The following is a 144,179-nucleotide window of genomic DNA, read 5'->3' as shown; positions in this document are numbered from 1 at the left end:
GGAATGTGGGGGGACACAGGTGAGGAATGTGGGGGGACACAGGTGAGGAGTGTGGGGGGACACAGGTGAGGAATGTGGGGGGACACAGGTGAGGAGTGTGGGGGGACACAGGTGAGGAATGTGGGGGGACACAGGTGAGGAGTGTGGGGGGACACAGGTGAGGAATGTGGGGGGACACAGGTGAGGAGTGTGGGGGGACACAGGTGAGGAGTGTGGGGGGACACAGGTGAGGAATGTGGGGGGACACAGGTGAGGAATGTGGGGGGACACAGGGGGCGCATGGCGGCTCATCCGGGTCCTGAGGCCGAGGCCCCCTTCCCGGGTGGCGGGCGAGTCCTCAGAGGCCGAGGAGCAGGCTGTCCAGCCCACGGCGCCTCCTCCGTCCTCCCCGCACTCCCCCCGTCTGTGTCCACGGGTCCCTTCCCACAGGACACTGGGCACAGGGTCAGGGCCATGCTGGAGATCTGGCACCCAGGTGACTCACGGGTCAGATCCCAAGGGTCAAAGGTTAGGCGTCCAATGGGACAGTGTGTGGTGAAGGGCAGCCCGCACAGGGCCACAGGGGCAGGTGTGAGGGGCTTAGAGCAGCATTCTCATCTCCCTAATGTAAATATCTGTGTTCCGATGGCCTTGGCGACCCTGCTCGCGACCCTCAGGCTGAGAACTGCTGCTGTAGAGCCTACGACCATCGGAAAACACAGATTTTACATTACGGTTCATAACAGTAGCAACATTGCAGGTATGAAGTAGCAACGAAAATAACTTTATGGTTGGGGTCACCACAACAAGAGGAGCTGTATCAGAGGCCGCAGCACCTGCAGGTCAGGAGGTGGCGCCAGGCTTTTCCTGGAAACAAACCTTGCGCTCCGGAAACAAACAGCCCACAGAGCCAGCCTGGGGGAGGTGCACACGAGGCCAGCGACCTGGACGCCCAGCACTGGAGTCGGCCAGGCTGGTCAGCGGAGACCAGGGCTGCGGTTTCCAGAGAATGCCCTGTGGGTCTGCCTCGTTCTTCTGCTTCTGGGTCTTTGCTCCTGTGCTTGCTTTCCACTTTCTAATTCTCACCCAGGGCATGCTATGAGATGGGGGGGGGGGGGGGGGAGGGGGCATTGATGTGTGTAGAGGGCCGCCTGAGAAGGCACATGGACATCCTTTATACTGTCAGCTGAGACCGAGGGCTGAGGGTGTATTCAGTTTCTGACTTACCTTTGTCCAGGTGTCAGCAGGGGCGGGTCTAGATATGTAAATCCAGTAATGCTAGAGCCTAATTAAGAATGCAAATAAGCTCCTTTGACCCTATAAATAAACCTGCTGCGTGGCTCGGTTGCCTTGCTGCTTCTCCATCAGAGAGATGGTGCCCACCTAGCGCCCAGCTCGATGAATCTATTTCTGCCTCTTGTCTCTTTCTTTCTCTAATTTCTTTTTTTTTTTTTTTTTTAAATCAATCTTTATTGTTCATATTATTACAAAGGTTCCTCATTTCTTCCCCCTCCACCAGGTTCCCACCCCACCCTCTGCCCCCTCCCCATCCCCCATTGTCCTCATCCATAGGTGCACAGTTTATGTTCAGTCTCTTCCTCCCTCCCTTTCCCCGATAGTAAATCCCTTTTCAGATAGTAAATCTGTTACTTAGCATTTTCTCATATCAATAATACCTCCACATGCCCAATGATACACTTCACACAAAAGACATTTTCAAATAGGTCAACCAGCCTCATCCAGGCCCCACCCAAGGCACTCACAGATCAACACCCCAGCGCTATACTAACTCAACACATCCAGATCTAAGCCTTCATCACTTGTTTCAGCAGACCCTCAAGTTCCTGCAAAAGTTTCCAGCCATGTCTGAGAGGCAGCCGTGGGCAGATACAGGCGAGGAGCGAGCTGTTTCGGGCCTGGCTGCTCCGGGCCTGGCCTCTGTTGCTCTGGTTCGTTCCACAACCAGCTGCTCCGGGTCTGGTCACTGCTGCTCCCGACCTAGTTGCTCTGGACTTGGCTGTTGCTGCTACAGGCCTGGCCGCACCCGACCCGGCTGCTCTGGGCCCGGTTGCTCCGGTCCCGGCCGCTCCGGGCCTGGCCGCTCCCAGCCTGTCAGCCGCTGCTCCGGGCCTGGCCGCACCAGACCCGGCTGCTCCGGGCCTGGCCGCTCCCAGCCTGGCAGCCGCTGCTCCGGGCCTGGCCGCTCCCAGCCTGGCAGCCGCTGCTCCGGGCCTGGCCGCACCCAACCCGGCTGCTCCGGGCCTGGCCGCTCCCAGCCCGGCAGCTGCTGCTCCGGGCCTGGCTGCTCCCAGCCTGGCAGCCACTGCTCCGGGCCTGGCCGCACCAGACCCGGCTGCTCCGGGCCTGGCCACTCCCAGCCTGGCAGCCGCTGCTCCGGGCCTGGCCACACCAGACCCGGCTGCTCCGGGCCTGGCCGCTCCCAGCCTGGCAGCCACTGCTCCAGGCCTGGCCGCACCAGACCCGGCTGCTCCGGGCCTGGCCGCTCCCAGCCTGGCAGCCGCTGCTCCGGGCCTGGCTGCTCCCAGCCTGGCAGCCGCTGCTCCTGGCCTGGCCGCACCAGACCCGGCTGCTCCGGGCCTGGCCGCTCCCAGCCTGGCAGCCGCTGCTCCTGGCCTGGCCACACCAGACCCGGCTGCTCCGGGCCTGGCCGCTCCCAGCCTGGCAGTCGCTGCTCTGGGCCTGGCCGCACCCGACCCGGCTGCTCCGGGCCTGGCCGCTCCCAGCCTGGCAGTTCTTGCTCTGGGCCTGGCCGCTCCCAGCCTGGCAGCCGCTGCTCCGGGCCTGGCCACACCAGACCCGGCTGCTCCGGGCCTGGCTGCTCCCAGCCTGGCAGCTGCTGCTCCGGGCCTGGCCGCTCCTAGCCTGGCAGCCGCTGCTCCAGGCCTGGCCACACCAGACCCAGCTGCTCCGGGCCTGGCTGCTCCCAGCCTGGCAGCCACTGCTCCGGGCCTGGCCGCACCAGACCCGGCTGCTCCGGGCCTGGCCACTCCCAGCCTGGCAGCCGCTGCTCCGGGCCTGGCCACACCAGACCCGGCTGCTCCGGGCCTGGCCGCTCCCAGCCTGGCAGCCACTGCTCCAGGCCTGGCCGCACCAGACCCGGCTGCTCCGGGCCTGGCCGCTCCCAGCCTGGCAGCCGCTGCTCCGGGCCTGGCTGCTCCCAGCCTGGCAGCCGCTGCTCCTGGCCTGGCCGCACCAGACCCGGCTGCTCCGGGCCTGGCCGCTCCCAGCCTGGCAGTCGCTGCTCTGGGCCTGGCCGCACCCGACCCGGCTGCTCCGGGCCTGGCCGCTCCCAGCCTGGCAGTTCTTGCTCTGGGCCTGGCCGCTCCCAGCCTGGCAGCCGCTGCTCCGGGCCTGGCCACACCAGACCCGGCTGCTCCGGGCCTGGCTGCTCCCAGCCTGGCAGCTGCTGCTCCGGGCCTGGCCGCTCCTAGCCTGGCAGCCGCTGCGCCGGGCCTGGCCGCACCTGACCCGGCTGCTCCGAGCCTGGCCCCTCCCAACCTGGATGCTCCGTGCTTGGCTACTGCTGTTCTGGGCCTGGCTGCTCCCAACCCGGCTGCTCTGGGCCCGGCTTCTCCGGGCCCAGCCACTCCGTGTCTGGGTGTTCCTGGACTGGCCACCCTGGGCTTGGCCGCCTCTGCCTCAGGCCTGGCTGCCACTGCCCCAGGTCTGGCTGCTCCAGTGCTGGCCGTTGATGCTCTTGTTCTGGCTGCTGCTGCTCTGGGGCCTGGCCACTGCTGCTCCGGGCCCAGCTGCCACTGCCTTGTGCCTGGCCACTCTAGGCCTGGTCGCCGCTGTTCCAACATTCTGTCCCTTTTTTCTCTCTTTTTTTTTTCTTTTAAAAAAAAAAACAAAAAAACGCATTTATGTTGTAATTTTGGCTGGTGCGTTGAGTTCTGACTTAGTCTTTGATTTTTCAAGATCTTCTTTGTATTCTTTCTTAAGTAATTTTACTATCATTTGCTCTCACTTGATTTCTTCACATTGAGAACTTCTTTGGTTTCTTCCTCCTTGTCCTGGGAGCTCAGCAGGTTGGCCTGTGGCACCCCTTTGTTCTCCGCGGGCTCCCGCGCTGCTCCAGCCTGTTGCCGGGGTCGGCGCCACCCAGGAAGCAGCCCCTGTCCTTGGCTCCGTTGCCCGCGCTCAGCAGTCGAAGGCTCAGGGGCACCCCCCCCCCTGGGGGCCCCGTCGCCCGGCTCCTTGCTGGCGCCCGTCTGGCCGGTGTCCGGCAGGGGCTCCTGCTCCATGTCGCGTTCCTCCAGTCTGGAGCTTTCTTTCTCCCTCCCTCTAGGGGAGTCCAGGATCAGAGTCAACAGACTGTCCTCTGCGCACAGTGTGCGCGACTCCGGGGGCTCGGCCTTTCGCCGCGCTCCCAGGACTCCACCTCACAGCTTTGTCTCCCCCTGCCCAAGCCTGGGTCCCCAGGGACTGGCCCAGACCTGGAGTTCGGGGCGGTCTGGACTGAGGCTCAGAGCCGCCGCCGGAGGCTTTGTTTCTTCCGGCTAGGGTAATCCAGCATCAGAGTCAACATTCAGTCCTCTGCGCGCCATGTGCGCGCGACTCCGGGGGCCCCGCCTTTCGCCGTCCCCGGGATTGTCTCCCCCTGCCGGAGCCTGGGTCCCCAGGGTCTGGCCCATAACTTGGGGCTCAGCGCTGCCGGTTCGGGGGTTCAGCCCAGGCTGGGGGTTCTATTTCCTTCCTGCTAGGGAACGCCAGGCAGCACCCAGCCCTCTCCTCCTCTCCGGCTGCGACCTCTCCGCACGCGCGTACGTGCGAGCGCGCCGCATGTCTCCGTACCTTAGGCTTTTTTTCAGCTCCTCTGATTTTCCTTCTGGTTTTCTCCCTCCTTCCTATTGTAGAGTTTTCAATCAGTCGACTACCTGTAGCTCTGGGCAATGTCCACTCTACATTTTAGTTGTATTCCATTGAAATTGTTGTGAGCTGCTGCGGCTAGGTGTATACCCAAGCAGCCATCTTGGATCCTCTCTCTTTCTCTAATTTCTTAATCCCCAGCTCCTCCACTCAGGAACCTGTCGTTTTCCATGATGGAGATGGACACGGAAAACAGAGTAACAGCCCCCCGCAGATGCGAGAGAGAGAGAGAGAGAGAGAGAGAGAGAGAGAGAGAGAGAACACAGGTCCATTGCCTCCTACAGGCACACTGGCCAGGGCTGTTTTCAGACCTGTTCCTATAACAGAAAGGGAAATGGACACCCTCCCGCATCAGGACATAGCAATCTACTCTCGGTGCCTGTTGATCCTCACCTGAGGATATTTTTTCCATTGATTTTTTTTTAGAGAGAGAGTGGAAGGGAGGGAAAGAGAAAAGAGAGAGACAAGCCAGGCTCCAGAGCAGCAGCAGCCAGAACCAGAGCAGCAGCAGCCAGGCCCGGAGCAGGCAGGCCTGGGGCAGTGGCAGTGGCAGCCAGGCCTGGGGCGGAGGCAGCCAAGCCCAGGGTGGCCAGGCCCCGGAGCAGCCAGAACCAGAGAAGCCTGGCCCAGAGCAGCCGGGTCGGGAGCATCCATCCCTGGAGCGGCTGGGCCCAGAGCAGCCAGGCCCAGAGAAGCCAGGTCAGAGCATCCAGGCCCAGAGCAGCAGCAGCCAGGCCTAGAGCAGCCAGGCCGGGAGCTGCCAGGCAAGGAGCAGCCGGGCATGGAACAGCCGGGTGGGGAGCAGCCAGGCCTAGAGCAGCGAGGCCGGGAGCAGCCAGGCCCGGAGCAGCTGGGCCCAAAGCAGCTGGGCCCAGAGCAGCAGCATCCAGGCCTGGAGCGGCAGTGTCCAGACCCGGAGCAGCTGGTTGTAGAGCGGACCAGAGCAACAGAGGCCAGGCCCAGAGCAGCCGGGCCCGAAACAGCTCGCTCCTCGCCTGCCCATGCCCCAGGGCTGCCTCTCAGACAAGGCTGGAAACTTTTGGGGGAACTTGAGGGTCTGCTGAATCAAGTGAGGAAGGCTTAGATCTGGATGTGTTGAGTTATTGTAGCACTGGGGTGTTGATCTGTGAGTGCCTTGTGTGGGGGCTAGATGAGGTTGGTTGATCTATTTGGAAATGTCTTTTGTGTGAAGTGTATCCTTGGGCATGTGGAGATATTATTGATTTGAGAAAATGCTAAGTAATTGATTTACTACCTGAAAAATTTAAAGTTCTGAAAGTTTAAGGTCTCTTGCCAAAAAGAGGTTTTAAAGCTAACACCTTAATTTTAATGGAGAAAAGGGAGGATAAGCCCTTCCCACCCAGAACAGGTAATCCAATTCCAGCCAGCAGCTATCTTTAAACAATGTGTTCATTTACATTTGAATGGCTACGCCTTTTGATAGCCTAAGGGCAAGTTTACATGTAAACAAGTTTGCTTCTCAGTTCCCAGGGCAGAAAAAACAAGGTTTAAAATTATTAGATTTTAAAATTTATTCTTAAAAATATAAAAGTTTATTAATTTTAAAAAAACCAAAGAAATTAAAATACCTGATGAACAATATTAACTGTTGATTATAATAGAATCAGAGATTCGGGAGGGGAGTGAACTGACAATTCTCGGGGAAAAGAGGAGTGGGGGGTGCGGGAAGAGACAACATAAACTGTGCACCTATGGATGAGGACAATGGGGGGTGGGGAAAGGGCAGAGGGTGGGGTGGAAACCTGGTGGAGGGGGGAAGAAATGAGGAACCTTTGTAATAATATGAACAATAAAGATTGATTTAAAAAATAAAAAAAAAAGAGAGAGAGAGAGACATAAATCAGTTGCCTTCTGGGGATCAAACCTGCATCCCAGGTACATGCCCTTGACTGGGAATTGAACCCATGACCATTCGGTGCGTGGGCGATATCCTAACGACTGAGCAACACCGGCCAGGCCTCAAGTACCTTTTAAAAAATATTGATTTCAGAGAGGAAGGGAGAGGGAGATAGACAAAATCAGTGAGGAGCGAGAATCAGGATCGGCTGCCTCCTGCATGCCCCCTACTGAACTTTGGGCTCACAACCCGGGCATGTGCCCTTGTCTGGAATCGAACCCAGGACCTTTTAGTCCGAAGGCTGATGCTCTATTCACTGAGCCACACTGGCCAGGGCATTCAAGTACCTTTTTAAAAATATATATATTTTATTGATCTTTTTACAGAGAGGAAGGGAAAGGGACAGAGAGCTAGAAACATCGATGAGAGAGAAACATCTATCAGCTGCCTCCTGCACCCCCCACCCCCACTGGGGATGTGCCCGCAACCAAGGTACATGCCCTTGACCGGAATCAAACCTGGAACCCTTGAGTCCGCAGGCAACACTGGAGAGGGTGCTCAAGTGCCTTTTCAAAAATTTTTTTATTAAGATGTTATATGTATACATATCTTACCATTGCCCCCAACCCCACTCCCATACATGCCCTCCCCCCCAGGGTTTTGCGTCCATTGGTTACGCTGATATGCATGCACACGAGTCTTTCGGTTGATCTATCTCCCCCGCCTCTCCCTAACCTTCCCACTGTAATTTGACAGTCCGTTTGATGCTTTACTGTCTCTGTATTCATCTTTTTGTTCAACAGTTTATAATTTTCTTTATTGTCCATAAATGAGTGGTATTTTTCTTTCATCGATCGCCTTATTTCACTCAGCATGATGTTCTCCAATCCCATCCAGGTTGCTGCAAATGTCAAGTGCCCTTTTTATGTTCATCCATTACTTGCATTTCAAATTCTGTGATGAACTAGATTTTTTTGTATTTGATGAGTGGGCACCTGGCTGAGCCCGACTGAGGGTCCGGTGTGTTTCCAGGGCCCAGGCCCCGGGTCCCTGCGGCGGGCATCCCGCCGTCCGGCACCTGCTCCTGGAGCTGCTCCTGAGCTCTCAGCCCCACCGGCCCCACATCGGGGCCGCGCCCGCCTGCTCCGGCCGCTCCCGGACGCCCGGCCTGGGAGGCCGGCCCTGGCCGGTCTAGTTCGCTCCGGAACGTGTTGGAGCGGCTCCGAGCCTTCCGGGCAGGGACAGAGCAGCCTTCCTCAGATTTCTGTCAGTGCTGCTGACTTCTCTTAGAAACACAGCCGTGCACTGCAGCGTTTCCAGGAAATGTCTTTAATTGGAGCATGCTCTTTGGGGCGGCAAGTGCAGGCTCTGAGAGGCGGCGGCGGTGGGAGTGGTGCCCACACGCCCTGGCCAAGGGCGCTATGAGGCTGTGACCGCTGTGGACGTGGGGGTGGGAGCCGGGGCGCCGGGAGAGGGACCTGTCTTCATGGGCTGAGCTCCTGGTCCCCGCAGAGCGAGGTCAGAGGTCAGCGGCATGGGGCCCCCCTGCCACCCTGGGCACCTGGCCTCCTCCCCGTCCAGGCTGGAATCTGCCGGAAGCAGGTGTGGCCGTGCAGCCTCCTCAGACCTCGGAGGCCGCTCTCCCTCTTCTGCAGGCGCAGGGGGTCCCTGAGGGCCGGCCGTGACGGGCTCACCCCGGCGCTTGCGGGCCTGTGGCCGCTAGGCCGCCCCGGACCCACAGACCTGAACCCGACTGCATGCGGCCCGCCGGCCCGGGACCCCACAACCCTCCGCCCGCCGGCCCGGGACCCCACAACCCTCCGCCCGCCGGCCCGGGACCCCACAACCCTCCGCCCGCCGGCCCGGGACCCCACAACCCTCCTGGGAGTGCTCAGCCGCACTCGCTTTGTGCCCCGCGGAGGGTTCGGAGCTTCCCGCCACAGGAGGGCGAAGACCAGGCGCGGGCGCTGGCCCCGGGTCAGAGATGGCTGAGGCTCCTGCCGCCCCGCTCCGCCCGCGGAGCATCCACCACGCTATGCGGGGACACTCCAGTCCCCTCGATCGGTGCTGTGCGCTCTCCCCTTGGGTGTCCCGTCCCCATCCTCTTTCCCTAAATAATGCAATTTCTCTTTATCCACAAAAAACAGAACAAAGCCACCTCGGAGATGGACGCTGCGGCTCGGACCGTGTGCCAGCCTGGCCCGCAGCACGAGGCGCCGGGCCGCAAACACGCGCCCGCGCCGCCTCCGAGGCACCTCAGACACAGGGGCTCCGGTTTCCGCCGGCCTGGCCGCCGGCAGCTCGCCCGAGCCCGAAGACGGTGCTGCGTGTGGCCGCCTCCTGGCCCAGCTGGGGGCTCCTGGGCTGTGAGCGGGGTGAGGGTGGGGGTGGAGGTGGGGGTGGCGGTGTTTGCGGGCAAGGAGGAGGCCACAGGGCAGCACCTGCAAACCCTGCCCCGCCCGGAGCTCAGGCTGATCTTATTGGAGAGGGTTCTGTCCTCCCACCCCGCCCACAAGTGAACCCGGGGTGGACGGGCGGCGAGGCTGAGGCGAGGCTGTGGGTGACCTGGTGATGGGAGCTCACAGCCGGGCAGGCGGAAGGGGCTTACTCCGTGGTCACAGCTGAGGGGGCTCTGACTTTCCGGAAAGTGGTTTTCAGGAGAATGGGCAGGGGAGAGAGTTGGGAAGTTGGTCTGCACAGGTCTGAGTGGTCTTCGTCTCCTTCAAGTCCGTGAAGTTCCCTTGAAGAGAGTTTCTGGTCTAATTTCCCAATGCCTTCTTTTTCGTCTTTTTAAAAAATATGTATTTTTACTGATTTCAGAGAGGAAGGGAGAGAGAGATAGAGACACCAATGATGAGAGAGAATCCTGGATTGGCTGCCACCTGCACACCCCACACCGGGATCAAGCCCACAACCTGGGCCTTTGCCACGACCAGGAATGGAACTGTGACCTCCTGCTACACTGCCCATTCCCCGACACCCTCCCCGTACCCGACACCCTCCCCGACACCCTCCCCGTACCCGACACCCTCCCCGACACCCTCCCCGTACCCGACACCCTCCCCGTACCCGACACCCTCCCCGTACCCGACACCCTCCCCGTACCCGACACCCTCCCCGACACCCTCCCCGACACCCTCCCTGTACCCGACACCCTCCCCGTACCCGACACCCTCCCCGACACCCTCCCCGACACCCTCCCCGTACCCGACACCCTCCCCGTACCCGACACCCTCCCTGTACCCGACACCCTCCCCGTACCCGACACCCTCCCCGTACCCGACACCCTCCCCGTACCCGACACCCTCCCCGTACCCGACACCCTCCCCGACACCCTCCCCGTACCCGACACCCTCCCCGTACCCGACACCCTCCCCGACACCCTCCCCGTACCCGACACCCTCCCCGTACCCGACACCCTCCCCGACACCCTCCCCGTACCCGACACCCTCCCCGTACCCGACACCCTCCCCGTACCCGACACCCTCCCCGACACCCTCCCCGACACCCTCCCCGTACACCCTCCCCGTACCCGACACCCTCCCCGTACACCCTCCCCGTACACCCTCCCCGTACACCCTCCCCGTACCCGACACCCTCCCCGTACCCGACACCCTCCCCGTACCCGACACCCTCCCCGTACCCGACACCCTCCCCGACACCCTCCCCGTACCCGACACCCTCCCCGACACCCTCCCCGTACCCGACACCCTCCCCGTACCCGACACCCTCCCCGTACCCGACACCCTCCCCGTACCCGACACCCTCCCCGACACCCTCCCCGACACCCTCCCCGTACCCGACACCCTCCCCGACACCCTCCCCGACACCCTCCCCGTACCCGACACCCTCCCCGTACCCGACACCCTCCCCGTACCCGACACCCTCCCCGACACCCTCCCCGACACCCTCCCCGTACACCCTCCCCGTACCCGACACCCTCCCCATACACCCTCCCCGACACCCTCCCCGTACCCGACACCCTCCCCGTACCCGACACCCTCCCCGTACACCCTCCCCGTACCCGACACCCTCCCCATACACCCTCCCCGTACACCCTCCCCGTACCCGACACCCTCCCCGACACCCTCCCCGACACCCTCCCCGTACACCCTCCCCGTACCCGACACCCTCCCCGTACCCGACACCCTCCCCATACACCCTCCCCGTACACCCTCCCCGTACCCGACACCCTCCCCGTACACCCTCCCCGACACCCTCCCCGTACCCGACACCCTCCCCGTACCCGACACCCTCCCCGTACCCGACACCCTCCCCGTACCCGACACCCTCCCCGTACCCGACACCCTCCCCGTACCCGACACCCTCCCCGTACACCCTCCCCGTACCCGACACCCTCCCCGTACCCGACACCCTCCCCGTACCCGACACCCTCCCCATGCCCAGGCCCCCTCCCAGGCCGGTGTCGGCCTTCTCTCCTGGCTCTCTGACCGCCTGGCCCTGCAGACACTTGGCTCCGCACACGTCCTGTTCTGAACACCTGGTCGCTGCCCTCCACAGGCACGTCCTCCTGGAGGGCGGGCCCGGCACTCCTCCCAGGGCCCCACCCGGCCCCAGACATTGTCGAAGCCCAAGAAAAATCTGTTGACTGAACGGGCCTGTTCTGGCTGGGGGTGGGGCAGCAAACAGAGGAAATGGGGTGGGGTCCGTAGTCACCAGCGGACAGGGATGCGTCTTCGGACTCGGGGCCTGTCGGAGCCTGACCTCCCGTCCTGCCCTCGTCAGGCGCGGCTCGTGAGAAAGGCCATCTTCCTGGCCAGAGTCGTGCTCACAGCTGGGCCTTTTTGTTTAAAAGGTGTGATGCTGCTCCAAGCAGCTCTGGCCACGTGTCGGCCGATTTTGTCTTTCTTGGAGCACTCCCAACGCCTCCAGCGCTGCCCTCCTCTGAGTGTATCCAAAAGGCTTCCTGCCGGCCGGCATGGCTCAGCGGCTGTGCGTCGGCCTGTGAACCAGGAGGTTGAGGTGCAACTCCCAGTCAAGGCCCAGGCCCGCTGCAGGCTCGATCCCCAGTGTGCAGTGTGCAGGAGGCAGCCATCCACGGTGCTCTCCCATCATTGATGTTTCTTTCTATTTCCTTTCCCTCCCTTTCCCTCTTCCTCTCTGAAATCAATAAAAATATGTTTTTAGAAAATACAGTGTTGTTTCATAAGGAAAATCGGGTTTCGTAGTGTTTATGGGGATCCTTAGCCTGGGCCCACAACCTCACATGGGACACTCCTCCGCCAGCCGGTTGGCACCCACAGCCCCGCTGACGGCCGCAGTCACTGCGGCCCGTCCGGACCTGCCGGTGTGCGGGCGGGGACCTCGGTGCTCTGTGCGGTGACTCACCGCCAGGCAGACAGTCCGTCACCACCCGTGCCCCGGGGAGCCGGCCCAGCGGCCTCACTGCCCGTCCCCCGGGCTCGCCCCCTCCGGTCTTCTCCAGCTTCTGAGGGCACTGGGTGTCCCCAGCCGGGCGTCTAGATCCATGCTGAGGCCCTGACACTGAGCGCCCAGCCCGTCTCCCCGGTTACACGGCTCAGCGCTCTCCTCGGGGTTCGGACAGCACTCCATTTCCCAAGAACAGCCGGGCCCCAGGGCCCAGCTCCGCACCGCTCCGTCCTCGGACAGGCTGAACGGCAGAGCCGGCTTGTTCTCACTGCTGTGACCGACTGCAGCCTCCCGCCTGCCCACCTGGGGGGTTCCCTCTAGGGCACCAGACCTCACGGACCACCAGTGGCCCTGCTGCTCTAGGCCACATGGGAGACAGTCCATGGGCTAGTATTGCTGGTGGCTGCCCTCGGTGGCCGGAAGGGACTGAGGGCCCAGCAGTGGCGGTTTGCTGCGGGGCTGGCCAGAAAGCGGGTGGGGCCTGGCAGGGCAGTGAGTCAGGGCGCCCGCCCTGCAGATGGCTCCCCTGTGGAGCCTGTGCCCAGCTGCAGCCGCTGCGGGCCTCGTGCTGAAACCCCACCTCAGTCAGGTGGACTAAGGCAGTGGTCAGCTGACTCCTTAGTCCACAGAGCCAAATACCAACAGCACAGATTGAAATTTCTTTGGAGAGCCAAATTTTTTAAACTTAAATTTCTTCTAACGCCACTTCTTCAACATAGACTCGCCAGGCTGTAGTGTTCTGTAAAAGAGCCACACTCAAGGGGCCAAAGAGCCGCATGTGGCGCTCGAGCTGCAGTTTGCCGACCATGGCACTAAGGGTTCAGAGGCTCAGGAGCCAGCCAGCGAGGCAGGTTCCCCTGGACACGTGCAGCACCGCGGGTGGCGCCCAGAGCGCTGAGGGTGAGGGGCAGGGGCAGGGGCAGGGGCAGGCTGGGGCCTGCCCGGGCTCGGCTCCTGGGGGCGGGCACCCCATGCCCCTGCGGAACCGAGGCCGTGACTCGGTCTCCTCGCCGCTCACTGAGGGTGTGTGAGGGCAGGCGGGGACTGCTGAGCCTGCGGCAGCCGAGGAGCCGGCCCCCGGGCCTTGTTTCATGGCTGCTGTCAGTCGAGTCTGGGAGGGAGCGGCCCAGCTTTGGGGTGAGGGGGGGGTGGGGGGGAGACAGGAGCCAGCAAGGACTCTGGGGTCCTGCCTCGGCAGGTGGTCGTGCCAGACAGCCAGGGAAGGACGTGGGAAAAGGGCCAGCGAGGACTGGCCGGTGCCTGCCCTGATGCAGTGCTGCGGGAGCTTGGCCAGTGGCAGGGCAGATGCTCGCCATGGGTCCTCACTTCTGAGTGGAGTCAGACCCAGAGATGGGATGGAGGCTGGCGGGGCAGGGCCCAAAGGGCAGAGCCAGTGCTTCCTGGTCAGGTCTCCATTTGGAAAGGTGGTAGGGACATGTAGGAGGCAGCCAATCCATGGTTCTCTCTCATCACTGAAGTCTCTCTCTCTCTCTCTCCTTTCCCCTCCTCTCTGAAATACCTGAAAGTATCCTATCTAATAAAAGAGTAATATGCAAATTGACCATACCTCTGCTACACCACAAGCCACGCCCACCCAGGAGCGAGTATGCAAATTAACCCAAACAAGATGGCTGCGGCCATGGAGTGAGCAGGAGGAAGCCAAGCTTCCTCAACACTCTGGCTGGCCTATACCTCCACTCCAGGCTGCAAAGTTATTTATTGTAGAAAATAAATAAACCCCAGATACCAGGGCCTCTGCTTGGATTGCCAGAGGGCATGGCCGACCTGCAAACCACCACAGGCCGCCCCACGTCCCAAGGTAACCCCCACCCTGATCTGGGACATCCTTCAGGGCAAACCAGCTGGCTCCCACCAATGCACCAGGCCTCTATCCTATCTAATGAAAGAGTAACATGCAGATTGACGATCACTCCAACACACAATAGCTGCCCCCATGTGGTCAAAGATCTTACCCCCATGTAGACACAAGATGGCCACCACAAGATGGCCAACAGGGTAGGGCAGTTGGGAGGGACCAGGACTGTAAGGAAGGGCAGTTGGGGGTGATCAAGCCTGCAGGGGAGGGCAGTTAGAGGTGACCAGGCTGGCAGAGGAGGGAAGTTTCGGGCAACCGGGCCTACAGGGAAGGACAGTTGGGGGAGACCAGGCCTGCAGGGGAGGGCAGTTGGGGGTGATCAGGCTGGCAGGGGAGTGGATAGGGGATGATCAGGCTGGCAGGCAGAAGCAGTTAAGGGCAATCAGGAAGGCAGGCAGGTAAGGAGTTGAGAGCCAGCAGTCCTGGATTGTGAGAGGGATGTCTGATGGCTCGGGCCTAAACAGGCAGTCAGACATCCCTTGCAGGGTCCCAGATTGGAGAGGGTGTGGCCTGGGCTGAGGGACACTCACACGCACGCACGCACGCACGCACAAATTTCGTGCACTGGGCCTTTAGTGTTTAATAAAAAGACCCACCTGGGTCCTGAGGAAGCCCTGGGCCTGGCCGGCCCCAGACACACATCCCGAGGGGCTCTCAGCTCAGTCTCGGGCCCCCAGCAGGAAGGAGCCAGGCATGCACATTCCCGGGCTGCCCTGCACCTGCTCAATCAGGCCCGCGGCCACAACCGTCCAGGTGATCCCGCCGACCCCAGTAGAGAGTGTGTGTGGGGGGGGCCTGGCTGGTGGGCTCAGTGGTTAGAGAGTCGCCCGAGCAACAAAGGGCCTTGGTTCCATTCCCAGGGAAGGGCACGCACCTGGTGGCAGGCTCACTCCCCAGCCCGTCAGGCTTGTGCAGGAGGCAACCAGTAGATGCGCCTCTCTACATCAATGTTTCTCTCTCTCTCTGGCTCTTCTCTCTCCCCTTCCCTCACTCTTTCCACTCTCTAAAAATCAATGGGAAAATATCCTCAGGCGAGGATTTTTCTAAAGAGTAAAATTATCACATCACCACCAATAGTAACAAAAATGTCTTCACCCTGACTGGTTTGGCTCAGTGGGTGGAATGTCAGCCTGCAGACTCAAGGGGCCCAGGTTTGATTCCGGACAAGGGCGTGCACCTTGGTTGCAGGCACATCCCCAGTGTGGGGGGTGCAGGAGAAAGCTGATTGATGTTTCTTTCTCATCAATGTTTCTAGCTCTCTCACTCTCCCTTCCTCTCTGTAAAAAATCAATAAAAATATATTTTAATAAAATAATAATGTTTTCCAAGTGATATAACCAAGTGGTACTTTTCACTTATCAGTTTGCTAGAGATTGAAGATAAACAGTTGGGAGGGTGTCCGGCTATAGGGAGGGTGTCGGGTACGGGGAGGGTGTCGGGGTACGGGGAGGGTGTCGGGTACGGGGAGGGTGTACGGGGAGGGTGTCGGGTACGGGGAGGGTGTCGGGTACGGGGAGGGTGTACGGGGAGGGTGTCGGGTACGGGGAGGGTGTCGGGTACGGGGAGGGTGTCGGGTACGGGGAGGGTGTACGGGGAGGGTGTCGGGTACGGGGAGGGTGTCGGGTACGGGGAGGGTGTACGGGGAGGGTGTCGGGTACGGGGAGGGTGTCGGGTACGGGGAGGGTGTACGGGGAGGGTGTTGGGTACGGGGAGGGTGTCGGGTACGGGGAGGGTGTCGGGGAGGGTGTCGGGTACGGGGAGGGTGTCGGGTACGGGGAGGGTGTACGGGGAGGGTATCGGGTACGGGGAGGGTGTCGGGTACGGGGAGGGTGTACGGGGAGGGTGTTGGGTACGGGGAGGGTGTCGGGTACGGGGAGGGTGTCGGGGAGGGTGTCGGGTACGGGGAGGGTGTACGGGGAGGGTGTCGGGTACAGGGAGGGTGTCGGGTACGGGGAGGGTGTCGGGGTACGGGGAGGGTGTCGGGTATGGGGAGGGTGTCGGGTACGGGGAGGGTGTCGGGTACGGGGAGGGTGTTGGGTATGGGGTGTGTAGGAAGAAGGGGCAGAGGCCAAGTGGGGCAGAGAACCTTCTGCCCAGAGACCCCCCTTGGTCAGCAGCAGCCCCCAGAGGTCCGCCTGGACGCCCACCTCCCAGGCCGCCCCCGGGCCCGGTCTGCGTTCAGAGGGACTGAAGCCAACGCCGTGAGGTCACGGGGTCCAGTGCCCGCCTGGCCAGCCTCGGCCCTGACTCAGTGCAGGGTTCCTGCCGGCCTGAGAGGCTGTGGGCCCTTCCGATACGGTCAGATGGCGGGTGAATGGCCCAGGCTCAGAGCTGGTACGCGTGTGGACCCCAATCCTACGGGGAGTGTGGCCTTCACGCAGCCCCCATTGCCCGTCCTGTCCCCCACTGTCCCTCCCAGCCCCCATCCTCCTCCTAGCCCCAGGGCCCGAGGGCACTGCCAGGAGCCGTCCGGGACCCTGGCGTGTGCTCCCCGAGGACTGCCATGGCCCTCTGAGCAGCTCCGAGGCCTCTGTCGCGGGCACGGTGCTCGCACACAGGCCGGACACGGCCGCCCACACCTGTGCAGGGACAGCTGGCCCTCCGCTGCCCGCGCTGGCCTGGCCTGGCCTCGGCTGCAGGCGGGACTGGTGTCCTTGCTGTGCCCCTGCTTTGCCTCCAGGTCAAATACAGGACGAGGTGAGGGGCGATTCAGGCAATGCTCCTGGCTAACGTGTTTGCCTGGAATCTCCATCTCACTGGCTCAGGTCCTTGGGCCTGGGTGGCCCTGACCGGCCACTGTGCCCCGTCCTGGCCCACTGGCTGTGGCACAGACAGAGTCCTCACACGGCCCACAGCTTTGTGAGGGAGGAGAGCACTGAAGCCACGCCTTAAATCACGGAAGGATCAGCTGCGTTGTAGTCCCTGTTCACGAGACTGGCTGTTTCTGCACCCGAGAGGGGACTCCGGCCCGATGTGGTGTGGGGGTGCCGTGGGGCACCGAGGCCGGGACCCAGGGGCCTGTGTGTGTGTGTGTGTGTGTGTGTGTGTGTGTGTGAGCGCACGCGCGCAGCAAGGGCCGCTGAGGCCCGGGGTTCGGGGCGTGGGAGCAGCAGGGGTGCCGAGGCCCAGGACGAAGCGTCTCAGGAGGCAGCCACCCAAGCTCAGCCTCGGGAACCGTGGGAGCTGAGCGCAGTCCCAGCCCAGGGCAGCCGGCGAGCCCTGCCCTTCGGAGAAGCACAGCACCCGCTTCCTCCTGCGTGCCCGGGACTGGCCTCCGCCGGGAACACCCACAGTGTCTCCTGATGTGCCCGGGCCACACCCATCAGGGCCTCTGTCTGGAAGGAAGCCTGGGAGTGGGCAGGGGATGCGGCATCGCGGACTCTGCCCAGACAGTGGAGATGCCCGGCGGCTGGGCTGGGGGAGCGCCGGGCAGGTGCCTCGGAATCAGACTGAGGGACACCGGCCCCTGCGGGCCTGGAAGGCCGCCTCCAGCCCCACCAGGAGTAGCCGAGATACCTGGTTCCCAAGTCCCTAAAGCACTGGAGGCGGCCGCCGGATGCCCACCTGGCAGGCGCCCAGAGCGGTCTGGGCAGCTGTGCCCATGCTGCTGGCTCCATTGAGTGTGCACTTCAGAGCTCCTATTCCCGGCTCACAGGTCACTGCTCTCTATGCCTCGGTTTGCTCAGCAGTGAGCACTGAGCAGTGAGCACTGAGCAGTGAGCACTGAGTACTGAGCACTGAGCACTGAGTATTGAGCACTGAGCAGTGAGCACTGAGCAGTGAGCACTGAGCACTGAGTATTGAGCACTGAGCAGTGAGCACTGAGCAGTGAGCACTGAGCACTGAGCGCCTGCACCGCCCTCCAGCTGGGCACCGTGCGGTCTTCACCTCCTGACTGAGCGCCTGCCCCTCTAAGTGTTAGTTTGGGAAGCATCGTTGACCTCCATGTTGGTGCAGATTCATTTTATAACCAGGGAAAAGGAGTCCCACAAGGCGTGAGGAGCTGGCATGATTTAAAAGTTAAAACCACGGAGTGTCGAGACACCAAAACACAGTAAGAGGTGTGGGGACCTGCTGTGGATAGCGGTGCCAGTCCGGCTTCTACTTCCCACGGTGGCTCTCATGCAAGCAATGCCGCCTGCAGCCTGGAGCCCAAGGGTGCCCGCCCCTATGTGACGGCGCCCCACGCGGTGGAGCGGGGGGCATTGGGATAAGATGATCACGGGGCCCTGGAGAGAAAGCAGAGGGAGACAGGACAGAGGGGCAGAGGCGGGTGCGGCCACAAGCGCAGACCCAGGGCCGAGGGGCCAGAGGACTGGCTTCCCCAGCCCCAGAGGGAGCGGGCCAGGCTCTGGCCGGTGGGCCCGTTGAGGGGAAACACTTGGTGTTCTCGGCTCCGAGCCCGTGGTTCCAGCTATAGCGCCATGGCGACAGGCGGGATCAGGGAAGAGCGCAGCTGCAGGACAGGGCAGCCCCGAGCCGGACAGGCGTGCCTCCCCCGCCCACCTTGGCTCCACACACAGGACGGGGTTCTGCTCCGTCCCAGCGTCCCAGCAGACTCGGCACCTGTGGCGGGGCCTGACGACGTGACACGGAATCTGGGAGCACAAGGTGCTCGGGTGCACGGTGCCCAGTCAGGGACCTTCCTCCGCGGAGCAGACCCTGAGCCAGGAGCCGTGGAGCCCCTGAGCGCTGGCAGTAGGCCCGGTGCTTGGTGACAGTGGCCGCTGAGAAGCTGGTGCCTGAGTGACACTCTGGTCCTAGCGCAGGTGGGAGGACTCCGTGAAACACATACACCAGACAGATGGTGCCCAGACGCTATGGGCAAGGAAGGGCGGGGTGCTGGGACAGGACCACAAAGAGAGTCGACCCCGAACTGGAAGGCCTGGGACAGCCTGGGCCCGGGGAGTCCAGGAAGCAGGGGCCTGTCAGCAAGGGGTCGGGCTGGGGTCCTGCTCTGTGAGGCGCAGGCTCCGCCCACAGGACGGGGGCTGAGGACACTCGCTCTTCCAGGGAGGCCGGGCTGGGCGCCGAGCCGGTGGGCGGGTGGGTGTGTCACGCAGCCACTTGGTGGGTTACACACGACACACAGGCCACTGATGCAGATCGGTCCCCCAGGAACAGCGAACCCCCCTCTGAAACATTGGGGTGCGGAGAGGGGAGCACCGAGGGGGGGGGTCCCTCCTGGCTTTGTGAGGGAAGGGTGTTGCGCCCGGGGGCATGGGCGGGATTTCAGAGCTGCAGTGACTCAAACCACACGGTAAGGACATCCTGTGAAGACCGACTATCTAGGGACCCCACTTCACAGATGTGTAAGCACAGGCACCATGTGCCTGGGCTTCTCACTGGCCCCCGGAACCTTCTGGAAGCAGACACACACGGAGCCTCGCCTGCAGCCAGCCTAGTCCCCTCCTCCATCTCCAGACAGATCACCACACACGGTCACCAAGCTACTGTAACTCTCTGACCCGGTGGGTGAGTTTTAGTTTTGTTTTTTGGGGATCTGGCTGTAGGAAATCGGCCATGAGCTGTGGTTAGCTTATTTGAGGCTCTTACCTAAACCCGAGTTCCTATTTTATTTGCATTCCTATGTGCTGTTAGCGGTTTGTCTTTTTTTTTTTTTTTTTAATTTATTTTAATTTATTTTAATTTATTTTTTATTAAATTTTTATTAATATTATCTGTGTACATATACCATTGCCCCGCCCCTCCCAATACACGCCCTCCCTCCCCAGAGTTTTGTGTCCATTGGTTGTACTTATATGCATGTGTACAAGCCCTTCGGTTGATCTCTTATCTTCCCCAGATCTCCCTCCCCTCCCTACTGTAATTTGACAGTTGTTTGTCTTTTGTTAAAATTTGAAATAAAAATAGATTAACACCTGTCAAAAACAGAATATAACTATTTAGATTACCCACTTTACTGATAGGAAAAAAATTCAATAAGAAACTTGGCATACTGATTTTCATCTGCTAAATGCTATTAACTGGTATCTAACCTAATAAAAGAATAATATGCAAATTAACCATCACTCTGCTACACTCACCAGCCATGCCCACCAGCCAATCAGAGCGAGTATGCAAATAAACCCAACCAAGATGGCTACAGCCACAGAGAGCAGGAGGGAGGCGTTTCCCAGCAAAGGAGGAAGCCAAGCTTTCTGCCTGCTCTTGGGCCTAAGCCTCCACTCAAGGCTACAAACTTTCAATTATATTGATAGAAGGTAAACAAATCCAGCTGGGACCGGTTTGGCTCAATGGATAGAGCGTCGGCTTGGGGACTGAAGGGTCCCGGGTTCGATTCCGGTCAAGGGCATGTACCTTGGTTGCAGGCATATCTGCAGTAGGGGGTGTGCAAGAGGCAGCTGATCGATGACTCTCTCTCATCGATGTTTCTAACTCTCTATATAAAGTATATAGAGAGTTAGAAACATCCCTTCCTCTCCCTTCCTCTCTGTATAAAATCAATAAAAAATATATTTAATAAAAAAAAAAAAAGGTAAACAAAACCAAACAGAAACGGTGGCTGCCACCACTGAGCGAGCAGAAGGGTTGGCCCCACTCCAGGCTACAAAGTTCCAATTGTAGAAGATAAACCCGATACCAGGGCCTCCATCTGCTTGGGTCGCTGGGGGGCGTGGCCGGCCTGCAAACCACCACAGGTCCCTTGCTCAGGCTGCCCCACGCCCCAAGGGAACCCCACCCTGATCCGGGACACCCTTCAGGGCAAACCAACTGGCCCCAACCCCAGCATAGGCTTCTATCCTATCTAATAAAAGAGTAATACGTAGATTGATCATCACTCCCACACACAATATGTGGTCAAAGATCCTGCCCTTATGTGGACACAAGATGGCCAGCAAGGGAGAGCAGTTGGAGCGACCAGGCCTGCAAGGGAGGGCAGTTGAGAGGGACCAGGCCTGCAAGGGAGGACAGTTAGGGGTGACCAGGCCTGCAGAAGGGAAGTTGGGGGCAAACGGGCTGGCTGGGGAGCCGTTAGACATCAATCAGGCTGGCATGGGAGAGGTTAGGGGGTGATTAGGCTGGCAGGCAGAAGCGGTAAGGGGCAATCAGGAAGGCAGGCAGGCGAGCAGTTGGGAGTCAGCAGTCCTGGATTCTGAGATGGCAGTCGGACATCCCTCTAGGGGTCCCAGATTGAAGAGGCTGAGGGACAACCGCTCCCCCCAGCCCCGTGCGTGAATTTTGTGCACAGAGCCTCTAGTACAATAATAACTAGTTAAGTAGGAAGAATGCAAACCAAGAGGCTGACAGAGGCCTCACTTCCATAGTTAGGTCCTGAGAATAGCAGGGGAGCCATTGAGTTATTGAGCAAGAGAGGGTCACTGTCACTTTGGTGGCTAGTGTCAGGGATGGAAGAATTGCTCAATCCCTGGCCAGCCCTTAAATCCTAGCCACCACCATCCCTGAGGTTCATTGCAGTATACAATTCTTAAGCTGTCAGGCAAGGGGTGTCCAAAGGTCAGGGTTCAGAGGGAGAGATGGTGCCTGCTATCATCATCATCTTCACTGGCCTCCGGACAGATCCCCTTCCTTGTCCTGGGCAGTGGGCGGTGCTGGTAGCTGATGCGGTATTTGCGCCTGCCTTCCTTCCTGATTGCCCCTAACCGCTTCTGCCTGCCAGCCTGATCACCCCCCATGTTTGTTTTTCTTTAGTCTTAGCAGCTTACATACCATTGTGCCCGCCCTCATCCCCGCAGGAGGCATTTGTCAGCAAGTGCAATGAGGAGATCGAGGACCACGGCTCCCAGCACAACCCCACCAGCACAGGCCATGCCGGGCCCGAGCCTGGCCCATGGGTCACGGCTGATACCGCGGGGAGTTCCGAGGGTCCCACAATGGTTTGGTTTGTGTCACTCACGGAGTAGCTGGAAGACACCTGTGAGCCTTGGCTTGGTCAGAAGAGCCCTGGCTCAAAGATCCCAGGTGACGGGCAGCCCTGGGCACAGACCCTGCAGGGACTGTGCAGTCCGTGGAGGAAGCTTCCAGCTGGGGCCGACAGACAGTGGGCGAGCCGGACCTGCCGCCTGACTCACCTGGGGACGCAGCTGGTGGGGCTGAAGCTGCTGGCGAGGGCGGAGGGCGGGCAGCAGGCACCGCCCACAGCCGGAAGGACTAACTACATCTTCCCAAGCGTTTACGGGGAACCTTACAGCACAGGCCTCACCCACATGTTTGTTTTTCTTTAGTCTTAGCAGCTTACAAGCTACTGTGCCCGCTTCATCCCCTCAGGACCCCCCGCACGGTTACCCCAGGGCCCTCCTCGGCTGGGTGGCCCATGGTCCAGGCTGTGGCTGCCAGGCCTGCAGCCAGTCATGGGCAGCTCTTGGGGAGAGAATGCCAAGCACCGAGGACACCCAGCGAACACCCATGTGAGAGCACAGCGTGTGTGACACCGGGAGCGCCTCCTTCCCTTGGCCCAGGCTTTGAGCGCAGCACCACCAGCAGTGAGAGTGAGCAGCACAGAAGGCCGCCCTCCGGGAGGGCAGCGACCCCTTCAGACTCACTCTCCTCAGCACCATGGTGCTGCCGAGGAGAAGGGGGGGGGGGGGCGAGGGCTAGGGGGAGGAGTGCTGCCCCAGGAGAGGAGGCGGGGGAGGGATAGAGGAAGGAGGGGATGGATGGGTGGAGGGTGCTGCCTGGAGAGAGGAGCCGGGGTGGGGGGTAGATGCTGCTGGATGAGGGGGCGCTGATAGCCCTGGCGCAGCCCCCTCAGTGCGCCTGCTGGTAACAGAAACTGGTATTACTAGGGCAGATAGAACCACCTACAACTATTTGGAGTATGACTCCAACACAACCTTGGGAAAAAACTTTTAATGCAAATATTTAGCCACTGGAACATACAGATAAATAAGCTCAGGATCACTGAGAAAAAAATAAAAAATAAAAAAATCAAATAAGTATAATTGCCTATTTCATTTTAGTCCCAGGTATTTTCAAAATACTGAAAATAAAATGTACAAATTAACTGGTAAGCAAAAAGGAAACAGAACATACGACTTAAAACAGCCTGCAATAAAAATAAAACCAACAAGGACAAACCCTAATTATTTTATTTCTGTGTGTATCAAGACTACAAATAGCATTTAACACTTAATTTATTATTCCAATTAAGAAATTACATGTTCGATAATGGTCATTGTCTTAAAAGTGTCATTCAGTCCCGCACGTGGAAGGATATTGCTAATCGAGTCAGTTCGAGGGACAGCCCGGAGCCCAGCGGGGCTGCGAAGGGGAGCGGAGCGGGGGCCGGCGAGGAGGCCCGGCCTCACAGCCGCCGCTGCCAGCAGCCATGGGGTCCTGATAAAGTGCCGATTGCGCAGAAATGGCCCGCACTCCTCCCTAGGCGCGTGTGGGGACTGTCCCGCCTTCAAAGCAGCACCATTGAGGAAGCGGAGGGTGCAGAAGTGTGGCGGGTCACCCCAACATCCAGGGCAACGCCGCTGCCCCCGGACGAGGTGTTTGGTTCAAGTGACTGGATCGAGCTCAGCGTCTGCTCCCACGTCGTCACTTACGGTGGTCACAGACCCCTCTCCCCAGAGCTCTCCAGACAGAGTGGAGACACATGGTAAGACGGAGCCCTCCCCGCCCCACAGTAACAGCCAGACCAGTGAGGAGGTCCTCGGTGCGCCCTACAGGCACGCCGTCCCGGTGGGAGCCACGGCCTGGCGAGCACAGGACGCCACCGCCACGTGTCTCTTCTCCAACCCTCGCCCTCAGGGAAAGGCAGCAGGAGTTTGAACAATCAGGCTTGTAAACAGCTCAGCCCACGAGAAGCAGTGCCCCTGAGTCAGCACCCAACCCACAGTCTGTGAACAGCAGCAGCGCCCGGGGCCTGCCCAGGGCCCCTCAGCCCAGGGGCGCCCAGCGGAGGGCACTCACAGCCCAGGGGCCCAGCCGAGGGAGCCTGGAACCCATCACAACGCCAAAGCTGCATCTTTGGTTAATTTCACTGAGTTGCCACTTGTCTTAAAACTGTGTTCTTGGCAAAATTACTGAATGAGCCGCATGGCACATGACATGTTATTTAAATTTAAGTTACTTAAAAAGCAATGCCCATCTGAGTAAGTGACAGTGGCTGAAACCATGTAAAAAACGGAGGGCAGAAGAGCGGTGGGAGCCAGCCTGAGCGTCCTCGTGGGCTTGGGAGGGGCTACTTACGAGGCGGCGACACAGTTCTCTGCAGAGGCCGCTGCGCCGGGCTCAGCTCAGCTCGAAGCCCGCGGCGCACTCGATGGCGTAGAGCAGCTTGCTGCGCAGCAGCGCCTCGTCCTGGAACTCGGGCAGCTTCAGCAGGTTCATGCAGGTGCTGGCGGTGGGCAGCCGCTCCAGGTCGGAGCCGCCGTTGTGAATGCAGAAGGCGGGGTACAGCTCCTAAAAGACATCAGCCAGTGTGGCCTTCAACCAATTTTTTATTTTTTATTTTTATTTATTTTTTTAAAATATATTTTATTGATTTTTTTAACAGAGAGAAAGGGAGAGAGATAGAGAGCTAGAAACGCCGATGAGAGAGAAACATCGACCAGCTGCCTCCTGCACACCCCCTACCGGGGATGCACCCGCAACCAATGTACATGCCCTCGACCGGAATCGAACCTGGGACCTTTCAGTCCGCAGATCGACGCTCTACCACTGAGCCAAACCGGCTTCGGTGCCTTCAACCAATTTTAAAATGCCGAACACGACCCAGCTCCCCCGGCTCTGTAGTGACGTCATCTGCATCAACTCCCACCCACCCACACAGACGATGCCCTAAGCCCCGCTGGCCAGCGTGGCGCCGCCAGAGAACACACCCGGAGCCGGGACCCACTTTGACAGGAACACCGGGTGAGGCCCTGCCACACTGCACGTCAGCCGTGATGCTCTGTGTGTGCGTGATTCAGCACACGTCCTGTGATGGGCAGGACAGGCAAGAGCACAGCCCACAAACACGCTTCTGACCTCTGACCTCTGTGCATTCACCACAGTTACATTAAGCTCCACTTAAACAACATGTGGGATGTGAAACTAAAAAAGGTCTTTTTTTCTAATTATAGTTTGAATACGACTTTCAGTGTCTCTTAACAGGTCAGAACAGGATGGAGAGAGAAGCAGAAAGACCATGACCGTTGCCACCCCCTGAGCCTCTGCGTGCGCCGAGGGGAACCGGCATCTGCTGAGAAAGGACTGGGCAGCGAGCGCCGGGTAAACACGTGGTCATGTGACTGGGCGAAGGCAGGCGTGGATTTATTTTACAGCTAAATGCCACGTCTTGGTGTTTCTCTCCTAATGCTTGGAGTCTTCAGTAGGAAAAATGAAGCTCCTACTGAAACTGGAGTCGAGGGCAGCACCTCACGCATAAGTAAGCAGCACCTCGGCTCGGCGTTAATTCAGTGAGGGAGCCCCCATTGATTACGTTTCCTACAGCACTTTAATGATTTTTTGCCTGTAACAATCACAGACATTGAGCATATTAAACTTTAATTAGCTTTAGGTGGTGTTAGCTCTCCCACAACCTGGCACTGGGGTGTCAGAGCACAATCTGCATGTACACGTCCTCCTGCCAGGGCCTTGCTGCAGGCAGGCCCCCCCCCTCCGGAAACCCGCTCACCCGCTCACGGGAAAGCAGAGGAACAAACAGGAAGGTGATTTTCCCAAGGTGAAGTCTAACTTACGCTGAAAACTCTTAAACTCCACATGTAATATATTTCAGTTCACTGACAAGATCTAGAACAGGAAGCCTATCTCATGCGTTCAGAACAGCATTTTCCAGAATACAATGCACTCAATCATGGCTGCACAGGGATCACCAGCGACAGGCTGGGAAGGCTGGTCCGCACGACTGGACCCAGAGGCCGCGGCTGGTTCTCAGGAGCTGCACCCTGCCCTCCTCTTACTGACAACACCGTTGGCTTCAGCAGACCAGGCATCAGCAGAAATCCCTGGGCCTGGATTTTGTTTAATTTTCTTATTTGTAGGTTAGGTGTTGTTTAGAAATCAGAAGATACTGGAAGCCTGGTCTGTCATAATAAACTTTACTAGGAAGAACCAAGATGGCGGCATAGGTAAACACTAGTACTTCTGCCTCCCTCAACCACATCAAAATTACGACTAAAACACATAACTATCATCCAGAACTTCGTGAACGCTGGCTGAGTGGAAGTACTACAACTAACGAGGTAAAGAAGAAAGTGCATGAGACTGGTAGGAGGTGTGGAGGCACAGAACAGGCTGGCACACGGGTGCACCACTTTTTTCATCAGGAGAGAGGTACAAGCTCCTGCTTCCTCTGAGCTCCAGTGCCGGGCGAGACTCTGGGGGACCCAGACACATACAGGGAGAAACTGGACTGTCTGGCATTGGGGCAGGAACGTGGGGGCAGCTTTCTTCCAGATGGGGTTCCTGCTCTGGGACTTCCCCAGTGCAGGGCTGACTGGCAGCCATTGCTGTTTGCTCTGCCCTGGAGATTCCCTGAGACCCTGCCCTACTCAATTTACAACCCCACCCAAGCTTTGAGCAACAGCTTTTTGCATATAAATGGCCTGTCTTTTCTCAGCCTAAAACCTGTCAAACAAGCTGCAGCTGGGTCAGGGGGCCCAAAAGCTATCAAAAGAAGGCCCCCAAGGCTGGCATTTGCAGCAGCCTGCTTTGCTTCACAGCTGGGCCTTGTCTGGGCACTTCCAAACCCGATACAAAGAAGAGGAATCCGCAGATCTCTCTGGAGCTCCTGGTGGGGGGCCCCAGGCAGTGGCTGACTTTGCACCTCCTTGGAGATCCAATGTGTCTGTGTCTGTATGTGTCTGGGTCCCCCAGTGTACCCAGTGATCAGAGTAAAACCATCCAGATTACAACTCTTCACATCCATAAGTGACACACTCAAGGGGCAGACTCACTGAGCACCAAAGCCCCACAGAAGCAAGTCCTGTCCCATAAGGATGTCTCCTGCACAACAGCTCTTCCATTATAGACACAGCTGATTCTCACAGCGATTGGCTTGGAGTTCAAGTCCTCCCAGTGATACCAACAGCAATCAGGGCTCACTACAACAAGACTGTGCACACAGCCCACAAAGGGTTGCACCAAGAGTGCCCACCTCAGGTGATTGGGGAGGCTGAGCCATTGGGTCCTATAGGACACCTACCACACAAAGCCACGCTAAAAACTCAAGGAGACTTAGCAGCTACCCAGAACATAGAAACAAACGCAGGGAAGCAGCCAAAACTCGGAGACAAAGAAACATGTCACAAATGAAAGAAATGAAAGAAATGAAAGAAAGCAAACTACTGGATATAGAGTTCAAACCACAGTTATAAGGTTACTCAAGAATCTTTTAGAAACCTCTGTGAACTTAGTGAGACCTTCAAGGTTCATAGTGAAAATGCCAAAAAACTGGAAAAGGACCAGTCAGAAATTAAGCATACACTGACTGAAATAAAGAATAATAAACAGAGATCCAACAGCAGACTAGAAGATCCCAAGAATCAAGTCCAAAGATTTGAAATATGAGGAAGCACAAAATACCCAACCAGAAAAACAAAAAGAAAAAAGAATCCAAAAGTATGAAGATATTGTTAAGGAGCCTCTGGGACAACTTCAAACATACCAACATCCAAATTATGAGGGTGCCAGAAGAAGAGACAGAGCAAGATATTAAAAACCTATCTGAAAAAATGACAGAAAAATTTCCCTAACTAGTGAAGGAATAGACTTAGAAGTCCAGGAAGCACACAGAACCCCAAATAAAAGGAATCCAAAGAGGAACACACCAAGACACATCATAATTAAAATGCCAAGGGCAAAAGACAAAGAGAGAATCTTACAAGCAGCAAGAGAATAACAGTTAGTTACCTACAAGGGAGCACTTATGTGATGATCAGCTGATTTCTCAACAGAAACTTTTCAGGCCAGCAGGAAGTGGCAAAAAATATTCAAAGTGATGAACAGCAAGAACCTACAACCAAGATTACTCTACCCAGCAGAGCTATCATTCAGAATTGAAGGTCAGACAAAGAGTTTCACAGACAAGAAAAAGCTAAAGGAGTTCACACCGCCAAACCAGTATTATATGAAATGCTGGGGGGGGGGGGGAGGGAGAGAGGAGGAGGAGGAGGAGGAGGAGGAGGAGAAGGAAGAGGAGGAAGAGGAGGAGGAGGAGGAGGAGGAAGAGGAGGAGGAGGAGGAGTGGTGGTGGCGAGGGCCTGGGGTGGGGTGGGAACTGGGTAAAGGGTAGCTATGGGGGAAAAAAGAGGGACATCTGTAATAATCTGAACTATAAAAATTAAAAAAAAAAAAAAATTTACTGACAGCCCTAACCAGTTTGGCTCAGGGGACAGAGTGTCGGCCTGTGGACTGAAGGGTCCTGGTTCGATTCAGGTTGGGGGTATGTACCTTGGTTGCAGGCACATCTCCAGTGGGGAGTAAGAGGCAGCTGATCGATGTTTCTCTCTCATTGATGTTTCTAACTCTCTATCCCTCTCCCTTCCATTCTGTAAAAAATCAATAAAATATATTTAAAAAAGAAAAAAAGAAAGTTCCCAGATTCAATTCTGGTCAAGGGCATGTTCCTTGGTTGTGGGCACATTCCCAATACAGGAGGTGCAGGAGGCAGCTGATCGATGTTTTTAATTCTCTATCCCTTTCCCTTCCTCCCTGTAAAAAAAAACCAAAAAAAAAAAAAAAACACCCAATAAAATATATTAAAAAAACAAACAAAACAAAAACTTTACTGACAAACTCACTGGATGGCAGCCCGGCTGGTGTGGCTCAGTGGTTGAGCGTTGACCTATGAACCAGGAGGTCACAGTGTGATTCTTGGTCCGGGCACATGCCTGGGTTGCGGTGCTCAGTCCCCAGTGAGGTGCGTGCAGGAGGCAGCCCATCAATGATTCTCTATCATCATTGATGTTTCTCTCTCTCCCCTCAACCCCCTTCCTCTCTGAAATCAATAAAAATATCTTTAAAAACATTACCAATGACATGGAAACCTTCGTGCACAAGAATTTAATTGTCGCCGCCATTTGTGTCACTGGATGAGAAACGGTTCCACTGAAACCCTTTCATTAGCCCCTTATCTGCACATGCACGTTTCATTTGATCTGTCCTGCGCTCCAGGTCCCAACACAGCACCACCTCCCCCCGTTTCCCCGCTCGAGTGCCCACGCTCCAGACCCACCAGTGAGGGGGTCATGCTCCCGGCCCGGGGGTTGCCAGCACAGTGGCTCCCCAAGCCTGTTCTCTGGCCGTCACCGTGGTGACCCGCAGGTGTCTGTCCTGTGGCTGAATGTGAACCCGTTTCTGGGACGTGTGTCTCATGCTGCGTGCCTCCCCTCCCTAACCCCTCGCAGAGTGCCTCCTCACAGCCCGCAGGAGGCCGAGGCTGACAGGAGCGCAGGGGAGGGCCGCCCCGCCCCCTCTTCCTCTGACCACTCAGCTGCGCTTGGAAGGGGCTTGTGTTTGAGGGGACAAGCAGGAAAGGCACTTCCTCTACTTACCCTCAGACAGGTCAGGACAGAAACACAGACGCTAGACAAGGGTGCCAACGTTAAGCACTGATAACTGTGGTCCGTGCCCTCTGCCCAGCTCTTACAAACATTCTACAGGTGTGAAGTGTGCACTGAGGCACGTGTCAAAACCGCTCACAGTGGGCGCCTGGGAACCATGTGCTTCTGCTCGCACACCTTCTCCCCAGACAGAGCCTCCACGTTCACCCTGCCTCCCTCAGCCGGGCTGCAAATAGCCCAGGACGCACGACAGACCTGGAGGCGGCAGCTGTGACAGCCAGTGCAGTGCTGGCGGGTGTGCCGGTGGGCTCACAGCCACTGCGCTCACCAGACCACCCGCAGGCTCCGCGGGACACGGGGACACGGAGCCCCAATGGACGTGGCTGGAACACCGCATGGACAGTGCTCCTGACGTAGCACAAGGTGATACGCCGGGTGCCACCAGACACTGCACACCAACGCCATTTCCCTGACTCCAAGTGCCTGTGCCAGAGCCCACGTGGCACCCGACTGCCTTTCTCAGTCACAAGGGGTCTTAAAGCAAATGCACAAAGCAGTACCTTAAACCCCAGGAGAGGGGGCCGGGAGCAGCTGGTGACGAACTTGAGCAGTTTGCGCTTCTCCTCGTCAGTGAAGCCCTCCACGACGCGCCAGAAGGCTCGGATCACAGGGTGGTCGGCGGAATAGCCCCCTAAAAAGTGACACGTTGTATGAAAGAGCAGCGGTGCGCAGGGGTCCCAGGGCCCTACCACAGGGCGCCACACGTCCCCACATGGTGGTGGCAGCACCTCTCAGGCCCGCCGGGGGGACGGCAAGTTCAGAGGGACAGAGCCTTTGGAGGGAGCCCTGCGTCACAGGACCGCGGGGGCTGAGCTCCGGGAGCTCCGCTGGGAGTGCCCTTGGACCCGCAGGAGCAGCCTGAGTGACAGGAGCTGCAGGAAGGTGGCCCGCTGCAGGGCAGGCCTGGGCTTTTCTCTGTGACAGGGCGCTGTTCGCCCGCCTGATGTCAGCGTCCACTCGCTTTATCACCTGTGGCCGACAATGAGCCCACTATTCTAAACTGGAACGTCTGCTACTTACAGCTCTTAATCTGCTTAAGTGCCTCCTAAAACAGAAGTAATTGCCTTATATTGTTCCCTCATTGTTAATATACTACAGAAATAACATCAATAAAATACCGTAAGTGCATTAATTGGCACTGACATGAATAGGATGCTATTTTAACCCCATTCACTGGCACAGCCGCCATCAGCGAGGGAGTGAGCTGGGTAGAAGGGGCTGTACTTCCTGGCGGGGGAGAGGCTGACCTGGCTCTTTTAGACTCAGGATCCGAGTGGGGGCCATGCGCCCTCAGATTATCTCCTTTACACACACAGGAGAGTTCAAGTTCAGATCAGTGGGAAGACACATGCACACATTTACATGTACATGAATAAAAACGTGACCTATTTATATAAATGATTTTAGCAAATTGATAGTTTGCAGCCATCTACACAGCCCCGCTTTAGGACATTTCCAGGAACCCCACGCGTGTCCTCAGGGATACTTTACACGGAATTCTTCCTGCAAGACGAGAACCTTCCGCACAGTCCATTCCCAAAACCTGTCGAGTGAGCCTGAGGAAGGAAGGCCCAAGCGGCACTCAGAACAGGAGCAGAGGTGACAAGCTGCTTTCGCTTTAAAAGCTGCGGTAAGACAATGTACCACCTCCACGGAGGCCCTCTGTGCCCAGCTCTGGGGCGCTCACACAGCTGGTGCTGGGCACCGGGGCTGCTCTTTCCAGCCAGCCCTCCCGGCCCGGCCCTCCCGCCCACTCCCAGGCTCTCACAACGTGCCGGTCCTAGGCACCGTGTCCTTTGGTGCGTGCGGCTTCTTTCCCTTGGCATAATGTTTCCAAGGTCTCTCATGTTGGAACACGTATTTGAACTTCATTTCCTTGTAAGACAGTCCTCTCCACTGTGTGCACAGACCATGCTGCCTGTCCACAGGGGTCGTCGGGGCTGCTTCCGTCTTGGCCTATTGGGAACAGTGCACACGCCTGCCCGGCTGTTCTGGGTCTAGGTTCTGGGAACCACCGACCACCTGCGCGGTGGCCACGTCCTGCATGGGTATGTTTAGAACGCGCTCTCACAAGCCAGCCTGCCTTTCCATTTCCGAGGCAGCTTTTAAGCTTCCAGGCGTTCATGTTGAAAAACTCCAATCCCACCGCATTTTTCTGGGCTGCGCTCTGGTGCACATCTTGCCTAATCCAAGTCAGGGAGACCTTCTTCAGTGTTTTAGAGCACATGTGTCAAACACAAGGCCCGCGGGCCAAATCCAGCCCGCCAGGCCTTGCAATGTGGCCCGCACCACGCTGTCATCACTGCACTCCGCTGTCAGTTTATGACATTGTCAGTTTATGACTGTTCAGTAAACCATTCGGCCCGCGATTTAGGCTGGATTTTAGATTTTGGCCCCTTCTCTGATTGAGTTCGACACCCCTATTTGAGAGGCTTCCCCAGAGGTCCGCGATCCGGTTATGTCTCTACACATGGTGTGAGGAAAGGTCTACGTTCACACTTTTCTACATATTATCTTTGCATCATCAGACAGGCAAACATCAAACGAGAATATCAGGAAGATCTGCTCTGAGCTCCAGGATGGTCCCACTGACCGTCAGTGCGGGTCCCTGGCCAGCACCGCCATGGGGCTTCAACTCTGCCGGACACAACTGCTTAGGCTGCTGAAGGCCCTTTACATCTCCACGTACAATAGGTGAGCTGCTGAGATTTGATAGGGATCGCATTAATTTGTAATTAATTTGCAAGAACTGCATCTCGACAACTCTGAGTCTTCCAATCCAAGAACGGACTGTCCCCCATTCATTTAAGTCTCCTGTAAACCATGTATAAGTCAGCACTTACTTTGCTAACTTGCATTTTATTCATTTTTGATGCTCCTTTGCATACAATTGTCCATCAGAATAGAATTGCTTCCTGCACATGGATCTACACTACAGCCTCCTGGCCTTGCTCTTCAGCTCCCATGCATTTCTCTGGTCACTCATCTGTGTGGGTTTACTCCTTTCGCTTCTCTTTTCCAAGCTGGAGGTTCCTTTCCTCCCTCCTCCCTGTCCCTTCCACTTGTCCACCCGCCTTCCTGCCCACCTGATCACCCACTGTACTAGCTAGGACCCCCAGCACATGTTGAGTCAATGTAAAAGAGCAAGGATCTTTGCTTCGGGCGGAGCATTCGGCTCCCACCACGCCGCCGCAGGATGGCAGTGGTGAGTTTTTCACAATGTCCTGTACCAGGTTTAGGAAGATCCCTTCTAGTCCTGTTTCCTGAAATTTTTTTTCCTGGGAGGAGAGGCTAAGATGCTCAAAAGCTGCAACTACTTTTTTCTTTTTCTTTGCATCCATTGCGATGATGATATGGGTTTTGTCCATTATGTTACCAATATATCAATACATTTTCAGATGCTAAGTTAATCTGATATCCAGGGGATAAGTACTCTTTGATTTAATCATTTTTTATGTGCTGCTGGATTCAGTTTGCTAATATTTTGAGGATTTAAAAAAAAAATCTAGGTTCATGAGGAACATTAATTAAGAATTTCCTTTTTAAAAAATGTTTTTATTTATTAAAATTGATTGAGGTGACATTGGTCAACATGAACATATAGGTTTCAGGTGTGGGTTTCTATATTACAAGACCTGTATATTTTCTCTGCCTTTGATATCATACTAATAGTGCTCTTTGTGGAGAAAAAATCCTCCTCACTCCACCATGCCTCTCAGGACCACACAGGATATGCTTCTATGGCTAAAATATTATTCTTTTTAAAAAAAAATGTTTTTATTTATTTCAGAGAGAGGAAAGGAGAGGGAGAGATAGAAATATCAAAGATGAGCTGAAACTGGTTTGGCTCAGTGGATAGAGCATCAGCCTGTGGACTGAAAGATCCCAGGTTTGATTCCAGACAAGGGCATGTACCTTGGTTGCGGGCACATCCCCAGTAGGGGGTGTGCAAGAGGCAGCTGATGGATGATTCTCTCTCATTGATCTTTTTAACTCTTTATCCTTCTTTCTTCCTCTCTGTAAAAAATCAATAAAATATATATTTTTTAAAAATCAATGATGAGAATCACTGATCGGCTGCTTCCTATACGCCCCCCAGTAGGGGCTGGAGCCAGAAATCCAGGCATGTGTCCTGACTGGGAATTGAACTATGACCTATTGGTTCTTGGGTCAACACTCAACCACTGAGCCACACCAGCCAGGCATGCTTACAAAAAGCCCAGGCTGGGTAGCTCAGTTGGTTAAAAATCATGCCCATACATTAAGGTTGTCAGTTCAATCCCTGGTCAGGGCACATATAAGAATTAACCAATGAATGCATAAATAAGTGGAAAACAAATCAATTTTTGTTTTGTTTTTTCCCCCTTTAAAATTAAGCAATCAATACAATAAATAAAATAGAAAAAAAAGTACAATGAAGAAAAATCACCTGTAATTTCATTACTTATAAATGACCACTACCATTTTATAAAACTGAAATGGATTAAAAATTTTCTTGATTTTAAAAAGTAATACCTTAACTGGTTTGGCTCAGTGGATAGAGCGTTGGCCTGAGAAGTGAAAGATTGCAGGTTCGATTCCAGTCGGGGTTGTGTGTACCTTGGTTGCAGACACATCCCCAGTGGGAGGTGTACAGGAGGCAGCTGACTGACGTTTCTCTCTCATCAATGTTTCTGACAATCCTTCTCCCTTCCTCTCTGTAAAAAAATCAATAAAATCTATCAAAAAATAAAAATAAAAAGTAAATTATGCCCAGTGTATAATCAGAGAATAGAGAAAGGGAAACAAAATTTTAAAGAAGCAAAAATGATTTCAAATCTCAGAACCACTTATATTTACTTTTATCTTATTCAACTTTAATTAAGTTGAATCTAAGTTAGGGGTGTCGAACTCAATCAGAGAAGGGGCCAAAATCTAAAATCCAGCCTAAATCGCGGGCCGAATGGTTTACTGAACAGTCATAAACTGACAATGTCATAAACTGACAGCGGAGTGCAGTGATGACAGCGCGGTGCGGGCCACATTGCAAGGCCTGGCGGGCTGGATTTGGCCCGCGGGCCTTGTGTTTGACACATGTGATCTAAGTGGTCATAAGACATCTATTTTCTGATAGATGAAATACTTTAAGTGTTCATGCACACGGTAAAGGCAGTTGCAGTGGCTCACAACTGCAATCATTAAAAAAATTTTTGCCGAAACCGGTTTGGCTCAGTGGATAGAGCGTCGGCCTGCGGACCTAAAGGTCCCAGGTTCAATTCCGGTCAAGGGCATGTACATTGGTTGTGGGCACATCCCTGGTAGGGGGTGTGCAGGATGCAGCTGGTCGATGTATCTCTCTCATCGATGTTTCTAGCTCTCTATCTCTCTCCCTTCCTCTGTGAAAAATTAATAAAATATATTAAAAAAAAATTTTTTTTAAATTGATTTCAGAGAGGAAGGGAGAGGGAGAGATACATTGATTGGTTGTCTCCCCAAGGGCTGGGGAATCTGCAACGGAGGTTAAGTGCCCTTGACAGGGAATCAAACTCATGACCCTATGGTCCTTGGGCCGATGTTCTAACCACTGAGTGAAAACTGGCCAGGTCCATGAGGTTAAATTTTTGTTGTTATTGTTAATCTTCACCCAAGGATATTTTTTCCTTTGATTTTTTTTAGAGACAATGCAAGTGAAAGGAAGAGACACACTGATAAAAATGATGTGAGAGAGACACATGGATTGGTTGTCTCCATCACTGCCTCCTTCACTCCAACTGCAGACGGGGATTGAGCCTGCCACGGAGGAAGGTGCCCTTGACTGGAATGGGACCGCAACCTTTTAGTCCGTGAGCCAAACCCACTAGGACCATGGAGTTAATTTAAGAAACCAACAAACATGTTTTTATTGACTCAGAGAGAGGAAGGGAGAGGGAAAGAGAAATTGAAACCACTGAGTGAGAAACATCTATCAGTTGCCTCCTGCACACTCCTTACCGGAGATAAGCCTGCAACCCCAGCATGTGCCCCAACCAGGAATGAAACTGGAGAGTGCGTGGTGCACGGAATGATGCTCAACCGAGCCACACTGGCTGGGCATGACGAGGCTAAATTAAAAAAATTTACAAATGCCCAAAGGCCACCAACTCCCTCTCTGAACAGCCTCCTGTGGCTTTAGTTTGATGACGAAGGTTGTTGAGCATCTTTCAATGTGCTTATTGGCCATTTGTTTATCTTCTTTTTGGTTTCTCACTTTCTTGAAAGGCAGTAACATTTAAGTTTAATTTAATAAAAATAAAGATTCCAACAAGGCCCAATTTTTCGTTTTTCTTTTCTTGCTGGAGGGTTTTGGGCTAGCACAGTTCTGAAGAGGAAAAGCCTAGAAGTGCCCAATACCCGTGAGTAGAGCTAAGAGGACAGGCGGTGAGGAGGAAAGCCCCACACGACGCAGAGCAGTGCGTAAGGACGAGGGAAATGGAATGGAATCTGCACGTAAACACATAAAGGCACCAAGAAGAGTCATAACTCACGGCGGGAGGGGAATGGAGAAACGTCACGGTGGGCCTGCTATACACTCTGGGTGTGAAACCCACATTGTTAAAAATGTGTTAGCTACGAAAAAATGTACACTGGAAACCACCGTGCCAACATGGGCACTGGGGACATTTCCAGGAATAAACAGCGTGTGGTGGTAACGTACCTGAGTAGTTGGTAAAGGACTTCAGGTCCTCTAGACTTATGGGAACTTGTGCACCAGAAATCAGTACCTGAAACAAAAAAGTAATTCATAAACCAGGAGGCCGGTGTGCGGAAAGCCATGTTACGCCAGGCCCAATGCCCAGGTGCCCGCGGGCACGGACCTGAATCTCTTGCTGGTCGAACATGCGCAGCCACTCCAAGTTGACCACGTTGGCCAGGCCCTGCCGGAAGGCCAGGCAGTGCTGGCGGATCTGCCTGTTCAGCCTGTAGTCGGCCACCAGGTGGATGTATGCGATCCGGTTCGCGCTGGTGACAGGGATATCCTTCCCGCCGAATTTTAGTTCTACTACCTGTGAACATTAAAACAAGGGCTCAGCATGCACACACAAGAACCAGACAGAACACTTCCATGGAAACGGCTGGTGCTGCCGGTAAGCGGGTCTAAAAAGCAGCATGCACCTGGAACCCCACATGTGACTGCAGGCCCAGGCGTCTCATGTGCGTCTCAGCCCAGAATCAAGGTCACTGACCACCCTGCTGTCTCCACAGCACTGAGGACTGAGGCGACAGCAACCATGGCCCTTTCATTTAGAAATTAGAGGACCGTGCGCCTCTCAGGCTAAACAACTAAGTAGGGTTAATGAGAGGGCAGGGCGGGGCGAGGATAAAACTCCTGACTCCACTGTGGGGCGGGGCAGAGTTATCCTCCATTAACTGGACCCTAGCCCAATCAGGATCAGCTAAAGCAGTGACATCACCACCGGAGTAAAACCCCAGGGCTTGGCGAAATTCTCTCTCTTCCGTCATGCTGCGGGAGTGAGTGGGACAGAGCCCATGCTAGCATGGAAGAGGCTCTTTTGTTTATTGCATCGTACCACCATCCCTGGTGGTCCTTGGGGATCACAAAGTCTGGGCATAACATTAACATCGTCACACTTGCCCCGAGATGTCCGTGTTGTGGGGCATGTCGCCTGAATGTGGAGCCCGCCCAGCTCCACAGACACTGCATTTCGCAGTGGCTCAGAGGCTGGGCTCTTCCGCCATCCTGGGCTCTCCTATTCCCATCCCCAGAGCAGCTCCGCCCCCTGAGCATGACAGCCTCTGACTGGCCCAAGGTCACTACCACCAAGGACTCCTAACTCAAGCCCATGTTTTTCTACACAAACACGGGCCCATCGTAGTAAAGCCTGAGCACTTCCACAGGGTTGTGTGTGTTAAGAAGTGAAATACCACACTCCTTTTTATGCATGCCAACAGTCACCCATGCTGACTACACGGCAGAAAACGTCTGAGAGAAGAACCATTGTCCTAAAGGGAAGACAGATTAGCAAAGCCTCAAGGTGTTTGCACATCTGGCCTTGAAGTCAGGACAGCCCACAGCTGAGCCTTCAGGACAGCTCACCGCTGAGCCAGCAGCTGCTCTGGGTGCTCCCCCAGGCAGGGGCTTTACCAGTGACTTCCTTAAACTTCCCAGTTAGATGCGTCAGTGTAATTATTCTTGTGCACTATCATCTATAATCTCTTTGGGGAATTTCCATGAGTAACTGCAACATCTTACTGCCACCTTGGCTGTGAACACACCCAGCTCCCAGCGCTTTAATGGGATGCCCCCACCACCACCTACTTCAGAAGGAGAAGTGGGAGCTGCTCCCTCCCATTAGCAGGCCTCCTACTGCCCTGAGGCTTCTGTGCCCAGTTGAGTCACCCTCAGGGGGAGTAGCAGCCCGGTGTCCAAATGTCTTAGGCCTTCACAAATCGCACCTTTAAAAAACACCTGGATGCCGCATTGTTGGAAATGCAGCTTTATGGTATGGAAGAAAATAAAACTAAAGCAACCAAGTTGCAACAACAAAAATAAAAAACAGCTCTGTCTTCCCCACCCTTACTTTTTCTTACAGTGCTGGGGTCTGTTCCCCACACTGCTGCAAGATGAGCAACCATGTGGCGGGAAGGGGAGGCCGTGGCAGCACTATTTCCGTTATTCCTGCTTGGGATTTAATCCATACCCACTTCTGCAATACCAGTAGGCTAAGAGACACATTGGAAATTCAGGTACCACAAAGATGACCCTTTATATCCGCCCCCCCCCCCCCCCCGCCCGGAAGTTTAGACACTGAAATGTGTAAATCTCCATGTGTGTTCTCTATTTTTATATATTTATTTTATTTTATATTTTATTTAAATTTAATAAATCTTTATTGTTCAGATTATTGCAATTGTTTCTCCATCCCCCCGCCCCCCATAGCTCCCCTCCACCCAATTCCCACTCCATCCTTTGCCCTTACCTCCCCCATTGTCCTCATCCATAGGTGTATGATTTTAGTCAAGCCTCTTCCCATACCCCCCACACCCCTCCCCTTGATTCTATTATATTCACCAGTTTATTCTGTTCCTCAGATTTTTAATTCATTTGACTTTTAGATTTACTTGTTGATAGTATGTGTTGTTCATAATTTTTATCTTTACTTTTTTCTTCTTCTTCCTCTTCTTAAAGAATACCTTTCAGCATTTCATATAATACTGGTTTGGTGGTGGTGAACTCCTTTAGCTTTTTCTTATCTGTGAAGCTTTTTATCTGACCTTCAATTCTGAATGATAATTTGCTAGGTAGAGTAATCTTGGTTGTAGGTTCTTGCTATTCATCACTTTGAATATTTCTAGCTACTCTCGTCAGGCCTGCATAGTTTCTGTTGAGAAATCAGCTGATAATCGTATGGGTGCTTCCTTGTAGGTAACTAACCAGTTTTCTCTTGCTGCTTGTAAGATTCTCTCTTTGTCTTTTGCCCTTGGCATTTTAATTATGATGTGTCTTGGTGTGGTCCTCTTTGGATTCCTTTTGTTTGGTGTTCTGTGCACTTCCTGGACTTGTAAGTCTATTTCTTTCACCAGGTGGGGGAAATTTTCAGTCATTATTTCTTCAAACAAGTTTTCAGTATCTTGCTCTGTCTCTTCTTCTGGCACCCCCATAATTCTGATGTTGGTACTTGAAGTTGTCCCAGAGGCTTCTTACACTATCTTCATTTTTTTGGATTCTTTTTTCTTTTCTGATTGATTGTTCTTTGCTTCTTTGTATTTCAAATCTTTGACTTCATTCTTGGGATCCTCTAGTCTGCTGTTGGATCTCTGTATAATATTTTTTATTTCAGTCAGTGTATGTTTAATTTCTAATTGGTCCTTTTTCATATCCTCGAGGGTCTCATTAAATTTATTGGTCTTTTCTAGGAAATTATTGAAAAACCTTATAACCGTGGTTTTGAACTCTATATCCAGTCTTTTGTTCTTCTCCATTTCTTTCATTTGTGATCTGTTTCCTTGTCTCATTTTCGCTGCTTCCCTGAGTTGGAAGGATGGCTTTGCGTGCTAGTTGTCCTATATGGTTCAATGGGTCAGCCTCCCAGTTACTTTGAGGTGAACACTTGGTGCACCCCTTTGTGGACTGTGTGTACAGCCTTGTTGTAGTTAAGTCTTGATTGTTGTTGGTGTCACTGTTAGGAATTGACCTCCAGGCCAATTGGCTGTGAGGGCCCACTGTGTCTACAATGGAAGAATTGCTGTGCTGGAGACACGCTTATGGGGCAGGACTTGTTCCAGAGGGGCTTTGGTGCTCACTGAGTCTGCCTCTTAAATGTGTCCCTTATGAGAGTAGTTGAAATCAGATGGTGTCTCACACAGACCACTAGATACACTGGCTTCTGGATCCCAATGGGGTGCAGGTCAACTACTGTCTGAGGCCACTCAGCAGGAGCTACAGCGAGAACCACAGTTTTCTCCTCTTTGCTTGGGATTTGGAGGTTTTGGAGCTGTCTGACTAGAGCTGTAGTTTATTTGGCTAAGCTGCAACAGGGCAGGCCATTTATATGCAAAAGCTGCTGCGCAGAGCTTGGGTGTGCTTATAGATTGTGCAGGATGGTGTCTCAGATCCTCACTAGGCTAGGGCGTGTCAAACAGCGATGGCTACAAGTCAGCCTTCTCTGCCTTTCTGTGTTTCCAAGTCCCCGAATGCTGCACAGTAAACAATGATTACTGGGCGCACCTCTCAGCTTTTCAGCACTAGTGCTCTTTTCTCTTTCCTTCTAGTTGTAGAACTTCCACTGAGCCAGATTTCCCATGGTTCATTTGCAAAAAAGTACTAGGTAGTATGTCATGGGTAGCTACAGTATCTTCTGGTCATGGAAATTAGGAGCCTCTGCCTTCTGCAGCTACTGTGTGCTCTTATCTTTCCTTTTAGTTGTAGAATTTCCTCTCAGTCAGCCTTCCTGTGGTTCTGGCTGATGTCCGTTTTGTCTTTTTAGTTGTAGTTTTGAAATTGTTGTGGAAAGCAACAGTCAGGTGTTTACTTATGCCGCCATCTTGGTTTCTCTCTCTAGGCTATTTTGTCTTAAGTTTTTGTTGTAATTTAGTGCTTTAGGGTTAACTGCTAAAGATCTGCCCATGCTGGAGGTTGGGAAGTCCAAGCGAAATGTGTCAGCCGAAGGTTTCAGCCCAAGGCTTCTTCTCTTGGCTTGTACAATAGATGGCCCCCATTTTGTTTTCTGTGTTTCCCCCTAAGGAATGGGGAGGAGCAGAGAAGGCTCCGTGTGTCTTTTAGCTCAGTGTTGAAGGCATCATCCTGGCGCGCACAAACCCGAGTAGGATTCTGGCCCAGGGAGGAAGCCAATGGAAAGACAGGAGCTGCTCATTTCCCGAGGGAGCGAGGCTCCAACCCTCAGCATGGCTGTCATTTGAGAGAGAAGAAACAAGGCGCTGACTGGGATGTGGCAAGCACAGGGCCCTCTAGCTTTGCCACCTGCCCAGCAATTCCCCATGCAGGCGGCTACCCAGGACCTGGGAAGCATTCATGCAGCCATGTTCCCAGTGGCACAGCCCTGACTCCTGTGACAGCTGATGCCCATTGGAGAACCTAGAGGACATGTGCTCAGTGAGAACCTGTCACCAAAGGACAAATGCTATGTGATTCCAGCTGGGTGAGGGGCTCCGAGAGTCAGGTTCAGAGGCAGGCCGTGGGCAGCAGGGCCAGGGACTGTGCAGTTAGTTACCAGATCCTGCCTGCTCACCCCTCTGACACATAGTTCAAGACCCTAACCTACGGAACATAATGTCAAATAAAGATCACAGTGGAAGTCACGGCCTCTGACTTGGGGACCACTTCCAGACCACGCCCTGACCTCTACCGGAGCTGTATCCCCGTGCTCCCTGACTGCCACATACCCAGCCCGACCCCCAGCAGCTGGAGAGGGAACACTGGCTGCTCTTTTTGTTGTTGTTGTTGTTGTTAATTCTCACCTTAGGATTTTTCCATCGATTTTCAGACAGAGTGGGAGGGAGGAGGGGCAGGGAGAGAGAGGGAAAGAGGTGGATTTAAGTGAGAGAGAGAGAGAGAGAGACATGTTGATTGGTTGCCTCTCACAGGCTCTAACTGGGCCCAGGGATCGAAACTGCAACTGAGGTGCATGCCCTCGACTGGGAATTGAACCCATGACCCTTCGGTCTGCAGGCCACACTGGCCTTTCTGAGTCACACACAGGCCCAGGCATACTGCAGGAGTTCTAAGCTGATGGCCTTCAGTGCTTCTCCACGGACCACAGGCCTGGCACCCACCTCCCCACCTGCTGCACCCTCTAGCTCTGCTCACCCACCGGGTGCCTCATGCGGAGTGTGGTCCTGGACTCTGCGGGGCTCCCCTGAGTGCTGTCTCACCCCAGACACCTGCCCTTGCTGGCACTGGCGCTCCCACAGGCCCACTTCCTGCAGTACAGAGGCCGGCACACAGAGCGGCGTGCATGTCCCACAAGGGAATGAGGACACAAAGCCAAGCCCAGTGCATGGAGGTGACAGGATACGGAAAGAACGAAAACAGCACTGACTCCAACGTGTGTGAGGTGTGCCAGGCCAGGAGTGGGGGTGAAGGAGGACCTGTGTGGGCGATGCCTTTGCAACGTGAGTCCACCCAACACCAAGCTTATTCACCACGCAGCTGCATTCACACTGGCAAAGCCACTGACCTTTGAGGCTTGAATCGGAAGTCACGTCACAACGAAGATTCAGAGAAAACATTGCAAAATAACCATGTTATTGTTAAGACACAACCGCTAGATTCAGAAGACTATGGATCGACATAGTAACAGCCAAATGCCTCTTCCCTGGAGACACATTTGTCTGAATACCAAACGAAACTTAGAGAAGCCCTGAGGTGACCTGAAATCTAAGTAACAGAATGAGGGACAGTAATGCGTGTGACTTGGAAGTCCTCCGGCCACTGGACCTGCCTGCGTGTGAACCCTGGGCATGCTGGCACCTGCCCAAAGGAGCAGAAGCCTCCGGCCCGCCGTACCTGGGCCTCCCCGAGGTCGTTGTTCACCACGGTGAAGTTCAGCCCCAGCTCCTCCACGTCGCCCCCGTAGCTCTTGAGGAACAGCAGGTTCCGGTAAACCTCCGGGTCCAGAGAGGCCAGGTGGTGGATGTCCACGTCGGCACTGGTGCCCAGCAGCTTGGACAGGAAGAAGCCCGCAAAGGGCAGCTCCACCAGCATGTTTTCGTAGAGAGCCTGCAACGGGATGAGGGACAGCAATCAGCTTCACAGGTTCTAAAACAAACACGCATGTCCAACTGCTATGTAACAGGCTCCTAAGACATGCTACTTGGTGAGCGGTTAATTTACCAGAGGCCAGCCCACATTCCAAGCATTCAATGCCTGCATTCAGTACGTCAAAAATTCTAGAACAGACCATCAAAGAACTTTAAGGCTGAAATCACAGAATGTTAATACCAATGGGGAGCTTTAAATTTTTAATTCTCACCCAAGGATATGTTTATTGATTTTAGAGTAAGGGAGAGGGAGCGAGAAACATCAATCTGTTGCCTCCAGTGCGTTGCATGACGGGATGGAATCTGAAACCTAGGTATGTGTCCTGACGGGAAATGGAACCTGCACCTGTTTTAGTGTATGGGACACTGCTCCAACCGAGCCCTGGCTGATGTGGCTAAGCTGGTTGGGTATCATCCCTGCCCCAAAGGGTTGTAGGGGGTGTGCACAGCAGGCAGCCCACAGGTGCTTTGCTCTCGCATAATGTTCCTCTCTCTCGCTAAAAAAAAGAAAAAAAAGAAAAGAAGAGCCAAACTCCCCTGCCGCCAGGGGCTGGCGAGCGTTTCTGGAAAGGGCTCTGCAGAGGTACTGCTCCCCTAAGGTTGCCACAACGAAGCATCACAAACAGCAGAAAGGGCCTGCCCACAGGTCTGGAGGCCAGAAGCCCACAGCCAAGGGTCTCAGGGCCACTCTGGGCCCTGGAGGCTCAGGGCAAGGCCCTCTCCTGCCTCTCCCAGCTTCTGGGCTTGCTGGTATCCTCAGCGAAGCCGAGCTAGTAGCTGCCCATCCACCTCTGCCTCTCCCCAGGGCTGTGTTTGGACCCCCCTCGCCCCCCCTGCTCTTGTAAAGGTGCCAGGCACCTCATCTGAGCTTGACTACACAGTGAGGTCACCTTCACAGGTACAGGGGTTAGGGCTTGAGTTTTTCTTTCGGGGGAGAGGAGGCACAATTCAACTGCCTCACTCCCCTTCACCCCCGTGCCTTTGGAGCACAGAGGGGCACGGTGTGAGGACGAGGGAGGGCACCTGGGCACTGAGGCTGGAGTCATGTAACTTCCCACTGAATACTATTCTTCATGAGATTTGCTTCTCAGCCACCGAATGGAGAGACTTTCTCAGCACACCACATGAGCAGGGGACAGGCTGAGTGGCCAGGCTGTCCTTGCCCGCCTGTCTCAGGTGAAGGAGCCAGGCCCTAGGACCGGGGACTGTCCAGATGGTATGAGTTAGTAGGTGGCAAAACTGGTACCAAAACTCACCTCCCCTGATGCCAGACCTATGAGGTTTTCACTCTTAAGTTACTGTCCACCTTTACGTCTAAGGATTGCAGGTGAAATTGTTTTTGCATCTATTTATAGTCAAGTATATTACATATAGTAAAAAGTACAACTGAAGACAGCTGTGTAAAGACTTCTCGGACTGAGATACAGAACATCCCCACACCTCCCACACACAAGCCCCTCACTCTCCAGGCAACACCCCCAGGCCCAGCCCATCCTGTCCTCGCCACAGGCGAATTTTGCCGGTTGCAGAGCTTCATAACCGGGACTTCCCAGCACTTGTTTCATGCCCGTCTTCTCATGCAGTTTTCACCTGGCCCGGCCTGTGGCTGCCCTGCGGTGGCCGGGGTGAACGCAACTCTGTGACAGCCAACACGGCCTCCGTGGGCCTCTGCTCTCACGTCTCCTTAGTTTGCACCTAAGAGAAGGTCTGTGGATGGGGAGGTAGTGGGTCACAGGCTGTTTTGGAAAATGCAAGGAGTGTGTCCCCACAACGTAAACGTGGGAAGGCGGCATCCGGCCTCCTCCCGTGGCCAGCACAGTGCTCGCTGCTTTCCCTGGCCTGGCGGCGCGGGTCTCACTGTGGCGTGATCTGTCCCCCTGATGGCCTGTGGTTCTGGGTGACATTACATGTGGTCCTCTAGCACAGCAGGTGGAAGGAGGGTGCTGCAAGTTCTCCTGTGCAGCGCCAGGTCCCCTGGCACGGTGACTGCTCCTGTGCCCACGGCTGCAGAGTGCGAGGAACCAGCAACATCGCCATCTCCAGACATTCTCATTATTCCCTTGGAAAGAGGACTGACTGGGGAGCCACAGCAGTGCCTGCAGGTACCAGGCTGCCTCGCTGCACTTGCTGACCCACAGGCTCCCAGGTTCCTCAACAAAGGCCTTTACTTGGGGTGAGGGAGTGGGGGGAGGAAGGATACGAATTCACCACGATCCTCTAATACCCCACCTGCCAGCTGAGAGGAGGTACGGGGGTCCTACCCCACCTGGTCAACGGGGCTCTGTACTCAGGCAATCATGAACTCTGTCTGGGGGGCAGTTGTGACCCTTGCCTGAGATGGAGTGACCCCAGGACAGACGGGAGGGGGTGAGGGGTGCCCGAGCCCCGCCTTAGAAAGGATGGCGTGAGGTCTGCTGAGTGGGGTTGTGGCGATGTATGCACACTTCAGGCCGCTGCTTTAAGATGGATGCTACTGCACTGCACACAGAATCCAACATTACCACCAGCACTTGTCCTGAGTAACCCTTCGCCATGAAAACGTGACTAAGTCAGAAGTCACTCTTCCTTCCACACACACGAAAAGAAACACGAGCTCAGTGAGTCAGACATGTATGAACTCACTAATGCGGCTGCAGCGCGGCTCCTCCAACCTTCAGCGTCCATCTGGGTCCGAGTGAGCTGTGACCTCAGCCAGCTCCCACACAGGCACGGTAGGCAGCTGTCGATAGTTACCCACTTCCCCTGACCCCGGAGCTGCTCACATGGACCAGGACCTGCGTGTCCGCCTCCCCACTAGCAGGACTGCGGGACCCTGAACTGGCGGGCGAATGTCCCCCTAGAGCAGTGGTCGGCAAACTCATTAGTCAACAGAGCCAAATATCAACAGCACAACGATGGAAATTTCTTTTGAGAGCCAAATTTTTTAAACTTAAACTTCTTCTAACGCCACTTCTTCAACATAGACTCGCCCAGGCCGTGGTATTTTGTGGAAGAGCCACACTCAAGGGGCCAAAGAGCCGCATGTGGCTCACGAGCTGCAGTTTGCCCTAGAGTAACACCGTTTCTGGTTGCAGACAGGCTGTGGCCAAGGAGCTCCGACACATCTGTCAGTTCTGGACTCCACACTGTCCCCTCAGCTGAGACCTGTATTTCTGATCTTAAGACTACGGATGGCCACCAAGGCTGCAGAGTGGTTCTCTGGGGGAAGCCCCGTCTGCTGAGGCGCATGGCTCAGACAAACCCGCAGCACTCCTAGGCCCCACATCCAGGCCACGGCTGCAGAGCCATGGAGACCACTCTGCAGGAACGAGCTTGTCCCCGGGCTGAGGAAAGCCTCATCTGTACCAGGGACTGGAAGTAGCTGCAGGTGTAAATCATCAGCCGGTCAATACATAAGGTCATTGTTTGCCATTTCTGCATTAGTAACAATAAGCCAGTGAAATTCATTAAACACATTCGAGCTACCTGAATGTTAAACAGAATCCCACTGTGACTCATAAAATGTAAATGCTTAGGTGTAATTTTTTACAGAAGGCAGCTTTAAACCTTCAGAGCATTTAATATACAAGCACTAATAAATGATAGTACTAAAAACTATGATTGCATCAGCTAAATGGATTATAAATTAAATTTCCATAATGTATGCAACCAATACAAATGTAAGCATAAATCAAGGTATTTTCTAAACACAGGTTAATTATACAACTTCAAAAACTGTCTATTTTTTATGCAAAGAATCCACTTAGCATTTTTCATCTTGGCCTTCACGGCAGCCAGCTGACCAGGCTGGCTCCCCGGCCATCAATAACCACCTGCCTCGGGGAGTAGTGGTAGGTATGGGGAAAAGCCTGGAACGGATTTTTCAACCGTCTGTCTTTTATGAGTGTTTATAGCTAGAAATTGTGCCAAAATGATCTGAAATAAAAAGGATTAATTATCATAGAAGCCTTTTAATATAAGTGAGTGCAGTCGAGTAGAATTAATGCAAACTGTGGCACCATCAGGCGAGCAGAAGCGAACCTCACCATTGGCATTTCTGTTTGCTGCCAAATAATGCTGGTAATTTACAACATTAAGAATCAATAAAAAAATAATGCTTTTCAAATGCATCTTTATCAATCGTCAGGTGGTTCTAAAGTGAACATTTATAACTTAATCTACAAACTATATCAGAGATGTCTTTTTTTAAAGGCCCCCTCATTGAGCAAGAAGAAAACCATTTCAGACCACACTGCCCTTTGAATGTGCGAGAAAGAAACGCACAGTAAGGAGGCTTGGGGACAGGGTGCTGCAAGAGTGCCCGACCGGACCGCAGCTCCTGGAGGAGGAGCTGCCCGCTCTAAGGAGGAGTCTGCGGACAGCACCCGGCGCCCACTTCACACCTGGAAGGCTGCATCCACGAACTTGTTTGCAAAAGAACCTGAGTTCTGGGAGACATTTCAGGTTATGAAAACTTCCTCTGTCTGGATTCACTGCGGCCTCCAAAATCCAGCTCAGAGCCACCCCAGGGTTCACCCTTTAACCCCGGCCGCCTAGCCTGCATTACGTTACGCCATGTAAAGACAGCGCTGCTTCCACAGTCCACGTGCGAAAGCACCCAGGACCAAGGGGGAGAGGGAACAGAATGGGGGGCCCGGGCCACACCCTCCGCCCTCTCTGCCCTGACAAACCAGGCCCCGCCACACTCGGGCACTCTAGTGTTTCTTTAACATGGACAGAGTTTCCACTGGTCTCACAGGCAGGGTCCAGGTGTTTACTGTGGGACAGGCTCCACTGGAGGCCCTGAGGCACCTGGGAAGCTGGCGCTGCCTCCCAGAAGGCTTCCTTCTCCCAAAAGGCAGCAAGCGCGCTCCTCTGTGACCAGGAGCACGGTGGGCGGCGGGCTCGTTGGCACCGCCTGCTCCCCCTGCAGGGAGGCTCTAGGACGAGGGCTAGCCCTGGTTCACTGCAATGGACAGCCCGCACCTTTGGTCTGAGTGCTGTTTCTACAAACAGTTTTTTCACTTCAGAAAGCTCTGCGGGATGCTGGTAGGAGAGGACAGTTCACTTGTCAGAGCCCAGTTTCCTGGTGGGACGTCCAAAACTCAACACGTAGGTTGGAAACACTGTCCGTCAGCCAGAGCGGCCCCTCAGAGGAGAACCGGGTCTCCTGTTCCGCCCACCTCCCACAACTCCCTACAACGTCAAGACCCTCCATCTTTAGGACCACAGGGGTTGCCAGTGTAGCATGTCCACACACGGGGACTGAGGATTTTAGAACAGCTGGTACGTCCCTGCTCTGGAAGGTGCTAGAGTAGAGTATAAACTCATGAGGTCCAGTTAGGTATCCCATAAGGAACACTTTTCAGGCCTGGCCAGTGTGGCTCAGTTGGTTGGATCATCATCTTGTGCACTGAAGGGTTGTGGGTTCAATCCCTGGTGAGGGCACATACAAAGGCAACTGATTGATATTTCGCTCTCTCTCTCTCAAATCGATTAAAAAAACAAACGAACCGCCGAAACCAGTTTGACTCAGTGGTAGAGCGTCGGTCTGAGGACTGAAAGGTCCCAGGTTTGATTCCGGTCAAGGGCATGTACATTGGTTGCGGGCACATCCCCAATAGTGGGTGTGCAAGAGGCAGCTGGTCAATATTTCTCTCTCATCGATGTTTCTAGCTCTCTATCTCTCTCCCTTCCTCCTCTCTGTAAAATATCAATAAAATGTATTAAAAAACAAAACAAAACAAAACAACAACAAACCAAAACATATTTTCAGGTGAGGATTATATAAGAAAAAGAAAGAAAAAAAGAAAAAAAGAAAAAACAAACAAAACTATGCCCTTGATTGACAAGAAAAATAACCTCCAGATCTGAGTTTGTTTGTTTTTAATAGGAAAAGGACATAAATCATGATTATTAGGATGCCATAACACAGGCACAATTCTCAGAAGGGGTAAGGTTCAAATAAAGTAATCATCCTATATAATAAAAGCCTAATATGCTAAATGTCCAGTCATCCAGTCAGCTGTTCAACCAAAGCATAATATGTTAATAATATGCTAAGGTCACTCAACCACTCGATATGACATGCACTGACCACCAGGGGGCAGACAGTCTACCAGTCGACCAGCATCTGACTGGTAGGTAAGCTTGCTGCTGGGGTCCAGCAGATCCGGACTGAGCCAAATGGGCCAGACATGCCCTAGAGCCCTCCCACGGTTCCTCCCCAGCTGGCCAACCTCCCACGCCTTTCCCTGCGCCCTCTCACAATCCAGGACCCCTCAGGGGATGTCAGAGAGCTGATTTCAGCCTGATCCTAGAGGCCAGGCTGAGGGACCCCCATCAGTGCATGAATTTGTGCACTGGGCCTCTAGTTTGTAAATACTATGTATTTAATTTTTCTGCTCCCCCAAAAAGTTGAAGGTCAGTAAGAACAACCTCCTAAGGATTCACCCATAGCCAGAGGCACAGTGTGCGTGTGTTTGTGAAGTCTGAAATCTAAGTAAGACATCTTAACGCTAGTGGGAAGGCTCGTGCTAAGCACAGAGCCATCAGCTATTTGCAGGATGTCATGTTTAAAAACCCGGAGGGAAAAGATACGTTAACTTTAGAGATCCCAGCACTGCATCTGATGACAATCAGATGAAGCTGCTCAACTTCACTGACCCACCATGAGTCTGACAGAAGGGAATGAGAGAGAAGCTTCGCCATGTGAGGGCTAACACCCACTTCCATACACAGCTCTAAAGCCTCAGCGAATTCAGTGAGCTTTTATAAAAGGATGCTAATAACACTGAAGAATAATACTTCTTCCCAACCCTCAAAACTCACAGGATAGCCAAAACCGGTTTGGCTCAGTGGTAGAGCGTCGGTCTGAGGACTGAAAGGTCCCAGGTTCGATTCCGGTCAAGGGCATGTATACCTTGGTTGCGGGCACATCCCCAGTAGGGGGTGTGCAAGAGGCAGATGGTCAATGTTTCTCTCTCATCGACGTTCCTAGCTCTCTATCTCTCTCCCTTCCTCTCTGTAAAAAATCAATAAAATATATTTAAAAAAACTCTCAGGATAAACTGCTCACTACTCAGTATGAAACATAAGGGCACACTGATTCTGCTAACACACAAAATTATAAACCACACTGATGGTTCTCAACCTGCTAATTAAAAACCTGAAATATATGACCAAAATTTTATCAAAAAACCTGATTTATAGGCATGCTGTTCCAATTAAATCAATATTCTAAAGCAAGGAAAAAAGAGAGCCATTTTCAAGTAGAATTCAAATATGATAAAAGATTTTCTTCAATAAATATTCTGAACTTAATTGGCTTAAATGGACCTAGGTGCTTCTGACTGTAAAAAAAAGTTTGAGATGACATTACCACATCCTTGAGCTGTTTATTTATCCCCTGCCGGGCTGATTTACGGGTGAGGAATGCAGGCCGGACGCGCACCAGGCCCAGGCATCATCTGCTAATGGAACTCCTAATTGAGGAGTGACCGCTCCATGAAGCAACTCTTCCCGCGCAGCCCTGCTCCTGAGGACCTTGCCGCACTCCATCACAGCAAACAATCACTAACATATGCATTAGGGAAATTTAAATACATTATGGCCCAATAAATACCATAATCCATCAGTACAGTTTCTCCTCTTAGAGATTTAGAGATCAGCACACCACTGTTAGTGTTAGCCATTCACTCACTCAGGCCTGATGGTCTGACACGTGGGGACGTCTAACCATTTGTGATCAGATAATCATCAGGGACGCTCAGAAGCCAGCACTCCCTGAGGAGTACATGAGAAAAGTAGCCAATCTCAAACATGCGGAACCACCACAGGGAACCATCCTCCTCGACGGACTCGTTTTGTTACTAGTTTTGTTTATACATCGTTCTTTTAAATAGCTTCACTGAGATAGAATTTACATAAACTTCACTGTTGGAAGGAAGGCTGAAACCCCAAATTCTCCTGCCTGGAATGTGGTTTAAAGGGAAGAATGAGAAGCATTCACTGACCCCGAGGACCAGGCCCCTCAAGACGGCGCCTTCGGCCCACCGCAGCCGAGCCGCCAGCAGTCACCAGTGCCCTCACCATGGCACAGAACGGGCAGCCACCTGAGCTCCAGTGAGCAGGGCCATCTAGCCACCCTGTCTCTACAGGAATCAGACTGGAAGCTGACACATTCCAGAATGAAGGAGGTGACACATTTCCTTCAGACGAATTCAGGCAGTAAAATGCCTTCCTGCTGTCTGTCACTGCCCTGTGTGAGAACCACCGCATTGGGGCGTTTCAGGAGAGTCTAGCAAAGTCAAAGCTCCCCTTACTTTAAGTGTATTTTATTACTGTTAACTGAGCAGGTGTGGGGCTTGACTTCACAGAAAGAACTATGTATGGCACATGAAACTGCAGAGGTTCTCACACAGTGAGTTATGAAGCGTACGTCCTCGAGGCAGATGAGGTGAGTGTGAGGGACAATCTATTGGGCACAGACCCCACGACCATCACACGGCTCCAGGTGGAGAGAAAGGGGCCTGCTGGGAATTCATGCTCAAAAATCCAATGCCGGGCGGCGTCCGCAGTTCGCCGTGGAAATTATTATAAGTGGTAGGAAGGTGAGCCCGGAGGAAGACGCATGGCAGATCCAGGCCAGCCTGGAGGCTGTCACGGCCTGGAGGCTGTCACAATAAACCCAAGCTGAGCAGCGGCGTCTGGTATCCGGGCGGGTGCACAGGACCTGGGCCCATGACGATGCGTCTCACAGACACAGGCATCAGGGGCAGTGTTCGTGCCCAGGACGTACTGCTCCCCCGACACCCCTCTGTGGGGGGATGCTGGGCTTCAGGACCACCTGCCATTGACAATATGCACCCAGAAAAATCCCAAGAGTGAGGATGGCAGAGAACACTAAGCAATGTTGTAAGCATTTAAAAATTTTTGATACGAAAAGCCTAAACCCGTTGTCGGAAAACTGCGGCTTGCGAGCCACATGCGGCTCTTTGGCAAAATACCACAGCCTGGGCGAGTCTATTTGAAGAAGTGGCATTATAAGTAGCTTAAGTTTAAAAAATTTGGCTCTCAAAAGAAATTTCAATCGTTGTGCTGTTGATATTTGGCTCTGTTGACTAATGAGTTTACCCACCACTGGCCTAAGCAATGAAAGAACAAAAAAACCCAACCATCTATAGGAGAAATGCAGAGCTATGTGAATAGTATAATCTATAGGAATATATAATCAATAGGAGTGTAAAAGGATATTTTTAATAAATAGCATAAAATGCCCGCCCCCCAATTAATTCCATTTACTTTCTCTTTTTTTGGTTCATCTTCACCTGAGAATATTTTTCCTTGATTTTCAGGGAAAGTGGAAGAGAAAGGGGAAGACTAAGAGAAACACTGATGTGAGAGAAACACATTGATTGGTTGCCTCCTGCGTGAGCCCCTTGGGTAAGGTATACATATATCCTTGGCCAGAATTGAAACTAGAACCCTTTGGTCTACAGGCCAACGCTCTAGCCACTGAGCCAAACCAGCTAGGGTGGAGCACACATTTTTACTTCTCAAGAATTCTATATTTTTTTATGTTGCTGCCTGTGCTTTTGGTGTCTTATCTAGGAAACCATTGTCTAATCCAAGGCCATGAAGATTTGCACCCGCGGGAAGAAACCACCCCTGTCTGATGAACTCATTCTCCAGGGCCAGGGAGGCTTCACATTCAATGGTGCTGGGACGAGGGGCCCATGCAGGAGGAGCCTCCCACCATCCTGGGACTTGCTCTTTCTAGAGGTGTCCTCTGCTGCCCTTTATAGCAGGCCTTCTCCCAGGCCCCCGCTCACAGGCCCCAGCACTTCCCACTTCCAGGCCTCTTCCTCCACCCACAGGCACGCGTTTCTGTCCGGGTGCTGTGGTGATAGAAACTCCCCAAGGACAACCCCACGAGCCCACTGGTGGGCTTGCGGGGCTGCCCGACAGGGAGCCTGGCTGAAAAGGGGTGAGGCAGTAGCACCTTACAACGTGGAGGGCCCTTGGAAACAGGCGTGCTGAACAAGCCACCACCAGAGGCCGCAGCGCCTGACGTGGTTTACGGGAAGTGTGCAGAGCGAGTGTGTCACGCAGACGGAAGGCAGGGAGCACTGTCAGCGGGGGGCGTCAGAGGATGCATGTGGTGAAAATGTTCCGTGGTGCATGGGGCTGGCGGTGAATGTGCTGAAACCACCTGGACCAGGTGAGCTGCATGGTGGGTGAGTCAGGTCTCAGTAAAGCTGCTGTAGCCCTCACACGCCTTTACCACAACACTGCTGCAATCCAGCCGCCACCTGGTGGGACCAAGACTCCCTCTAAAACGTAGTCAGTCCAACAATGAAAACAAATGAGGCAGCCGCCTCTGAACTGGAGCTCCAGTATTCACCTGGCCTGGGAGACTCAAACTGGTACCTATGGTGTGCTCTCCTAGCCCCATGGGGGAGGGTCTCGCCTAAGGCCTGCTCCTACAGGCGGTATAACTGGTAATATTGGTATTCTTCCTGACTTACTTCCGTTGGGGCCTACTTGACACTTGTCTTAGCCTCCTTAGTGCAGACGGGCTGCACTGTGGCTCTGTGGCTCGGGGTGCAGACAGAGCCTGCTACTGCTGGTCTGCGTTGGAAGACGAGCCACTCACCCTGGCTGAATGGAGCCACCTGCACCTGTGGAACGGCATGCCCCACCTCTGGGAAAGCAGGACAGCTTCCAGTGGGTGCGTTCCCTTCCCTCAGGGGAACCTGTGGGGGCCATCTCTCCCCCGTTAGGGTTGTGGGTCTCTTCCTCTTGTTCTTGCTATTACTCTGAGCTTCTAGACAATACTGCACCCAGGGCTTGAATGCAATGTGCTAATGCCCTAACCACACAGGTCTGCTACTGGAAGACTGGTGCGTAGACTGTGAGGTAGAGTGGGTGATAGTGGGGTGGAATTTAGGATTAAGCGAGGGTATGGCCCAATTCTCCCTCCTAGTCAGTGGAATGGTGTCCATCTGGCCAGCGGCCACAAGGAGCAGAGCAGCTAAGACCCGAGAGTTTCCCACTAACAAGCCTCACCAGACTCCCTATCTGGTCTTGGCCTGCACACAGGCCTCCCTAGCACGGCTCCCTACCCTCTCCCCTCTGCTAGATAAACCCCTAGACCACCTGTCCAAGGTGGGAATCCCCCCTTCACCACTCGCCAACACTAAATTTAGTTAGAGTGTGAAAAAGCAAACAAAATAACCTATAAATGTAACCCTGCTTGTAACTGTTTCCCATTAGTAAAATGTCAGCAATCAACAAGAAAGAAAAAAACAAATACAACCCCCCCCCCCCGGCCAGCATGGCTCAGTGATTGAATGTCAACTCATGAACCAGAAAGTCAGGGTTTGATCCCAGTCAGGGCACATGCCTGGGTTACGGGCTTGATGCCCAGTGAGGGATGTGCAGGAGGCAGGTGCTCGATAATTCTCTCTCATCACTGATGTTTCTATCTCTCTGTCCCTCTCTGAAATCAATAAAAAAAAGTTTAATAAAAGAGAAAACAAACGAACACCCAAACTGCTTTCCTGACATGGACTTGACCTGGGGGAAGCAGTGAGACACCCTCCTCCTGCTCTCCACATGGCACCCCCACAGGCTGCACTGGGTCGGAGGGACTGCCCCCCAAGTTCATACACTGAATCCTAATATCCAGGTGATGGTATTACGAGGTGAGGCCTTTGGGAAGTGATGAGGTGATGAGGGTGGAGCCTAAGAACAGGGTCAGTGCCCTCATGGGAGGCCCCCTCCCCGCCACTGCATGTGCACACAGTGAGAAGGTAATGGTTATGAACCAGGAAGTGGCCCCTGGCAGACGACACCACGTGGCACCCTCCAGGCGTTCAGCCTCTGGAACTGGGAGAAGCGAATTTCGGTTGTTTCTAAGCCAGCCAGCCTGACCAGCCCACAGAGGTCAGAGAGAGGAGCCTGGCATGAGGAGGCCCCGTCCTGTTCTGACTGGAACGGAGGGTGTGTTTTGAAAGTTGCACATTAAACAGGAAGTCTCCACTGGGCTATGTCATCTCTTCCCTCCCGTTACCATCAAGTTGCCTTTGTAGGATGGTCGGCAGAGGTAGAACCCGACCAGAATCATGTGCACACTATTACCAACCAGGCCCCGGGAGGAGATGCCACATGCGGCATGCCCCTGCGGACCTTCTAGAAACACAATCACATGGCATGTTTCCCATGTTTTGGCACCATCCAGCAATTCCCCTATAAGTAACTACTGTGTATGTCAAGTATACAGATGAGCTTTAGTTATTAGTGGAAAGTGCTCTTCAGGGCTCACCAAATCACGTAAGAGTTCTGAATGAAGGTCTCCAGGAAACCACCGGCCACCACCCACACGTATAGAAGGTCACCCCCTGGTTGGAGACGGTCCCCGCGAGCCGTGTTACCTTTCCAAGCATTCTGCCCAGGAAGTAGTAATGTCGGGCGAAGGAGTCCCCCACAAGCATTTGCGCAGCCGGGTTGGGGTACAGGAGGCCCTCGTTCGTCGTCTTGAAGAAGCCCTGGTTAGGGTTGAAGCCTGACTTCAGCAGCTCGTTCAGAAACTCCCGGAAGATGCCGCCGCCGTCGATGCCGGCTTCGTCCAGGCCGTGCGCGTTGAGCAGGTGGACGCGGATGCGCTTCTTCAGGTCAGGCTCTGGGCGGGAGCAGCAAGAACAACAGAGGCGCGTGAGTGCAGGGTTCTACACCGTGTCCCCGAGCCTCAACGAGGAGGTGGTCAGTGCCTCTGCATCCACAGCGGAGCTGGGGCTTCAGATGGGGAGATGAGGAATCAGTCACCACTTGTTCCTGGGGCAATGCAAACAAAGATGCCCCAAGAGGAGGGAGGGGAATTAGGATACGAGGATAACATGGGATCAGAGATTATTATCAAGAAGGCCAAAAAGTAAATGAATAAAGATATCTGCGAAATGAACGACCCTGTGACCAAGGCCAATGCCACAGGGGGACAGACCACCAGAATCCACACCACCATTTAAAACGGACACTTGGCTGAAAATGAAGACATTTCTGGGATGGAATGAGAGGAAACCCTCCCCCCTCCCACCCACACACACAGGTCTCCTGGGGAGAGCACCACCTGGGGAGGACTAACGCATCCCGGCAGGCCGCCATGAGCACAGCAGGCTTCCCTCTGGCACCAGCATCCTGGCACCCAATCTCGAGCCACGCCCACCAGCCAATCGGAGTGACTAAGCGCATCCTGGCACAAGCCCTTCCCTCCCCGTCCTGCGCTCTCCAGGTGCTGTGCAGAGAGGTGGGAGGCGACATATGGACGAGAGCCTCCCACCCCAGGATACACAGGTTCCAGTGTTTTGAACACAACTTCCAGTGTGGCCAACAGCCTGGGCCCTCACACGCAGCACAGTCTCACCTAACCCCGTGGTTGGCAAACTGCGGCTCCTGAGCCACATGCAGCTCTTTGGCCCCTTGAGTGTGGCTCTTCCACAAAATACCATGGCCTGAGTGAGTCTATTTTGAAGAAGTGGCATTAGAAGAAGTTTAAAAAATTTGTCTCTCAAAAGAAAATTCAATTGTTGTTCTGTTGGTATTTGGCTCTTTTTGACTAATGAGTTTGCCGACCACTGGGCTAACCCCCCAGCAGGGACCACTCTGCACCAGGGGAGCCAGGCAAGCTCTTCTTAAAGCCCACAAGACCTCGGGGAAGGCGAACCCAAACCACCCCCCACGCTCCACAAAGGAGCCCGCGCTGAGCATCTACCCCGAGCTAGATTCCGGCACTTCTGCTCCTCTAACCACTCTGGGGTCAGAACCCCAATTCTGCAGTGAGACGACCACTGGCCGGTGGGCTGCCTGGCACCAGGCGAGCACACGGGCCGGCCTTGGAGATGCGCCTGCTTCTTCTCTACTCAAACACATTCTTCCAGTTTTAAAATTTCACTCCACTTACAGAAAGAACATGCTTTCACTGACGGTCAAGTTCCACAAATAGTTATTTGTTTCTAGTATTTTGACTGATATGATTATAAAATAGGTCCAATCTCCAGTTCTAGTGAAATGCCGAAAGCAACCCAAACAGATAACCACAGCTGCCGCACAAAGCTGCAGCTGGCCTGCTCGCCTTTACACGTTCTCATAATACCCAGCAAAGGGTGGGCTAGCCTGGCCGGCATGCTCAGTGATTGAGCGTCAACCAATGTTCCAGGAGGTCATGGTTCAATTCCCAGTCAGGGCATGTGCCAGAGTTGTAAGCTTAATCCCCAGGAGGGGATGTGCAGGAGGCAGCTGATCAGATTCAGTGATTTTTTTTTCTCTCTCTCCCTCCCTTCCTCTCTGAACAATCTATCCTATCTAATAAAAAAGTAATGCAAATTAACCATCAGTATTCTCAAGCCACGCCCACCAGCCAATCAGAGTGACCATGCAAATTAACCCCAACCAAGATGGCTGCAGCCACAGAGAACAGTTGAGAGGCTTGGGTTTCAATAGAGGAAGCCAAGCTTTCCACACATCCTGGCCTGCCTAGGCCTCCACTCAAGGATACAAAGTTTCAATTATAGAAGATAAATCCCAAGAAAAATGGCGACAGCCACCAGCCACGGAGCTGGAGAGAACAGGCTAGGGTTGTCCCCTGCAATGGAGAAAGCAAAGCTTTCCACCTGCCTGGCCAGCCCAGGCCTCCACTCAACGCTACAAAGTTTCAATTACAGAAGATACATAAAACCAAACAGAAATGGCGGCAGCCTAGTGAGCAGCAGGCTTGGCTCCACTCCAGGCTACAAAGTTTCAATCGTAGAAGGTAAATAAATTCCATATACAGGGCCTCTGCTTGGGTCGCTGGGGGGCGTGGCTGGCCTGCAAACCACCACAAGTCCCTTGCTCAGGCCACCCCACACCCCAAGGGAACCCCACTCTGATCCAGGGCACCCTTATTCAGGTCAAACCAGCTGGCCCCCACCCATGCACCAAGCCTCTATCCTATCTAATAAAAGAGAAATATGCAGATTGACCATCACTCCAACCCACAATAGCCGCCCCCATGTGGTCAAAGATTCTGCCCTTACGTGGACACAAGATGGCCACAACAAATGACCAGCAGGGGAGGGCAGTTGGGAGGCACCAGGCCTGCAAGAGAGGGCAGTTGGGAGGCACCAGTTGGAGGCTATCAAGCCTGTAGGGGAGGGCAGTTAGGGTGACCAGGCCTGCAGAAGAGGGAAGTTGGGGGCAAATGGGCTGGCAGGGAAGCAGTTAGACATCAATGGTTAGGGGGTGATCAGGATGGCAGAAACGGTTAGGGGCAATCAGGAAGGCAGGCAGGTGAGCAGTTGGGAGCCAGCAGTTCTGGATTGTGAGAGGGATGTCCGACTGCCCATTTAGACCCTATCCCTGTGGGCAGTTTAACACTTCTTGAGGGGTCCCAGATTGGAGAGGGTGCAGGCTGGGCTGAGAGACCCCCCCACCCCCGTGCAGGAATTTTGTGCACCAGGCCTCTAGTATATATATAAAAGCCTAAGTGACTGTTACCACCAGTCAACTGAATAACCGGTCGCTATGACTTGCACTGACCACAAGGGGACAGATGCTCAAAGCAGGAGCTGTTCCCTGGCATCCACAGAACACTTTCACAGCAAACCTCTCGCAGCCAGCCAACCTCACACGGTTCCTCCCCAGCCAGGCCGAGGAACCCCACCTGTGCATGAATTCGTGCACTGGCCTCTAGTACAAATATATTTAAAAAATAAAAATACACTTTAAACAGGGATGAACTATTTCATCCTTTACCTGGGTATTATGAGGATGTGTCATAGATAGTATTTCTCAAGATCATTATCATTGTCAGCAGATTTTTTTTGTAAAATTTCTAAGCGTAAAAATTTTGTAGGTAGGAAATGTTCAACCACTATCTACCTTGTCTGTGGGACTAAGATTCACGCTACAGGACGCTGTCCTAAGGAGGTCACTGTCTCTGAAACACGGTGCCATCCACACACGTCGCCTAACGGGCTGAATGAAGTCTGTGGCTCCTGTCACCTCTGTGAACAGCAAGACCACAGCCTAGCATGTGCTCAGAAGGCAGTGCCTTCATGTGCACTACATGTTCCTAAGGACAAATTTGAGTATCTACGCACACAGGAAGGTTTTAGTGAGGAAAGACTCAGTGAGCGGTTACTTTGATTTTATCTTCGTATTCTTTCCTCTTCAGGAAAACAATGTAATAAATTGAGCCCAGTAAAGGAGGTAATACTAGAAAGCTGGGGTAAGCGAGGCTCTTGGGAGAAGACATGGCACAGGTCAGCCTGCCCCAGCCACCGTCACCATGACAACGAGGACGTCAGGAGCCACTGTGATGCCATCCCGACCCTCAGAACAGTCCCCAGATTACCCATGGACAAGGCCCAGCCCACACTGTCCCCGTGGGAAGGGCTGCAATGAGGTCCCCGGGCCAGGGCCTATGACACCATTTGCTCAGCGCCCAACTGTGGAGGGAAGCCACTCCACTTCTCCGAGCTCCTGCCAACCTGCAGGGGACAGGGGCTGGGACTCACACTGCAGAAAACTGTCCTGAGATGGAATGAGAGGTCTGCTATCCATAAATGATGGATCTGTTTTAATGACTAGATGATAGCTGTCAAATGTAGAATCCTCCCTTCAAGAAAAGCTTGTGACCATTTTGTATGGCTTGTCTGGAAACTTCTGTAAATCTTATGTTTTAGTAAAATATTTTTTGTTATTCTTAATAAATAAATAAATAAATAAATAAATAATGACTAGGTGATATATAGGATAATCATATTAACTGATTATATGCAAATGATTAGTCAACAGAGCACTTGAAACTGATTCACTAAGAAATTAAACATTCTAAGATAAAATTTAATTTTACTAATTTGCCTAGTAAAATACTAAATAATTTTAACACATGGTTTAAAATTTTGTACTAATAAGAATTAGGAACATTTGTAAAGATTTAAAGCATTGTAATGCATATTACACATATTATGGGAAGATTTTTCCCAATCCATTAAACTGAATGCAATTATCGGCCTGCACTTAGGAGGTGGAATATCATCAACTTTGAATAATTTCTAAGTTTAAGGACACAGTAGATAATTTGGGTTTCCTATAATTGGGCAATAGCAATGTCTTAAAAAAATCACCTACAAGAAGCTAAACTCACGGTAAGCACACAGACTGATTTGGGGTGAAGCACTCACACAGGCTGCACCTGCAGTAAGCTCATGTCTACCATGACAGACTCGGTGGCCTGGCTGCCTAGCCTCACTATACCTTCACCTGTAGACCTGTCTCCTGTCCCTGAGTCCTAGATGAAGTCCCCCCTCTTCAAAAAGCCCGCCACCATCCTCCTCTCAGCTCTGCTCTGCACCCTGTGTCTATGGTCTTCTCCCCAGGCTCAACCCCAAATCCAGCCACATCCACTGCCGCCAGCAGTGTGCGGAGCCAGGGTAGGGTTCCTCCCCAGAACTCGGTGGCTTGGACTGGTAATATGATGTGACAACCACCACGACGGACTCACAACAGCCTGTGGATCCCAAAAGGAGGAAGAACTATTTCTCCCCAAAGCATGTGAGACGAAGACTCATATTACATAACATCTTAAGAACGTACTTGCCCAGGCAAGAGTGACCCATCTCAGCTCCTGGCGTCCGGCCCGAGGTCTGTGGCCCAGACTAAATGAGAAGGGGAACGACACCCAGTGCACCTGCATGCAGCGCCGGGGCCAGAGCCCAGGGCCTGCGATGTGACCCTCCTCACTGTTCCCAAAGGACAACACCAGCTTGCTCTTCACGGAAAAGCAGAAACCAAAAACAAGCAAACAGAAAACCACTCAGATGAGAGGTTCTGCTTTCCTGGCAGAGAATTAACTTGCTCCTGCTAAGAAAAGGTGCTGTCATTTCCCACCGGACCTGTGACTGAGTCCTGCCAGCGTTCCTTTTCAACAGCCTGCACCGATTTAACATTGGTTAATGCAGTATCATGGACTCCACATTCGGAAGCTAAAATGATTCATATATAAATTAATACCAAAAGTTTTAACCCTGGGTGTCAAACACTAAACCAAGAGAAAATGTGTCACTGACCTCTACATGCTGCCCAAATCATTGGTACATGTAATCCCCTTTATCAGACAGAACTGCCATCAAAGCACACTACTTCTTTAGAAGTCTGGATTGCTATGGTTTTTATCCTAGTGCATTCCATTTGTCTGACAATGGACGGCATTTACATAAACTGGTAATTGTATACGAAATGCAGACTGTACATGGCTGCCCTCCCACTGCTGAAATTACAGGAATGGGGGAGAGGGGAGAGGAGAGAAGGAAGCCGGAAGGCCTACTCAGTATCTGAAAGGCTGGTGGTGTAGCAATCATTATTTGTCAATCCCAGCAATCTTACTGGATAAGATGCACCTCCCAAATGTGAACCCTACATTTGAGTTTTAAGTAGTCACTGCAGGACAAGATGATGGACACTCGTTTTTAAATGATTAGCTTTTTCTAAAATGACTCCCAGCCCCCTGCCACATGCATACATGACACAAGAGAAACATACGTACCATTTTCTGGGGAAAGTTTGTCATAAGCATCCTCATAAATATAATTCCTTCTTATTGTGACATTAATTCCATCCAGAAATGGGCCATCTCCTTGAACTTCTTGCTTGTCTGCATAAATCAACCTTTGAAAGATCTAACACACAGGGAAAAGTATAAGATTATTTGATAAAACAGAATTTCTGTTATTAACATTAGCAAACAAAATTGCTAAGTAAATCTTAACTTTTGTATTCCCATAAATCTAAAACCAATTTTAAAGGCAAAGGTAGCAAATATTGATTTTATGCCATTATCTACAAATGGTAATATTTATGCATCTGCAACATTGCTCCTTTCCCCCATTTTTACAACAAATTTAAAAAATGCAATCCTATAGTATATATTCAGTATTTTCTTTTGTAAACCCTTCATAAAAATCCAGGTGGTGAAGAACAGCTTCGCACAGCTGTATATGAATGTTAGTACTGTGTTTCCCCGAAAATAAGACATCCTCCGAAAATAAGACCTAGCACATGGAAGGATAAGACATTCCTTGAAAATAAGACCTAGCGCAACTTTGGGAGAAAAAATTAATATAAGACACTGTCTTATTTTCGGGGAAAGGGTAAGATCTCCATAATGAGAAATGTAAGTGGTTCTTTAGGCAGAGCTCCAGCAGAGGGAGCTCAGGAGCCATGTTCTGGTGGCAGGCATGCAAGGCTCCCTGAGAAGCAGCACCCAGCGCGAGTTGCAGAAAAAACACATTCTGTTTACCTCCGAGAACAGGCAGCAAAGTCTCTGAAACCATGCCAGTGTGAACAAGTTCTGTGCATTAGCCAACCACCACAAGATATAAAGTGCACATCTCTATAACACCATGTACAGAAGTGTAGCTTTAAAAAAATTGTTTTAAAAAATAATGCAACATTGACTAGACAAAGAGCACCTTAGGGCTCCCTTTGTAAGAAAACTAGAGGCCTGGTGCACAGATTCGTGCCTCAGTCTGGCCTGCAGGGATAGGGCCAAAATTGGCTCTCCAACATCTCCAGAGGAGTCTGGATTTTGAGAGGGCAGTTCTCAGTTGATGCACCCAGAATCCGGCTCCCTCCTCTCTGGTTGTGTCACCTAAGAACCATTTGGCAGCTCCTGCGTTGAGCGTCTGCCCCCTGGCGGTCACTGTACATCACAGATACTGGTCAGATGGTCACTTAGGCTTTTATTATATATAGACTAGAGGCCCGGTGCACAGAATTTGCACACAGGATGGGGGGGTCCCTCTCCAATCTGGGACCTCTTGGGGTATGTCCACCTGCCTCTCACAATCTGGGCTGCTGGCTCCTAACAGCTTGCCTGCCTGCCTGCCTGCCTGATCTCCCTAACTCCTCTGCCTGCCTGCCTGATCACCCCTAACTGCACCCTTGCCAGCTTGCTCGCCTCTAACCGCCTCTGCCTTGCCCTGCCCAGGATCCAGGATTCCCTCCTCCGGCCGGTCGCAGGCACCTGGGACCAGGGCTGGCTTTGACCAGGCCGGCTGTCTCTCTCCTGGGCCACAGCCCCAGCTGCTGGTACCCAGGACTGCGGGGACTGTGCATGTTGTCCCTCTCCTGGGCCACAGGCACAGCTGCTGGCACCCAGGACCACGGGGCAGATGGCTTGTCCCTCTCCTGGGCCACAGCCCCAGCCGCTGGCACCTGGGACCGTGGGTGTGCAACTTGATCCTCTCCTGGGCTGCAGCCTGGTTAGTCCCATTCCTTTCTCCCTGGTATTGAGTGTCTGAGCTGTTACTGCATGAGGGTGTAACAATCATTTGCATATTAGCTCTTTATTATATAGGATGATAGCCTAACAGGCCTTTTAAGTAGCTACAACTAAAGAAAAAATATTTCAAGTTTATATAGACACATCTGGTTGGATTACACATTTATAAATCGCTGTTAACTATTACAATCTAAAAAATATAAATTATACTATTAGCTGGGCACTAGGCCACTTCAGAGACTCTGGTTGGTGTTCATTTTTCACACTGAAATGATAGGAAATACTGCACGCTCTCCTGGAGAAGTTGGCCTACCTTTACCCGCTCTTCAAATGGAACCACGAAGGGCAGCTCTGTCAGGATGGCAAGCTGTCTCTCCTCAGATACAGACAGGGGAGGCGACTCCAAACCCACTGCAACACAGTGCAAACCTTTGTTAGGCAGGCGTACCCTCCTGTCCAGACTCGCAAGGATATGCACTGAATGGCTCAACTTCCAGATGTTCCAGAAAGGGCAGAACTATGGGACCACCAGGAACGAGAGGCTGCTAGGGCAGGGGAGGGGTTGGGGCTGGGCTACGAAGGAGCTTGAGGTGGTTGGTGGTACATGTTCAACAAAAATCACAGACCAGGACATGGAAAAGATGAGTGCCATGGTCTGTAAAGGGCGCTCACCATCCAGGGTGGACTGCAGGGGGCCGATCCTCCCCATCCGCCGGAACCTCCACACATGTCTGGCAGCTGGCACGTACAGCTGAGTGACCTAGGGGATCAGCACCCCTGCTTAGTACTGCTGTGAGCTGGTCCCCCCCTTTCCCATCCCATGTGAACTGGTGTACGTTTATGTTTACTGGAGTTTGCTAGGTCCCTCTCTGACCTCATGTCCTTTTCAGACGACCTGTTCATGCCCTTGCACACTTACTGTGTGACTGTTTTCTCTAACATCCCAGGGAGATCTCTGCTTGTTCCATTTGCTGATGTGTAACACCGGGACACACTAACCATCACCCATACGGCTGCTCCTCCCTCCCTGCCCCTTTCTCTAAAAATCAATGAAAAAGATACCCTCTGGTGAGGATTAGCAGGAACAACAAAAACAGTGGGGCGGTCCTTCTCGTCTACCAGCGGCCGGTGCAGCTCTTTTCCTCTTAGGCTCAGGAACTCGCAGGCTCAGCGCACCTGCTATCTGGCAGACTGCACCTGTTCTGAGTGATGCTTGCTATTCTCCTCCCCCCGCCCCCTGCCTGAGGGAGACCCTCCGCTGGCCCCTGGCTCTCCCACACCACCTTCTGCACTGCTCCACCCTCCAGCGACAAAGCACCATCTTGTCCAGGGCTTCCCAGACCTAGGACCGACCGCCGGGGGGAGATGCTGTTCTGAGCTCCACCCTGGGCCCTGGCCGTGCTCACTGGCATAGGACCTGTCATGGTCTCCACCTGTGGGCAGAGCCAGAAGCCACGGGGGTAACTTAGTGAGAGGGCAGAGGCATGCTTATGAAACTGGTCCAAAGACCATTTTCTTCAGTGTTTCAGTGCCCCTTGTAACTCCGTGTCCTCCATCCCCAAGTTTCTGAAATGAACCTAGTCATGCCTTTTCCTGACAAAAATGACATCGCATATCCTCCGTTAATGTTACTTAAGTTTTTAAACTATAGTACTGAATCTACTTTAGATCTAAATGTCACTGATATTCAAATTTGTTCCTTTAGAAAACCAAGGACGAGTTCCATTTCCTCTAAATCCTAAATCTATACCAATGGCACCAATAAAAGCAAAATCTTCTTCCACCCCAACAGAGAATCACCAAGGTTCAACACAATTTATGGTTGAAAGAGCAAATTAAAATTAATAAACTCAGAATGCTTTTTTTAGTCAATGAAAATGCTCTATATCCATCAATGACCTAAGAGTTACAATGAGCACATTCACGTTACCATTCAGTTGCCTAATAATAAATAAACGGGTCTAAAGGACAAATGCTCAAAGGCCTCCAGTAACACCTTATCTGCTCTGATGTCTTCCTGCTCTGACAGCCAGTGGTTTGGGGGGCAGAAGTTTCTCCTTGTGTCTCTGGACTTCAACATCTTCACCAGATTGGTGATGACCTGCACAGAAGAGGGCCACCGGTCAGAAGTCAAAGGGCTCCAAGAGCATGTGGCTTGGCGATCGTGACCTGGCCGAGACCACCAGATCAGGTCACAGGAAGGTCTCATTCTGTGATCACAAGAGTGAGCGTTAGGTACAAAGCAGTCAGTTATCTGCCAACAGAGAGAGCGAGACGTTAATGCAAACGCTGGTTTCAAAGAAGGATGAGGAAGACAAGAAGGAAGTGTGTCTCTGTCTCAGCTCTGGAGGTAGGTCTACTTCCCACAGCAGCTCCACACGTCTTAGGTCTTTCTTTTTAAAAATATTTTTAAAATCCTCATCCCAGGCTATTTTCCCCATTGATTTTTAGAGAGTGGAAGGGAAGCAGAGACAGAGAGAGAAACACTGTTATGGGAGAGAGCCATCAAGTGGTTGCCACCCCCTCCCCCAAGTGCACCTACCAGTGCTGGGGATTTAGCCTGCAACTGAGGGATGCACCCCTACCCGGAATCAAACCCAGGACCCTTCAGTCCGAGGACTGGGCTCAATCCACTGAAGCCAAATGGCCAGGGCAAGTAGACTAACTTCCTTCACAAAGCTTCTTCCTGACTGCCCGCCAGCCACTCCCCCTCGTCACAGGGCCATCCTTCATCGCCGGTCCCAGTGAGCACTGTGCGTGGTGCACCAGATTCTCATGCACACAGCCAACCAGCCACTGGAAACCTCTATGACGTGAGATCAGTAGTAAATTGTAAGTTTTATGACATATAACTAATAAGATCTAATGCCACTGTTTATTTAAAAGACCCGAAGTTCTATATTAAGTAAAAATGTATTTTGAGATAAAGATAAAGCAGCATAAAATTGTAAATCCAAATTTCTAAATTTTTAACCCCAAAATTTGATCATACAACTATTCTGTAGTTAAAGTTAAGACTATAATGGTGTTTTCTGAAAAAGTCAGCCTGTCTTTAAGTAAAAGGTGTTGTGAATGAGGAGGATAAATGTTACTTGGACTGAAATGGTAAATCAGGGCAATGTGGGAAGTTCCCAATACATCCCCGGACAGCAAGACCACAGCATCTCCATAGGTGACAAGATGTCCCTTTAACACCCACTCGCCAGCACCTGCACACACGGAGCACAGACCTTCTCTATGACATGCATCCCAGAAGCTCTGTCCTACGGAAGTGCTGAGAAAGGGTCCGTGGTTGGTACCTCTGGCCACTATAGGAGGGCCACCACCTGGATGACATGCCCACGGACAGCAAAAAAGCCATCCAGGACCTTTGGCCATGCAGACCCACAGCATCAGTGCAAGCCTCTCAGGGTCTAGAGCAGAGCTTTTTAACTGGGCTGTGTCTTACCCACTGAGCGATGACACCTGGTGGCACTTTAAAACCTCCCTTCACACCCTGATAACCACCTTCTGAACCAGCAGAAAGTAGCCAATTCCTTAACTCTGGCTGGCTGTGCCAGGGGTGCTCAGGAAGTAGGTCCCGCAGAGCAGGATTTGGCTCAGAAGATGAAGACGCCCTGGTTAACTGCTGGACAGAAGGAAATAGGATCATTGGCCACGCACCTAATTCGTGGAAACCCCTCTCTGCTCCCTTGATCTGGGGACCCAGGTCAGGCCACAGGGAACCATGCCCTCCTGCAGTGCAGGAAAACACGATCTTCCTGGATGAAGCACTGAGTCCTACCTTCCCATCTTCACAGCCAATTATACTGGTATTTTACAAAGTCAAACTTAACAGACATAGTGCTGAAACTTACCCATAATACGCCACAACTATTAGCATCTTAAAGACATGCTTTCTGAAAAACATTTTGGTGCATTTATTCCATTATTCCTTCTGGCTTCCAGGTACCATCCCTGGAGTCTTGGCACCCTCATGGATTTACCCCCCCACTCTACAGAGGAGGATGCAGCGCCCCTGGGGATAGGGCCCTGCTCACCGGGGCGGGGCCACACCCCTTCACTCAGGAAACAGTATCCCCCACCACCTCCTGGCATTTGTCTCATTCAAAACCATGTTTACAAGAACATTTATTGTTTGCAGGTCACTAATATATTAAACTACCTGTGGGCAATTAATGCCATCTTTACATTCTTCTTTTACATTATCTTTACAGTTTCAATATAGGGTATTTATTCCCTCTGATATTTCACACTGTAAATGTAGTGTGAGAACTAATCACACATTACTTAAATATCCTAGATTATTTGTCCTCTTTCCAAAAAAAAAGGAAGGAGAGAATAGGGAAGAAGAAAGAAGATACAAAAGTGATTTAGGCCCTAGCTGGTTTTGCATCGGCCTGTGAAATGTAAGGTACCAGGTTCGATTCCAGTCAAAGGCATGTACCTTGGTTGCGGGCACATCCCCAGTAGGAGGGGTGCAAGAGACAGCTGATGGATGTTTTCTCTCATTGATGTTTCTAACTGTTCCTCTCCCTTCCTCTCTGTAAAAAATCAATATATATATATAAATAAATAAAAAGTGATTTTGGCCTAAGAGTGTATATCAAGGAAGGAATGCCAAGATGGAGGTCACTGTGGAAAAGCATCTCAACAAATGGAAGGTGACATGGAGCCTGATGTGAGGAGGACCCTGCGCGGCCTGGGGGAGCACCACACACCTGGTAAGTCTGAATTTCAGACATACACCAATTAAGTTTTTAGTGTAAGTATGTCCCAAATATTGCTCTATTCAGAGTATAAAATACTGCATAGAACATGTCTATATTTAAAAGCGCATTTGTTATCTGAAGTCAAATTTAACTAGGTGAAACATATTTGTGTACTAAATCTGGCAATATTAGCTCTGGACCACCCAGTCCAAATACTTTTGCAGAAATGTCAAAGCTCTTATCTTAAATCCAACAGGTAACATTAACTTCTTCATTAACACTATGTTTCATCTAAGTTTCACAAAAAAATACAAATTTTAAGAAACCATGAAAGTTAACAGGGTCCTTTTTGTAATGTCAAAACACCTCTACACACATTCCTTTTCTCTGCATTCATTTTATTTTTAAAAAATATATTTTTTTATTTATTTCACAGAGGAGGGGAGAGAGAGAGAAATATCAATGATGAGAGATAATCATTGATTGGCTGCCTCCTGCACGCTCCTAAATGGGGATCAAACCTGCAACCCAGGCATGTGCCCTTGACCAGAATTGAACCTGTGACCTTTCAGTACACAGCCTGACTCTCTATCCACTGACCCAACCAGCTAGTGCTCTGCATTCATTTTCACTATCACAAATATTTGATACTAAAAAAGCAAATATATGGCGATAACCATGAAAAATTACTTAAATTGATTAAAGGTGGTGAAAGGTAAGAAAAGCTGGAGTAACAATTTGAAAATGGATCAGAGAGTTCTCTGCAAGTAAAATCAAACACCTTAGGCAAGTCTTACAAACATTTCAATACAAAGTAAAGGACTCAGCACATAACTTGCAGGGCCTAAGGTGGGGCAAATATGTAATATGGTAAAACACGTCAAGTAGGAAATGTGTAAGAGTTGATTTCATAGCGAAGAACATCTAAAAATGAAATAGAACAGCCAGAAAAGCCCTGCTGGCCGAACAGGACCGGGGTGACCAGACACCGGGCTTCTTGACTTGATTAAGCTGCACAAAAGACCTACGTTGCCCCCACCTGTGAGCTCCAGGCACTGTTTCTGGGCTCTGTCCCGTCTCACCGCGGTTGGCGGGACGTCCGTCCGTCCGTCCCGTCTCACCGCGGTTGGCAGGACGTCTTGTTCACTGAATAAAGAATGACACTGAAGGTCAGTGACTCAGTCTGGCCTCAGTTACAACCCCAGCACTGGCACAGTCACTGTTCCTGGGGTATTTGGACTGTGACTGTAGTCTATAGAGCATCTGACATGGGCTGCTGCCGCCGGAGGCTCACTACTTGCTAAAATGGAGTGTTGATAAAGACAAGTGTTGCCCAGCACATTTCCATTCTCCTTCTTAGTAAAAACAGAGCAGTCTCTTAAAAGACAGGAGGACGCAGCAGAGCTCCACCAGGACACAGGCCACTGCTCTGCGCCCCTCGGTTAACACACAGCTGCCGGGGGCGTGTTAGGGTCACAGCTAGGGTCTGTCTGCTGTTGTTTGGACTTAACTTTTAGAAGTCTTTTTGAAAAGACTTCTGAAAGTTAAGTGGAAAAACACAGCTGAAGCTGGTTTGGCTCAGTGGTAGAGCGTCGGTCTGTGAACTGAAAGGTCCCAGGTTCGATTCCGGTCAAGGGCATGTACATTGGTTGCAGGCACATCCCCGGTAGGGGGTGTGCAAGAGGCAGCTGGTAGGTGTTTCTCTCTCATCGATGTTTCTAGCTCTCTCTCTCTCTCCCTTCCTCTCTGTAAAAAATCAATAAAATATTTTAAAAAATAAAATAAAATAAAAATGAAATGGAAAAACACAAATCAACACCAGGTCAGCAACAATCCCTTGCACTGTGCCCTTTCTGTCCAGCCAGGTGTGGCAGGCAGGGCACGAGTCCCTCCTGCCCCCACATCTCCTCCCATTGGGGAGCTGCACACATGCATGCTGCCCGGGATTGCACGTGGGCTAAAGCAATCGGAGCTATAGATGACACGCCAGCAGGGGTTTATGAACTTGATAAATGCATACACTGTCTTAGCAGCGTCAAGGAGGCCTTGGAGACTGACCCCAGTTCCCGTCGTGATGGAGAGAGGACTCTCTCCACTTAAGTACTATTCTGTGACCAGCCAACAGCTTCTCCAGAAGCCAGCGCCAGAGACCTGTGTGGGCTCGAAAAACGGCTGGCAGTCGAGGGAGTCAGGTCTCATCTCTGCAATTCTGTCCATCAAAGAAAGGCAATGCTATTGCCTTCTTGGTTGACTCTACCTTGAATTCTTCAACTCAAATGTGGCGCTGCAATACGTAACAAAGGCCAACAGTTTATTCTGGTTCTCCCACCCACTACTGTGTGACCTCCCCTGTAACACGGAAACACTACTGCGTACCTTCCTCAGAGTCAGCACGCTAAGTCTGTTAGTCCTCACGAAGCGCTGAGGATACTGTCCAGAACACAGAAGCCACTGAAGGGGATTCTTGTCACTGCACTGTATAGAGCATCTTTTCTACCTTAATACCACGGTAGCATCCTTAAGGTAAAGAAAACCTAATAGCAGCTGAACCCTTTTCTATTTAAAGACTATACCTTGATTTTATTTTTAAGCCTTGGCTCAATTAACTTCCCCTCCAAAAAAACAAACAACAACAACAACAAACACAACAGAAATCATGTTAAAAAACAACTACTGCAAACAATTCTACTCTAAACTCAGGTCTTTATAACAACTCGATTTCAAACCAAAAATAACCCTTTACCCAAAAGTGAACTTTCACCTTAGTTTTCAAAAAACCTCCATTTCTAATAAAGTGGTAATAAGTCATTTTGAGGCATAAAAAATTCACTATGAAATTTCCATTTAATGCTTAAACAAAATAAGGACCAACAGGGAAATACAGTATTATTAAAGTCAACTATTCCTAGGTTCAAAAGATAAGCCTGTCAAATGAAAATTATTAAATTCTCAATAGGTGCTATAAAATAATGAGGTTATCTGATATTGTACACAATACCTTATATCTACAAAATAGAAACCTTTATTAACAGAGATTCCAGAGTTTAATTAAATACTTAAAGGAAAACACATATGCTACCATAATACTCATATCCAGGAAATGTTTACATAAGAAATATGGGTTTTAAATGGGTACATAGCTTATTTTTAACTTAGAGAAGTTGCAAAATTGTCAATCTTTAAGAAAGGATATATTAAGGGTTCAACAGGTGACCTTCAAAGTTAACTTGGGAATATAGAAATAGGTAATAAAATAAATTGTGCAAATATTTATTACATCAATCTGCACACATTATAAATTCAATGATGCATCAGGACTGTATTCAGTGCAATCAAATCATTATCAGTTCCTCTCTCTGCTCCTAATGCCCATGCTCATAAGGGAAATGTGTTGTAAAATCAGGCCCAGTAGGCTGGATAGAGACTGTCACGCACTCGTAGGATGAATAAGCAGTCCTTAATTAGCCCATCAGGTTAAGTGCAAGCATTAATGGGCCTTTCCTAAAGTCTAGCTTGACATCTTTCTCCAAACATGGCCAAGAAGAAAATTCCATTAGCAATATTAATACAAGCTTAGTTGATCATTTTCATTCAATTAACTTCTTTCAATTAAATAGATAGCTTGACAAAAGCAGTGATAAAAGACCTAAAGGGACAGCTGATGACTCGAATTGAGCATTAGTGCGCGAGAGGTCGCCAGTATTAAACGGACTGTAAATCTAACATTCAATTTGGAAAATGCATTTCTTCTGCTCCCACTCCTTTAATGAGCAATTTTAGCTGACTGGATGTGTTTGCTGCAGAAATTTCATGAGAAGTCAAGCACCCTTTTGCTTTTCTTTTTTTCTACCCCAACAGTCCCAGTCTCTCTCAGTGGCGGCAGTTTCCTGCCAACATTCCTGCCATGGAGTCTCCTGACTGCTCTTTCTCTGTGATTATAGATAGAGATGGTTTAAAATAATTTATATTCAACTTCCATTAAATTGATGACCTTATTCCACTAAGGTTATTTCTTAAAAGATTAAGAAAATAAAAATCTGTAAGAGATCTTTTAGTGAAAAATAAAAATATTACAAATTTTATTTGTATTTTACCTTGTCACCAAAAATACTTAGTGCAATTTTTAACAGATGCATTTAACAATGTAAAAACGAGGTTTTAAAAGAAGGCAAATGTCAAGGGCGGGGGTAGAAAGGGCAGAGAAAGCCAAATACATGGCGATGGAAGATGCTCTGAGTGGGTGGTGAGCACACAGTGCAATGTGCAGGTCATGTGTCACAAATGTACCCTGAGCCCTGCCTGGTGTTCCCAGTGGTTAGTGCTGGCCCGTGCACTGAAGGGTTGAGGGTTCAATTCCTAGTCAAGGGCACATACCTGGATTGCAGGTTCAATCCCTGGCCCCGGTCAGGTCCCTTGCCGAGGCAACCAATCAATGTGTCTCTCTCACGTCAATATTTCTCTCTCCCTCTCTTCTTGCGCTAGGAGTCAATGGAGGAGTGACATCAGAGGAATGGCACTGTGACAGCACACCTTGTCCTTTGCTCTTGAAATTTCATCAGCTTAACCAACTCTAATTCAACTAGGAAATCCCTGCTCAACACAGACGCACACCTGAGAGAGCCTGGCACTGAAACATCTAAAGGTGGGCAACCAGGAATAAATGGGGAGATGAGAAGGGAGGAAACGCAGACGGCCTGCAGATGCAACCCTGCAGCCAGGAGCTCGCAGCTCCGCCGGGCGAGAGGAGAAAGCGTGGTAGCAGGCGCTTTCTTTGGCCAGGAGAAACAGTTTAAAACTTCCATTTCAGGAAATACTCAAGGGAGTTATTTTACCTGAAACAGAGAACATAAGGTCACAACACTTTGGGTAAGATCACCAAAAAACTTACAGCATCAACAGGGATAATCTGTGACAACAAAAACATAAAGGGTGTGTGTGTGTGTGTGTGTGTGTGTGTGTGAAAGGTCTGATCTGGCAAAGGAGAATGAAGACCAGATGCACTCAAAAGAAAAGAACTAGGTTCGATTCTGGTCAAGGGCATGTACCTTGGTCGCGGGCACTCCCCAGAAGGGGGTGTGCAAGAGGCAGCTGATCGATGATTCTCTCTCATTGATGTTTCTAACTCTCTATCCCTCTCTCTTCCTCTCTGTAGAAAATCAATAAAATATATTATAAAAAGAAAGAAAGAAAACAACTAGGGTATGTATGCAACTTTATTTTTCATAAACCTAATGATAACACACACAAAAATCCCCAAACCAGGGCGTATAGCTTAAAAAAAGGAGGGAAGAAGTGTGGAATACCACCAAACAAAAACGACAGACAGAAACAAAGGAAAAGAACCAATGGAGGCACAGAGCTACCAGAGAACAAAGATAAAATGGTTATAGGAAATCCTCAAACATCAATTACCCTATATGTAAGTGGTCTGAATTCACCAATTCAGAGGCGCAGAGGGAGTGGACGTCTCTTTTCCATCAAAGACTGAAGACTGAAGATGTCTCACTGGAAGGGAGCAGACTGGCACAGTGCAAAGCAGACACTGAGGAGCAGAGCTGTGTACTGGGGAAGGGTCTGGCCTAGGGCTGCCTGACATGATCAATCCCAGTATCTTTCTAAATCTCTCTCTTGGCTTCTATGCCTACTTCTCCCCAAACAACACGCCATCATTTCTTCTTCCCCCCCTGGCAGCTCACACTCAGTCTTCTGTGAAAGGCTGCCTCCTCTCCGTCCCACCCATTGGCAAATGTTGTCATGTCCTTGGCCTCCATCCCGGACTCTCCTTTTTTGCCATATGCACCCTCCCCCAGAGTGACCTCACCCCTTCCCATGGCTTTAACACAACATGCTCAGCACTCCCAATTCTTATCTCCAGCCCAGACCTCCCTCTCGCCCTGGACTTGCAGACACAGCCACCCAACAGTAACCAGACTTCTCCAAGTGGGTGCAGCATAGACACCTCAAGTTGGACAAGTCCTAACGAAGACCTTTTATCTTTCCACACCAACCTGTTCCCTCCTATCTCCTCCTCAGTGTATGCTACCGCTAGACCCCCAGCTGCTCAAGACCCAAACCTAAAGGTTATTTTAGAGATTCCCCCTTTCTAGCACCTCTCCACTTCCAGCCTCTCAGCAAGTCTTCTTGCCTTATGGTCTCAGCAGACTCTGTATCTGTCCACTTATCACCCCTTCAATGCCCAACCCTTGTCATTCTCTTCTTTAGACTATGGAAAGAGCCTCCAAATTGGTATCTGTTTCTAGACTTGCTCCCCGCCACCCCCACTTTTTTTTTTTTTAAGACTGTTTTAAGGTCATAAATAGAGCATTCACTTCTCTGCTTAGAACCAATAGGGGCAAAAAAAAAAAGGGGGCACCGAATAACAGAGTAGATAAAAAACAAAACCCAACCATATGCTGCCTACAAGAGACACATCTAAGCTGCAAAGAAAAAGGCAGATTCAAAGTAAAAGGGTAGAAAATGATTCTCCAAGCAAATAACATCCACAGAAAAGCACATGTAGCCACATTTGTATCTGACAAAATGGATTTCAAGATAACAAAGATAAGAGACAAAGATGGATACTTTATAATGATAAAGGGAACTACATCAAGAAAACATAACACTTCTTAATATATATGCAGCCAACCAGGGCGCACCAACATATATAAAACAACTACTCACAGAGCTAACGGGGGAAACAGATCAAAACACAATCATAGTTGGAGACCTTAATACTCCATTGACAGCTCTAGACAGATCAACCAAACAGAAAGTCAATAAACAAATATCGGCCTTAAATGAAACACTAGACCAAATGAACGTAATTGTCATTTTCAGACCCTTTCATTCCAGAACATCAGATCATACATCCTCACCAGTGCACATGGAGCATTCTTAAGGATAAAACATATGTTGGGTTACAAAACTAGCATCAACAAATTCAAGAAGACTGAAATTATACCAAGCATATCCTCTGAGTACAATGCCTTGAAAGTAGAAATCAACTGCCAAAAGGAAGTAAAGAAACCCACACATGCGTGGAGATTAAGTAACATACTACTAAAAAATGACTGGGTTAAAGAATAAATAAAAGATAAGCTCAAAAGACGTATAAATGAGAATGACAATATGACATGTCAGAACTTCTGGGATGCAATGAAAACAGTAATAAGAAGGTCATTACAGGCCTATGTCAAAAAACAAGAGAAATCCCAAGTAAATAACCTAACATCACATCTTAAAAAACTAGAAAAAGGAGAATAAAAGCAACCCAAAGTCAGCAGAAGAAAGGAAATAATAAAAATTAGAGCAGAACTGAACAAAATAGAGAACAAAAAGACTACACAAAAAATTGATAAAATAGCCCTAACTGGTTTGGCTCAGTGGATAGAACCACATACTGTAAAAAAAAAAAGCAAGAGATCAATGATCCTGATCATTGATGTCTTTCTCTCTCTCCCTCTCCCTTCCTCTCTAAAATCAATAAAAATATATATATATTTTTAAACATTTTATTTATTTATTTTTAAAATATATTTTATTGATTTTGTACAGAGAGGAAAGGAGAGAGATAGAGCGTTAGAAACATCGATGAGAGAGAGTCATCGATCAGCTGCCTGTTGCACATCCCCTACTGGGGATATGCCCGCAACCAAGGTACATGCCCTTGACCGTAATCGAACCTGGGACCCTTCAGTCCCCAAGCCGACGCTCTATCGATTGAGCCAAACCGGTCTCGTCAAAAAATATATATATATATTTAAAAGAAAACCCCAATTGGGGGGTTGAGGACAAAAATGTGATACCTTAATCAATAAATTTAAAAAAATTAATTTTTTAATTTCTTTAAAACCACCAGAAACTTACGTTCACGTTGACCAATGCCAACCCAATAAATTTAATAAAAAACAGATAAATCTTTAAAAATCAATGGAAAAATATCCTCAGGTGAGGATGAACAAACAAAATGAAATGTATACTTGAAACGTATATTATCCTATTAACCAATATCACCCCAACAAATTTAACTAAAAAAAAAAAAAAAAGCACTGCCAGTTTTGCATGTCGGCCTCCAGACTAAAGAGTTGCGGTTCAATTCCGGTCAAGAGCACACACTTAGCTGCAGGCGCAATCCTGGCCTAGGTCAAGATGAGTGCGGGAGCCTACCAATCAATGTGTCTCATATCAACGTTTCTCTCTCTCCCCTTCCCTTCCACTCTCTTTAAAAATCAATGGAAAAATATCCTTGGGTGAGGATTAGCAAAAAATAAAATAAGAACTAAATATACAACATCTAAAATAGCAAAACAAACACCCCCCCAAACACACACACACACACACACACAAAACACACACACAAAAAACCACAGGCAAACAAAATGACTTAATTTACAAGCTTGGGACTGCGAATCCCGCCTACTGACGCGCGGGAAGGAGAGCACACCTGTGCTGCCTCTGACCTTGAACAGCTGGATCCACCGCTTCTGCTCTGTCTGGATGCACTGCTGCATCTCGGCGCTCGTGGTCACCCCGATGCTCTGGAACGCGGTGATGTACTCTTCCCGGACCTCGGGCTTGGTCTCCGGGTAAGCTAGCTTGATGATCCCGAGGCAGGCATCACGGAGGCAGCGGGACAGCACGACCAACTCTTCCAGAGTGAAAGGCATCAGGGATGATTGTCTCTGACCTGCGGCTGGAAAACACGCCAGCTCCCATCACAACTTTAGAAAAGTTCTCTACACACTGACAGCCTTAGAAGATGAAGACGTCCCCGTCCTCCATGGGCATGGAGAGGAGGAGCCAGGGGGCCAGCAACAATTGGATTCCTCAAGTCTCACCTTCTATGGGGTCCCCGAAGAACTCATTATCATGTATGGAGATCAGAGAGTGACTAAACAAGGAGCTGAACAGGTAGAAGAGTGGGATGATGCGGCTGGAATCTTCAAAGGACATGGGAGAGCCCCTTGATATCACCTGAAGCAGCGGCACCATCGACCTGAGTGGGGCGAGAGAAGACACGATACCAGACAACACAATCAGGGAATTCTCATTCACGGGGGCCACGCATCTATCTCAAGGGAAGGTGAATTCTAATAATGTAGGCGAATAACAGACTAAAACGCAGGAACTGACTGGCCACTCTGAACTCATGGCCTGAGTCACTGAGAGTGAGCCAGGCCCAAGGACGGCCCTCGGAGGAGAGCGGCAGTACGCAAGGCCACCGTTACAGACCCACGTTTACTGTTATGTTGAAGTGCCTCCTCCCCCCTCTATTTAACATATTCAACAAAGCAGACCATGAAAAACTATGGAGCTACTTGACATTCAGGAACAGAGGTGAATCCCAAACCCCGTCAGAAGCTGTAGGAAGGTCTCCCCTTTTCTACCCTGGGCCCTGTTTCTATCATCCAAGTTCAAGTTCATCTCCCAGCTGTTACTGCTCCTGCTCTTACGAGCAGTCACTGACCACACAGAGCAGTCTAAGGTGAGGGGTCCTGAGAGCAGTTTGGAATCTCCCCTGTTAAGGGCTGTAATGTATTACACATACTTCACTCCCTCCAATCTGTTCCCTTTCTCTCATGGTTGAATGAGGTTCCATGGTCCCCTACAGCATGTCCAGTCAATCCTGGGCAATGGAGGCTGTAGGCGCCGTGAACATCTATGTCCACAAAGACACACTAGCTGAGAGGTGGCCAGCTTTATACAGATGATTGGACACTTGGCTCCTCTCGCTCAGGGTCGACTGTCCCTGACACTGAGGCACTAAAACAGGACCCTCCTTTTTCTGCAAACCACACTGAAAAGCTTGAGGTCAGAACCCTCAACACGAGACACCTCGCTCATCTAATACATCACACCCAACCACACTGCAGAAGACGGGATGCTCAAATGCCGGACACTCCCCCTCACCCCCAAACATTCCTTCCTTCACTTCTTCCCCCTCTCCTCCAAAGCCCAACAACCAAAGGAAACACAACTAAAGAAACACTCCTTTTTGTAGCCTTGCCTAAACCTAGGCCTTCCTTTCCTTGTGGGCTGGCGTGAGCCTCAAGTGCAGGTGCATCCCAAGTTCTGTCCCCAGTAAACTGAGTCATACATGGCACCTTTCTGTGTGACAGTGTGGAGGGGCCAACTTAGACCTCTGACAGAGGAGACATTCCTTATGGGAACAGCCTAAGGCAGTTTGCATAAATATTCAATTCTCTACCTGTTACTCATTCAGTTTCAATATGTAAAGATTCTTGCCTTCAAGTGACATAATGATTCAGGTAAGAAAAAAAATAAATTATTTCAACATAAAGTTTTAAAAACTAACTTCTACCGTATTTGGTATCTTTTAATATTTTGTAATGGTACTAAATTTGCTTCAGCTTGGCCAGTGTAGCCCAGTGGTTAAACATCTAACTATGAATCAGGAGGTCACAGTTTAATTCCCGGTTAGGGCACATGCCCAGGGATATACACTCAATCCTTAGTGGGGAGCAGGCAGGAGGTAGCCAATCGATGGTTCTCTCTCATCACTGACATTTCTATCTCTCTCTCCCTTTCCCTTCCTCTCTGAAATCAATAAAAATGTTTTAAAAATTTGCTTCAAATCTGTATTTTCAATCTCAAAAGCACAGGCAAGTCATAGGGAACAAAGAAATGTCAAGTCTCTGACTTCCAAAAATGACTAAGATTTTTAAGAGAAATTTACTCTCAGATAAAGCCATACTCTTAATAATACAGATGAACAACTGTAAAATTGTTCTTTTTGTGAAATTACTTCTTTTTGTGAAATTGAGACCATCTAGAAGTTACCTTCTAATACGAAATAAACTAGATATAAGCAGTACCTAAAATACTATATAGTATTTATTACTTGCCACTTCCCACATCCTTAAGCTCAATTTCTAAGTCTGGGATACATACCCTGTGATCATCTGTGTTGTCATTGAGGATATGAGAACCCAAAGGTGCCTCAGAAACCTGGCGTTAAAGGCCAAGCTGTAGAGAAGCCTAAAAGGAATGGGAGAAATAAGTCAGTAAATACTTGCTCAATATATTTCTTCCAAAAAGCTGTGAGCTGAGGATACTGTCTATATTAACCCCTCAAATGCATGTGCCCCACACCAGGCTGCAAGGCACCCTGCCCTCTGCTCCTGAGCAAAGACCCTGAGCTGTGTCCAGAGATCCCACCAGAAGATAGCTGAGTTTGCTTCCTCTGAGGAGATGTTGCAGGATGTTAATATACTAGAATAGTATGCACTATACTAGAGGCCTAGTGCATGAATTCATGCACAGGTGGGGTCCCTCAGCCTGGCCTGAGATTGGGGCAATTGGGGCTGTCTCGCCCAGTCCTGATCAGGGCCAATTAGGGCCGGCCAGGGAGAAGGACTGCAGGAGGTTGGCCAGCTGATGAGGGGGAGGGACCATGGGAGGTTGGCCGGCTGGGAGGAGGGACCACAGGAGGTTGGTCAGCTGCAAGAGATTGGCTGTGGGAGTGCATTGACCACCAGGTAGCAGCTCCTGCACTGTCTCCTGGTAGTCAGTGCATGTTATAGCAACTGGTCAACTGGTCATTAACAGTTGCTTAGCCTTTTATATATACATAGACTAGAGGCCTGGTACACAAAATTAGTGTATGGGTAGGGTCCTTAGGCCTGGCCAGTGATCAGGGCTGATTGGGGTCTTCCAGCTACTTACAGGAGCTGCTCTGGCTGCTGACTGGGGCCTTCCTTTGTTCTATGCTGCCCCCTGGAGGTCAGCGCATGTCATAGCGAGCAATCAAGCTCCCAGTCAAACTCCAGAGGGGACAATTTGCATATTAGGCTATTATATATATAGAAGATACAGATTATTACTACTAATATACATTTTAAAAACTTTAAATATTTAGTGACTAATTTTAAGTCACCATTTATTTTTATTTATTTATTTTTTTAAAATATATTTTATTGATTTTTTACAGATAGGAAGAGAGAGAGGAATAGAGTTAGAAACATCAATGAGAGAGAGACATCGATCAGCTGCCTCCTGCACACCCCCTACTGGGGATGTGCCCGCAACTAAGGTACATGCCCTTGACCGGAATCGAACCTGAGACCTTTCAGTCTGCAGGCCGACACTCTATCCACTGAGACAAACCGGTTTCGGCTTAAGTCACAATTTAAAAAATATAGTTTTTAATCAATTTCCGAGAGGAAGGGAGAGGGATAGGCTAGAAACATAAATGATGAGAGAATCATTGATCGGCTGCTTTTGGCATGCCCCCTAGAGGGGATCCAGCCGGCAACCCAGACATGTACCCTGATCTGGAATCGAACCCTGACCTCCTGGTTCATAGGTCGATCCTCTACCACTGAGCCACACAGCCAGGCTAAGTAACCATTCTTGAAATAAGAAGCCCTCTTGTATAATATCAACTTCATTACAAACTAAAAACTTTGTGGCTCCTTTAAATTAGCTCTGTGTACACTGCATTTCTGTAAGAGGACACACTTTGGAATCACATATTACAGCACAAACATCTAGGAGTGCAGGAGTCAAGCATGAGACTGGGGACAGCAGAGAAGGTTAGGACAGGGCAGCGGGGAGTGTGGCCTGGGAGTACAGCTCTTGCTTTAGAGCTACCCTAGAACAGCCAGGAAAACTTCGGGGCATTTAGTCCAACGCCACTAAGCAACGTTCTCGTGAGAAAAGAAGGGGCCGAACCACTTCAGCACTAAAGGCCTTCCCAGCTCAAACAAGTGGTGATTCTACACAGAGTATTTATCTGCCTCAAGTACACTCAGTGTCAAAGTGCTAACAACACCACACAACCCACAGCATGCCACCTGGGTGAGTCTCAAAATTTAAAAATAATTGGAATAATGAAAAAAGAATTACAGATAACACAGTAAGTCACAGGAGATCTGTAAAATAAACCATGTCACCAAACATGAGAAAGCCCTGCCATGAATGTCCTGAAAAATCCCACCTAAATTCATGTCAGAAAGACCACCCCCACCCCCATGACACCAAAAACATCCACCACACACCAAGTACATAAAAAAATGTGTGCTCAAATTTTAGTTTTCCTGACTTTATGGAGTTTTACATGCTAGAAGGAAACCAAACAACTACAGAGAAAATAAGAAAAAATTGCATGAAAAATATGAACTTGTAACGTAAGAGAATTTTACAAGGTATTATTTCCTTGCCTTATTTTTCCTCAGTAAAAAAATTGAATTCTTTTTAAAAAAATGTATTATGTAGTATAATTTTATAGATATCAGGATTTTTTAAATTATGGTAAATATATATACTAAAATTTAGCACCTCAAAAATCTGAAAATTCCCATATTTGCTCTTTCTAACAATAATACAACAACAAGGAAAAAGAATATGAGCCATATTTCATCCCATCCTCTAAGAAAGAACCAAAATTAATACCTTGGTTTAAATCCTACACACAGATACTTTGTGTACATGTGCAAACACAATGGGATTCCCTAACATATTTTCTTGTCACACACCTCTCATAAAAATTACAATTAACATCTCTCCACATATATTTGAAAGACCATATTAATGGCTATACATTTCCAAAGTTATATTTCAAGTTAACTTTGAGACAATTACATTTCCTAAATTAACCACTCAATAGACAATAAAACAAATTTACTAAACAGGTCTATAAATTATTGAAGGTTCTTTACATACCCTGGGACATATTAAAAACTATCAACTAAGATCCTAAGAAATCCAAAACACCAATCAGAAAGAATATCTGCACCCCTATGTTCACAGCAGTGCAAATTACAATAGCTAAGATCTGGAAAGAATCCAAGTGCCCATCAGCAGATGAGTGGATAAAAAAGCCGTGGTACATTTATACCATAGAACACTGGGCAGCAGTAAAAGAGAAGGATTTCTTACCCTTTGAGACAGCATGGAGGGACCTGGAGAGTATTATGCTAAGCAAAATAAGCAAGTCAGAAAAAGATAAGTATCACATGATCTCTCTCATATGTGGACCCTATTTTACAAAATAAACTGATAAACAAAATAGTTCCAGGGACATAGAGGTATGGAACAGACTGTCGAATCTCAGAGGGAAGGTAAGGGTGGGTGGGAAGAGATTAACCAAAGAATTTATATGCAGAGAAAGGAAGATGGTGGCATAGGTAAATGCCTGTACTTGCCTCCTCCCACAACCACATCAAAATTACAACTAAAATACAGAACCACGACCATCCAGAACCACTGGAACGCTGGCAGCATACAAGTCCTACAACTAGACAAGTAAAGAAGAAAGCACACTGAGACTGGGAGGTGGTGCAGAGGCGAGGATGGGCTGGTCCGGCACCCACGTGTGCCGCTTTTTTCGTCGGGAAGTGGATCATCTCTGTGGAAGCCACCGAGGAGCAAGGGGTCCCAGCCCCACACCAGACCTCCAGCCCAGGGTGCCAGAGCTGGGAAAAGAAGTCCATACGAGCAGTAACAACCACAGGCTACAGAAACCAGTGTGGATTGGGGCTCAGGGACACAGAGGCTGCTGGAGACCCAGCTGCTCCTCTTAAAAGGCCGGCACCAGGAACTGAACTTACAAGGTCCTGCTTCCTCTGAGCTCCAGCACCAGAGCAAGGCTCTCTGGGGAAGACAGACACATACGGGGAGGAACTGGATTGTCTGGCACCAGGGCAGGAACTCGGGGCAGCTTTCTCTCAGACAGAGGTGTTCTCAGACAGAGCTGCTTGCAGGGTTCATTGTTCCTATGCTGGGATCTCCCCGGTGGCAGGGCTGACTAGCAGCCATTTCTGCTTTCTCTGCCTGGTGATTCCCTAACACCCCAACTCATCCAATTTACAGCCCCACCCAAGCTGTGTACAACAGCTTTTGCATATGAATTAGCTCAGGCTAAAATCTCTCAAATTAGCTGCAGCTGCGTCAGGGAGCCCCACACCTGTCAATAGAGGGCCCAAGACACAGCACCAGCCTGCCTTGCTTCATAGCTGGACCTCAGCTGGGCACTACAAACCTGACACAAAGAGGAGGAATCTGCAGATCTCTCTGTAGCTCCTGCTGGGTGGCACAGGCAGTGGCTGACTATGCACCTCCCTGTGTACCCAGTGTCAGTATGAGACCAAACCAGATTACAACTCTACACACCCATAAGTGGCACACTCAAGAGGCAGACTCAGTGAGCATCAAAGCCCCACTGAAGCAAGGCCTGTTCCATAGCGTGTCTCCTTCACAGCAGCTCTCCTACTGTAATCACGGCTGGACCTCATAGCCAGTTGGTCTGAAGGTCAATTCCTCCCAGTGACACCAACAACAATCAAGGCTCAAATACAAGACTTGCTCATAGCCCACCAAGGGGTGCACCTAGAGTGCCCTGCTCAGGTGACTGGGGAGGCTGAGCCACTGGGCCCTATAGGACACCTACTATACAAGACCACTCTACCAATTCAAGGAGACATACAGGTCTACCCAATACATGAAACAAACACAGGGAAGCAGTCAAAATGCAAAGACAAAGAAACATGTCACAAATGAAAGAAATGGAAGAAAGCAAACTACTGGATATTGAGTTCAAAACCAGTTATAAGATTACTTAAGAATCTTTTTAAAAAACAGACAATGGAGCGAGGAAGGGGCAAGAGCCAAGAAATGCAGCAACCTCAAGGAGCTGGAAAAGGCAAAGAACAATCTTCTCATGATCCTCCAGAAAGTAAGAGCATTGACATCCTTGGACTTTAAGTCCCAGAAGACTTATTTCCAACTTTTCACCTTCAGAGCTATTGCCTGAAGAAAAGCCAAAGAAATTGTCTTAGTTGCTCCTGAGGCCAATGACGGATAAAGGAAAGACAGATGGATAATTTCCATAGCAGCACCAAGATGGATTTCATCGCCAAATGTTTAGAAACACCATAAAGTAATGAAGAATCTATCTGTGACAATATAAATGAAACTGGGAAGATTAAAATGGTGGCCGAGTGGGAGAATGCTGCATGGACATGCTCCCAGGAACAAGCAGGAATTACACCTGAAATATGGAAAGGCTTTCTGAATAATCAACAGAAAACTCACAGGAGAGAACCTTGATACCCAAGGACGAAAGGTAGAGACCGCCATAGAAAATGGTAAGAGGACAGAGGTGCGAAAGGGTTGGCCAGGCAGGCACCCACAGATGGCAACTGAAGACCCAGAGAGATATCTCAGCTTGGGGGAGGGGGAAGAGATAGCCACTGAGAACTCTGGGATCTAATCCCAAAGCTGGGCTCCCCAGTAGACAGCACAAAACTGAGAAGGGTACCCACATAACAAGTAGTGGAATCTCTGCCAGGGAGTAGTAGCTAAAAGTTTGGGCACCCTCTTAAAGGACCAATGCACAAAAATTCCCTGTGGAGCGACCCACCATGTGCTCTGGTTGTGGGGGGGAGGGGAGGTGAAGTGGACTGGAATTGTGCAAGCAGAACCCAGGACTAGGGTTTTGGAGAATAGAGCTAAAAAGGCAGACACATCCAGTTTCCTGGGCTGAGTCATTCCCAACACAGTGGAGGACATCTTCTCTTCCCCCCCCCCCCACACACACACACATCAGCCTCGCCTGAGGGAAACAGTTGACACATCCTGTTGGAAAACACCCTGCCCTGAGGCAACTTCAGAGACTAAAAATAACAATTAGCCTCCAGGCAGAAGCAACTGTCACATCCTGTTAAAAAAAAAAACAACTTCCCCAAACCGGTTTAGCTCAGTGGATAGAGCGTTGGCCTGCGGACTGAGGGGTCCCAGGTTCGATTCTGGTCAAGGGCATGTGCCTTCGTTGCGGGCACATCCCCAGTGGGGGGTGTGCAGGGGGCAGCTGATCGGTGATTCTCTCTCATCGATGTTTCTAACTCTCTATCCCTCTCCCTTCCTCTCTGTAAAAAGTTCAATAAAATATATATTTTTTAAAAACAAACAAAAAAAACGACTCTCACCACACCTGAGGACTAGTGCCTGGAAGTAATTTCAAGTTGGAATCCTAGGAGCCTGTGGACAGAGGTGGTCTCTAGAGGCTTTGAGTCTTTGCCTGATCTAATTAACCAGGAACAGCATTTGACACTGTCCTGCACTAGAGTTTGAGAGGCATAGAGGATCTACCTAATACAAAGTAGTCACAAACCCAAACAGGCAGCCAAAATGAGGAGACAAAAAAACAACCTCCAAATAAAAGATAATAGCATTCTCCAGAAGAGATAAATAAAGCAGAGATAAGTAATTTATCTGAAGCAGAGTTCAGAGTAATGGTAAAGTTGCTCAACAGCATGAAAAATGATATAGTAACCATGAAAAAAGAACAGTTTGAAATAAAGAATGACATAACACAAATAAAGAACACATTGGAACGAATAAATTCACAGCAGATTAGGGTAAGCTGAGGATCGAATCAGTGAATTAGAAGACAGAATTGAAAATATCACTCAATTAAGAGAACCAAAAAGAAAAAACAATTAAAAATCAGTAGGACAACTTAAGGGAGCTGTGGGACAATGTGAAACATAACAATATTAGAATAGCAGTTGTGCCAGAAGAGGCAGAAAGGAATAGAGAAGATGCTTGAAGAAATAATGGTAGAAATTTCCCTAACCTGATAAAGGGAGAAGTCACACAAGTTCGGGAGACACAGAGAACCCCAAACAAGAATAACCCAAACAGACCCACACCCAGCACATCACAATTAAAATGGCAAAATTTAAAGACAAAGAGAATCTTAAAGGCAGCAAGAGAAAACTGTTACCTACAAAGGAGTTCCCATAAGGCTGACACCTGATTTTCATCAGAAACTCTACAGGCCAGAAGAGAATGACATGAAGCACTCAAGGGTAATGGAAAGCAAGGGTATGAGACCAAGATTACTATATGCAGCAAAGCCATTATTCAAAATAGATGGTCAAATAAAGAGCTTCCCAGACAAAAAAAAGAGTTCATCACCACCAAGCCAGCATGACAAGAAATCCTAAAGGGATTGCTGTAAGGGATTGCTGAGAAGAAACAGAGAGAAACCTAGCCATACAGAATTAAAATGGTTATAAATAAGCACATGCCAATAATAACCCTAAATGTAAATGAATTAAATGCTCCAATCAAAAGGTGAAGGGTAGCTGAATGGATTCAAAAACATGACCCAACTATATGCTGTCTACAAGAGACCCACCTCAGATCAAAAGACACACACTGGATGAAAGTGAAGGGATGGAAAAATTTTTCCATACAAATGGAAAAGAGAAAAAAGCTGAAGTAGCAATACTCATAGCTGACAAAGTAGACTTTAAAAGTAAAATAAGCCAGTGAAATAAGCCCATCAGAGAAAGACAAATATCATATAATCTCACCCATCTGTGGAATATAATGCACAACATAAAATGATCAACAAAAATAGAGTCAGAGGGAAAAAAATATTCTAGAATGTAATCCTGTTATTTTCAGATTCTTAATATTTCCTACAACTTTTGTGATATCATACCATGTTAGTATAGTTTTGGTAATATTATACTTAAAATATTTTTTATTCTTGAAATATTCTTTATTGCATGTAATATGTAAGATCATTTTTCTTGAAATGGTGTTTATTGCATGTAACATTATCATATTTAAGATTATTTTTCTTGAAATATTAAGATTTATTGCATATAACCTTAAATAAATAAGGACAAAACCAACAACAACAACAACAAAATCTAAAAACCTCTAGCAAAATGGAAAAGGACCAGTCAGAAATTAAGCATTTACTGACTGAAATAAAGAATAATATACAGGGATTTAATAATCGAGTAGAGGATTCTGAGAATCAAATCAACAATTTGAAATGTAAGGAAGCAAAAAGCACTCAATCAGAAGAACAAAAAGAAAAAAAGAATCCAAATATATGAAGATAGTGTAAGGAGGCTCTGGGACAACTTCAAGCACACCAACATTCGTATTATGGGGGTGCCAGAAGGAGAAGAGTGAGAGCAGGATATTGAAAACCTATTTGAAGAAACAATGACAGAAAAACTTCCCCTACCTGTGAAAGAAATAGACTTCAAAATCCAGAAAGTCCCAAACCAGAGGAACCCAAAGAGGCCCACACCAAGACACGTCATAATTAAAATGCCAAGGATTAAAGACAAAAAGACTCTTTAAAGTAGAAAGAGAAAAAGTTACTTTCAAGGGAGTTCCCATACATCTGTCAGCTGAATCCTCAACAGAAACTTTGCAGGCCAGAAGGGAGTGGCAAGAAATATGCAAAGTGATGAATAGCTAGGACCTACAACCAAGATTATTCTACACCAGCAAAGCTATCATTTAGAACTGAAGGTCAGATAAAGAGCTTCTCAGAGAAGAAAAAGCTAAAGGAGTTTATTACCACCAAAGGAGTTTATTACCACCACATATTATAGTATTATATGAAACTAGAGGCCCGGTGCTTGACATTCATGCTTGAGGGGGGTGGTCCCTCAGCCCAGTCTGTGCCCTCTCACAGTCACCCCTCGGGGGATGTCCACCTGCCAGAGGCAGGAGAGGCTCCCGCCACCACCACTGCACTCACCAGCAAGGAGCCCGGCTTCTGGCTGAGCATTGCTCCCCCTATGGCAGCGTTTTTCAACCGCTGTTCTGCGGCACACTATTGCCTCGTGTGCCGTAGGTGCAGACAAGACAAGAATTTTATAATTTTTCACTATTTTGTTTACTTAATATTTCATAATAAAGTAATTATAAAATACTTTCTTTGTGTTTATTTGATTCCCATTCAAGAGAATTACTTTATATATAGTCAATATAGGCACAGAGTTAAATTTTTTAACATTTTCTAATGGTGGTGTGCCTCGTGATTTTTTTCATGAAACAAGTGTGCCTTTGCCCAAAAAAGGTTGAAAAACACTGCCCTATGGGAGCGAAATGACCACCAGGGGGCAGCTCCTGTATTGAGTGTCTGCCCTCTGGTGGTCAGTGCATGTCATAGTGATTGGTTGTTCTGCTGTTCAGTTGATTTGTATATTAGCCTTTTATTATATAGGCTATTGAAGGGTATTCCTTAAGAAGGGGAAGAAAAAAATGGAACTCCCATTTGACCCAGTAATCCCACTCCTAGGAATATATCCCAAGAAACTAGAAACACCAATCAGAAAGGATATATGCACCCCTATGTTCATAGCAGCACAATCTACAATAGCTAGAATTTGGAAACAGCCTAGGTGCCAGTCAGCAGATGATTGGATCAAAAAACTATGGTACATCTACACAATGGAATATTATGCTGCCATAAAAAAGAAGGAATTCTCATCATTTGCAGCAACCTGGATGGAATTGGAGAACATCATGCTGAGTGAAATAAGCCAGTCAATGAAAGAGAAACACCACATGACCTCACTCATTTATGGATAATAAAGAACATTATAAACTGATGAACCAAAAGATAGATATAGAGACAGTAAAGCAACAAGCAGACTGTCAAATTACAGCAGGTAGGGTAGGGAGATCTGGGGGAGATAATAGATCAACCGAAGGACTTGTATACATGCATATAAGTACAACCAATGGACACAAAACTCTGGGGAGGGAGGGTATGTATGGGGAGGGGCAATGTTAAAATATGTACACAGATAATAATTTAATAAAAAAATGTAAAAAATAAAAATAAATTTAAAAAAAAGAAGGGGAAGAAGAAAATAAAAAGATAAAAAATATGAACAATAAAATGACAACAAATACATATGTATCAACAACTGAATCTAAAAATCAAAATAAATGAATAATCTAATGAACAGAATAAACTAGTGAATAAAATAGAATCAGAGACATGAAATGGAACAGATTGATGATTCTCAGAGGGTAGTGGTGAGAAGTTGAGAAAGAGATTAAATAAAGTTCTCATATGCATATATACATACTTATGGACTATGGGGTGGAGAAGGCCCGGGATGGGGCAGAACCAGGTGGAGAGGGCAATGAGGAGGAAAAGGTGGAAATCTGTTAACCGGGGAGGTCCCTTTTTAATTACGCAACGTACAACGGGCGCATACTCTTTCACTAGGACATGTCAGTACGTCACGCCCAGTGGACATAATTTTATATTATTATTTTTTTATTTATACTTAATTAAAATAAATGAAATATATATTTTTTCATTTATATATAAAGCACAAAGGAAAATACAAAATTACAAACAAATAGAAAAGAATACCAACAAAAAAATGGAAACATCGAATTAAAAAATTATAAATTTTACAAACAATTATAAAGATTACAAAAAATATATACTGTCCCTCTCAGGGCGCAACATATATTTCCAGAACGTATTCATAAGTCCTACCCGTTCCTGATATTGTTTACGTTTGACGTATTTATACGTCCCACTCGGTTAACAGGTTAAAATAAAAAAAAGAACCTGTATGCATATATGCATAACCCATGGACACAGACAATAGGATGGTGAAGTCCTGGGGGGGGCGTAGGGGAGGCGGGCTAGAAGGAGGAAAACAAAGAAACATATGTAACACTTTCAACAATGAGGACTTAATATTTTTTAACTAAAATAATGCAATAAAGACATCTGGTGGAACAAATGAACAACTGGTCGCTATGATGGGCACTGACCACCAGGGGTCATGCACAGAACATGGCAAGTGTCAGTAGAAGGTGTCAAAGTGCAGAACATAGCGGGCGTTGGCCGAGGCAGGATGGTGGAGCAGGTGAGCGGGAGCACCAGACCAAGGCAGGGCACCAGTCACTGACATCGGGGTAAGCTTTTGGTGGTTACTGAAAATTCTTTGCTCTACCGTGCCCCAGTCCCGCCTAGCGCTTGCACCGATCACTTGGTGCCATCAGTGGGTAAGAGCAATGGCTGCTGCCCCTATTGCCCCTGAGGGTTCTCCACCTCCCCCTACTCCTGAGGGGTGATCGGGGCAGCAGCCACTGCTTGCACCTGCCGACAGTGCTGGCCCAGCTCGCACTCACTACTGGTGCCAGCCCCAATCGCTCTGCCATCAGCGGTGTGAGCAATGCATGGGAGCAGCGATGGCAGGATTGGGGCTGCCAGTAGACAGGGGACCGGGGGCTGTGGCAGGCGGGGCTGAGCAGGTGCTTGGAGGATGGGCTAAGACCCACCCCTGTGCCTACACAGCCTCCTGGCCCACAATTTCTTTCAAGGTGCATGAATTCGTGCACTGGGCCCCTAATAAAAAAATAATGCAAACAAACAAACAATTACCCACTAGGTTTTGTTTGGCTGAGGCAAGCCTGTGAGCAATCAGTACAGGACAACACTGTGAGGACTGTGTCTAACTCAGGCCACTGTCTGCAGGGACCACTAAAGTTATTAAGAGACACGCACAGGACAGCAGCTTGCACACAGGCAGGAAAGGTGGGGACAGCAAGGCATCCTGAGCTCCTGCCATATGTAGGCTGTCACAGGTCCAAGTAATAGGACAAGCCAGCCACCCAAGGCCCCTCCACTCCTGCAGCCACAGGTGCAGTCCTGACCCAGTGATCTCCTGCTGCAGGTGTCCTTTGCTGGGAAAGCAACATTAAAATGCATTTCGCCTCTCACTAATGCCAAGATTAAAAATAAATTTCAAGTTTCCTTAATGACAATAAAAACTTTAAGACATATTTGTTACAGGCAATTTGCTAAAAACTTTTATTTCACAGACAAACTAGCAGCTAGATCAGAAGATAAGCTTTAGACACACAGCTGTGTTAACTGAGCATTCCAGTGCTAAATCCACACCAGTTTAAATATATAGCACCCATTTCCCTGACAAGTGAGTGCCTTTCACTTTAAGATGAACAGGCACAGATGGGAGTCTGCGTTCAGGCTGCAGGCTGAGCTAACGGGAAGCAGCACACACCACCCTGTTGCTTCTCTGAGATCCCTCCTTCCTTTGTCTTAACATAATTTTTTCAAACAAACAGAGTTTAAACAGCCTTCGTGTGGGCTTTCCCAAGGTTCACATGTATTTCCTATGAAACAATTATTCACTGTTTAGAAATTCTGAGCAGCTGAAAACTCACGATAGACTACATGCCAAGTGGGCTTTCTAAGGAGATGTGCGTCAGCAACTACTACCACCAGTGTGCCATCTGAATGTGACTTCAGACTAGACTCACTGTAACATCACCACAGCAGAAATGTTAAACACTCAGAGTTGGCCCTTGTCGGTTTGGCTCAGAGAATGCAGTCATGGGTCCCATTCCGGTCAAGGGCACATACCTTGGTTGCAGGGTCTTCCCTGGCCCAGGCCCTGATCAGGCACATGCAGGAGACAACCCATCGATGTATCTCTCTCACATCGATGCTTCTCTCTGTCTTTTCCTCTCTCTTCCATTTTCAGTGGAAAAATATACTCAGTGAGAATTAACATCAAAAAAAGCAAACCAAAACAAAAAATCCCTATGAATTCTATTTGACCTATTGACACAATGCAAATTTTAACACAAAAGTCAATTAAATCTAGTGATTATACTGAGAATATCACTGATAATAAAAGAAAAAACAAAATCACAGGCAAAAAAGACACTTTCTCTAGGTCACATGTGTCAAACACAAGGCCCGCGGGCCAAATCCAGCCCGCCAGGCCTTGCAATGTGGCCCGCACCGCGCTGTCATCACTGCACTACGCTGTCAGTTTATGACATTGTCAGTTTATGACTGTTCAGTAAACCATTCGGCCCGCGATTTAGGCTGGATTTTAGATTTTGGCCCCTTCTCTGATTGAGTTCGACACCCCTACTCTAGGTACCGCCTCAGTATTTCTTCTAAAATACTATAAAATGTGTATACAGAAACATAAACAGGAAACATAGCTCTGTGTTTGCCTTCACTGAAGTGACTGCATAATCATTCTGTCCCCAAGGACTGAAGCCATGGCTGCCACCCCGAGAGCACAGAGCCTGTTACCATAGTTCTTCCTGGCGCTGAGACAGCGGCAGAGTCCAAGCATCTCCAGGACATACACTGTCTACATTGCAGTGACTGACGGCTCACAAGTAATCTGGCTCATTCTATTCATTTTTAGTAGAAAAATCAAGCACATGTTGCAATAAAGTGATGTGTGATGCCTTAAGATGTGCTGTATTTACAAGAAAATTATAGGCAAATTATATCAACCACTCTTATCCCTAAAACACTACCTTTAAAGGTCTAAGTTTTGACAATGGAACAAAAGAGACAACTCCCAAAGTGGCCCATCTGCCCACCTTAACTGTAAAGCTTAACTCCTTAAAATCTGCCCTCTAAAATACCACATGACCTCACTCATTTATGGATAATAAAGAACATTATAAACTGATGAACCAAAAGATAGATATAGAGACAGTAAAGCAACAAGCAGACTGTCAAATCACAGCGGGGAGGAAAAGGAGATCTGGGGGAGATAATAGATCAACCGAAGGACTTGTATACATGCATATAAGTACAACCAATGGACACAAAACTCTGGGGAGGGAGGGTATGTATAGGAGGGGGGAACCAATGTTAAAATATGTACACAGATAATATTTAATTTAAAAAAAAAAAAGGAAAAAAAATCTGCCCTCTAAAAGGGAGTTTCTACCATACAATGACAATTTCACTGGAATAGGAGAGGAGAAATCTCAGTCTATAAACTGGAAGGCTTTTGAGAGGCAGTGACCTGAGCATGAATCTAGGCGACTCGGTCAAGAAAGGTGAGACAGGAGAAGGAAGGTGTATCTGATAGACCAGCGTGGGAGCAAGGAGAGAGGCAGAGCAGCACCTGTGATCAGGAGGGTGCAATAAGGACGCATGGCCATGGCAAAGCATTCTGTGGCTAGAAATGAAGTTAGAGAGTTCCCAAATGCCAGTCAGGAAGCCTCTCCACATGTCTGTCAGTCAGGCAAAACATGATAAAGACAGTGAGTATTCACGTGTCATGGTGCCTGCACGTGTGTCATGGAGTCACTCAGGGAGGGTGCCTCAGCCTCAAGGCCAGGCCAGCACTCCAGCAGGACATTAGGTAAGGATGACAATGGCCTAAGCCACACTGACTACTGGGCATGTGGAATATGGTAAGAGTGACCAAGGAAGTGGGTTTGTGCTCCAATTTTAACTAAAGCGGAATGGCCATGTTCCCAGGAGCTCCCTATACCAGCCCCGGCATGACTGGGGCTGGGGAGAGATTCATTAGTCCTGGATGTGCAGGATCTGAAGACAGCCGAGTAGCAGCTGAGAGGAGACTCCTCCTCAGCCCCAAGGGGGTGGAAGCCACAGGTGAAAGTCACTCAGAGAAGGAAACACTGAGAGACAGAGGCCTGCGGAGGAGCTGCCAAGGGTAGAGGAGAACGCATGAGAATGGGGGCTGTGGGGGTGACAGGTGCGAGGGGTCAGGAGAGGGAGGGCAGGAGGGCCAATGTCGTGGAGTGTGGGGATCACAGAGGAATGGCTGGGTGCTGGCACTATTGGCAGCTTATGGGGCATCTCTACAAGTGAGGTGTTCAGGTGAGAAAAGGAAGACAGAGCAGTGTGAACAGGGACAGACAGTCTCCCTTTCCCCTTTCTGACCAGAAAGTAGGCTACTGTCCCCAAGGTCTGGATCTCCCTTTCTTTTACTTAGACACGTATCTTGGAAATTGTTATATATATATATATATATATATATATATATATATATATATATATATATATATATATATAAACATATTCTTAAATTTCTTAATCCTAACCTGAGGATACTTTTCCCACTGATTATTAGAGCATGGAAGGAAGGGGGCGAGAAACTGATGAGAGAGAGACACATCGATTGGTTGCCTCCCATATGTGCCCTGACCAGGGCCCAGGATTAAGCCTGCAACAGAGGTATGTGTCCTTGACTGGAATCGAACCTGAGACCCTTGAGTCCAAGGGCCAACACTCTAACCGCTGAGTCAAATCAGCAAAAGCCACTGGTTTATTTATTTATTTAGTATTTTTTTTTTTCTATAAGAGAGTGGAAGGGAGAAGAGGCAGAGAGAGAGAGAGAGAGAGAGAGAGAGAGAGAGAGAGAGAGAGAGATATTGACGTGAGAGACACATTGACTGGTTGCCTCCTGCATACACCCAACCATGGCAGGGGCTTGAGCACAAAACTCTTCAATGCACACTCCAAACTCTGAGTACACTGGCCCAGGCTGTTCCATGTCTTCAAACAGCCTAACAAAAATGTGAAACAGATTAAAACTGCAAATCCCAATCCTAGAAACGGGGGATGGGAGCGAACCTGAGACATTTGAGAGTTATCAGCCTGGGAATCTACTAATCCTACTTTAAACACTTTAAAAAATCTATTTTTATTGAGTTTTTAGAGAGGAAGGGAGAGGGGTAGAAAGACAGAAACATCAATGATGAGAGAGAATCATTGATCGATTGCCTCCTGCACACCCCATTGGGGATCAAGCCCACAACCCAGGCATGGGCCCTGACTGGGAACTGAACCTGGGACCTCCTGGTTCACAGGGTGATGCTCAATCACTGAGCCACGCTGGCCAGGCTAAACACCTTTTAAAAGAGTTGACCCTGGCCAGTGTGGCTCAGTTGATTGGAGTGTCATCCCAAAAACCAAGAGGTCTTAGGTTCGTTCCCAGTCAGGGCACACACCTAGGTTGCAGGTTTGGTCCCTGGTTGGGGTTCATATAAGAAGCAACTGGTTGATGTTTCTCTCTTTTTCTCTCTCTCTCTCTCTCTCTCTCTCTCTCTCTCTCTCTCCCCCCCCCCCACCCCCTCTCTTTAAAATCAATAAACATATCCTTGGGTGAAGATTTTTAAAAAGCGTTGAAAGTAGTTAAAATCTACAGCCATTAAAGTAAGCCTATTTTGCTCTTTCATGAGCTATGAAAACCTTCTAAATACAGCCTACTCTAGTTAGGCCATCCATAGGTTCCTGGAGCAGTTTCTTGGAGGAAACAGGTGTTGTACTTGTAAACCAGGGCTCCACATCAGCCCACTGGGCGGAGGCTCACTCTGGACCCAGAGCCAGTCACCCCTGGACTTTGCACCACAATAAAAGCAAGTGCGGCTCAGCACCTGCCCTCAGATCTCACAGCCAGCTCTAACACAATTAGCCCCGGGAGCTAATCACCTAATCGTGGACCACAGCCGCCCTGGCGTCAGACTCCCTCTGCAGTAACCAATGCCAGCCAGCAAAGACAGCACAGCACCTCATTAGCTGGCCGCATCAGTGTTTACATGGCAACTTCTGCAGCCAATGTCCCTGCACACTCCACTCTGAACACTTTCGTCGCCACCACAGCAGCTCTTGCCACAGCAGGCGAGCACTTACAAAGGTGACATGCATCACCTGACCCCAGCCCAGGACCCAGGCAGTGCAGTCCTCCAGCAGGCCACATGGAGCCTGTCCCTCACTTCCTAGATCTGCACATATGTCTGCACTTTATTTCATTAAATAATTTTCTGATAAGCTAAGAAACTGCTAAAACGTCCCTTAAAATAGAGGGGGAAATAGTTCAAGACTATTGTCACCATGATCTTAGCACAAGATAGCTACTTTAACTTGTATGTTTTGTTCTTCTCAAAAGTTGTATTTCAAAGTTTTGAAAACCAAAATCTCAGAGTAAACTGTCAAGTGCCAGAATAAACTGATAAAAAAAACAAAGTAAATAGATGAAAAAGCCAAAAAAGATGTCATATATAGGGTCTATAAGTGCAGGCAGGAGCCCAACTTTTAAAATGAGTGGCTAGGCCCCCCCAGTGTTTTCAGACACTCCTCTGTTCTGGGTGGTAATGACAGTCTCCCATTGCTCAGTGGCTGAGTGCCGTCCCCTGCACCAAGAGGTCCCTGGTTCCATTTCTAGGCAGGGCACAGGCCTGGGTGGCGGACTCCATCCCCAGTAGTGTGTGTAGGAGGCAGCCAACTGAAGTGATGTCTCTCTCATAGATGTTTCTCTCTCCCTTCCCTTCCTTTCTCTCTAGAATCAATAAAAAAAAAAAAAAAAAAAGATAAAAAACAACAACAACACAGCAACATATTAAAATGGGTGGCTAGGACCATACTTCCCTTTCACAAGAAAGAAAAATGACCGATTTCACCTGTTAACATATTCCAGGACACCTCAGAGCCTCATAGGACAAGAAAAGGACTCAAACAGCCCTAACTAGTTTAGAGGAAAACTGGCGTTCATTTTCCACGCAGTGCTCAGACAGCAGAATGCCCTGGGCCACATTCTACAGGGAAACAGCGAAGGGTCGCCCGGCTGAGGCCGAGCAGACAGGACGGGACTGCACCAAACACGTGCCTGACTCGGGGCACCATCATCCGCTGCTGCACCATGAGCGTGTGGCAGATGCAGGCCATCAGCGTGAAGGCCTCCTCGCTGGCCGAGTCCCTCCACACCAGGTTGAGCAGCGTGTTGGTCTGCTGCTTCGTATCCAGCTTTTTCAGACATTCCTCTGTTATGTATGGTAATGACAGTCTCCCGTCCACCTGAAACACACCCGGAAGTTACTCCACGTTAGTGATGCACCAGGAGAACTCATCTCTACATGACAGAAACAGAGGTAATATCGCTTTCATTCAAGTCAAAGTGCAAGGCAGGCTTTATCCAAAATTACCTAATCACAATGAACACACCAAGATCTCTGTCATGCATCCTTTAAAGGAATCTGAATGCCCATAGTGACATCTGTATTAGGGACCAATTTTGACCACCACAACAGCAGCACAGAAACTGTGACTATCTAGTTTTGCCTACTGATGTGACAGTATTTTCAGTATTATATTTAAAGAGAAATTCATTCGCTTGGCTGGTGTGGCACAGTAGTTGAGCATCGACCTATGAACCAGGAGGTTCTGGTTCAATTCCTGGTCATGGACTAGATTTCAAACTTGATCTCCAGTAAGGGAGAGATTGGCAGGAGGCAGCCAATTGATAATTCTCTCATCATTGATGTTTCTATCTATCCCTTTCCCTTCCTATCTCTGAAAATCAATTTAAAAAAACAGAAAAAGAATTCATTTAATATGTTTAGATTGCATTGTACTAAGCACACATCTGTAAAAATATATTGATAGAATTTCTATTTATTTAATATAATGAAATAAAATACATAAACCTATCCTTTTATATCTTGATTTCTCTAGAATATCTGATTTACTGATGCTAATGCTCTGCATAGTTACCAAAAATTGGGGTATTAACCAAAGATGTAGACATACTTCATATACATGTATATATATAAACCTATATAAAAGTAAGCGTATAAGGGGTGACCTCAAAAATAGACACATATTGTAACAGCTAAAAGCTCAATTGATGTTTCTTTATTTTCGTATTTAACCCACTGGAATGAATAATTTAAACTGTACGTGCATTTTTTGGGACATGACACCCTGTATATATAAAAGATTAGGCATCGTTAACTGTACTGTTAGGAAGCGTAGATGGATATACTAGTAATTTATAATAACCTACCTAAAACACTATTTTAGAGATAAAAGTAATACATTCTACCTGACTCTTTGAGTAAGATGCACCTAATAAACATGCTAGAACAAGAGTGCTGTGTCAGTGCTACTGTTCTGTGTGCGCGTTCTTCAAGCACATTCCCACAGATGAGTCACATCGCACACTGAGCTTGCGAGTGTCAGCCGTGTCGCACGAGCTGCAAGCCTGCTGCTTTGTCTGTGCGCAGTGAGGAAGGGCTCCCCAGCAACACAGCCTCTTCCTCTTCCTCTTGGGGACACAAAGTAAATAAAACGATGAGAGCTTCATGGATTCTCCAGAAGGTCATTAAGTATTAAAAACTGTTTTCTAAAAACAGGCCTCATAGCGGGCAGGGCTCTGTGCTCGTAGGCTTTATATCTTTTTCTGTCTAGGCTTCACATACACACCCTCCGGGACTACTTCTACCCTAAGAGCAGATGGGCGAATGAAAGACGACTTTACAGCCCGCAGCCCCGCAATGCTCACCGGCGTACTCCTCCGCTGCTCGCCCTCCGCACCCTCCTCTTCAGAGTCGCTGCCAGAGTCCTGGCAGCTGGCACTGGCAGGTGCGACGGGTAGCTGCGCAAGGAAGGCCTGCAGCACTCGCAGGTACCCCAGCAGGCCCTCCTCAGAGAGGGCCCCTTTGTGAGACAGACAGGGAGAACAGCGAATTAGAGCTGGTCCGAACCACACCAGGAAACGGCTATCAATCACCTTTCTTTCGCTCAGAGAGGCATGGCTAACCAGAACCTGCTGAAATACTAACATCCACGTGCAGATGCTGGTATTAAAACGTATTGGAGGAAGATGCTATAATCCAGAACATTGTAAGTTTAGCACATGGGGAGCTTCCCCACGTGACACCAACGATCCTGGTAACCATGTGCCTTCTAAGCCTGGAACCTGCTGTGAGCGCTGTGCCGGCACTTCCCCCGGCACTGTCCAGGGCAGTCCTGTGCCCGTGCCTTGAGCCGCCCCCTTCTGGCCCACCATCCAGTACTGCCCCCGGAGCGCACAGGTAAAACGGAGCCGCGCTTCATACCCAGGTAATTTTCACCGATGGTCAAGACAAAGTAGAAGAGCCAGGGTGCGTGCCCGTGAGCCCTGGCGCCACCACTCTCCGCCGACAGCAGTGCGTCCAGGAAGGGCTCGAAGGGGAAGGCGGCCTGCGTGTCGGCCAGCGCGGGAATGATGAAGTGAAAGATCTGCTCTGTGAAAGGGGCTGCCAAACACTCCTCGGTGAAGGCCGAGAACACTTGCTGCCTACAAAGGGAAAATGCCCATTTTAATAAAATCGCAGCACACCGCTCATAAAACCCAGGGTTACACTAACCGAGGGTTAATGCCAAACCAGCCTGCCACATTCCTCACAGCTAAGCATTCTATAATAGGTCAACCGACCACCTGGGGACTCCACGCTGTGTCTCTCTGCTCAGGAAACGCTGTCACAACTTTGCATCTCTGGCAGCTTCCAGAAAGCGGGAACATAACCCCGTCTTCAGAATGGTCAATTCATATTAGGGTCCAGGCCACACAGAAGCAGCACATTGTTCTTTCAACGGAGTCACATTAGTAAAGTAAAAATCTGACCTTCAAGTCTGTTATTCAAGATAGCACCCTGTGTCCAAGTTACTTGTTAGACACAGACCTTGTGAAATCACGAAATAAAAACGATCCCGTTCTTACCTGGCGCCCTCTGGACAGGAGTTGTAAGTAAAGTGCAACGGTTTTAGGACATTCTCTAACAAAACTTTTGCTATAGGAACTCGAGATAAATCAGAATACTCAATACTTGATGGAAGCTTGCTGTTAATTAACAAATAGAGAGATCTATAATACCCTAAAAAAAAAAAAAAAAAAAGAACACATATTTAAAATGTGGTACCTATTCCTATATGAGGAAAATAACATGTCAGTTTTTAAATGTTTTTTATAAAACTCTTATTAGTCCAAATTTTAGTGAATTCTTCAACATTTTATTACGGGAAACGTTATAAACAAGTACGCAAATCCCTGAAAGGATATAATCTCCATGCGTTGTTGATCATCCAGCGTCAATGATGGTCAACCAGCCATCACCTAGCCTTCACCTTTTAGAAGCAAAAGTCCATGTGCTGCCAAAGATGAGGACTTTATTTTTCTTAAAAATACCACAATCACTGCTAAAATAAATTAACAGGAATTCCTTAATATCATAAATATCTAGCCAATATTCATAAATTTTATTTAACTAGTTTGCTTGAATCAGGATCCAAGTAAAACCCATATACTGAGATTTAAAAAACTTGTTTCTTACGCATCCTCCAAGTAATTATTTTTGTGGTTTTAAAAAATATATATTTATTTTATTGAGTCTTAAAGATGTCCCACTTTACTCTTTACCCATCTTCTACCCCATTGTCGGTGTCCATGGGCTATGACCAATTTGTACTTCCAAATCCCTTCACCTCCTTCACCCACCTCTCCAACCCTTCAATTTGGCCACTGTCAAAATGTCCACTGTTTCGGAGTCTGTTTCTTTCTGCTTCTCTGTATATAATATATTCTTCTTCCTTTTCCTTCTCCTTCTCCAAAATACCCTTCAACATTTCATGTAATATTGGTTTGATGGTAATGACTAGTTTAGCTTTCTCTTGTCTGTGAAGCTCTTTATCTGACTTTCAATTTTAAATGACAGCTTTGCTGAGTAAAGTAAACTTAGTTGTAAGTCCTTGCCTTTTCATCACTTTGAATATTTCTTGCTACTCCCTTTTGGCCTGCAAAGTTTCTGTTGAGAAATCAGCTGATAGTCGTATGGTACTTCCTTGTAGATAATTAACTGCTGTTCTCTTGCTGCTTTTAAGATTCTCTCTTTGTCTTTAGCCCTTGGCATTTTATTTTTATTTTTTTAAAAATATATATTTTATTGCTTTGTTTACAGAGGGGAAGGGAGAACATCGATTAGCTGCCTCCTGCACCCCCCCCCCCCACTAGGGATATGCCCACAACCAAGGTACATGCCCTTGACTAGAATCAAACCTGGGACCCTTCAGTCTTCAGGCTGGTGCTCTATCCACTGAGCAAAACCAGTTGCGCAACCCTTAGCATTTTTTTTTAATGTATTTTATTGATTTTTCACAGAGAGGAAGAGAGAGGGATAGAGAGTTAGAAACATCGATGAGAGAGAAACATCGATCAGCCGCCTCCTGCATACCCCCCACTGGGGATGTGCCCGCAACCAAGGTACATGCCCTTGACGGGAATCGAACCCGGGACCTTTCAGTCCATGGGCCGATGCTCTATCCATTGAGCCAAAACGGTTTTGGCAACCCTTGGCATTTTAATTATGACGTGTCTTGGTGTGGGCCTCTTTGGATTCCTTTTGTTTGGCGTTGTGTGTGCTTCCTGTACTTGTAAGTCTATTTCTTTCACCAGGTGGGGGAAGTTTTCTGTCATTATTTTTTTCAAATAGGTTTTCAATATATTGCTCTCCCTCTTCTCCTTCAGGCACCCCCATAAGGCACTCCTTACACCATCTTCATATTTTTTTATTCTTTTTTCCTGATTTTTTTCCTATTTATTTATTTATTAAATAAATCTTTATTGCTCAGATTATAATTGTTCTCTTTCCACCCCCCCATAGCTCCCTTCCACCCAGTTCCCACCGCACCCTCTGTCCTTACCTCCCTGCCCCCCCCCCCCCGCCATTGTCCTCATCCATAGGTGTACGATTTTAATCCAGTCTCTTTCTGCACCCCCACACCCCTTTCCCCCTGATAATTATCAATCCACTCCCTTTCTTTGCCCCTGATTCTATTATATTCACCAGTTTATTCTGTTCCTCAGATTTTTAATTCACTTGATCTTCTTCCTCTTCTTAAATAATACCTTTCAGCATTTCATAATACTGGTTTGGTGGTGATGAACTCCTTTAACTTTTTCTTATCTGTGAAGCTCTTTATCTGCCCTTCAATTCTGAATGATAACTTTGCTGGATACAGTAATCTTGGTTGTATGTTCATCACTTTGAATATTTATTGCCACTTCCTTCTGGCCTACATAGTTTCTGTTGAGAAATCTGCTGATAGTCGTATGGTACTTCCTTGTAGATAATGAACTGCTGTTCTCTTGCTGCTTATAAGATCCTTTTTGTCTTTTGCCCTTGGCATTTTAATTATGATGTGTCTTGGTTGTGGTCCTCTTTGGATTCCTCTTGTTTGGATTCTTATGCTTCCTGTACTTGTAAGTCTATTTCTTTTACCAGATGGGGAAAGTTTTCTGATATTATTTCCTCAATGAGATCTGGAATCAGCCTTTTCTCCAGGGACTTACATTCCTTTGGGAGAAAACTGTTTCTTTATGGATTACAAAATGGGCACTGAGGAATCTGTTTAAAAGGTAACTCCATGTGAATAGAAGCAACGACTTTCACAACCTCTCTAAGCCTTTGTGGGATTTCTGGAAGTATTACCCAAATCATCTTATCTTTTAGAAATAGGTGCCTCTTTCCTATACACTTGTGGGGTGCAGTCTGTGAACACTCATTACTGCACAGACACACTTGGTGGTGCCATGGGAAACAGCCACTGCTTGCTTTGCCTCTGAAAACAGTCAGACCCAGATGTGTACTCAAGTCATGAACACCAAGCAATGACCACTCAAGTGCTCTGTTGTCAGACTCCCAGTTAACCACCCTCACAGACAGTGGTGACCAGTGAAACACGACAAGGGAGCTTTGAGAGATCTTTTGCTATAAAACTAAGAAAATATAAACACAGTAAGAATTAAATACATTTATATGTCAGGTCACATTTGTGAACGTCAAAACATGAACATGCACGTGAACACAGCAGATTCCCTGGAGTGCGACCAGTGTCAGGTTCTACTGTGGCAATTAAAAAGCATCATGTGCAGTCACAGCACACAGGCATGGTAACAGTATGAACTATAACAAACTATAACAAACAGACTGCTAATGTTTCATAGACTGTCAGGAAGGAATTTACCAAAACAGCTGCAGAAAGGCTATGGCACAAAGATGCTAGAAGCAGCAGCTTCAGTGCACGATTTTGAAGCATTTCCCACTTTTAGACACATTTCAAACTAATGCGTATTTTAGTTTTCACTATACTTTTAGAAAACAAGAAAAGTAAAAATTCTAATTGAATGCTTAGCCTTAAATCAATATACTTGATACACCTATAAAAACAATGGACCATTTCTGATTATAGCACTAACTTGTTTTTTAAAAGATCAAATTCCATCAATTTTAATTTACTTTTTAACCAATTCCCTAATCTTATAGCAAACTAAGAAGGTTTTCTAAAAAAAAAAAAAAAAAAAAAAAAAAAAAAAAAAAGCACCTAAGCCGAACAGTAAGGTTGAGGTATATAAGATTTTAAATTAACTTTCACAGTTTTAACATGAGGATTAAATTAGCTAGATTTAATCTAGATTAGTCCATCACTTCAAGAAAACAAAAGCAATCTTACTTATGCTTTATCAGCAAGTACTGCTTTCCAGAACTTAAGTGCATATTTCTAATGCTAACTAACACTCTGGAGTCCAAGTCCTGAAGTATGACTTTCCACCTGTGGAAACACTGGGCATCAGATTTTTCAATTGTTTTACTTAATACTGTTTAATTCATCATAAAACTTGTAAAATCATATGCATTTGACAGTCTTTCTCCAGACGATGTCACTGATGTGTCCCAGTGCCATCCTCTTCAGAGTGTCAGTGCGCAAAGCTGTCCCAGCAGGCTGGGAAGAAAACCAAAGACACCACGTGTCTTCCTCTCCTCTGTGAACTAAGGCGGTGCCTCAAAACCGCGGCTCAGTGGGACAGGTCCCACTGGCAGACCTGCCCGTCCCAGTGCTGCACGGCCATGGTAGGGCTGGCCACTGCACCGCAGACAGGCTGTGACCAGCATGCCCAGGAGGACAGCTGGCAGCAGAAGCACATTAACTCGTTTCATTTACAAGCGATGGGAAAACGCAAGGGAAGAGAATGAATACATTTCCAAATGCTAGGTTGGGTGGAGACAAGGGCAGATGTCGGGATGTGCGACCATGAGCACATGCTCCCTAAACTGTGCATGCTGCTCTGGGCCATGTCCCAGGCGGTGTTCAAAGCAAGTGTGCTCCCCACACTCTAGGACAGTCAGCTGAGCCCATCACGGACTCACCAGCACTTACCATTCTGAATCATGTAGTGCAAAACTTGCTCAATTACGGACACCACATAGCTAGCATCTTGTAAAACAGGTAAGTAAGTCTTCTCAGATGAAAACACCTCAAGCATTCTCATTGGAAGCGCAACATTCAAATTGTCATCATTACAGTTTTGCAATAATCTGTAAAAAGGAAGAAAGGGATTCACATACTTACTGGATGGCACACGTCGCAGTTTCCTCGCTCACTGCCGTTCACTAAGGTCAGTGCTTGAGCCACTCTGCTCTCCTGTAATGTCTTTGGAAGGGGCCGACTCAGACAGCCAGGAAAATAAGCAAATTTTCTGTCATTCAGACTTTTTTGGGTCCTTATTACGTGCCAAATATATAGCATGTGGGCACTGGGCTTATAGAGATGAAAAGTGCGCAACCACCAAGAAATAGGCAGGAAAGAGCGTGGACCACAAACGCAGTGTGGTCCACGGACTGCAGCTAGTGCAACACAGAGAGGGCCTCTTCTCTTTAAAGGTGCCTGTCACCTCCTTCAAAGACGTCAAGACTTTCCATCCTTGCAATATCCCCTCTGCAGAACAGTTAACATATATTTCTGGCCCTAAGTTATCTATTATTTTGATTAAAGAGAATTACATGAAAATTATAGGCAGAAGGGAAGGCTTAGCTGTTACATAATTCCCCCAAAGTTACTTGTGACATTTACCCTTTGCTCTAACTCCCATCCCAAACATCTTTGCCCGTAGACAGAGATTAGTGTGCATTTTCTACTATTTTATAGAAGAGACTGTACAGTGGATGTCTAGGTTCTTTTTGAGATTCATTTGATGTGTCAAAAACTTTGACCACCTTCTGGTGAGTGCCCACTGCACAGATCACCACCTGTGGCACCTGCTCACGTGCTGGCGGGCACCGGGGCCATCCAGCCTCTTGCTGCTGTACATGAAGCTGCTGTGGACATACAAGGACAAACCTCCCCAAGTGTGATTCCAGGGCTCTGCAGTATTCACCAATCCTCCCTTTTCCTCCTCAACACCTCTCATTAGTTAGCATTCACCTTGTCTGTACAAAGACACTCCTGTTTTACTTACTGATGTTGCTCAGTCTCCACCATGAGCTCCAGCACCAGGAGAACATCGCCCTCCTCTGCCTGTCAAGCCCTGCGCTGTGGACTGGGCCCAGCACGCAACAGGGACCATGAAGTTCTGTAATAAGTAAGACACTTGAAGCCAACCCAAGGGTTGTGCCTAATGGAGGCCCACTTAAGAAGAGATGCAAGTCACTAGCTTCTAAAAAATTACCCTTACTTTCTTTTTAAAAAAATATATTTTTACTAGAGGCCCAGTGCACAAAATTCGTGTGCTGGGGTGGTGGTGGGGTAAGGGTGTCCCTCAGCCCAACCTGCACCCTCTCCAATCTGGGACCCCTCAGGGGATGTTCGACTGCCTAAACAGGCAGTCAGACATCCCTTTCACAATCCAGGGATTGCTGGCTCCCAACTGCTCACCTGCCTGCCTGATTGCCCCTAACCACTTCTGCCTGCCAGCCTAATAACCCCCTAACCACTCCCTTGCCAGCCTGATTGATGTCTAACTGTTCCCCTGCTGGCCTAATAGTCTCTAACTGCCCTCCCCTGACGGCCTGGTCACCCCCAAATGCCCTCCCCTGCATATTTCCTCTTTATTAGATAGGGTTTTTTCTTTTGACATATTGGACAGTGTACCTGCCATGGTCTTGACAAACCAGTAAAAATGTAAACCCAAACTAAAAATGTCATAAAATAAACTCAAACAGGAATTTCATGAGAACTTGGAAAAGTGGTATCATGTGGTTGTTTCTTACTTTTTTTCCTTCTCTTTCCTTTTCTTGATGTTTAACCTTTTGTCCTTTCTTTTCTCCTTTTATTCCTTTTCTATCTCTAATCACTCTGCTGGAGCAAGGGAAATTCCAAGACTATATGTGTGTGTGTGTGTGTGTGGGGGGGGGGGATCACTCCATGGGGGCGCAGGCCCTTTGGAGGCTGACACCCCAGGCTGCCCCAGGGAAGGGATAGCTCTTGGGGGCTCAGCTGCCTCCCAGGCCTACACTCCCTGGCTGTGGATGGGAGCTAATCACGGGAGGGTGGGGAGGGTGGGGATAGGCGGTTGCAGGCGCCTCCCAGGCCCATAGCCCAGGTGGAGGCTAGAAGCAGATTGCACATGGGGGTGTGGGGGGTAGGAGACAGGGAGGGATGGGGGGAAGGGCGCAGCCATCTTCCAGGCCTATGGCCCAGGTTGCAGCTGGGTGCTGATCACGCCAGGGGTTCATGGCTGATCTCATGGGGATGGGGGTGGGGGTGAGTGGGTTCGCTGCCTCCCAGGCCACTGCATGGGTCCTGGCTGGGAGCTGATCGCGGCTGGGGTGTGTGGCCGCTTCTGAGGCCACTGCCTAGGTCAAAGCTGGGAGCTGATGGCGCCGGAGGTGCAAAGGCGCCTCCCAGGCCAACAGCTGGGGCCTCATGCTGCCTGCTCTCAGTGGCAGCCCTCCCTGGGCCTGAGAGGACCGGGCGCTGCCATCTTGTGTCTATGGGCGCTGCCATTTTTGTCATGGAGTGATGGTTAATTTGCATATTACTCTTTTATTAGATAGGATTGATTTCAGAGAGGAAGGGAGAGGGAGAGAGAAACATCAGTGATGAGAGAGAATCACCAATTGGCCGTCTCCCCATGTCCCCACCAGGGATCAAGCCCACAGACCGGACATACACTTTGACTGGAATCAAACTGTGACCTCCTGGTTCACAAGTCAACACTGAGCCACACCTGTTGGGTAAATTATCTTTACTTTCAAAATCAATTTGTAGGTAGCAGGTGTTTACACTGTCAGTGTTCAATAGAGCACACCCAGACAGTGTATACTCGATGAGCTGTGCTGGATGGCAGCAACAACCCTGTCCTGAGAGGTGCAGAGATGGATGCTACCTCCCATGGCAACACCTGCAACAGGCAATGTTCAAGGAGAGGAAAAGGGCACTTGAGGACTGAGGTGACCAGAGACCACTGCCTTAGAGGGTTAGCCACCAGTCCCACCAGCCAGCAGAGAACTAACTATTGGATCTGAAGGACTCGTCTTATCCAAAACCCCTCAGTTTATGAGCAAGGAGAATGAGACCCAGTGACACCATCAGCCTGGCTCCCCAACACTGCACCACCCCACGTCCCACTTATCCTAAAGTTACAAGGCGTCTGCTTCCATGCTATCCATTCCTTCATTATCTTACATACGTCCTCTTTCAACACAAAACTCTACTTTTCTAGCTCTTACAAAGTTAGCCTAATCTCCTGCAGGTGGGGAGACCTTCAGAGCAGAAGCAAGCCACACCTTTTCTCTGGAACTTCCAGAGCACCGAAATCCAATGTCCGCGCGGCCGGTGAAACTGCTGGCTGTTAATATTATGCACCTGGAATAAACGGCTAACGCAGTGCCTTCTGATTTCCTCTTATTAAAGCTTCATGGTTCCGTACAGGAAACAGTCCCCGCCCAGGCTTCCCTGGGAAGGAAAAGTTGAGCCTAGGACACTGTGGCCACAGAGAGCAGAGACTCTCTCAAAACACGCCTGGGGCGTGTTGAGGGACACAGGCACTCCTCACTGGGCTCCCTCTACCTCACGTGACCATCACAAGGAATAGCTGACTATCACACACGGTTTTTAAAGTATAGGAGGCCTTACTGAGACTAAAGGCGAGAGTCACAAATAATGCCAACCAACACTCCCTGATGGAACTGAGGAAAAAATACCGGCATTTTATCAACCACGAACGTTAACCACGGTTCAGATACAGAGCATCACCAAATGCCAAACCCACGGGGTGAATGGTGGTGCTGACGTGAGGCCAATCCCTACCCGGGGCTCCACTGGACAGGAGCTGCTTCTCCCTCCGCAGCCGCATCGATCCCGGGAGTCTCTCCAGGTGTCTTCAATGTGGCCATTAGGACGCACACCACCTGCCATGACACCTGTTAACCCTTCACACTGAATACAGCATTGACTCTCACCAGGGCACCACCTGGCAGTGCCCCCACATCTACTGGGCACCTCAGAGACGACCAGCCTAGAAGTCATGGGACAGGCTGAGAGCCCGGCCCTGGACCAGGCTGCCACAGCAGGACCCAGGAGAGGGGCTGATGGAATGGCCTAGAACCACGGGAACAAACAGAACAGGTATTTTTGAGATAACTGAGGAAACATGGACTGTGTTATGGGACATCAGAGAATTACTATGAGTTACCACAGAGGTGAGAATAACATTATAGTTACAGGAAGAACGTGTTACTTTTAGGAGATACAGGTGAACTGGGTGAGGAACCATGCCATCTGCAATGTGCTTTCAAATGCTTTGGAAAAACACACACATATGCAAATGTGGTAAAATGTTAACCTGAAAATCTAGGAGAAGGATATAAAGATATTAGAGGCTGGGTACACGACAGTTTGCACTGGTGGAGGGAGGAGAGAGGGGGGGTCTCAGCCCAACCTTTCCTAATCCAGGACCCCCAAGGGGTCCTTAGCATTGTTGCAGAAATGGGAGAGCTTCCCGCTATTGCTGATGCACTTACCAACTGTGAGCCCGGCTTCTAGCTGTGCAGCACTCCCCTGTGGGAGTGTACTGACTACCAGGGAACAGCTCCTGTGTTAAGCGTCTGCCACCTGGTGGTCAGTGCACATCATAGCAAGTGGTCCCTCCCACCGTTTGATAAATTTACTATATAAGATTCTTTCAACTACTGTGGTGTTAGAAATTTTTCAAAACAAAAAGTTGGGAAAAAAGGAGAAGTTATATTTTGATACATCATCTATTAAAATTACTTGCTAAATGAGTATCTTTCAAAAGCATGTTAGGCCCTGGCTGGTTTGCCTCAGTGGCTGGATGTTGGCCCATGGGTTCAGTCAGGTATGGCATATTTTCAAACTTCTTGTGGCACAACAGCTGAAAATCGCTGCTCTATAGAGTATGGTGCACATAATGTATTTTTCAAAGTAAAAGTTTTTATTTTTATTTATTTTTATTTATTTATTTTAATATATTTTATTGATTTTTCACAGAGAGGAAGAGAGAGGAATAGAGAGTTAGAAACATCGATGAGAGAGAATCATCGATCAGCTGCCTCTTGCACACCCCCTACCGGGGATGTGCCCGCAACCAAGGTACATGCCTTTGACTGAAATCGAACCCGGGACCCTTCAATCCACAGGCCGACGCTCTACCCACTGAGCCAAACCGGTCCCGGCACAAAGTAAAAGTTTCTAAAAAACTACAAGGCATTAGGGGGGGAAAAGGAAATTCTTGGGATTTGTAGTCCTCTGGGCTCTCTCTCTTCTATCAGGTTCTCTACTTTTTGCATCAGCTAAATATTTTGGACCTTGAGAGCTTGTTTGGAGGTTCTAGCAGGGGAGCGCAGCTACTGGTATAGCCTTGACCGAAGACCGGTCCTCTCCTCTTGGGGGAAAGTTGTCCTCTTCGACTGAGCGCGCAGCTTTGGGAGGGACGCACATGGATCGGTGAGGGAGGAGGGGGACACCCGCCTAGCCAGCCAGATCAGCCAAATCAACCCTGGCGATCAATGGCTCAGGCCAGACAACTAGTGCAATGGGCAGGTTCGAGAAGGAACCTGCCCCTACAGTTGGTGTAGTTGACAGAATTCAGAACAATATATGGGCTCAGAGCAGCAGTGCTCTAGCTGTTTCCGACACCAGGCCTCGGCTGGGCCACACAGTTATCCCAGGGCACACATGAAAGAAAATATCCCCTGAGTGGTACTGAGACAGACATTTTAATGTCCACAGGCCACGTTCACCAGGATTAAACATTATGAGACACAGAACACTCCGTAGTATCAAAGACAAACGACAAAACCACTGTTGCAGGTACCCATCCAGACATTCAAAGTGATCAGTACATTTACACACGCTGCTGACAATGATGAGATTTACCTGCAACAGAGGCTCATCAACCTCTTTATCTGAAATAAGCATGTAAGTCTGTCGGATCCATCCAACTGCTGGACAAACAGAGAGCTGTGCTTAATTAGGTTCTGGCACATCCATATCTGGAACAGCAAAACACAGAGATTACAAATCTCAATCCACAGAGCTAGTTGTTACAAAACACCAATATTTCAGGTCCCCTCTGCTGGTAAACAGACATGTAACCAACACTCATTGATCAGGCATGGTGAGAAGTGACTCCTCCGGGTCAGGTTTTATTAAGCAGTACACACACGCTGTCGATTGTCCCTTAAAGTGGCACTCCGGCAGTAAGCTAAACTACTACATCTATTACTAAAACAAAGAACACTTAAAACTCATGTAAATCTGAAATAGAAACAGTTCATTTGAAAAATGAGCAATCCATAATAAAAATAGAGCCGAAACCGGTTTAGCTCAGTGGATAGAGCGTCAGCCTGCGGACTGAAAGGTCCCGGGTTCGATTCCGGTCAAGGGCATGTACCTTGGTTGCAGGCACATCCCCAGTAGGGGGTGTGCAAGAGGCAGCTGATCGATGATTCTCTTTCATCATCGATGTTTCTAACTCTCTATCCCTCTCTCTTCCTCTTTGTAAAAAAATCAATAAAATATATTTAAAAAAAAAATAGAAGAGAACCCAATGATGAGACTAGTCATACAGGTATGTTTCTGCTGCCCTTCCCATGCCCCAGCACCCTCTCCTGCTGGTGCGCCATGCAGCTGGCAGGAAAGGCACTCAGGCCCACTGCTCCCAGCAGGTGCTCAGGTGTGTGACTCTGAGGTAATGGGTGCGTTGTTCCTCAACTAGGTGGCAGGAACCTTTCAGTGTTTATGTACGCAAAATCATCACGGTGTGCACTTTAAAGATCCCACACTTTTGTTTGTCAGTTGTACTTCAATGCAGCTGGAGGAAAAGTCAGGATCCCAGCATCATCTCAGTGCACTCGGCAAGTATCAGATAGATCTCTGACTCGCATCCTGTTGTATAGATGCAGCTGCCACAAATGATTCTGAAAACTCAATACCTAACGAGAAATTGCTTCTACTTTACTATGGCCAGATTATTTTGTGTTCAGAGAACATAATATATACACTCAGAGTGTGTGTGTGTGTGTGTGTGTGTGTGTGTGTGTGTACACAAACACACACACACACACACACACACACACACACACATTTTAGAGGCTTTGTGCATAAATTCGTGCATGCACAGGATCTGGCCAGCCTGGCTAGGAGGAGGGAACATGGGCAGTTGGCTGGCCTGCCTGCTGGTCGAACTCCTGGTCCAGGGGACACTTTGAATATTAGTCTTCTATTATATAGGATAGACACTGAGTGGCCAGATTATTATATGTTCAGAGATCATCATAATCTGGTCACTCAGTGTATTTGTAACAGAGATCACAGGCAAGTCACTGAAATGAACAAAGGGAGGAGGTGAGGATGGGGAGCCACAAGCTTAGTCCTGCACAGAGTGCCCAAGACACGCACTGAAAGTGGCATCACGCTTCTCCAGTGGAAGTCAGGAAATCTGAAGATTGGCCAGGAGACTTCGCCACGTGCGACTGATTTACTGTGCTTATATTTTTGTGTGCAAACTGAATATCGAGTTCATCTTGTCACATTAACCAGGTTTGACGGCATTTAATTCTACTGAGATTCAGACTCTGCACAGGAGGCTTGGCCTCGTATTTGCTGAAGGCCTGGAGTCAGCATGCACGTCTCCCGCCCAGCTATCCGGTTGTGCCTGCTTCACCTGGGGAATCCCCAGGAGAGCAACCAGACTTTGTACCTGGAGGTGGCAGGAGTAATTCCTAAGGGAAGGGTGCTTGGAGACAACCGGCTGACAGCCCCTGGCACCGCCTGCCAGCTCACAGAGATCTTCCCTCTACAAGACCAAAGTACAGGGAACCAGGACGACCTGCTGTGGTACTTTCCTGACGTCAGAGACGTCTGGAAGGGCTGGCACACAGGAAGTCCAGAGCAGGGGAGAGGGGGAGTCACTGGCACTGCCCCCTAGACCGGCTCTAGTTTATGGCCCGTTCTTCCCACAGCTCGCTCAGGAAGCAGTGCTGGGACCTGCAGCCAAATGCCGGCCAAGCAGGACGGTATGCCTTTGTCCTCTGCACTGACTGTTCACTGTGAATCCCTATATACTCCCACCATCAACTCATCCTGCACCTCATCACTGAGAACAGCAGGGTGGTCCAGTTATCCAATTACATTTTGGATGTTTTAAGAGAGAGACCCTATAATTTGGGATTCAGACTAAAGAACTTACAGATAACAGGCTATGATATTCACGATTCCCTTCACAGTGATCAAAGGCACAGGTGTGGAGGGTTCTGTGTGAAACCAGGTGTCAATGACTGTCATGGGTATGTGGTGGATGGCTCCACACACTATTCTACTTTTCCTTATATTTGAAATTTTCCATATTGAAAATTTACATCGATCTTTAAGAGGTAAAACACCACCACAAAGGCAACCTATTCCCATTGAGGAAAAGTTCATGAAGATGAGACAGTGGAGGGTTATCTGACGTTTTAGAAAACTGGAGATTATATAAAACCAGATTAGTGAAAACACAGTTAATACTCACCAAACGTTTTGAGTCTTCATTCTGTTTGTAAAAAAACAGAAGCTGCCTCACCAAAACCGTCAGGTTGGGACCATTGGCAATGGAAAGTGTGCCCCCAGCCTGGGGTGAGTTAGCACAGCGGTCAAAAGCAGTTCTTTGAATGGCGTACTGAAACAGAACAGCGCACAGTCAGCACACAGGACGGGGAAACAGGCAATGACCGTGCTGTTGCCGTGGAGTTATGGGTATCAGGTGAAATAAAACTCAAACACGTGGAATGGAATAGAAGACAGTCTTCCACCATTTCCTCCTCTTTAGATCTTCACCTGTGGTTTGGCATGTTTGTATTTTACTATTTTAAAAAAAACTCACCTACCTATAGATCTTTAGGTAAATATAAACTAATAAAAAAAACTAGTTACTAGGGGAAATACTATTATCAACATTAACTTTCAACACAGGCATACAGAAATACATAGATTTCACATCTAGGAATGCAAGGTCATTATTTAAAATAAGAGGCCTGGTGTGTGAAATTTGTGCGGGGGGGGGGGGGGGGGGGGGGGGGGAGGGGAGGTGTCTCTCAGCCCAGCCTGTGCCTTCTTGCAATCCGGGACCCCTTGGATAGGGTCCCTAGGACTGGCCAGCAATCAGAGCCTATTGGGGCTTTCCTTCCCCTGGCTGGTGGCAGCTGGCCCCCCTCCCCCCCCCCCCCCCCCCCCACCTCCTGACACTGGTTGCCTCCCTCAGCGAGATGATCATGGGGTAATGGCGGGGCAGATCACTCACCTGTAGAGGGAGACCTTGCCCACCCACTGCAGCATCACCTGCCAGATAGCCTGGGCCTCCCTCTTTGGGACAATGGATTGTGGGGCTCCGCCATTGATAGCCCAGCAGAGGGAGGCCCCACCCACCTGGTTACCCCACTGACCTGGGCCTCCCTCTGTGAGATGATCGTGGGGCAATGGATGGCAGGGTCCCCTTACCAATGGCATCACACCCGCCTTGGCTGGCCTGGCACCAGTGTGTGTCAGTGTGTCATCCGAATGGTCATTTTTCTGTTTGGCCGTGCAGTCAATGTGCATATTACACTTTTATTAGTATAGATAAGCACTCCCGTGCCTTCTGACAGTTCTCAGTTTATAAACACTTACTTGCTGTTTTCTATCTCGATAGCCTCGAATAAATGACTGAATAATTATTGCATTTTTCAATCTTCGCCTTTCTTCCTGAATAAAGGAGGAAGGTGGGAACAAGCAGTCAGAGTCAGTGAAAATAACATTTAGTTAGTAAAGCCTTAAAAATTACAGTTATATAATTCACATACCACAAAATTCACTTTTTAAACTGTACTATCACCAATTTTTAATATATTCAAATTTGTGCAACCATCTATCTAATTTTAGAACACTTTCATCACCTGCTCCCAAAAAGTCATGTACCCATTAGCAGTCACCCCCATTCCCTCCCCTGCTTCCCCTATTGCCATGCCTGTGGCAACCACTTGAATTTTTGCCTGTATGAAATTACCTGCTCTGGCTACTTCCTATATTGGAATCACAGAATATGTGGCTTTTAAAAATATATATATTTTTATTGATTTCAGAGAGAGGAAGGAAGAGGGAGAGAGAGAGAGAGAGAAACATCAATGAGAATCATTCATCGGTGCCTCCTGCACACCCCCTACTGGGGACTGAACTGCAACCTGGGCACGTGCCCTGACCAAGATTCGAACTGGTGCCCAAGGCAATACTTAACCAACTGAGCCACACTGGTCGGGCTCTGGCTTTTTCACTTGGCATGAAGTGTTTTTGTTCGTTTGAAAATAATTTTTATTGTTATTTATTTTTTTAGAGGAAGCATGGAAGAGACAGAGAAACATCCATTGAAGAGAGACACATGGATTCTATGCCTCCCACATACTCCCCAACCAGGGCCGGGAAACAGAGCCTGCAATCCAGGTATGTGCCTTTGATGGGAACCAAACCTGGGACGCTTTAGTAAATGGGATGACACTCTATCCACTGAGCCAAACCAGTTAGGGCTGGTATTACGTTTTTTAAGGCTCACACACATTGTATCACATATTAGTCTTTTTTATGGCTGATCAATAGCCATTGTATGGCTGCCTCACATTGAGTTTATCAGCCAATGGACATGTGTGCTTCCACTTTGGACATTCATGAACAAGTTTTTGCGTGGACAAAGAGTTTTCATTTTTATTGGGTGAATACAGGAGTGAAATTAATACCCGAGGAACTTCAGACTGTTTTGCAAAATGGCTACACTATTTTACAATCACACCAGAATAGTGAGACTTTTTTAGGTTTTTGTTTTAAATATTAAAAGAATACAGACCTATTTTAAGGGTCACATCCTTGTTTCAAAGCAGAAAACTCCAATTTTTATTGACTTAAGACTGTCGTCAGTGACCTAGCAAAATAATGTGTTCTTCGTCATCATTAAAACATTGCAGGTACCACTTTTGACAGCCTCTGTGTGCCAGCCCTAAGGAAGACCCTTCACATGCACCTTGTACAATAACCTTCCAGATGAAAATTTCTCTTGTTTTAAAACTGAGGGTCAGGAGTCAAACTCAGGCTGACTCTAAACTGGGTACTCCGTCTCCCATGTGGCACTGCTTCCTGCCTTTTAGGAATGTCGCCTAATCCACAGACTGCCCTTTTGTCCATCTTTTCTACATTGATATCAGAATAAATGCTTTACTGTAAAATCCAACAAATCCAGAAATGTTTTTAAAGCTCAATATATATACGTAAATATACATATATTCCATCACACTGAACAAATACATATCTATTTATAAAACCGTAAAACCCAGAATTTAAAAATGCTTATTTATAGACTATTAAAAAACTGTTTTTACCTCTCTCTTTCTTCTTTCTTCCTGAGTACGATGTAAAAGAGAAGCCTTTTCTTCCTAAACATAAAGAGAAAAATTATAGAATGTTTTGACCCAAAAAGGATTCTAAAGATCATCCAATCAAACCAACAGACTTAGTGAGAAATCTGAGGCACAAGAGGTTAAGTGGTTTTCAGAGGTCACAGATCTAATTAAAGTAGTTCAGTAGTTTTCTAAGAATAAAATCTGACTCTTCACACACAAAGTGAGTTCAAGTGAAACAGGAGATATGAATGAGATTGGTACATTGTATCAATGCCAACAACCTGCTTGTAACAATGACTACTTTTGCAAAATATAGCCCCCAGGGGAAATGAGGCAAAGTCAACGAGGGATCTTCCTATATTATTTCTAACAGCTACACAGACATCTACAATTACCTTAAATTTCAATGGAAAATCAATTTCTTTATAGTTATCAAATTAAAATTTTTAAATGTTTTTTCATCATAAATAAAACTGCATTTTGAACAAAGTTACTCGGTATATAGAAAAGACTAAATAATAAGTGGGACAATTAAACATTTCAAGTAGAAGAAAAATACCCACCCACCTAGCCAGTGTGGCTCAGTTGAGAGTCAATATATGAACCAGGAGATTAAAAATGGGGGCACAGCCGAAGCCGGTTTGGCTCAGTGATAGAGCATCAGTCTGCGGACTGAAAGGTCCCAGGTTCGATTCCAGTCAGGGGCATGTACATTGATTGCGGGCACATCCCCGGTAGGGGTTGTGCAAGAGGCAGCTGGTCGATGTTTCTCTCTCATCGATGTTTCTAGCTCTCTATCTCTCTCCCTTCCTCCTCTCTGTGAAATATCAATAAAATATATTTTTTAAAAATGGGGGCAGAGTGAAGTGGATGCTGCACGGACATGCTCCCAGAAACAAACTATAATCACAACTAAAATACAGAAAAATTTCCTTAATAGTCAATGGAAAACTGACAGGAGAGAACCCCGATACTGGAGGACCAAAAGCAAGACAGCATAGAGACTGGTAGGAGAGGCGGAGGCAAGAAAGGGCTGGCTGCGTCAGCACCCACAGCTGGCAACTGAAGACCCAGAGAGATATCTCAGCTGTGGGGAGGAGCCACTGAGAACTCTGGGATCTAATCCCCAAGCTGGGCCCCCAGCAGAGAGCACTACAACTGAGAAGGGCACCCACATAACATCTGGCTGTGAAAAGCAGAGGGCTGCAGTCTGCCAGGGAGTGACGGCTGGAAATTCAGGCACCCTCTTAAAGGACCAATGTAAGAAATTCCCTGTGGAGCCATCCACCTTGTGCTCCAACAGAGGGAGAGTGGAGTGGACTGGAGCTATATGTGCAGAAGCCAGGATTGGGGACTGGGAGGTTAGAACTCAGAAGGCAAAAAAAAAAGTTTCCTATGCTGAGTCATTCCCTCACCCAGGGGAGAACATCTAACCCACACAGACATTTTGCCTTGCCTGGGGGTAAGACAGTTGACACACCCTATTAGAAAACACCTTGCTCTGAGGCCACTTAAAAAGACTAAAAATAATAATAGCCTCCAGGCAGAAGCAAGTGCCCCATCCAGTTAAAAAACAAAACAAAAAACTCTCACAACATCTGAGGATGATTGCCTGAGAGCAATTTCAAGTTGGAATCCTATCAGTCTGTGGACAGAGGTGGTCTCTAAAGACTTTGAGTCTTTGCCTGATCTAATTAGCCAGGAGCACCATTTGTCCTGCACTAGAGTTTGAGAGGCATAGAGGATCTACCTAATACAAAGCAGTCACAAACCCAAACAGGCAATCAAAATGAGGAGACAAAGAACCCCCAAATGAAAGGACAAGAACATTCTCCATTAGAAGAGATAAATGAAGCAGAGATAAGTAATTTATCTGAAGCAAAGTTCAGAGTAATGATGGTAAAGATGCTCAACAACATGAAAAAAGATATAATAACCATGAAAAAAAGAACAGTCTGAGATAAAGAATGACATAACACAAATAAAGAACACATCCGAAAGAATGAATACACAGCAGATTAGGGTAAGCTGAGGACAGAATCAGTGAATTAGAAGACAGAATTGAAAATATCACTCAGCCGAAACTGGTTTGGCTCAATGGATAGAGCGTCGGCTTGGGGACTGAAAGGTCCCGGGTTCGATTCTGGTCAAGGGCATGTACCTTGGTTGCGGGCATATCCCCAGTAGGGGGTGTGCAAGAGGCAGCTGATCGATGACTCTCTCTCATCGATGTTTCTAACTATCTCTCTCCCTTCCTCTCTGTACAAAATCAATAAAATATATTAAAAAAAAAGAAAAAGAAAAAGAAAATATCACTCAATCAGAGAACCAAAAATAAAAATAAAAAATAAAAAACAGGAGGACAGCTTAAGGGAGCTGTGGGACAATGTGAAACATAACAATATTAGAATAGCAGTTGTGCCAGAAGAGGCAGAAAGGAAGAAAGGTATAGAGAAGGTGTTTGAAGAAATAATGGTAGAAAACTTCCCTAACCTGGTAAAGGAAAAAGTCACACAAGTTCGGGAGACACAGAGAATCCCAAACAAGAATAACCCAAACAGATCCACATCCAGACATATCATAATTAAAATGCCAAAAATTATAGACTTTTCTCTTAAACGCAACAAAGAGAAAAACCAACTACAAAGAAGCTCCCATAAGGCTGACACCTGATTCCTCATCAGAAACTCTACAGGCCAGAAGAGAATGACATGAAGTATTCAAGGTAATGAAAAGCAAGGGTATGAGACCAAGATTACTATATCCAGCAAAGCCATCATTCAAAATAGATGGTCAAATAAAGAGCTTCCCAAACAAAAAAAGGCTAAAGGAGTTCATTACCACCAAGCCTGCATTACAAGAAATGCTAAAGGGATTGCTGTAAGGGATTGCTAAGAAACAGAGAGAAACCAAGCCATACAGAGCTAAAATGGCTATAAATAAGCACCTCCCAATAGTAACCCTAAATGTAAATGGATTAAAGGCTCCAATCAAGAGGTGAAGGGTAGCTGAACATGACCCAACTATATGCTGTCTACAAGAGACCCACCTCAGAACAAAAGACACACACTAGATGAAAGTGAAGGGATGGAAAAAATTTTTCCATACAAATGGAAAAGAGAAAAAAGCTGAAGTAGCAATACTCATATCCGACAAAATAGACTAAAAACATCATGCTAAGCGAAATAAGCAAGTCAGAGAAAAGATAAATATCCTATGATCTTGCTCATTTGTGGAATATAATGAACAACATAAAATGATGAACAAAAATAGAGCCATAGGGGAGAAATATTCTAGAACATAATAGAACTAATCCTGTTATTTGCAGATTTGTAATATTTCCTACAACTTTTGTGATATAATTTTATGTTAGTACAGTTTTGGTAATATTTTACTAGAATCCTTTTATTCTTGAAATAATGATGTTTATTGCATGTAATATTATATATGAAGTCATTTTTCTTGAATAACTGGTGTTTACTGCATGTAACATTATCATGTTTAAAATCATTTTTCTTGCAAAAAAAAATAAATCAAAGAATCAAAAAGAAACAATAAAAAAATAAGAGGACAGCTTAAGGGAGGTGTAGAACAATAAGAACATAAGGACATTAGAATAGCAGGTGTGCCAGAAGAGGCAGAAAGGGATAGATAAGAAATAATGGCAGAAAACTTCCCTAACCTGATAAAGGAAAAAGTCACATAAATTCAGGAGGCACAGAGAACCCCAAGCAAGTAAAACCAAATTGGACCATACCCAGACACATCATAATTAAAATACAAGGAGTGGCCAGATTATTATGACCACCTGACATTGTAGGCAAGTTAGCCATACACTGCATCATATGGGATATGGAAGCTGAAGGCCTGTTCGAACACCTTTGCTGTCTGCAGTCACCAAGATAAAATGTCTCCAATTTGCACAGGAACACAAGGATTGGACAGTTGAGCATTGGAAAAAAGTCATGTGGTCCGATGAATCACATTTTCAGTTGCATCATGCAAATGGCAGAGTGAGAATTTCACAGAAAAAGCATGAAAGCGTGCAACCCACATGCATGAGTACAACTCTTCAAGCTGGGACAGTGTTATGGTTTGGGGCATGTTTTCCTGGCATGATTTGGGCCCTTTAATTCGTGTGGAACAACGTCAGAATAGCATAACATAGCTAAGTACCGTTGCTGATCAAGTTCACCCTATCATGTTGATGGTGTATCCCAATGGAAATGGCTTCTTCCAACAAGACAATGCGCCATGCCACTGTGCTCATACTGTGCAAGAGTGGTTTCAAGAACACAAGGGAGACTTTACCTTGCTTAGGTGGCCCCCACAATCACCAGGTCTCAATCCAATTGAGCATTTGTGGGACAAAGTTAAAAGAGCCATCAGGCAGCAGGTTCCACAACCATCAAATCTCACAGAACCAGACAGTGCTATTCATCAGGCATGGTGTCAGATTCCCTGCATCACTTTTCAACATCTCATGGAGTCAATGCCAAGAAGAATCACCACAGTATTGAAGGCAAAAGGTGGCCCAATGAAGTACTGATGGGGTGGGCATAATAATCTGGCCACTCAGTGTATATGAACCAGTGTATATGAACCTGGTTGCAGGGGGGAGGGAGGGGTCAATTCCCAGTAGGGGGCATGCAGGAGGCAACTAAACAATGATTCTCTCTCATCACTGATATTTCTTATTTTTCAAAATATATTTTAAAAAATAAGAAATATTTTCTGTACACACATCCCATTGGGGATTGACCTGCACCCAGGGCATGTGCCCTTGACCATAATCAAACACAGGACCCTTAAGTCTGCATGCCTACGCTCCATCCACTGAACTAAACCAGCTAGGGCTCATCATAGATATTTCTCTCTCCCCCACGCCCTTCCTCTCTGAAATCAATAAAAATATGTTTAAAAAGCTTCCCCTCCCCAGAACTGTTCCAAACTATAGGGCATAGGCATTTTATTTTTGTAAATTTAATGCAAAATAAAGTCAAATGTCCAAGATATTATAGATGAATTATTAGAAAAATTAGTACACAAACTTTTTAACAAAAAACATACCCTATTAAAAGACTGTTGAAAAGCAAGCAATTACTAATTTAAAATTATACATTGAGCCCGGCCAGTGTGGCACAGTGGTTGAGTGTTGACCCATGAAACAGGAGATCAGGGTTTGTTCGAGTCCTGGAGTTGTGAGCTTGATCCCCAGTGGGGGCATGCAGAAGGCAGCCAATCAATGATTCTCTCTCTAGATGTTTCTATCTCTCACCACCCTTCCTATCTGAAATCAATAAAAATACTTTTTTAAAAGAAAGAAAGAAAAAGGAGGGGAATGGGAAAATTAGAGTAAAAAATACAAAGTTATGATGTTCAGAACTATGGAAAGCTTACATATAGAAAGTGTAATATTTCTGGCCATTATATTTATTCATGAATAGAAGTGGTTGGCATGTTTATATCAACAACTAGAGGCCCGGCGCATGAAATCGTGCACGGGTGGGGACCCTTGGCCTGGCCGGCAATCAGGGCCATCTCGCTCAATCTCAATTGGGGCCAATGAGGGCCGGCGGACCAGGAGGGGCCATGGGAGGGCTTTAGGGCGTATCTCGCTCTCTCACCTAGTCCTGATGGGCCAGACCCCAGCAGCAAGCTAACCTACAGGTCAGAGTGTCTGCCCCTGGTGGTCAGTGTGCATCATAGCAACTGGTCGAGCAGTTGACTGAATGTCAGACATTTACCATATTAGATAGCATTTATTTTCCTTCTATTTCCATTTGTCCAGATTTAATGTGTTTTCATCATTTGATCATAACTAAAAACCTCATATTTCCTAAAATAGTATATATTGTTATAATAACAAAAAACATACTTAATATCTGAAATCAAATAAACCAACACTTTACCTTAAAAAAAGGTACATGCTGGCAAAAGTCACTAAATTTACTTCCACACACATTTGAGCTTAATCATCACTAATCTAAAAGTTCAGAGCTCATGTGCTATGCACTACCACATCCCTATCATCTGCTTCAATGTCTGGCACATATAGGTGTTCAACAAGTATTTACACAGTGAATGAGTGAACATTTCCCTTAAGTAAAACAAAATAGTCTAATAGAAGGAGTAATACCATTGCAATATTTTCAAATCAAAATAGGTACTAAGTATCAAAAAGCTTCATTGAATTCTAATCGAATACTAGACTTTCTCAGGAATTTGAGTGTGAAGCCCAGTGATCTATTGTATAACATAAGCCTTGAGTCAGTTATAGCAGAAACCAGTGGGAGTGGGACCCACAGGTGGGAATAAAAACGTGCTACACTTCATGCAGCAATGAGGGCACAGAGGGGGGAAGGCAGGGAGGACCACTTAACTTTCTTCAAGGCCCCTGCAGAGGGAGGAAGAGAAGGAAGGGGACTCCTGGGCATGGAGACCCTCCTCCTCCTCCTCCACCAGTGTCTCACAGGTGCCCTTTGCCACCTCCACAAGGTCTACCATACCTATACTATCTGTACTACTGACTTTTGAAACTTTTCTTTAAATTGATTTTTGAAACTTTTTTTAATTTTAGACAAAAAAATTTTGCAGAATGATCACAAGCATTCCCTTATCCCTTCTATCTTTTACCCACTCCCCTTCCATAACTGGAGTAAAATTAGCAAAAATAAGAAATTAACACTGTTAGAGTATTACTAACTACACTACAGATGGTTAGAAATTCATCAATTTCCCATTGGTGATCTTTACCTATTCTAGGATCCCATCCAGATCCTCGCTGTACTTACTCTTTCTCCTTAATTCCCACCAATCTGGACATCTTGGACTCTGTCCCTGATTTGGGTTTTCCGATATTCTCTCACAATTATTAGTGATAGCTCTGAATTTTAATCATAGAGTAAAACATATATCCATGACTCCAGTTACATAAACAATCAAACACATATAGGAGAAAAGAAAACCTCTTCCTTAGAATTTATTCAGTTAATGAATGTAGAGGCAAGGGCAAACAGCCTAGTGCCTTGTGCTAAGGGCTATCAGGGGAAGGCCTGAGCAAAAACAAGAGTTTCCTGACCTCTGAGTATCTTCCTCAAGACACTTAGCAACCACCAAGGGAAAGGCAGTAGCAACCCAGCAGACACCAACCACACGACCAGGCGAATCTCACCAGGAGAAAGGCACAAGGCCAGCAGGCACCACCACTAGATAGAGGCAAAGAATATAAAACTTTTATCTTGACAAAAGACTCCTTTTCAACTTTCACTACACTAAATATAAAGCCTGTAACACTGACAAAGTAGAAAGTACATACTCCTGAAAATAAACACAATAAAGACAAAAGTGCACTGTTAAATTTTAATTAACTAAATTAAAAAATAAACACTGATTACAACAAAACATAATACATTTTTTTCTGAAAAGCCCCACCTGAAAGTAAGTTCTTTAAAGGCTCAAAGAAATAAAGGCAGAAGCATGATCCTAACTCGAAATTACGAATACCTACATGTGGCGCACACTAGCAAATAGCTTCCCCTTCTGAAAGTGAAATGTTGCCATGCTGCTAATAAAAATGAACCACAAACCTACAACACACAGGAGAGTCAGCACAGACAATACGGAGCAGGCTGTGCCGTACACACATGCCTGCACCTGGCTCACCACAAAGCTCCCTAGCTAATCTCACCATGAACAAGCATCTCAGGGAAATCACACATTCGATATCCTAGTTAGGTTTCTATTGACGCTGAAATAAATACTACTAAATTTTAAAGCTGTTCCTTCATATACCACTGAATCATCACACACAATACTCTGCATGAGCGGACAGGTCAATGTCAGAGATCTCCAGGGAGGTGCAGACAGAAAAGGAGATAAGAAATAGAAATCTATAGAGAAGTGTACTACTCAATAGTGTTGGGCAACTGAGAAGCCTAAACAAATGACATTGTATACCTAGTCTTCACATCAAAATAGCTTCCTAATGAACCTAAGATTTATATGCAGACACAACACCATAAAATATGGGAAGATAATGTGGGAATAAAAAAAAAATCTCAACAAGAAAACTTTCTAAGAAAGATATCACACATTAAGTCTATGTTACTGTTGTCATTAAGGTATTTAAGCTCTTAAGTTACTTTAGAATGACAAATTTGACCACATAAAATTAAAACTTTCTGCATAGAAAAATATCATAACCAAGGTTTAAAAAAGTGACAAAGTGGTAATAAATATTTGTAACACCGCAAAATGAACATTTGTAAAAGTTCAATAAGAATTTTAAAAGATTAACAATCAAATAGAAAAATTAGCAAAAGTTATAAATAGTAAATTGGAAATAAACAAAAATATAATTAAAACATAAGAAATTAATTTTACTCAGTTTTGGAAAAAATGCCATAAACACAGTGAAATTGGCTTTTTCACCTATGCAATCAGCAAACGACACCTCAGGACAACTGTGAGGTGCAGATAGAGGACAGCAGCCTCGCCCATGCACTGACATAACTCTTACTGGGCTATCTGGAAATATCTACAAAAACTCAAAATGTACAGCCATTGACCTGCGCTCTAGAAATCCAAATTCACATGATAGACACATGACAAGGATATCCAATGCAATGCTGTTTAAATTAGCAAAACACTGAAACCATCTAAATGGCCATCAAAGACATAACAACTAAATAAGCTATGGAGTGTCATGCAGCCCCTTACGAGAATGCAGCACAGAAATGTACAGACCTGGACTATCTCCAGCAGGTATTCTCCAGGGGAAGGTGAGAAGAACATGTTTAACCAGAGGAGCACACACCCTAAGTGAGTCTATGTGCAGAAAACAGCTCTGTGAGGACAGTGAGCCTGGTAACAGTCCGACTAAAGAGGATTGGAGTTAGAGGATCCTAGTAGGGGCGAAAGGCAGGGAGACTTTTATTATTGTACTTGAATCTGTATTTTCTACTGCTTGAGTCATATGTACATGTAATACTTTCTCACTTTTTTTGAATATAAAACTAATAAAGTTATACATAAAGAAATCTCAATATAACAAAGAATCTTATCTTATATAATAAAAGAGTAATATGCAAATTGACCATACCTCCACTATGCCCACCAGCCACGCCCACCAGCCAATCAGAGTGAGTATGCAAATTAACCCAATCAAGATGGCTGCAGCCACAGAGAGCAGGAGGGAGGCTTGTGTTTCCCAGGCAATGTAAGAAGCCAAGTTTTCCGCCTGCCCTAGAAAAACTAAGCCTCCACTCAAGGTTAACAAGTTTCAATTATAGAAGGTAAACAAATCCAAACAGAAATGGCGGCAGCCACAGAGTGAGCAGAAGGCTTGACTCTGCTCCAGGCTACAAAGTTTGATTGTAGAAATCTAGTAAATAAATTCCAGATACCAGGGCCTCCACTTGGGTCGCCAGGGGGCATGGCCGGCCTGCAAACCACCATGGGCCCCTCGCTCAGGCCACCCCATGCCCCAAGAGAACCCTCACCCTGATTCAAGATACCCTTCAGGGCAAGCCAGCCGGCCCCCACCCGTGCACCAGGCCTCTATCCTATCTAATAAGAATAATATGCAGATTTCCATCACTCCAACACATAAGATCAAGATAGCTGGCCCCATGTGGTCAAATATCCTGACCCCATGTGGACACAAGTTGGCCACCACAAGATGGCTGGCAGGGGAGGGCAGTTGGGAGGGACCAGGCCTGAAAGGGAGGGCAATTGTGAGTGATCAGGTAAGGAAGGGAGGGCAGTTGGGGTTGATCAGGCAAGCAAGGGAGGGCAGTTGGGGGTGATCAACCCTGCAGAGGAGGGAATGCGGGCAAATAGACTGGTAGGGGAGCAGTTAGACATCAATCAGGCTGGCATTGAAGTGGCTAGGGGGTGATCAGGCTGGTAGGCAGAAGCAGTTAGGGGCAATCAGGAAAGCAGGCCGGTGAGCAGTTGGGAGCCAGCAGTTGGACATCCCTCGAAGGGTCCCAGATTGGAGAGGGTGCAGGCTGGACTGAGGGACACCACCCCCCATCCCAGTGCATGAATTTCATGCACCAGCCTCTAGTTCTATTATAAAAATCTAATATGCAAATAGACCAAACAGCAGAGCAACAGAACAACCAATTGCTATGACGTGTGCTGACACCATGGGGGTGAGCACAGAACATGGAGGGTGTCGGCAGCAAGCCACAGAACATGAAACATGGCAGGCATTGGCCGTGGCAGGATGGTGGAGCAGGTGAGCAGGGGCATCAAACCAAAGCAGAACACTATTCACTGTCACCAGGGTGAGCCTCTGGAGGTTGGTTACTGAAAATTCTTTGCTCCAGCGCGCTGTGGTCTGGCATGGTGTTCGCACCTGCTGCTGATGCTGGCCCCACTAACTCAGTGCCATCAGTGGGTATAAGCAGCAGCTGCTGACCCCAATCACTCCTGAGAGCTTCTCCACCTCCACCTGATCCTGAGGGGCAACTGGTGCAGCAGCTACCTCTCACACCCGCTGCTGGCACCCAATTGCTCTGCACCATCAGCGGGTGCAAGCAGGGCCGGTGCGGTCAGTGCATAGGAGCAGCAGTGGCAGGAGTGGGGCTGCAGCAGACAGGAGACCAGGAGCCATGGTGGGAGGGACTAAGCGAGGGTGCAGAGGATGGGCCAAGACCCAACCCTCTGCCCACCACAGCCTCACGGCCCACAGTTCCTTTCAAGGTGCATGAATTCGTGCACTGGGCCTAGTAAGTTCATAATTGAGTGGCTGGGAAGAAAAGAACAATAGGAGTCAGAAACAAGCACATTTAGATTTTGATTCTTAAGTTTTTTGTTTCAAATTATTATACTAGAGGCCCGTTGCATGAAAATTCATGCATTGGAGGGGGTGTCCCTTAGCCCAGCCTGCCCCCTCTCACAGTCCAGGAGCCCTCAGGGGCAGGAGGCAACCTGACAATCAGGGGAAGGTGATGCCTCATCACACCTCTGCTGCTGCCACTGCCGGCAGCACAAGCCTCGGCCAGCCCTGTTTATCTGAGTCTTGGGGGGCCCTGGGCGGCTGGCCAGCCACCATCCGAGGCTTGCCTGCACCTTGGGCTGGCCCTGGGCAGCTGGGGGGATGAGGGGACTGGGGGACTCTGGAGGCAGAGCACAGAGTGGCTGGGCCCACCTTGGGGTGGGCCCAGTCATGATGTGCACCTGCTGCCCTGGCAGGGCTGAGGGGACTGGGCACCGCCATCTTGTGGCTTCGGTACTGCCATCTTTGAGGGCAGGGCAGTCAATTAGCATATTCCCTCCTTATTGGCTGTAGGCAACCACTGTCCTTGAAATGGCGAGAGGGTAAATTAGCAAATTCCCTCTTTATTAGGTAGGATTTGCAAACATCTTTTACCTTTTAAGTTCCACAAACCTAGAAAACTTAGGGGTTCTAGGAGCAGTTAGAGACCACTTTCAGAAAGTGTTTTGGGTGACTAAGCCTACTGTCCTCAGAGCACCCTAGTCACTTTCCATGTTAATCTCACATCCACTTTGTGGCTCTAAACCTATTTATGTATCAATATGTAAACAGCAAACTTCTCTATTTGGTAGTTGAGATTGAGACACATTATCTTACCTACTCTAAAAATTAAATATCAAACTTCACAAATACCATAACAGAGGTGTTCTTATATGGGGGAAAAATGCTTTCTTCATGCAAATAAACTTAGTGGTAACAAAAATAAATTTTTAGAAAAGTAAGTCATATGTAGTTTAAATTAGATAGGAAGATTAGATTTCCTTAACCATCAGAATAAAAAACATTATGGTAAAAAATTAGTATATATCGAAGTAAATTTACACAACATGCCAATTTCTATAAAATCAAATGCTCAAATTAACTGCTAACCATTTATAAAAAAGAACTGTAGCATGTTTATTGACATCTTGATTTAAAATAAAACAGCTATGAGGTTTCCACTGCTTCATTTATTTGGGTTATTGTCATTAGCAATTACCTCCACTTAACAATGTAAACGAATGATCAGTTTTACATCTGCTTTAAGTTAGTATTTCCCACTCTCAAGCACTTACATGACACTAAAAATTCTATAAAACTCAAAGGATATTTAGGCAAAACCCTTTCCTTTGGGCTAAAGTGGGAGTAGAGGTAAGATGGAGGATGTGCAGGTAAATGGCAGGGGGCTTTCAGAGCAAGGAGCTCCACTGTCTGAGACTATAGCACTGGACACACATCACTATGCATTCATCAAAACCCACAGCAAGTACAGCACCAACAGCCAGCCTTCATGTATCAATATTGTCTCACCAACTGTGACAAATGAACCACCTATTCAAGATGCTAACCACAGGAGAAATGTGAGGTGGGGGAAAGGGGGAATGAGGAACTCTGTTCCATCAGCTTGATTTTCTATACACATAAGAAAGCTCTAAAAAGTGAATTCTATTAATTTCTTTAAAAATATTAAAGAGCCAAAACCGGTTTGGCTCAATGGATAGAGCATCGGCTTGGGGACTGAAAGGTACCGGGTTCGATTCCGGTCAAGGACATGTACCTTAGTTGCAGGCATATCCTCAGTAGGGGGTGTGCAAGAGGCAGCTGATGGATGACTCTCTCTCATCGATGTTTCTAACTCTCTATCTCTCTCCCTTCCTCTCTGTACAAAATCAATAAAATATATTTTTTTTTAAAAAAAAAAAAATATATATATATATTAAAGAAATATTAGTTCTGCCACGTTCACCTCAACTATCTGGAAAGTTGGAGGAGGAATTACTTTCCTTCATATCTATAAATTCTTCTGTGTCCACATCCACTTTTTTCCTTTAAATCTAAAAATATGTCCCTCTTCTCCCTGGAGTCTTCTCACTTTTGCTTCCACTAGGCCCTGACTCCATTCACAGGTCATTCAACAGCCTGAAACCCTCCCTCCTCTAAACTTGCTTAAATTTCCCCAAAAACCCAAAAGCCTTGCTAAGACCCTGACTTCCATTCACCCCTCAATGTGCTGTGATTTGCCTTCTAGCTCCTACCACCCGGCAATAGCTCCCTACAAAGTCACCAAGCCTTCCTATTGGTTAGCATTCTCACTGCATCCCTGCAGCACTTGGCTCTGTGTCACCCCATCCCCCCCCCACCCCACCCCACCCCACGTGATTCTTTCCTAAGTATTCCCCTCACATTAAGTGTTGCCTTCTGCCGAAACTGGTTTGGCTCAGTGGATAGAGCCTCAGCCTGCAAACTGAAAGATCCCAGGTTCGATTCAGGTCAAGGGCGTGTACCTTGGTTGCGGGCACAACCCCAGTAGGAGGTGTGCAAGAGGCAGCTGATCGATGATTCTCTCTCATCGATGTTTCTAATTCTCTATCCTCTCTCTTCCTCTGTTAAAAAAAAAAAAAAAAAAAAAATCAATAAAATGTTGTTTTTTTAAATGTTGTCTTCTCCCTTGGTGATTTGGTTCTAAGCTACCCATCCTAAGCTAAGTTCGAAGCTAAGTCCCAAATCTCCATGTCTAACCCAGATTTCTCCCGTCATACACAGCCACACACGCATAGGCACACATGCACAAGCACACAGGCACAGTCAACAGCCTGTTGTACACCCACCTATGTCCAGAAGAACCTAGACCCTTCACCCACCCCTCCTACATCTAGACTTCTATACCAACAGCTCCAGCTCCTGCCCAGACTAATCGGATTCCCACTCCTAAGAATTGGGATTGAGATCCAACTGTCTCAGTTGACAACTGAACTAGGAAATCATACTCGCCAAGATCATTTGCAGATGAAAGGAGAATGCCAGTCTGCAGAAAGCCAAGAAGGCAGGAGATGGCACAATGGAGGGGGAGAGAGTAACCACCTTGGTGCTGCTGACTAGCTGTCTGGATGTTTCTGTCCTTCCATTCTGTGAGGTATGTCCTGTCCTTCCATATTCTTTTGTCTCCTAAGACAGTTTCAGGGGATTCCTATATTTGTAATCAAATAACCCCAACATCTTCTATACACCACCAAATAGGGGAACCCACTGCCAATAAACCATGGTGTGCCACCACCATCCCCCCGACTTCAGAACGTTAAGAAGCGGAAGCCTGTGTGACCCACAGACAACAGAGTCTGATGAATACCAAGTCCATTCACACCCTCCTACCTGCAGGCAACCCTTCCTGTCTCTGACCCACCCCAATCCTACTCAGCCTTCAAGGCCAAGCCCCTGTCCAGCCGGTATGGCTCAATGGTTAAGTGCTATGAACCAGGAGGTCACGTGATTCCCAGTCAGGACGTTTGCTCAGGCTCAATCCCACGTGGTGTGCAGGAGGCAGCCAATCCATAATTCTCTCCCATCATTGATGTTTCTATCTCTCTCTCCCTCTCCCTTCCTTTCTGAAATCAATAAAAAATAAAATAAAGTAATAATGAGGACATGATGTTTCCTCATATAATAGTTTCAGATCCTACACAGAAGCCTTTAGAAATAACCACTAAAAATGCTCATTTGTAATGGGGGAGAAGTATATATTCAAAAGGTTTCCCACTAAGCTCAAGAAAAAAGGGATGTTGTCAACTAATTTAACACATGGGGGAAAGATCATTGTAACTTCTATCTTTCAGATAAGGGAAAGGCCGTAATTCAGCCAAAGAGAATTAAGGAGAATAAGCATTGTGTGGATAGGTGTTCAATATCAAGAAACAAAATCGAAACTACAATGAAACTATATCCCCACCAGAACAGCCAGAATTAAAGGGACTGACAGTACTGTTAGCAAGAGGTGGAGGCACTGGCACCCTCACCTGGCAGGGGTGGCCCGAAAGGGAAAGTGCCCAGGGCGAAGCCCATGTGGAACAAAGGACCGGCATCTCAGTGTGTCCACCTGAAGAGAAGACCCACACACAAATGCCTGTAGAGAAGAATGGTCACCCTAGCCAGTGTGCACAGTGGTTAGTGTCAGCCTGCGCACCAAAGTATCTACACAGGTTAGATTTCAAGTCAAAGGAACGTACCTGTGTTGCAGATTTTTTTAAAGAAAAAATACATTTTATTGATTTTTTACAGAGAGGAAGGGAGAAGGATAGAGATCTAGAAACATCGATGAGAAACATCAATAGGCCGCCTCCTGCACCCGCCACCAAGGATGTGCCCGCAACCAATGCACATGCCCCCATCCGGAATCGAACCCAGGAACCCCCTAGTCCGCAGGCAGACGCTCTATCCACTGAGCCAAACCGGTTTTGGCTGGATTGCAGATTTGATCCTGCCCTGTTGGCACTCATGCCAGCAATAACCAACCAATGTGTCTCTCACATTGGTGTTTCTTTTCTCTCTCACATTGGTGTTTCTTTTCTCGCTCACATTGGCTTTTCTCTCTCTCTCCTCACTTTCTAAAAAGCAATGGAAAAAGTATCCTCCAGTGATGATTTAAAAAAAAAAAAAAAAAAGAGTGGATCAACTGTGTCACACAACGGGATAAAACCAGATGGGTGATTCCACCTCTCAGAACTGAGTGAGACAAAGATGCCAGACCCAACAAAATAGCAAACTGTATGAGACTCCATTCACAGGTCATTCATCAGAGAAAACTGATCTGTGGTGACAGAGGTGGGAATAGTGATCGCTGGGGAAGGGGGCAGGAGGAAGCCTGGGGACGCTGGGAGGAGTGGTGGCCACACAGGTGTGCTCACAGGTAAAATCCTTCACGCTGAACCTACAGAAGCCAGGGCCCATCCCCCAGAACTGCAAGCCACTGCTACCTTCTTAGGGGCCTGGCCCCAGCTGAAGGGGCCACGGGTGACACCCTCACCAGGGGCAGCCTGCTGCCAGTGCCTAACACGGGTGCACAAGACGTCAGCCTCGCTGCAGAGCTCTGCCCACACCTGGGAAGAGGCCTCTCCTGCCTCGCCCCGTCCCTCCTCAGGTCCACAGAGGGGCATGTTGTGACCTGATGACGTCAGCTCTAAGCCTCCGTAAAAAGTAGTAGAAAAGGGCAATTGTTTGCACAGCTAGAAAGCGAGGCGTGCCAGCTCCTCTCCTCGGAGCGGAGATGTTCCCTGGAGATAAAACCGGCCCCGAAGGAGGCGGGCAGGGCACACCTGTCAGGGTGCAGGTCACCAGGCCCCGCGCGGGCAAGGGCCGTGGGCTCTGGCGCGGCACCTGCGCGGGCTTGAGTGTAAGTGCAGTTTCCAGTTTGTCCACCCGTTCTCAGCAATGGTAAGAATCGTCGTGAAAAAGCCCTAGATTCTTTCCAGAAACACGTTCCCAGAGACTGGGAAAGCGTCACTTCCACAGCCTCGGACTCGAACACGAGGCCGACGGCGCAGCCGGTTTAGGTCCCGCAGGACGGCCCCGCGCTGCGCCCGGAGAAGGGCGGCCCGGCCGGGACGAGGCAGCGCGGCGGGTTCCGAAGAGCAACTCCGTGTCCTTCGCTGCGGACCCGGGGCCGCGCGCCCCCGCCCCCCGCCTCCAGCCTCCCGCGGGCTCCGGCGCGGCGAGCGGGCTCCGGCGGCCGCGGGCAGGTGACACAGCACCCGGCCCTCCGTCCCCGCCCCCGGGCCGGGCGCCGCGGGCACCGGCGCGCTTACCTTCCTGCTCGCGCCCCCGAGGGACACTTTGGGCCTCGTTTTGAAATCCCCTTCGAAGCTGAACATCTTTGCCGCCGCCCTAGCCCATCGGGGAGGGGCCCGGGCTTGAAAGCGGCGGGAGGGTCCCGGCGGGGAGGACGGGCCGCGCCGGGGGGCGACCTCGAGCCCACCCCGGTGTTGCGCCCGCCGGGCCTGTCCGCGCGTGGGGGGCGGTGACTGTGAGGGGGCTCCGCCTCACGTCCCCCCTCATCCACGCCTCCGCCCGCTCCGGCCCGGCCCAGGGCGCCGCGGGGAAGCCGGCCCGTCACACTCGCGCCAGGAGCAGCGGCGGGAGGAAAGATGGCCGCCGGTCGCTACCGCCGTGCGCGCGCCCGCCATTGACGCCGCGGCGCCCTCCCGACGTCCCCCAGCGCGCGCGCCCGCGTGGACGGCGCGTCAGAGGGTGGGGCCGTGATGCGGGGCCTGGGTTGGGACCCGGCGTGTGGACGTGGGCGTGGCCTGCGTCGTGGGAGGGCCGGGGGCGGGGCCTGGGCCTGGCGTCCGGGCCTGAGCTGTATCTGTTGGTGCGCACCTTTAAGGAAGCAGGCGCCGCTCTCCGGTCTCCGGTCTCCCTAAGATGCCCACCGACCTCCCTAAGATGCCGACCCTCATCCCCTCATCCGAGAAGAAAGGATCAGACACTTGGCGCCTGTCGGGGAGTGCGTACGTATCCCGTCATGACCTGGCTAGCCTCCGTAACGTACCCGTGTACACACACACACATCACACACACATACACATATGAATAAATATACATGTCATATGCACATGCATTACAAATATATTATGGACACATATATACAAACATATGGACACGTATTATACAAACAGATATCACATAATTCACACAAATGTATGTTATAGACATGTGCATGTGTATTATGTACACATGACTGAAACAACAAAAAAATTTAAAATGTTTATTGTTGAGAATATTACAGATATCCTCCCCACAAATGCTCCCATCTACCCAGGACCTGCCCCATCCCAGGCCTTCACAACCCTATTGTCTGTGTCCATATGTTATGCATATATGCATATACTGTAAGTTCTTTGGTTAATCTCTTCCAGCTCCTTCTCTCCTCTTTCCTCTGAGATTCATCAGTCTGTTTCCATGATTCTTGTTCTATTTTATTCATCTGTTTATTTTGTTCATTAGATTCCTTGTTCATTTATTTTGATTTTAAAATCCAATTGTTGATAGGTATGTATTTATTGTTATTTTATTGCTCATATTCTCCTTCCTTCTTCCTCCTCCTCGTCGTCGTCGTCGTCGTCTTCTTCTTCTTCTTCTTTTTCTTTTTCTTTTTTTTTAAAGACCCTTTGACATTTCATATAATACTGGTTTGGTGGTGATAAACTCCTTTAGCTTTTTCTTGTCTGTGAAGCTCTTTATCTGACCTTCAGTTCTAAATGATAGCTTTGCTGGTGTAGAATAATTTTGGTTGTAGGTCCTAGCTATTCATCACTTTGAATATTTCTTGCCACTCCCTTCTGGCCTGCAAAGTTTCTGTTGAGAACTTAGCAGGCAGTCATATGGCCATTCCCTTGTAAGGTAACTACCTGCTTTTCTCTTGCTGCTTTTAAGATTCTCTCTTTGTCTTTGAACCTTGGCATTTTAATTATGATTCTTCTTGGTGTGGGCCTCTTTGGGTTCATCCTTTTGTTTTGTTTTTATTTCAGAGAGGAAGGGAGAGTGAGAGAAAGGGAGCGGGGAGGGGGCGGGGGAGAAACAGTAATGATGATGGAGAATCATTGACTGGCTGCCTTCTGCACGCCCCTCCTACAACCCACAACCCGGGCATGTGTCCTTAACCAGAAACAAGCCCAGACGGGAGGCTTCAGTTCACAGCCTGACACTCTATCCACGGAGCCAAACTGACTAGGACAGGTTCATCTTGTTTGGGACTCTCTGTGCTTCATGGCCTTTTTTGTAAGTCTGTTTCTTTCATAAGCTAGGGGGAGTTTTCTGTCATTGTTTCTTCAAATAGGTTTTTAATATCTTATTCTTTCTCTTTGCCTTCTGGTGACTCCATGATGTAAATGTTGGTACACTTGAAGTTGCCCCAGAGGCTCCTTACACTATCTTCATATTTTGGGATTCTCTCTCTCGCTCATTGGGCATTGTTGTTTTTTTGTTTTGTTTTGTTTGTTTGTTGCTTCCTTGTATTTCACATCACTGATTTGATTCTTGGTGTCCTCTACTCTACTGTTGATTCCCTGTAAATTATCCTTCATTTCTGACTGGTCCTTTTTCATGACTTTGATGTTCTCACTAAGATCCTTGAAAGTCTCACTAAGATCTTTGAAAGTCTCATTAAGTTTTAAGTTTCTTGAGCACCCTTAAAAACATTGCTTTAAACTCTGTATCTAGTAGTTTGCTTGCTTCCATTTCATTTAGTTCCTTTTTCTGGAGAGTTCTTCTGTTTTTTCATTTGTGACATGTTTCTTTGTCTCTGCATTTTGGTTGCTTCCCTGTATTTGTTTCTTTGTATTAAAGCTGCTACGTCTCCTGTACTTGATAGAGTGGCCTTGTGTAGTAGGTGTCCTGTAGGTCCCAGTGGCTCAGCCTCCCCAGTCACCTGAGCTGGGCCCTCTAAGTGCACCCTGTGTGAGTGTGTGGACAATCTTGAGGTAGTTGAGCCTTGATTGCTGTTGGTGTCTATAGAAGGCTCTTTGGGAATGCACATGGATGACCTTTAATTATCATCAGCTGAACTCTGCGCCCTGGGAACATGATTCCCCAAAATGTGGGAGACTATTATCAGTACTGATTTTTTATCTATCCATGTGCTAGGAATGAGGAAAGAATAGGACCTTGACTTACCCAGGTCTTGATATGCTAAATCCCAGGAATGGGGGAATGAAGAGGACCTGGGCACACCCAAAACTTCTATGATCTTAAACCCCCCTTTGGAAATAAATAAATGTGTGTGTTGTCTGTGGTGGGTGTTGACTGTCCCTCCTTCAGAGTTACAGCCCCCCAACCAGATCCCAGCTTGATGAATCTATTTCTGCCTCTTGGTCTTTTTTTTTTTTTTTTTTTTTTTAATTTCTTAATCCCCAGCTCCTCCACTCAGGAACCTGTCATTTTCTGCGTGAGAGAAACAGCCCCCCACAGCTGTCACTGGGAGGACTTGACCTCCAGGCCAATGGCTCTGAGGACCAGGTGTGACCACAGTGGAAGAGCTGCTGTGCAGGAAACCCCCTTATGGAGCAGGACTTTCCTCAGTAGGGCTTTCATGCTCACTGAGTCTGTCCCTTAAGTGTGTTGCTTGTGGATGTTGTAGGGTTGTAATCTGGCCTGGTCTAAAGCTGACCACAGAGTGCACTGGCTCTGGGGCATCCTGGGAGGTGCAAAGTCGGCCACTGCCTGTGCCCTTCCTGGGGCCACCTGGCATGAGCTATAGAGTGATATTCAGATGGCTGCTACTTGTGTTGGGCTTGGATGCCCAGTAGAAGTCAAGCTGTGAATCAAGGCAGGTGCTGCTAGTGGTGGACTTGAGGCCACTTATCCAGTGGTATGGTGCATGCTGAGCCCAGCTGCTATTTGTTTGAGAGATTTTAGGAAAGTCTGACATGTGAGCCAGGACAGGCCACGCATATGGAAAAAGCAGCTGCAAATAGTTGGGTAAGGCTGCAAATTGTGTGAGGAGGCGTCTCAGGGAATCACCAGGGCAGAGTGAGTAGTGAGGGCCAGGTTGATGGAGACTCAGATATGGTGCCTGCCAGTTGGCTCTGTGACTCTGATGGGGAAGGTCTCAGCACAAGAACAATGACTCCTATTAGGACCCCTGACTGAGAGAAAGCTGCCCCCAAGTTCTTGCCCTGATGTCAGATAATTTAGTTCCTTCCTATATGTTTCTGGATCCTTTCAAGCTATTGCCCCAGAGCTGGAGCACAGAGGGAGGGAGTCCAGGTACTAGTAAGTCCATGCACCAGCCCTTTAAGAGGAACTGCCTGGGTCTCCAGCATCCTCCATGACACTCAGCCACAATCCCTGCTAGGTTTTAGAGGGTCTTCTCTTCCCAGCACTGAAGCTGGGCTGAGGGTGTGGTGTGGGACTGAGACCCCTTGCTGCTCATGGGAGGCCTCTGCAGCTAAGACATCCCTCCTAATTCAAAACAATCCACGTGTGGGTATCCGACCAGCCTGTTCTGCGCCTCTGCCCCTCCTACCAGGCTCAGTGCACTTTCTTCTTTACTTCTCTAGTTGTAGGTCCTCCAATCAGCCAGCTTTCAGGTGGTTCTGAATGATGGTTGTTCTGTATTTTAGTTGTAATTTTGATGTGATGTGGGAGGATGCAAGTACTGTGCTTACCTCTCTGAAGCCAACATTTTAAACACTAATATATATCATTACTCTGTGGGATGCACTGATGTTTTGTTTTTATGATTTCACAATCCACTAATACTTTTCAATATCAGAAAAATCCTGTCCCCACACACAATGTTTGTGTGTACTAGTGTGTGTGTGTGTGTGGGGGGAGCAATATCCTAATTAGACCAGGCATCCTTCCAGATGTCCTTCCAGACAAAGCCACGGTGGCAGGGGCCAAGGCAGAGGCAGTTGGGGTGATTAGGCTGGCAGAGGAGGGCAGTTGGGGGCAATCAGGGAGGCAGGTGACCGGTTAGGAGCCAGTGGTCCTGGATTGTGAAAGGGATGTCTAACTGCTGGTCAGACAGTTGGACATCCCCCAAGGGTCCCAGATTAGAGAGGGTGCAGGCTCGGCTGAGGGACCCCCCCCAATTCATGAATTTCATGCACCAGGCCCCTAGTATACACTTGAGTGGCAAGATTATTATGATCTCTGAACCCATAATAATCTGGCCACTTAGTGTATAGCCTGTATAATAAAAGGCTAATATGCAAATTGTTCCCTCGACCAGGAATATGACCAGCAGGCAGACCGGTCAACTGCCCATGTTCCCTCCCCTTGGCCAGGCTGGCCGGACCCCATCCATGCACACATTCATGCACCGGGCCTTTAAAATATATATACTGAGTGGCCAGATTATTATGGGTTCAGAGATCATAATAATCTGGCCACTCAGTGTATGTATAAATATGAATTAGATCACAATATAGTGTGTGTGTAGATAGATAGTAGATAGATAGAGAATACGCCAATTAGGCCATGACCTGTAACGGGTCATGACCGACAGGAGGATGCTGGCGTCTCTCATACGGGCATCATTATGCTGGGTTCCTTTCCCAGCCTTACAAAGGGGTCAGCATTTTGGAGAAAGGGGCTGCACATAGATGATTAAAGAGTCTGGAGACGAAAGATAATTTTGAAAGGCATTGGGGGTCAGAGGACTCCCTCCCTCTTAAGGGAGCTAAAGACTCCTACCTTGACCAAGGATCCATGCTTTTATTCAACACAATTTGTCCTAAGGCAAGGTGGAGATAATACACTTCAAAGGGTAGGGTTACAGAAGCATTGTCAGTTTGGGGAATAGCCTGACGCTGTTCAGGTGTTTGGCCAACAGGAGGCAATAAAATGCCCTGAGCTGTCTGGCAGTTAACAATCTTATTCAGGTTTGGGGGAAGTGCGGTTTAGCTGTTTTCAACAGGCGAACTGCATATGTGGCTCACCCTTGTTGAGCCATCCAAGTCCCATCAACCTTTTGATGGAACTCTTATAATGATTACATGCTGGAATTGGTTCCCGGCAGGAGGAGGCTGCACACGCAGCTTTGGGAGCGGGTGGAACTGGCTTCCTTAGTAGTCCTGCAAGGGCAATCTTAAGAGGGCAGGCCAGGCACCAGTGGACCAGCGCTGCGGCACTTGAATGTGAGCAGGCAGAAGGAAAAAAGACCTTCAAGGGCTGCCCAAGGCGGGTTTGCGTTTAAAACCAAGTGGGTGTCCGGAGCTGGGAGGCACTGACAACCATGGCAATCTCCACATCTGCTGCTGGGAGTGTGAGGAGTGAGGACCATGCAAACCGGAAGCTTTGGCTGCCAACCATCAGCGAATTTCCTCTCTGAGGCGGGTGTGATCTGGGAAGCCTGAGGGACCTTCACAAAAAGAGAAGGCTGGGGAGGAATGATACTGCCAAGAGTGAACTAAAGAACAGCTGGCAGCCTGGAAGAAACAACATGAAGAAGAGATCACTCATCATAAAAAGGAGATTGAGCGTCTGCAGAAAGAAATTGAGTGGCAGAGCAGAACATCAAGAAACTGAAAGATCATGATATTGCGGCCGTGTCAGGGTAAGGGACAGCCATATTTGCGGGTGTGGCCTGAGCTGTCCACAGAAAGTGCGTGGGAGCACGGAAGGGCACACAGATGGGCGCACGGACACCGGGCCCACCTTGCTGCTGCCCAGCCTGCCCGCCGCCTGCCGCCCGCCGCCGCCGCCGCCGCCGCCCGCCCGGGGCGGATGTCTTACAAACTGAACTGGGCCGTGCACATGCCCACCGCCTCCCTCAACTCCACGGGGAGCTTCCACCCGCCTTCCACCAGCATGGCGATGTCCTCCCAGTACCGCCAGCTGCTGAGTAACTACGGACCGCCATCTTTAGGCTACACGCAGGGAACAGGGAACTGCCAGGTGCCCCAGAGCAAATATGCTGAGCTGCTGGCCATCAAGGAAGAGCTGGGGAAGGAGATCCACGTATGCGGGCAGCAAGAGCACGATGGAGGGACTGAAATGAGGCATCCACTGGGGGGAAGGGGGGCTGGTGCGGGAGTGCTTGGCCCAGACGGAGCCAATGCCAGGTCCGAGACTCCGAGTCAGCACCAAAGGCTTTCCGTCTTCTTCCAAGAAGTGACAGCTCCTGCCCCCTGTTCAGATGAAACTTGGTTTCAAATGGTAACAGCTTGGTTTCTCCTCCCCCTGCACCTCCCGTGGTTCTTCAGGCTCGAACCTGGCTGAGATGGAGAAGGTTTCGCAGTTATTAGGTTTACATATTAGTTAGGAACTACCCTGGGGGGTTTGTGTTTTTCTAAGCATTGGGTCAGAAACCCCTGGGTCTCTTCTGATACATGTCTGTTACTCAGTGGTTCTCTGTTTCTCTTCTGAGCTGACCCAGTGCTGAGGTGTGTGTCAGTGACCCCGGAGGCAGTGCTTCAGTAGCCAGTGCCCGTTCGCCACACAGTGTAAGTTCTGCTCAACGTAACTTTTTTTTTTTTTTTGCTTAAGCATTTGCATGACTATTAATACTTTGAAGTCAATCTTTAAAATGCACAAGTTATAAATACAGAAGAAAGCAACTTATCGAACCTCGCCTGGCAAGGACCCCTAAGGATGCATGTAGATTTCAGTTCTGCCTTTCCCATCAGTGGATCAAAACATCTGGAAGAAAGTGACCAATAGTGTTTGCATCGTTGTATGTGTTTATTACTTGATGTAATAAAGCTTATTCTAATTAACAAAACAAAGCAAAGAAACTGAAAGATCCCGCTGATGATTAAGTGCTCACAGTTCCCCATATAGAGTGGCTACATACTGTCCACTTCTATGAAGATATAGTTCTGCTAATACCTATCTGTGCTGCCAACAGAGTATAATTGTGGTCAGTGGAAAAAACACACCAAGTAGGGTGACGTTGGAATTACCCAAACACACCCCCACCTGCTTCACCTGCCAGACACCTAGGGTCCCTTTACAGCTGGCTGAGCCCACTGCTGGACACCAGGCCTGACCACCTATCTGGTTTGGCCCAAACATCTGAAGTTCGCATTATCTGCCCACTTAAGAAATTGGAGCATTCATGTAGAATCAGGATTACCCACTTCTCTTTCCAAAATGACCAATAGGGCTACCAACCAAGGGTAGTGTCATGTCAACCCTAAGAGGAGCCCCCGGCTTGAGGGTGTGGTGAGGAGGGAGCTATCCGTGCAGACAGCTTAGTTGTGTAAACTCCCGCTGACCGCGGCACAGCCCAATAGTGTGGCCGCTCAACTGTGACACAGCACTGCCACGAAACAGTGCGGCTGTTAAACAAGGCCCCTCTCCAGCTTTTGGGGTTCTCTACCTGCTCCATCCCAGTGCACCCCGTTCTGCCCTGAGCTGCCCAGTGTACCCCATTCTGCCCCAGTGAGACAGCTTCAGTGTTTCAGCTCCAGCACACAGAACACATCCCAGTGGAAAGGGAAAGTGTAGCCCTGGCTGGTATTGCTCAGTGGATAGAGCCTCTGCCTGAGCACTGAAGGGCCCAGAGTTTAATTCCCAGACAGGGGCACATGCCTGGGTTGTGGTATTGATCCCCAGCATGGGGCATGCAGGAAGCAGCCAATCAATGATTTTCTCTCATCATTGATGTTTCTGAAATCATTCTATACTAATTAAAGGCTAATATGCTAATCAGTCCGAACAACTTCCAGACAACTTTCCAGATGTTTTTTTGGACAAAGCCATGGTGGTGGGGCCAAGGAAGAGGTGGTGAGGGGCAATCAGGTTGGCAGGGGAGAGCAAGCCAGCAGGTAGGTGGGCAGTTAGGAGCCAGTGATTGCAGATTGTGAGAGGGATGTCCGACTGCTGCTTTAGGCCTGATCCTCAACTGGCAGTCAGACATCCCTCAAGAAGTCCTCAATTGGAGAGGGTGCAGGCTGGGCTGAGGGAACCCCTGCCCACCCATGCACAAATTTCCCGCACGAGCCACTAGTCTTATCTAATAAAAGAACAATATGCAAATTGGCCATACACCTGCTACACCCACAAGCCAATCAGGAGCAAATATGCAAACTAACCCAATCAAGATGGCTGCAGCCACAGAGCTGCAGCAAGCAGAAAGCTTGGGTTTCCCAGCAATGAGAAAGCCAAGCTTCCCTGCCACCCTGGCCTGCCCAGGCCTACATTCAAGACTACAAAGTTTTAATTATAGGAGATAAATAAATCCCAGATACCAGGGTCTCCACTTGGGTTGCCGGGGGTGTGGCCGGCCTGTAAACCACCACAGGCCCCTTGCCCAGGCTGTCCCATGTCCCAAGGGAACCCCCACTCTGATCTGGGCCACCCTTCAGGGCAAACCACTTTGCCCTCACCCATGCACCAGGCCTCTATCCTATCTAATAAAAGAGTAATATGCAATGAAATTTCCTTTTTTAGAAATTCAGTATCCAAATGAAAGCGTATTAAAGATATCTAGATGTTAAAGACCACGCCCGCGCGCACCTGGAAAGATGACACGGGCTGAGAAACAATGCTCAGCACCTGAGCCCCTCGAGACCGTCCAGATCGTAAGGGCGTCCCCCGGCCTCCCAGCTGCGTGATGTTGGTGAGTCATTCACTCCTCCCACTCCCTGCGCCACGCAGGCAGCACGCCTCCTGTCCCTCTGGCCCTGGAGCCCGGCATTTGGGGCTGCAACTGTCTTGTTTTAGAGTGTGTTGGCGCCAAACATCTGTATCTGAAGGGCATTTTGCTGAGTTCATAGGGCACAATAAACTCTATGAAAGAAAACAGGTACTGAAAATAGGCTGTTCACATCCTGCTGGCACTGTGTCTCTGCATCCCCATCATCCTGGTTTAATCATTTTAAAAGGTTAGACAATTGAGAGTGAGTTTGGCCGCCAGTCAGTGTGTGGGAAGCAGGAGGCCAAACTGCAAATGTCCCCGATCCCCGGGACTTCCACCAGCCGCCCTTCCCCAAGGGCAGCTCCTCCCGCACAGCTCCAGGCCGCGACCTCGCCCGTGTTCTGGAGGGACCTCCTCACCCGCCAGCCAAAGCCCCACAGCAGCCGCGTGAGGAGGGCGCGTGCTGCTTCCTGCGTCCCCTTCCTGCGCCAATGCTGTACACCACGCAGTTACTTCCTTCTCACAGTGGATCTATCAGGTAAATATTATTTATCCTCCACTTTTTTTAAAGCCTCACCTGAAGACACATTCTTATTGATTTTTTTTTTTTCAGAGAGAGGGAGGGAGAGAGAGAAACACACTGATGTGAGAGAGAAACATCAGTGGCTTGCCTCCTGTACCCACCCTGACCGGGATGAAACCTGCCACCTGGGCATGTGCCGAGGTCAGGAATTGAACCTGCAACCTTTTGGTGCATGGGACCATGCTCCAACCAACTGAGCCGCCCGACCAGGGCTGTCCTCTACATTTTTTATTGATTTCAGGGAGGAAGAGAGAGGAAAAGGGAGACAAACAACCATGATGACAGAATCACTGATGGGCTCCCTCCTGCACAACCCCCCCACCCCCCGGGGATGGAGCCACACCTGGGGTATGTGCCCTGACGGAATCAAACAATGACCTCCTGGTTCACAGGTCGATGTATAACGGCTGAGCCATGCCAGCCGGGCTCTCCTCCGTGTGCTACAGATGCAGAGACCCGAGCTGCGAAAGCAGGTGAACAGTGTGACAGCTGGGACCCAAACCAGGGAATGCGTAACCAAGTCCCGCGTTTCCTCCTAAGGACCACTGCTTCATGATCGACAGCTGCCAGGGTTTAACTTATAGCGATGTGGGCAAGGCTTTGCCTCCAAGATTTGTATGCTCAGTGGTTAGAGCATTGCCCTGAGCACCAAAGGTTGAGGGTTTGTTCCCAATCAGGGGCACACGCCTGAGTTGCAGGTTCTCTCCCCACCCCCTGTTGAGTGCAGGAGGCAACACATAGATGTGAGACATTGATCTCTCTCTCTCTCTCTCTCTCTCCCTCCCTCCCTCCCTCCCTCCCTCCCTCCCTCCCTCCCTCTCCCTCTCCCTCTCCCTCTCCCTCTCCCTCTTCCTCTTCCTCATGCCCTCTCTTCCACTCAGAGAAGCAATGGGAAAAAATATCCTCAGGGAAGGATTAACAAAAACAACAAAGATGTGGCCAAATGTGCCTTTTCTCTCAAGATACAGCCCAGGTATGGGATGAAGCCCGTGCAGTCACAGTAGCGTCCTCTGCAGATAAGGGGCACCTGCGGGTCACCTCCTCGGGTTGTTGGGGGCAGCTTGCTTCTCTGTCCCATCACCCGTGGTGCAGGGTGGCCGGGACTTGGCCGAGAGCTGGGGGAGGAGTTTCTGGAGCACGCTGTGGCTTCGCCTTCCCGGGAGCCGTCGTCCTGGAACCCTGCGCCTGCGGCCCGCCTTGGCGTGCTGGGCTGTGAATGCTACTGAGGCCGGGCGTCCTTCCTGCTTGGGTGGCGCCGCTCTGGGCCCCCACTAAGTGGCCCGTCAGCCTGTCTATCTTCCCGCCCAGCCTGGCCCCAGGCCCAGGATGCTGAGCCTGTTCCCTCAGCTCTCTCTCCATCCCCCAGGGCCCCGTCAGGGCTGAGCCTTCCCCCTCTCTCCCCTCACAGCAGGGAAGAAACGCTCTTGCCTGGCTAACAAGGTAAACCCGGAGCTCACTCAATGGACACAGCACATTTCAATGTGCAGACAGCTAGCTCACAGCTAGTAGACAGCTGGTAGGCAACTAATAAGCAATTACTAGCCACCTGGGAGCTAGTAAACAACTAGTAGACAGCTGGCAGACAAGTGTCTCCTTCAAAATAAGGGCTTCTTCCTGCTGTCATAATGCTGCCATTCTCAGTGACCGTCACCGCCTCTGCACAGAGCGGTCTCAGGACAAGTGGGTGCAGAGCCACGAACGCACGTGGGACGTGAACCGCCACCCAGAGTGCCCGCCGCTCCCCTGTCACACTAACGCGGTCAGTGGGTTGAGATTGCCTTCTTCTGGAGGGAATGTGCTCACTCGTAAATATTTTATGTGTTTTTGAGATGCAAAGACTGACACACAGATGGACTAGATGGATTGAGCAGAGAGAAGACGGATAGCCAGGGATGTTGTCCAAAGGCTCACGTTACAGATTGGCACTCGAAGAAGTCAAGAAAGTTACCCAGCCGAAACTGGTTTGGCTCAGTGGATGGGGCATCGGCCTGCGGACTGAAAGGTCCCGGGTTCGACTCCAGTCAAGGGCATGTACCTTGGTTGCAGGCGCGTCCCTGGTGGGGGGTGTGCAAGAGGCAGCTGATCGATGATTCTCTCTCATCGATGTTTCTAACTCTCTATCCCCCTCTCTTCCTCTCTGTAAAATATCAATAAAATATATTTTTTAAAAAGAAAAAGAAGAAAAAAAAAAGAAAGTTACCCAATGGGTGCCATTTCCAGTTCTCATTTTTAGCACCAGCATCATGATACCTTGTTTCTTGTCCTAAGTCTCTCCACCATGTCCCAAAGAGAGCCTTTCTTTCCGGCGGGGCCTGGGAGCCAGTGAGAGCAGCACAGCCAGCCGGGCCCAGCAGGCTGCCCGCTCTCCCCCTCACGGACCCCCAGCCTTGCCCAGCGCCAGGCCTGTGGCTGGCTCTAAGCTCCCTTCTTTCGCTGTGATGTAACTGAATCTAGTAAGCAGAGCGCTTTCCAGTACATTGTGGAACCTGCGTGAGGTCTGGGAACCCCAGAATTTGCAGGAGAGAGGGCAGTCCTAGGACCCCCACACTAACCACCGGGTCTAGCGAGGGCAGCCTGCGGAGCCGGGCCTGCTCCTCCCGTCGTCACCTGGGTCCCAATGACGGTTTTGTCTTTAATTTTTAAGTGTCTATGTGGCTCTCTTTTCTTTTCTTTCTTTTCTTTTCTTTCCTTTTCTTTTCTTTTCTTTTCTTTTCTTTTCTTTTCTCTTTCTTTCTCTCTTCTTCTTCTTCTTCTTCTTCTTCTTCTTCTTCTTCTTCTTCTTCTTCTTCTTCTTCTTCTTCTCTCCTTCTCCTCCTCCTTCCCCTTCCCCTCCTCCTCCTCCTCCTCCTCCTCC

At 48.9% G+C, this 144,179-nt stretch overlaps 1 protein-coding gene and 1 pseudogene across 4 annotated transcripts; one reads left to right on the top strand and one right to left on the bottom strand.

Annotated features, from left to right (window-relative positions):
* Window positions 1-23,047: 23,047 nt before the first annotated feature.
* On the bottom strand, window positions 23,048-131,838 carry UBE3C (ubiquitin protein ligase E3C). 3 transcript variants are annotated; one of them, XM_084897495.1, is made up of 24 exons: window positions 131,462-131,838; window positions 114,878-114,931; window positions 113,145-113,219; window positions 112,012-112,158; window positions 109,377-109,492; window positions 103,419-103,576; window positions 98,929-99,082; window positions 98,285-98,505; window positions 97,729-97,883; window positions 96,055-96,242; window positions 78,734-78,820; window positions 76,660-76,817; window positions 76,282-76,514; window positions 65,107-65,211; window positions 63,783-63,870; window positions 63,424-63,521; window positions 61,374-61,506; window positions 55,225-55,472; window positions 42,555-42,767; window positions 36,385-36,573; window positions 36,225-36,291; window positions 30,052-30,182; window positions 28,730-28,773; window positions 23,048-24,386 (listed from the first exon to the last, which is right to left on the bottom strand). In XM_084897495.1, the coding sequence occupies exons 1-24, from the start codon at window positions 131,525-131,527 to the stop codon at window positions 24,311-24,313; spliced, it is 3,204 nt and encodes a 1,067-aa protein (XP_084753621.1). In that variant the 5' UTR covers window positions 131,528-131,838; the 3' UTR covers window positions 23,048-24,310. The 3 variants fall into 3 exon arrangements, with proteins under 3 accessions (XP_084753621.1, XP_084753620.1, XP_084753619.1); XM_084897494.1 differs by lacking the exon at window positions 28,730-28,773 and having other exon boundaries at window positions 23,048-23,556; window positions 24,174-24,386; XM_084897493.1 differs by lacking the exon at window positions 28,730-28,773.
* Window positions 131,839-136,073: 4,235 nt separating this feature from the next.
* On the top strand, window positions 136,074-138,828 carry LOC311629457 (annotated as a pseudogene). The gene has a single exon. The product of its transcript is annotated as an uncharacterized misc_RNA (transcript).
* Window positions 138,829-144,179: the final 5,351 nt, after the last annotated feature.

Source organism: Pipistrellus hanaki (genome assembly GCF_964339955.1).
Source record: "Pipistrellus hanaki genome assembly, chromosome: 10".
Taxonomy (NCBI): domain Eukaryota; kingdom Metazoa; phylum Chordata; class Mammalia; order Chiroptera; family Vespertilionidae; genus Pipistrellus; species Pipistrellus hanaki.
This window is presented reverse-complemented; position numbering and strand designations above follow the sequence as displayed.

Coding starts and splice junctions, on each gene's coding strand:
- UBE3C (XM_084897493.1), bottom strand. CDS start 131,527: ATGTTCAGCTTCGAAGGGGATTTCAAAACGAGGCCCAAAGTGTCCCTC. Junction 61,507..63,423: donor CATTTGAAGAGCGGGTAAAG/GTAGGCCAACTT, acceptor CCTGTGTGTTAG/ATCTTTCAAAGGTTGATTTA. Junction 24,387..30,051: donor CCCCTCTCCTGGGGTTTAAG/GTACTGCTTTGT, acceptor GATGTCTTTTAG/GAGCTGTACCCCGCCTTCTG.